Raw genomic sequence first — 144,179 nt, 5'->3', positions numbered from 1 at the left:
CATGACCCCATTTCTAAAAATACAAATTATTTTAAAAATAAATGCATATAGATGGCTAACAGTTTTGTATGTTCATTTGTAGTCACACAAACATAGCTTCTCAATAGTATCCAGTATAAATATCAGCCGTATACTGTAATTCCACAGCCTACTTATTAAATGGGGACTATCACACAAAAGATGAAGGAGAACTTCATATTGTTTCCCAATATTCATGCTTTTCTATGGCTTAAAAATTCTCCAAGGACTTCACATGACCCAGATTCTCAAAGTGCTCCTAGCTTTTTTTTATACAAGAATGACATATACTTATCATTAGAATGCGCTAATTAAAGGAAAAGTGACATCTCTCTGCAATGTTCCCTGGTGTTTCCAATATGGTGCTCTGCTGATTTATTTGGGTATTTTTGAACTGAACATTAGCCTCACAATAAATAACTAGATGATATCTAAAGCTGGGCCAGGTACCTCGATTTCTCCATGAATGTATGATTGGTCTAAAGGTAACAACTGAACAGAAAAGTAAAATGTGTGTGAAATAAATAGAAATCATGTTATGTTGTAGAATGAAATGCCTTTTCATAAAAATTATTCCTATAGCTTTTTTTGGTTTGGTTTTTATAGTACAATAAAGAGTGTGTAAACATAGCTGTAACCCCTTAACGACCAATAAGGTTTATTTTATCATTATATCATTATGGGGGTATGAATGGGTTTAGGGATTCAAGCACATTCCATACCCCCACATTCTACCAGCTGAGTGTTAACATCAACAGCCTCAGCGATTGCTCATACAAGTTTCCTAGAGGCACAAAAATATAAAAAATAAAAATTTTTAAAAGTACCCCCCGCCCAACCCCCTAAATAAATAAATAAATTATTAGCAAGTTAGATTCCTCCTAACCTGCTGATTGTTCCTCTTTAAAGCAAATCTAGCACTCCTCCTGGTGCCGTAAACCATGTATAAAGTTGGCCCAGGACAATGAACCCTCACACAGCCTCATAGACCAAAATAATTAACCGTTATTAGCGTCAAAATACAGCAATTTAAAAAACCTATTTATTTTTTTTTTTTTAGTTTTTATTTATGTAACTTAAATAAATGTTTACTAGAGATGAGCGGAACTAGGGAGTTGGGAAAACATGGATACAGCCTCGATTCCTTCTTCAGTCACTGGTTTTCAAATGATGAATGATCTGACTCGAGCATGCTCCATCTGGGCTCATTCCTAATGTTTACATGTTGGGAAAGGAAGACAAGAACTTTTATCAATGGCTGACTTTTTTTTTACTGAGAACTATTTACTCCACAATATTGTTTATGTCATTGAGGATGACATTTTGCCTTTTTGCTACTTGTAAAACTTGTCAAAGTTCTACAATAAGATTCAAATTGTTTTTCCATCTGCTTTCTTGAATTTCAATTATGTCTCCTCCTCCTTTGTTTCATAAAAAAAATAAATAAATAAATAAATAAAAACAATATTCTGCTGGGAAACCAGAAAGGATATATTAATGCTGATCCAAAAACTGAGGCAATTTTGGACATCCTCAGCTATGTTCTATTTCATGCTATTTAGTTTTACAATTTAAATGGTGCTTATTTCTGAACTCGGACTGCGAGAGGTCTTCCGCAGAAACAATCCGTTCATGTAAATTATGGCTACTGCAATAACATTGACAAAATGATTACTACATAATGGTGGCAATAAGACACAAGACAAAAAAAAAAAAAGATTATAAAGGAGCCTCAATTTAAAACTATACCAGTAAATTGCTCCACATAGAAAGTTTCTCTATATTTTTATTAACCAAGAGGCCAAAAATTAAAATAAAAATAAAAAAAAGGCAAACAGAAAAGTATTTCTCTTGTGTGAGAAGAAACCTTCTTTGCATATACTACAGGATAATTAATACAGCTCAAATCTGAAATTATTACAATAGTCAAAAATTGGGCATGATCCGGCAGAAATAGATTTTTCACACAGACATAAAAGCACATTAAAATAAAGGAACAAATAAGGGAATGTGTGAATAATTTTTTTTAAATAACATTTTTTTTTCTTTATAAACAGCGGCCAGACAAATCAAAGGACTGAAATGGCAAGTAAATTGCTTCAGTTTCCTGATATAAAAACTAGGATTTTTTTTATTCTTTTCTCTAACAAAGATCCTTTATTGTTTTACTATTCTCTATTACACTATGTGTAATTTTTTGATGTTTCTCGTGTATTGCTAATTCCACTACATGCATAAAAGTGTAGATTTATAGGAAAAGTGCTATATCGAGCTGTTATTAACTTTTGTTAAAGCGGAACTACAGTATCAACAGGTTAGACGAATCTAACCTGCTGATAGCCCCCTATTTATGACAGAGGAGGACAGTATGTCTCGGTGCCATTCCCATGCTTTTAGCAGTGTAATCTTCGGTCCAGAGCACTGTTAGGAGCACTGCCTCACCTACATCGCACAAGCTGGTCCCCTCTTAATGATAACCGATGGGGCAAATGGGTGGGGCAGTGCTCCTAATGGTGCAATAGGGGGCTATTAGTGGGTTAGATTCCTCTAACCTGCTGATGTCTGTTTTTTTTTTTTTTTTTTAATAATATGCTGTGCCAGTATTATGGAGATGAGGCTTGCAGTTCTTAGATGTCTTTGAAAAAATTGTAAAGAGCTTGGAGATGTAAGCCGAGCCATGATCATTGGTGGGCTGAGAGCAAAAGCAGAGTGAGGAGTAGTGGGGACAGGTGTGGAATGCTTTTGTTGCTACCTCTATTAGCTGCAGTTCAATGCCACCCACTCAATATGTGTTGGGGATCAAAGATTTGCTTCATCAGTCTGTACATAGTATAGTCTGGGGCCCCAGCCTAACGGCAGTCTAGCGGCGCTCTTACATTTGCCAATGGGGCACAGTATTGACATTTAGGCTTGGCACTCGTTTAATGAGCCTTAAATCATTCAGGGGCTGGATTATTCTTCATTGCTGGCTACATTTCCCCTATTTACTTAGGGTAATGTAAGCCAATGATGACGATTAGGAGGAAGTAGCCCAAGAGACAACTTTAACAGTCTAGGTTATTAGGGTATAGCTATTTAAAGGATTAGAAGAACTATGCATACATTCTTTTTTTTAGAACCTAACTTTTGCACATGTGGATTTGAAGGACTATCACACTTTAAGGGCTACACATTGCAGTATCTCCTGCCAACCTCTGCTTGGTGCTGTATGGAGTTTGTTTTCATGTTGCGCCATCTGTATAATCAACACAGTTTATAGCTCGCAGCTTTGCCATATTTCCAAAAAGTCTGCACAATACCAGGAATGAATATTAAATATATAACTCTAGTCTTGTGACAGCTCGTCTGAACACCAGGAGGCAAATTGCATTTTGTAGCTGGAACCGTCAACCACTACATAAGTAGATATGCCAAAACTGTAATTTACCTGTGAAATACTCAAAGAAATATGTATCCTGTACTTTAGTGCTGAAATTTGTCAACCTCCCATGCTGAAACCAATTACTGCCAAAAGACCTCTTATAATGACTGGAAAAAAAAACTGCTCTAGTAATTTACCCCAACTAGACTTAAAGTAAACATTTTACGTTCAGTGTATTTTCCTAATAAAAACAGTTGTGTTGTTGCTCAGTATTCACCGATTTGTTACCCTTCTGTTTTAAACAGAATGTTTGTTCCTAAAGTGGAGGATTAGCCTTCGTCAGCAGTGTGTGAGACTGCATTTGTTTCAAGGAAACAAATAAAATAAATAAAATAATAATAAATAATCACTTTGTTATGTTTGCTTGTGTGTTTATAATACACAATAAGCTGGCTTTCTGCAGCTCTCTTGCCAGCTTTGCTGTGTAGACTGGGGGAGAACAGGCCATTATAATTAAAGTGTTTCATGACAGTTCTACTAGTCAGTTCGCCTAGATAAGGCGGAAAGGTAAAATTATACTAGTCTCTAGGTAAAAGGCTATATATTACATAAATTCCTTAAAGGGGTTATCCAGTGCTACAAAAATATGGCCACTTTCTTCCAGAGACAGCCCCACTCTTTTGCTGCTCAGTTCAATTGAAGTGAATGGAGTGTATTCGCAAACTGCACATGAACTGGAGACAAGAGGAGTGTTGTCTCTAAAAGAAGAAAGTGGCCATGTTTTTGTAGTACTGGATAACCCCTTTAACACTATAAGGGTAAATTTACACTTTAGATTTACTGCACACATTTCTGCAAGAGCCCATTTTATTGGAATGGGCTTGCAGAAATTAAAGGGGAGCTCCAGAGGAGAAAAAAAATGCTTTCAACTGGTGCCAGAAAGCTATACAGATTTGTAAATTACTTCTTAAAAAAAAGTCTACCTGTATATCCTGCAGGAAGTGGTGTATTCTTTCCGACCTAGAACAGCTAATAAATACGGGAACACTTCAGGTTTTTTTTTTTTAGTCCAGCCAGAGCCAGTGCTGGGAAGGGGAAGGATAAAAGAAATAACATGCTCTTACCTCCCCAGCTCCAGCACTGGTGGCCGCATACTGCCGCTCCTGTCCCCGGGTCCCCGGCCACTTCCCGGTCTGAGTGGGGACCTGGGTCATGACATGTTAGCTCCGCTCCGCCAGTCAAAGGCCGAAGACCCCTGCTGTCCAGTGGCAGATTAAATGTACCCTGGGCCCCAGGCTGTCCACCCAACCTTTCCCCCCCGGTCAATCCGCCCAAACTGCCCACATTATAATCCGCTACTGACCCCCCCACGCTGTCCCCAATAAACACTGCCTGCCTCCCCTTACTGCTGGCCCCAATAAACATAATGTTTGGTCCCTTGCTGCTACCCCAGTAAGCATTGTCCACCTCACCTCCACTGCCCCCCCATTAAACATATTGCCACCTGGTTTCCTGCTGTTGCCCCCCCCCCAGGTCACAGCTGCACAGAGATGGTCAGGAGAGGAGGGGGCTGATCTTATAGGGGAGGTCACAGGGTCACAGCAGCACAGAGGATGTCAGGAGAGGAGGGTGCTGATCTTATAGGGGAGGTCACAGAAGAACAGAGGATGTCAGGAGAGGAGAGTGCTTATCCTATAGGAGAGGTCCCAGCAGCACAGAGGATGTCAGGAGAGGAGGGTGCTAATCCTATATGAGATGGGCCCAGCAGCACAGAGGATATCAGGAGAGGAGGGTGCTGATCTATATGGAAGGTCACAGCAGCACAGAGGATGTCAGGAGAGGAGGGTGCTGATCTATAGGAGAGGTCTGAGCAGCACAGAGGATGTCAGGAGAGGAGGGTGCTGATCTATAGTGGAGGTCATAGCAGCACAGAGGGTGTCAGCTGGCCCCCTCTTCCCCCTTTATAGATGGTCCCCCTCTTCCCTCTTCCCCCCTTATAGATGGTCCCCCTCTTCCCTCTTCCCCCCTTATAGATGGTCCCCCTCTTCCCTATTCCTCCTTATAGATGGTCCCCCTCTTCCCCATTCCCCCCTTATAGATGGTCCTCCTCTTCCCCCCTTATAGATGGTCCCCCTCTGCCCCCCTTATAGATGGTCCCCCTCTGCCTCCCTAATAGATGGTCCCCCTCTGCCCCCCCCCCTTATAGATGGTCCCCCCCCCCTGTGCAGATGAAACAAAAAACACAACTCAACTGCCATCCATTCCCCCGTCGAGCCTCTCGCCTCCTGGTCTGTCCCCGTCTGATGCACGGCTGGCGGGGGGTGTCCTATCCCCAGCAGCGTCCTATCCCCAGCAGCGACCAAACAATTCTTGCGTTCACAAGAGAGTGCAGAGGCTGATTATAATGTGGGCGGCGTGGCATAGGACCCCCCCCAGAGGCCCGGGCCCCGGGCGGCCGCCCAAACCGCCCATATTATAATCCGCCACTGCTGATGTCAGATGGCTGCTGACTGGCTGAGTGGATCACACAGGTTACGACGCAGGTCCCTGCTCAGACCAGGAAGCGGCTGGGGACACGGGGACCAGAGCATTGGTATGCAGCCATCAGTGCTGAAGCGGGGGTGGTAAGATAACTTTATTATATTTAAAATGTGTCTGGCCAGAATTTTCCTTTAATACAAGTAATTTACAAATCTGTATAACTTTCTGTCACTAGTTGATTTGAAAACTCCTTTTTCTCAATAAAATGTTATTGAAGTTTTTTTTAAAGTACACATCCATAACAGGGTACATCCGTACAGTAGAAATGAGTACAGAAGAAATAGTAACAGCAGTAAACTGTTGTACAGAACTGCCCATACCAAAAGAAATGGTGACCATGCCACTCAAGAAGAACAATCATGAAAAAGCATCTGCATATAGAAAAGGTTAGTACATATGAGTAGGGGTGGAGTTGAATACAAGCAGATACAGAAACAGTCCATTAAGACCAGAGACAAGTGAAGTCCATGAATCAAGGTCCAGAGGACAGATCAACAATGTCTCTGAGTGAAGAGCTAAATGAAAACGCCAACCGCAATAATGCTAAATTCAAGTGGCATGAAGGACATAAAAGCAATTCAGAAAATACAAAGGCGAACAGTAGCAAAAAAACAACATAACATAACCTAGCTGGCGTTACTAAGGAACAGACAGCACTCGCCAGCCAGCCAGCCAGAAACAAAGAAGAAGGATCACAAAGCTTTTAGGTTACTTAGAGAGGCGCTGAAGTTTTGTAAACAGTACTGTTCTGTAAGTCTGAACTTAGCCATCAATGCCTGCCTGTCACCATCAGGGACCACCTTATTAAAGAAGCATCTCATTTCTTAAAAAAAAGTACTCTGTGGTTCTCGTGAGATCTTAAAGGGGAACCCCACATAAAGAAAAAATAGTTTCAATCAAAAGTACATTAAAAGTTATATAGATATTTCTATATAATTTATTACCATATCTGGACGGTTCTGCCACACTGGTAGCTGATAGAAATCCAGGAAGTGAAGAAAAATGGCCTCTGTGCCAATTCACATTGTCTCCTGCTCCTTCTGCTCTCCCACTTTAGGAGACAAATCTTCCATGCCTCTGTCTCACATTGTGTGTGTTTGCTGAGCACAGGCTGATGATGCAGACAGGGGGCAGGGCGTGATATCGCAGGAGACTTGGCTGGATCCCCCAATCCCAATTCACCATCTCTGACTGGCCAGAAGCAGGTGCACATTCATGTCGCTGATTGAGCAGAAGTCTGCAGTGAAATTAGGGCTGTGTTCACACATGTTGGAGTTTCATTAGTACACTTTAGTGTATTTACAAAAATAATGCAGTAACGCAAATAAGTGATGCTAAAAAGCAGAGAGGATCAGAGCCGGCACTGCCAATCCGACCTGCCTAAAACACAAGGCATAAACAGTATATCCCATGTAAGAAAGTATTAGATAAACTCCTTATTGTGGGGCTCAACCTTAAAGAACAAAGATGCTTGATCATAATATGTGTGTGGAAATAAAAAAAATAATAAAAAAAATTAATTCATAGTTCTTTACTTTATTCCAATATTAGCGTTACAGGTAGAGAATACAGTGTGCTGTGTGGTGTTACAGGTCGAGAATACAGTGTGCTGTGTGATGTTACAGGTAGAGAATACATTGTGCTGTGTGGTGTTACAGGTAGAGAATACATTGTGCTGTGTGGTGTTACAGGTAGAGAATACATTGTGCTGTGTGGTGTTACAGGTAAAGAATACAGTGTGCTTTGTGGTGTTACAGGTAGAGAATACAGCGTGGTTTGTGGTGTTACAGGTAGAGAATACAGCGTGCTGTGTGGTGTTACAGGTTGAGAATACAGTGTGCTGTGTGGTGTTAAAGGTAGAGAATACAGTGTGCTGTGTGGTGTTACAGGTAGAGAATACGGCATGCTGTGTGTTGTTACAGGTAGAGAATACAGCGTGCTGTGTGGTGTTACAGGTAGAGAATACAGCGTGCTGTGTGGTGTTACAGGTAGAGAATACAGTGTGCTGTGTGGTGTTACAGGTAGTAACCGTGTGCTGTATGGTGTTACAGGTAGAGAATACAGCGTACTGTGTGGTGTTACAGGTAGAGAATACAGCGTGCTGTGTGGTGTTACAGGTAGATAATACAGTGTGCTGTGTGGTGTTACAGGTAGTAACAGTGTGCTGTGTGGTGTTACAGGTAGAGAATACAGTGTGCTGGGTGGTGTTACAGGTAGAGAATACAGCGTGCTGTGTGGTGTTACAGGTAGAGAATACAGCGCTGTGTGGTGTTACAGGTAGAGAATACAGTGTGCTGTGTGATGTTACAGGTAGAGAATAGAGATGAATGAACCTCGAGCATGCCCGTGTCCATCCGAACCCGAACGTTCGGCATTTGATTAGCGGTGGCTGCTGATAAAGTCCTAAGGCTATGTAGAAAACATGGGTATAGTCATTGGCTGTATCCATGTTTTCCAGACAACCTTAGTGCTTTTTCCAAGTTCAGCAGCCCCCGCTAATCAAATGCCGAACGTTCGGGTTCGCTCATCTCTAGTACAGAATACAGCGTGCTGTGTGGTGTTACAGGTAGAGAATACAGCGTGCTGTGTGGTGTTACAGGTAGAGAATACAGGGTGCTGTGTGGTGTTACAGGTAGAGAATACAGCGTGCTGTGTGGTGTTACAGGGAGAGAATACAGTGTGCTGTGTGGTGTTACAGGTAGAGAATATAGCATGCTGTGTGATGTTACAAGTAGAGAATACAGCAATCTGTGTGGTGTTACAGGTAGAAAATACAGTGTGCTGTGTGGTGTTACAGGTAGAGAATACAGCATTCTGTGTGGTGTTACAGGTAGAGAATACAGCATTCTGTGTGGTGTTACGGGTAGAGAATACAGTGTACTGTGTGGTGTTACAGGTAGAGAATACAGTGCTGTGTGGTGTTACAGGTAGAGAATACAGCATTCTGTGTGGTGTTACAGGTAGAGAATACAGCATTCTGTGTGGTGTTACAGGTAGAGAATACAGTGTGCTGTGTGGTGTTACAGGTAGAGAATACAGTGTGCTGTGTGGCGTTACAGGTAGAGAATACAGCATACTGTGTGGTGTCACTGGTAGAGAATACAGTGTGCTGTGTGGTGTTACAGGTAGAGAATACAGTGTGTTGTGTGGTGTTACAGGTAGAGAATACAGCGTGCTGTGTGATGTTACAGGTAGAGAATACAGCGTGCTGTGTGGTGTTACAGGTAGAGAATTCAGCGTGCTGTGTGGTGTTACAGGTAGAGAATACAGCGTACTGTGTGGTGTTATAGGTAGAGAATACAGCGTACTGTGTGGTGTTATAGGTAGAGAATACAGTGCTGTGTGGTGGTACAGGTAGAGAATACAGCGTACTGTGTGGTGTTATAGGTAGAGAATACAGTGTGCTGTGTGGTGTTACAGGTAGAGAATACAGTGTGCTGTGTGATGTTACAGGTAGAGAATACAGCGTGCTGTGTGGTGTTACAGGTAGAGAATTCAGCGTGCTGTGTGGTGTTACAGGTAGAGAATACAGCGTGCTGTGTGGTGTTACAGGTAGAGAATACAGTGTACTGTGTGGTGTTATAGGTAGAGAATACAGTGCTGTGTACTGCAAATAATTCAGTAACACAATGAAACTGCAATGTTTGAACACAGCCTAGATGTTCTGCAACAGATTTGGGCGGGGAATGGGCAGGGTGGAGGACTGTGATGGAAAGCATTGCATTCTGGAACCTGTACTACATTCTGTGAACTGCTCAACCAGTACAAGTACAGAAACACAAAACAGAACAAAAAAAATCCCCCAAACAAATGGATTTTTGGTAGTTTCAAAACTGGGATAGACAGGTAAGCAATACTATTTGCTTCTGAAGAAGTTTTTTACCTCTACCTGGAGTTCCTCTTTAAAATTTCCCTTTTTCATCTAGATTACCTTTTTAAAAAGTAATCCCATTGAATTGCATAGAAAAATGCTGCAAGAGGAAAAAGTGGTAAATACCCTCATGTAAGGAATTCCCTAACCTTACCTCAGTAGATTCACATACATAACCACCTTCAGCACACCTCAAAATAAATATAACCACATAACAGACCCCCTAAAAAATACATACCACACACAATAGTCACACAAGAGGAAGCCATTGAGTAATTTATAGACAACTGAGGTATAGGAAGGCAATAGGATGGAAAAGATTTTGGACGGGTTGTGAGCACAATTAATGGAGGAAGAAAGCTGATATCTTGATATAATAGAGGGAATGTTCCACTGGGTTGAGGTCTTTTTAGATTTTGCACTTTCATAATCCACCTCCTGAAGAAGAGTGAAATGGAGTCACAATGAGAATGGGTAAATCATGCAGCCTCCAGTGTTTATAGCTAGTCTGGAAGCATCTTTCTGATACTGATAAAACTGGAGCCACATGGAGCTGCTGAAATATTTATTGGAAAGTTATTACATGCTAGGAATTTTTTTCTATGCCACAAGCCACCAGCATCCTTTATACAGTAGCTACAGGTTTGTGACAAATACACAGAATAGCCAGGTAACAACAGCACCAGAGCCCAGGAGCTTAAACAAGATACATTGCATACATGAAGGTTAAGATACTCACCCCTCCCTATTCCTATGCTTTCCTCTGCTATGCCGCACAGCTGCAGACACTGGTGCTGCTTTGCATTAGGACACTGTAGAGTTGCCAGAGAATGGAATAAAGCATGGAGCACATAAGTAACTATATGGGGCTCCCAGTAGATTTCCCAGCTCTTTGGGGAGTCCAGTAGATCATCCCTTTCATTGGGAACCTCCCTGACTCTTCTCCCTTTCTCTCATAGAAAAGTTGTCAGTTATGTATATGGATATTCTATAACTTTAGATATGCTATAAATAGTTAAAATAGGAATGCCTCTTTAAATCATCAATGAGTTAGTTGATGCCCTCCCCTGTATCTGGCCATGGTCAATACTTTAGATTCAAACCTAATCATCAGCACAATTTAAAAGCTCTTTATCCTGTAGTCCTCTATTTTTTATTTTTATTTTTTTTTGCATGGGAGAGCCCTAAGAGTATCCTGTGCAGATTGAATTTTCATCACAATGCCTTCTCCATTTACAGTCACTAAACTGGTGAATGGAAAATCAGTCTCATGCAATCATTTTACCACAAACTATAATTCAATAAACACGCTCAACACTCCGATGATTCCTGTCCGGCTGCCGCTTCTCCTGTCTGAAACAATGACATTATATTTTCTACCTTGAAACTTAGAAAAGCAATTCCACCTGTCATATTTTTTGCATTCAGAAACAAGCGGCATCTAAAGACGTCATTAGAGAATTGAAATTAAATGTTTTTTAATGGTGCTGAAATTCTGGACCAATAATCAGTTTGGGGAAGGAGGTGAATTTGTATCATCCACAGCAGCCCCCTTTCCAATGGGCCCCGTCACGTCACCTGGGATGACCTACCTGTACAAACCCACCTGCTTCTGATATTGATGAGCTATGGAAACAATACACCCAGCCATCCCATGTTGTGCACTTTCGGGGTTGTCACATGTGTGGTAATTGAAAAATCACAACATGACTTATCATTCAATCTATATTCCCTATGACTATATGTTCACTTAGAGCCCCATCTTATAGCCACAGCTTGCAGCTGCTATACATAGAAACTACTGCTTTGATGTATATATCAAGACAATGTATAGTATGATCACCCATTCCTTGGAATAGATGCAATGTATTCCCATATTTCCACGCATACACATCCCAATATCCACATATTTCCAGGCATCCAGTTTTCTCCCCATTGATCCGAAGGGGTTGCTGAAAAGTTTTGGCTGTCCAGGCATGTTGGGAATTTTAGTTTTGCAACAGCTGGAGGGCCAAAGTTCCCCCATCCCTGCCCTACATGGTTAGCAAACAGCATGTGGTTGGCTTGTACTTTATATTTTTCTTCATGTGTAGTCCCAACATATCGTCGACAACTTGTGGCGTAAAGTTAAACAGAGATTAAAAGGGTTTCTGGCGCTGAGTGGGGCGCTGAGTGGGAGTAGTGAGGAAGAGGAGCAATCAGACACTAAGTGGGAGTAGTGAGGAAGAGGAGCAATCAGATGCTGAGTGGGAGTAGTGAGGAAGAGGAGCAATCAGATGCTGAGTGGGAGTAGTGTGTAAGAGGAGGAATCAGAAGCTGAGTGGGAGTAGTGAGGAAGAGGAGCAATCAGATGCTGAGTGGGAGTAATGTGTAAGAGGAGGAATCAGACGCTGAGTGGGAGTAGTGAGGAAGAGGAGCAATCAGTTGCTGAGTGGGAGTAGTGAGGAAGAGGAGCAATCAGATGCGGAGTAAGAGTAGTGAGGAAGAGGAGCAATCAGATGCTGAATAGGAAAAGTGAGGAAGAGGAGCAATTAGACACTGAGTGGGAGTAGTGAGGAAGAGGAGGAATCAGATGCTGAATAGGAGAAGTGAGGAAGAGGAGCAATCAGACGCTGAGTGGGAGTAGTGAGGAAGAGGAGCAATTGGACACTAAGTTGGAGTAGTGAGGAAGAGGAGCAATCAGACTCTGAGTAGGAGTAGTGAGGAAGAGGAGCAATCAGATGATGAATAGGAGTAGTAAGAAAGAGGAGCAATCAGATGCTGGGAGTAGTGCGGAAGAGAACTGCATCAGAGACCAGATAACTATATCTCTTTCTTATGTTTTTGCAAACTGGGCCATATAGTAAGATACTGTCCCTGGCTGGACAACCCCTTTAAGTACAAGGCAGCAAATAATATCATTGATCGTGCTTTCCGTAAATAAAGAAAAGCCCATGTTTTGTAACATGGAGTCACAATCTAATAAAACCCATCTTATCCAGAAGAAACATCTGTTAGCAATGACTGTGCATGCATTTGCATGTTGTTCCTATGGAATAAACCAATATCCTATCTGAAATGTATAAAACATCTAATGTGACTAAATTCAATACCGGTAGATGTGGGTTTAGAGATTCAAAAGTGTTTTCATTGAGAATATAGAGAGGAAATTAGCATGTTAATGGATATTGCAAACTTACTACAAGGCTCTGATTTTGCTTAGCTTCTTTTCTGTAAAATTGGTTGGATTATGAATGTGATACTACTTACAAAATTGATATATATATATATATATATATATATATATATATATATATATATATATATATACACACACACTCAGCGGCCACTTTATTAGGCACACCTGTCCAACTGCACGTTACCACTTAATTTCTAATCAGCCAATCACATGGCGGCAACTCAGTGCATTTAGGCATGTAGACATGGTCAAGACAATCCGAGCATCAGTATGGGGAAGAAAGGTGATTTGAGTGCCTTTGAACGTGGCATGGTTGTTGGTGCCAGAAGGGCTGGTCTGAGTATTTCAGAAACTGCTGATCTACTGGGATTTTCACGCACAACCATCTCTAGGGTTTACAGAGAATGGTCCGAAAAAGAAAAAACATCCAGTGAGCGGCAGTTCTGTGGGCGGAAATGCCTTGTTGATGCCAGAGGTCAGAGGAGAATGGGCAGACTGGTTCGAGCTGATAGAAAGGCAACAGTGACTCAAATAGCCAACCTTTACAACCAAGGTAGGCAGAAGAGCATCTCTGAACGCACAGTACGTCGAACTTTGAGGCAGATGGGCTACAGCAGCAGAAGACCACACCGGGTGCCACTCCTTTCAGCTAAGAACAGGAAACGGAGGCTACAATTTGCACAAGCTCATCGAAATTGGACAGTAGAAGATTGGAAAAAACGTTGCCTGGTCTGATGAGTCTCGATTTCTGCTGCGACATTCGGATGGTAGGGTCAGAATTTGGCGTCAACAACATGAAAGCATGGATCCATCCTGCCTTGTATCAATGGTTCAGGCTGGTGGTGGTGGTGTCATGGTGTGGGGAATATTTTCTTGCCACTCTTTGGGCCCCTTTGTACCAATTGAGCATCGTTGCAACGCCACAGCCTACCTGAGTATTGTTGCTGACCATGTCCATCCCTTTATGACCACAATGTACCCAACATCTGATGGCTACTTTCAGCAGGATAATGCGCCATGTCATAAAGCTAGAATCATCTCAGACTGGTTTCTTGAACATGACAATGAGTTCACTGTACTCCTATGGCCTCCACAGTCACCAGATCTCAATCCAATAGAGCATCTTTGGGATGTGGTGGAACGGGAGATTCACATCATGGATGTGCAGCCGACAAATCTGCGGCAACTGTGTGATGCCATCATGTCAATATGGACCAAAATCTCTGAGGAATGCTTCCAGCACCTTGTTGAATCTATGCCATGAAGAATTGAGGTAGTTCTGAAGGCAAAAGGGGGTCCAACCTGTTACTAGCATGGTGTACCTAATAAAGTGGCCGGTGAGTGTATATATATATATACATATATATCCTTCCATTAAGTAGTCAAGGTCTTAAAAGTTCTGGTTGTTTTCATATGCTGTGATATAATGCCATATACTGTGGCATTAAATTCGCTTTGTCTTGATTCGCAAATTTGCCAGATTCGTTTCGCAAATTCACTAAATATGGCAGCCACAATGGCGGATGCACGTGTTAGCTTACAGAATTGTCTTTTGGCGGAGAAAGAGATTATCCATAATCCCTTGCACCTGTCCAATCAGCTGCAGACCCCACTATAATGTCAGCAACCCCCCCCCCCCCTCACCCTCTATATAAGGCGATTGGCTTCCTGGAGGCGGCCAGTCTGCTGTGTATAGTGGAGAGCAGGTTGCAGCAGGCAGTTAGAGCAGGAGGAGAAATGCCGAGAGATAGGGACAGAGAGGAGGGGAGGGTGGATAGTGGGTGGCTTTCTGTGGGTGCAGTGAAGCCATTGTCCAGTATATCGACTAACTGGGGGACTGTTGTTCATTATACCAATGTCCACTGCTGTCCTGGGAGAATATTAATATTACGCCGCTGATCCAGCAATGTCCACTACTTCCATGATGGAAATTAAATGATTGACAGGCTGGTTGACATTTTTTAAAAATTGACATTTTCCAATTCTGACACTGTCACAGCAATAGCTGTTGAAAAAAATGGCTACTCTGTGATAGTATTTATTAAAGGGAATTTGCGTGAATATTCACGAACTCCCCTTAATGAATTTTTGAGTGATTCGCTCATCTCTACCTGTGATGTTTTCAGGGTGAATCAGATTAGGTAACATAAACATTTAGTCAAATTTATTAATCCTCTTCCTAAATCCAGACATCTGCAATTTGAAGACAAAAGGGTGTAAAATTTAGACTGGTGCAAACTACCCACAGCAACCAATCACCGCTCAGCTTTAGGCAATGCTGAAAGGAAAGAGGAGCTGTGATTGGTTGCTGTGAGCAGTTTGCACCAGTCTAAATTTACACCCTTTGATAAATCTCCCCCAAAGAGTCGCCTACAAATAAGGAACATAAATTAGATATTAGATGCCACAGTGACAAAAAGATTTCATGTTTCCCAAGATATGTGTGTATATATATATAAATATATATATATATATATATATATATATATATATATATATATATATATATATATGTGTGTGTGTGTACAGTGGTACCTCATAGAGCATAATTCGTTCTGGGAACAGGCTTGTAATCCAAACGCTTGTACATCAAAGCAAACTTTTCAATAGGAAATAATTAAAATACAGACAATTTGTTCCACAGCCAATACAGTTTATCCCTTATGGACATGCACCATAAACATCAGGATTACAAGAGTTAAATTTAGGATTTTAGCAGGCAGTTTAAATCAGCCAGAGGTAGGGCAGAGGAAATGAATATAGCCTTGAGATCATGGGGGGTTTCTAAGGTCAACCCCCCCCACACACACACACACACAATTTGACACTTATCCCCTTTGGATTTGGCATAAGTGGCGATGTGTCAGCCCTCACTTGCTTCTTGTTCCCTGCTCACTGCCGGCGCTATTACATGCACCGACAGTAAACAGGTAAGTAAGTGTGTGTGTGGGGGGGGGGGGGGGGGGTTTGACGTGGAGCTGTGTGGGGCATCCCGGACTATGTTAAGCGATGGCAGCAGATAGTTACTATCTGCATCGTTCCTCTTTCAACATGTTTAAAGACGACGATCAGCCAACAGCGTGCATGTTTGGGTATGTTCTCCCAATGTCAAAAACAGAGAAAAGGCGGACGACTTTGATATTTACAATAACGTCCGTTTTTGCCATGATATAACTGGCTGCAATAGCAATGCATTGAAGTGCGTACAATGCGCACAATGGATTAAATAACGGACGTTTTTGCCACAGACGTCAAAATAATGAACATGATCATTATTTTCGGATGTCTTTTGCAAACAGCGGATGTTTTTTATTAGTTGTTCACACACGGTTTTTCTTTTTCCACCATTCTTTCTCCGTTTTTACTATTAAATTCAATGGACTTTTCAATTAAGCCACACCCAAAGTCCAATTAGTAACTCCAAACTAGAATAATGTGCCAACAGCCGTCATTGTACTTAGGCTAGGCTAGGTGGCTAAATGAAGTCCGTTATTTTAGACTCAAAATTACGGACTTCATTTTAAACGGAGCTCAAAAGACGTTGTGTGAACATAGCCTTTGGCTGATTGTTGTCTTCTAATTCACGTAGCGATTATCGGCCTTAACATAACCCTTTACGTCTATTGCTCAGGGGGCGGAAGAAAGAGCTCGGTGGGCTCACACCCACCATGGTTAACATAACAGACCGGTGGTCTCACTCCACACCACCGTGCTCAACAGAGAAATGAAATTGTTATTACATTCTGCAGCAAATGTACTGACAAGAGAGGAACAGTTGAGATGTTGTCAACTGCATCTTGTATCAGTCTCTTTACATCTTGTGAATCAATGCCTCTCTAAAGTTAGAAGAGGAGCACACCTCAGATGCCCCTGGCCATTGCTCAGAGCTGAAGTAGCTGATGATGTAGATCAATACAATGCACTTAGCTATCATTGTGATAGTACATGACTGAAGATGCAACGTCTCACCTACCGTACAAACACAAATTGACTGTAAGAGCAGATATACATACAGCTAGTAGATTGGATTGTGAATCTACCATCTACAAATGGCATGCTGTGACATTGCTGCATAAAATGATTACACACTTTCCACTTTGAAAGGTAAATGCATATTGTAAATGGTTATGAATTTCGAGAACATCTACCATGCAGAACAGGAATGCAATAACTCTGCTTTATGTCCAAGTACTTTGCATTTTAAACAAAAGAAAGCTGCTTCTCATTTATATAAACTTACTTTACAATGATGGGCGATATCACAGAGAACAAATGCTACGCATTCCCCAGTTTCCAGTTTGCCAACTAGCATAGCCACAAATTATTCTCGGTGAACAGCTTCTGAACCAGTCGCCTGACACAATGAATTCCAGTGCAGGATTTCTGCCATAATGTAGAGTTCTAAATTTCCATCTAGTAATATCTCTTGGCATATAAGAACATTCTGGAACAATTATATTTAAAATGTATTTTCCAAAATTGAGACTCATTTGGCTCAGTAAATGTGCCTGGAGGTTACCTGGTAATTTTCTTCTGGCTAGTTGCTTGTAGTTTATATTCATTCTGGTTTTTACTGTGTAGAATTTTAACCTCCCTGGTGAGCTGGTGGTGGGTTATTCTGAACAAGCAGAAATAAAATGGCTACATACTAACAGAGCTCTACATGTAGGAAGGGTAAACAGGGGACTCAATAACGTGTGCCCAACTGTTATTTTGTCATCATTGATAACATATGTCGATTACTGTGGAAAATGGGATCTGGCCAAAATGGTATTTCTGTTCAAGCTATATATTTTAAAAAATGTTTCACACAACGTATAAATTCGTTAAACAACGGACATAGTTGCAGTTTTGCAGTACCGGCCGGATGAACTTTATTTCTTTTTAATTGGATGAACTTCGCAACCTTTCTGTGACATGGCCGTGTCATAGAACGGCCACTGTCATACAGCGTGTGAACCCGGCCTTATTGTGCATATTTTACTGCTGTTTCTGGTTGGTTAAGGAAAAATAACACTAGGTGTGGTGCAGTCCTTTGAGGCTTAGACCGATCACTTGCTAGATGGTACTGTGTGACGCCACTACTGTGGTGGTTGGTAAGAGTATAGCTTAGCCAGATGTTGTACTGTTGTGACGCCAGTGCCAGATGGGCACACAAGTATGGAGGCATACATGCTTTTATTTTGGAGTAGCGATCAATACCCTTTCCCCTGTGGCCGGTGACCTGCCAGACTATGAGAGGGTCCCTTGGGTGCTTATTACGATGGCCCAGAGTAGAGCTGTGACCACCCGGACTATTGGTACCACCCCCCACAGAAAGGGGAGATGACCCAAGGAAGGTGCAATTACTGTGTTGGTGTTTAAGTAATAATCACTGAGCCCTGTTACCATAAATGAACTCTTCTTTACTTCAGAAATACTTGGTACAGTAGTATACAGTAGACTTGTGACTTGACAATATACTTTGGATTTGACTGACAAGACTTGTGCTGAGAGCTTGAGAAGTAGTATAGCCATGCTGGCTTAGTTGCATGCTCAAAAGTAGAGTAAGTTCAGAGAAGTAGAGAGGAGGATGTCAAGAGAGTCCCAAACCAAATAGTATTGTGCTCTGCCAGAACTTGAGAAGTAGAATAAGTAAAATACTTGAGAGTAGAGAGAATACTTGTGCCCGTGTTTTGACCTCTTGTCTTTGCACCACTTATTGTCCCCAAGTGTCAGGTGACCCATCCTATGAGGGTGACACAAGCCCGAGATCTTGTTACCTGTTTGAGCAGAGTGACCAAGGTTTCCTGGTTACACCCGAGCTGTGAGATAGAGTACGTAGACTTCTAGCAACTTTGCTCTATCCGGATTAGTTTCTCTTGCTTCAGGATACTGTCCTGCACATTAAGATATGTTTAAGGCGTGGGCTCGGATGATCTCTGACTTTGTCCTCTCTGTGAGCGTTTAGCACTGCATAGTGAGTAGAAGTGCTGCTTTCAAGAAAAGAGTGCCTGTGCTTCCTATGTGTAGCGGTACACTATCACACTCCAGACTAGATGTCATTTTAACTCTTCCTCTAACAAGGGACCTGTCCTAAGCCAGGGCCCAACTTGACTGCTGTAGGGACCTTTCTGGCTCTGGAAGTGAAGTAAACTCATTCTTACCTAATGACTGTTGACCCCAGGCTTTTCCCCAATGACATCATCAAGAGGGAAACTGGTCTAAGCCCAGTAAGGCCAGCCTCCCCTTGTCAGATAAAGGTGTAACCTATCTAACAGTTCTACAGAGCCAGTTAGACATCACAGGAGACAAAGTGAAATGGGAAAGCCCAAACCAGAAAGTGAAGAAAAATGAAGACACCAACTGGAGCTACAGTTCAGTTTATTTATTTATTTTTTTAAATCAGTTCCAGAGTTGTCCTTTAAGGCTATTTTGGGCTCTGTCCTGTGCTGAGAAGAAAGCCTTGGGAAAAAAATGTTAGAACAACAATCATTTGCAGCAAGTTCAAGAGGTGCCGGACTGAGAAGCTGAGTAAAAAAGAAACAGAGAAAGAACAAAAGAGAGAGCATTAGCAATAGAGAGAGATGGTGAGAGAGTCAGATGCATATATACTTAGTATTCTGGGTTTTTGTTGTTGTTTTTTTCAGTACCAGTGTGTCAGTTTATTCAATCATAATTTGGTGGTTATGGTAATGGACATACTGTTTTGTTCTTATTATTTGGTAAGAGTATATTAGTAAGTCACTATGTGGGGGTAATATGTGGTCATGATGTATTATTTCTTTATTTATTTTTGGCTTCCCGTTGACATTACAGGGCAGGGATCCGCAGGGGATTTTGCTGTGAATTTTCAGCGAGAAATCCACTGTGGATTTGTCCTGTGTGTTTGCAACCTTAACTGGTAAAATTGCATACAAAATTTACAACCCAAAAATCACTGATACATATACTGTTCATTATATCTCCTTATATAATTGTGGAAATCGTACTCTCTTATACAAACCTACATCTACTAATATTGATAACTTTCCCTCTCTAACCGATTAACAAACCAAATCCTTTAATTCTCCAATCAACCATCTGAAAAACATTCTGCTGTCTGTTTCCTCAAATTATACAATGAACCCGGCCCAGATGGGTTCACAAATGAAAGCTTAAAAACATTCAAATCCAAGCTATCACTACTTCTATGTGCTGCTTCTATAAAGCAGCCACAAAAGGATCATTACTAAATAAAATGCTCCAAGCGACAATAGGAACCCTTCCAAAACCAGGCAACCACCCAACAACAAGAGGATAAATCAGATCACCTCCACAAGAAATATGAATAGTGCTGGGGAACCTGAAATTCAGACGATGCATGGAGATCAGAATGCTAAGCCAGTCCTCAGACAGCAGTGTAGAGGAAGCAGTTATGGGAGCTCTTCAGCATCTATAAAAGTATTATTATATTAGTACGGACCAAGAGAAAGAGGAGTGGCTGCACCTCACACCCATGGATTACATTAGTGCCTCTTGGCTATATTTAAAAACCAACACCAGAATGTTGGTATATAATTTAATCAAACCATATTGCATCATGTACCATGTGCAGGTCTTTTGGCACACATGAGCCCCTACTCTAAAAACAGCACTGTGCCGTCAGCGACCACCAACCCTGCAAAGCAAGCGCCAACAGGGGGCCACAGAATGGCCCTGCAACCCCACTGTTGCAGGACCAAACCCCATCCCCCCCCCCCCCACACACACACACACCTAGCATGCGGAGGAGGTGGCTGCCAAGCAACACAAGTGTGAACAAAGTGTTACTACTCACCAATACACCAGTAGGTAGAATGGGAGAAAGAAGAGGTACTTACCATATGTGCACAGGTGTTTCCTGCTGATTGGGGTCACATAGGTCTTACAAGGGAGGAGTGCGAGCCACACAGAAAGGGGAGAACATTTAAAATACAGACCTAGAGAAAGAGGAGTTGCTGCACCTCACACCCATGGTTTACATTAAGGCCTCTCGTCTATATTTAAAAAACATTGCCAGAATGTTGGTATACAATTTGATCAAACCATATTGCCTCATGTACCACGTGTAGGTCTTCTGGCACACATGAGGTCTGTATTATTATATTAGTATATTTAGAGCACTACAGTTCTCATGCCCAAAGCTATGGAGATCATGGAATTCAGATACCAATCCACAGTTTTTCCTACCTTCTCAAAAATTAGCGACTAAAAATGTGAAACCTTTAAAGTTAAATACTATATAATGTTTCTTTTTTTTACGAGAGTCATTCTTAGAAAACCACTTCAAACTTATCACTTATGAACATAATGGAAGGTAAGTGTCTGATTGATAGAGCTACTACTGCTGTGAAAAGGTCGATATTGGACTATATGAGAGCTGAGTACAATGCTTGGTTATCTCCAGCACTCCCATAGAATATGGATACAGCAAGTAAAGCAGCAATGGCCTCCATTCCACATGGTTTAGGAGCTACAATTAACTATATTCTCACTACAACCGAATTCCAAATTGATAAAAGTGGAAATCTTTTGAACCATCCCTGATCACTTATATAAACCGTCAAGTAAATATTCACTACATCTCCAAGCATATGCCGTTTCTTCAATAAAACAAACATAAAAGTTTTACTAAAATGTGTTACAAATGGTGAACACCTGCCTAGCCCAGCTCCTTCCTGATATACCTCATCCTACACAATCTCATTATACCCTTCTGTTCTGTATGATTCAGAGCTGTGAAAATGTTCTCATTGTTTTTACAGCTTTTTTTTTTATATACATCTAGATTACAGCTTTACACGTATACATATTTCTTTTCATTTTTGTACAGATAATTAAATGTATAGAACAATAAATTATGTGAATACATAATACTTCAATATCTCTAGACATCTTGCAAATTAATTAAAGATGAGCCAACTGAACTTCACGTATCGAGATTCGTTATAAACTTTGCAAGAACTGTGATTCATTATCAAGCCATATTTTTTGCTAAATTTGTGACCAGCTCGTAAAGATGGCGGCTGCACAATTTTGTAAACATAAAAAGACAATAAATAATCTATGCTTACCTATCCATGCTCCCCCCAATGTCCTTCTATGGCTCTCTGGTGTCCTCCACCCTAGCTTGTTTTGTATATACTGTATTTACTTATCACAGCATGTTCGTACTATTGTTGCTGTTTTTCGTTTCCAACAGCAACATTGGGAATAAACATGCTGTTTCAGTGCAATTTATTCAAGGTTCACTTCGGACGAGCCCAAACTTTGCTTCATACCTGCAAAACCAAATTTCTGTAAAGTTCTTTCATTTCTATTATTCATATATATCACTATCTACTCATGGATGAGAGTCTCCTTCCACCTCTGGAAAGTCCCTCTTTCCTTCCTCTGTAAAAAGAGACCTCTCAACTATACTGCCATACTATTTCTATTGGACCATTAGGCTGAGAACTGACTGAAGAAAGTGAGCATGTGTTTCCATTAGCACAGTTTAGTAGGTGGGCGTGCATATTGCGGTACACTTTGAACACCAGGTGGCATTGTTCTTTGTAAGTAAGGGTCATAACTCCTCAAAATTTTAATGGTGGGAAAAAAACATCACCTTCCTAGTAGAGTACATAAAATATGTGATTTATTACAACTTACTACATCTTAAATGCAGTTCATATTCGTTTTCCATTGGAGATTCATTCATTACATCAATACAGTAATTATTTCACGACTGATGATTTTTTTTTTTTTAGTTATGTAAGTAAAATAGAAGTATAGCCAAAAATTGATATTTTGACATTTCATATTTTGCTCTGAGATCTTCCAGGGTTGGCATTCACTGTCTTTTACATTCAAATTAACAGCCCACCATCTGTCAAGTGTTCAGATAATCACTGGGTTTATTGCACAATATGGTTATTAGTATGTGACCCGACAAAAAAGAAAAAGAACACAGTCTAATGTGAAACATAAAATGAATGATCTCACTCGCAAATGACAGTTTGACAAGCCATTATTCTGCATTGCTGGCTCTAAAACTAAGAGGGATCTTATGTTCACATAATTGTATTAGTCATGCAAGTAACTGTCTGTGAACCATTCCTTTAAGTTCCATCATTTCCTTGGTCATCGGCTTCAGTGAATTCATTCTCTTTGGACAAATGTTTGCATAGGAAGCTCAAGATGTGGAAACTTGTCAGTATCTCCAGTAAACTGCTTTTGCATTAAGGAGAAGGCCATGTTGCCTCCTGCTTCGAGACATAGGACCCCACTTAATCCTTGAACTTTGCATGTCAGAATTATATTGTTAATGTATTTATAAAACATCCAGTCTAGACAGACTTTTATACCGGCCTCTGCTGGGAGTCTGCGGCTTCAAGAGAGACCATTTTCATGGAGAACTTTCCTTTATAGCATCAGCTTGTTCTCTCCTCCTCCAGTTACTTTAAACTTTGTGACCTTTTCTCTGAAATACAAATCCCTTTGGTATATAGTACAGGAATGAAAACCGGAAAGTTTTCTGTCTAGAATCTTTTTCAGTCTTTTTTTTCTTTATCCTGTTCTGATGGATAAAATAAAACATAAAAGACACATTAGCTTTTTGTTCTTTACAGATGAACATTCTACAATGAGTTTCTCTGTGATTTAATTTCTTGTCACCTTCAAGATCCCTGTATCATGTAAGTGAATGGGCACATTCTCGTTCACATTCCGAGAATTCTTGAGATTGAATGTGTCATATGTTATTGTGAGTATTATGGCCACAAAACCCAGACACTAGATCGATTTAAGATCATATTGTGGTTCTCTAAGATTCTCAGTAGAACTGAGGAAACTTCAAATATTGCAGATATATCAATGAAAAAAAAGTTTTTTTTTTTTTATGTTGTTCACTTCTCAAAGTAAGAACTTTGATTTAATTAAATTAATTAAAGGTGAAGTTCAGCGATTTATAAAATCCAGAAACCGGTAGGGGCAGAGGCGGAAATTGATTACAAGTGAGAACTTACCCTGTGCCCGCGGTGAGAAGCAGGACCAGCTTCAGGACCCCTGCTGGAAAGCATTTTACTCCGAGTTATTGACATCGCGACTTGGGGGAAAAGGCCTATCCCGGCTGATGGATTGGAGTGGTGTCCCACCCCAGTCACTGACTGGCTGAGCAGCCAGGTCGTGACATGTCAGCGCCGGAGATCCCAGAACCCGTCAGGGGGTGCTGAGGCCAGTCCTGCCGCTCAGTGCTGGCATGGGAAGAAGTAAGTTCATACTTATTCCCCCTGCCAGCTACCAGATTTTATAAGTTGCTGGACTTTTCATTTAAATGTTTTATTTCCCCTATGGGGGCACTGAAGGGTAAGATTCACCCAAAGATTACAGCTGGTCACTGGAATCCCATGACCAGTTTACTGTGTAAAGGAGTACTCCATAGGGGGAAAAAATAACTCAACTGGTGTCAGGAGGTTGTACAGATTTGTAAAGTAATTCTATTTACAAAAAAAGTCTTCCAGTGTTTATCAGCTGCTGTATGTATTCTCTGCAGAAAGTAGTATATTATTTCTAGTCTGACACTGTGCTCTCTGCTACCACCTCTGTCAGTGACAGGAACTGTCCGCAGCAGTAGCAAATCCCCATAGAAACCTTTTACTGCTCTGGACAGTTGCTGACATGGACAGAGGTGGCAGCAGAGAACACTGTGCCAGACTGGAAAGAATACACCCCTTCCTGCAGGACATACAGCAGCTGCTAAGTACTGGAAGACTTGAGTTTTGTTTGTTTTTCCGATATACATGGCACAAGGTATCTTGGCACTGCTGTTTGTTACAGATTTTGCATCGGGGGCCCTGTCACACCTGGATACTCTGATAGGTCATTCCAAACTTTTCATCCTTCAGTTCATCTGCCAAATTTTTACATAAGTCACTTTAAGTACAGCCACGTTGAGCTTCCCTATTTCTGACAAGCATTAAACAATGTCTTCTTCCATTTAATACATTCCTAGCCAAAGAAACGGTTTACAGAAGACACCTATTCAGCATAAAGGGAAATTTATGTGAGATTGTAAAAGGATCGACTGCTTCCAGGCCGAAAGATAAGCCCCGGAGCGTATCGCTTCACTTATCTAGATACTTTTCATAAATCTTTTCTCCCAATACAACCTGAAAACGTTCCTTCCCTCTCTCCTTGTATGTAGATGTTTAAAACCAGGCAGATTTAATTAAGTCTCAAGACAAAATGTTCTGTCACTATGACAAAACAAAACCAAATTTTTCAGACATGCAATTATATACCTGCAGAGCTCCGGAGAGATAATAAGAGCCACGGAATGAACAGAAACAAACCAGCCCTGCAAATTACATTTGTCTGTATTTCATTCTACACCAAATGATCATTAGATTAACAGCCTCATGATTCTTATTTGGAGGAGCAAAGCGATGCGTTTCCCGGCCCAGTAATAGAGGAACGTGTTAATCTTCCAGGACTGCCCAAAGAAAGATCTTGTGTTTGTAAAACTCTCACTGATTACTAAAGGTGAAAACACTTGAATACCTTGTACCATTTTATCAATAAAAAAGATAAAATTGCAGGGGGGTTCGGGAACATATTTAAGAAGCTCTACTTACCCGTGTCTTCGCAGAACTGCCTTACCACTCACAGATTTCATGACCCGAGCTTAGGAATGCTAGCTCAGCCAGTTAGGGACTGGGACGGGACACCTCTGCAGTCACTGACTGGCTGAGTGGCCGTTCCCACCAAATGGTGACAACACCGGAACAAGGGAGAAACTGGAGCCTGCCAGTCAGTGAGGCCGGTGGCTGGAATTCCCCTTTAAGCAAAAGACATGTGGTTTATAATGGCCATTGAATGGGCAGGCTATTCAAGAGCCAGGCAACAGCTGGCAAAATGTGCCTGCCTCCAAAAGGTTAGCTAAAAAGTGAGTGTAGTGCATAAAAAGCAGTGTGACGGCAAAATAACTCTAGAGGTGGACCATCAATTTAAAGGGGTACTCCAGCATTTTTTTTTCTTTCAAATCAACTGGCGCTAGAGAGTGCCATAGATTTGTAATTTACTTCTATTTGAAAATGTCCAGGCTTTCAGTACTTATCAGCTGCTGTATGTCTTACAGAAAGTGGTGTATTCTATCCAGTCAGGAGAACAGGGGAGGTTTTCTATAGGGATTTGTTTCTGAAACAAGAAGCCAGCAGGACATCAGGGAACCCAGACAGGTATGTATAAGTTGGTAAAAACATTTTTGACACAGTCATTAGGCGCACTTTGCTATTACACCTAACTTTGCACGCCCAGCAGGCATTGATTTATAAGTTGGAATAGATTACTACGATCAGCTGATTTGTTTCATCGGCTGATCGTTGTCTTTATTACACGTAGAGATGATCTGCCGAATCATAATTGTCAGATTATTAATCCATGCAGTAGGGCCTTAAAGCGACTCTGTACTCACAATCTGCCCCCCACCCCAAACCGCTTGTACCATCAGCTGCTTTTAATCCAAGATCTGTCCTGGGGTTCGTTCGGCAGGTGATGCAGTTATTGTCCTAAAAAATAACTTTTAAACTTGCAGCCCTGTGTCAAATTGGCGTGGCCTAGAGTAACCATGCCCTGGGATTGCGACTCCCATCCGCCCCTCCTCCCCTCTTTACCATTTTTCCTATTCATCACCTGTGTGAGCACTGCACAGGTGCCCTAGCAATCCAGCTCATGTGCAGTGTTTACACAGGTGATGAATAGGACAAAATGTTCCAGGGGCATTCCTAATAATGAGGAGGGCGGGGAGGAGGGATGAATGGGTGTCGCAATCTTAGGGCATAAGTACTATAGGCGGCGCCAATTTGACACAGGGCTGCAAGTTGTTTTTTAGCACAATAACTGCATGACCAGCCGAATGGACCCCAGGACCGATCTTGGATTAAAAGCAGCCGACCAAAGGTACAAGCGGGTTTTTTGGGGGGGTGGGGGGTGGGGTTCAGATTGTGGGTACAGTCGCTTTAAGAAAAGGTTCTTTTTCCTCTGCATCTTTTGTTCTAAGGAAACATAATGGCAGATTCCAGTCTTCCAACCTGCTGTTAGTTTCCCTTTTATTTACATTTCTCTTCTGTTTATTCACTTTGTATTATGTTCATTGATAAAAAAAATAAACCATTAACACTTCTATTTTCGAAGCATTCTTACTTTGCAGTATTTCTTCCACACCTCACTAACACTTTCACAGGCCGGTGCATACTTACTCCCATTAGTAACACTGTATATACAACATAATGTAACACAATATAAATTATTTTAACCTATTGTAACATAAATGAAGAAAAATCTTGCAGAATATTGGAACATTATTACGAACTCTGGATAATTCTTATCTTTCCATGCCGATTTTATAATGGCGAATGACATGATGTGGAATGCAGCATTGATGTCGTAATTATTTCCTGTTACATACTGCTGTGCTTTCTCCGACATGACACCAAAGAATTATGTGTCACAACCTAATTGAAAAAAACAAACAAAAAAAACATGTTTACAATGTGATATTGTCTGAACTAAGATAGTTAAAGTGACTAGAAGAGTAAACATGGAACAAAAAGGAAGATAATGCTGTTAATGTGAACTGAGCCAAACAAGGGTAGAAGTGAGAAATACATTAGTGTACATATTACATGAAGGATTAATAGTAAATGTTCAATAGTCATGTAACAGCCAATGACATAACATACTAATTCCTATGGGAAAAAAAAACAAGAAGGAAAGATATGTGTCATAAAGGCTGAACGCCACAATGAATAGCAATCAAAACCCATTTTATTGCATCAAATAGCAGTGTGATCAGACAGTATAATACAAAACATAGAAACAGAGACAGATACAAACAATAAAAACACTTAAAAAAACTGCAAAAAGATCTTGGCAGGCTCTGAAACAGAGTCTGCCCCTCTCACTGGGCAAGCGACTTGTGGTCATTGTCACGGCCGCGGCGGCGTCCCGTGCTCCGGGCCGCCGCCGCGACCTCCCTCCATCTCATGCAGCTGCCGGGGTCCCGGTGCAGGGACCCGGCGCTGCTACATGTTCGGCCCCGGGGGGCGCCTTACCTGGTCCCGCTCCTGCCTCCGTCTGTGCCGGCCGGCGCGCGCGTCCCCGCCTCCTAGGGCGCGCGCGCGCCGGCTGTCTCAGATTTAAAGGGCCAGTCCGCACCTAATTGGCCTGTTGCACCAATCACTCCCTATTTATTCCAGCCCTGCCCCACTACAGGTGTTGGAGCCTCTACATGCTTCCCATAGCGTTTGGCCCAGCTCCCTGTTGTTCCTGATTCCCGTCCGTTACCTGGTTCCTAGTCCCTGTTCCTGATTCCTATCCGCCACCTTGTCCCTAGTCCTTGTTCCTGGTTCCTGTTCCCCTGCATCACCATTGCTCCTGTGTATAGCCTGTCACCTGCGGTTACGTCCACTGGCCTCTGCAGCACCATCTCCTGCCTACTGCTCCTGCCACGCCTCGCCTGCCGTCACCAGCAACCAAGCCAGGGGTAGCGACCTGGGGGTCGCCTGCCGCAGCAAGTCCATCCCGCCTTGCGGCGGGCTCTGGTGAAAACCAGCGGCCCCTTAGACTCCGCTCCCTGGGGAGGTTAGTGCCATCGCTGGTGACGGTCCAGTGGATCCACTAGTCCAGGCGTTACAGTAGGCTCCAACCATGGATCCCGGCGAGGTGCCTGATATCCGCGAGGTAGCCCGAGTGGTCGCCCTACAGGCTCAACAGATTCAGCAACAGTCACAGCTGATTCAACAACTGACTGCAGCCGTTCAGCAGCATACCACAGCTCAGCAGTCATTACCTCCGACAGCCTCTTCTAAACTACGACTGGCTCTCCCCAGTAAATATGGAGGTGACCCCAAGTTGTGCAGAGGATTCCTGACCCAATGCACTATGTATATCGAACTTTTAAGCAGTCAGTTTGCCACCGAGCGCTCTAAAGTGGCTTTCATTATCAGCCTATTGGAGGGAAGAGCTCTGGCCTGGGCCACACCACTATGGGACCGTAATGATCCGGTTGCTGCCAATTTTCGAATCTTCCTGGACGAGTTCCGCTCTGTCTTTGAGGAACCTGCCCGTGCGTCTTCGGCTGAGACTGCTCTTCTCAATCTATCCCAAGGTACTTCCTCCGTTGGTGATTACGCCATCCAGTTCCGCACCCTGGCTGCAAAACTAGACTGGAATGAGGCCGCTCTGATTGCCACCTTTAAAAAGGGCCTGTCCAGCCAAGTGAAGGATGTGCTCGCTGCCCGGGATCTGCCTACCTCCTTGAACGAACTTATTCTACTGGCTACCAGAGTCTACACCAGGTTTTCTGAGAGAGAGGAGGAGGTCCGGCAAGGACGGCGTCTGAGTCTGCCCCGTCGCCATCCTCGGCTGGCACCGGTGTTCCAGAATCCCGTTGCTCCTATGTCCCAGTCGCTTCCAGAGGTTCCTATGCAGGTGGAACGTGTTCGCCTGACGACTGATGAGAGGAACCGTCGACTGGACCAGAATCTCTGCCTCTATTGCGGTGGCGCGGATCACTATCGGCAGAGATGTCCCCAACGCTCTCAGCGTCCGGGAAACGCTCGCACCTAGGTCCGGTGGGAGAGGCCTCCCTAGGTGTGAATGCCACCTCTCCAAGGTTGACTATGCCCGTCTCCATCCAGACACCCTCTGGGCAAGTTTTCCAGACTACTGCCCTCATCGACTCTGGCTCTGCTGGCAGTTTCATCTCTGCTTCGTTGGTCCAAAGATGGCAGCTACCCGTGATCCAACTAGCCCAACCCCGGTCTATCTCTTCGGTTACGGGGGAGGTTCTTACCGAAGCGGTGTACAGCCAGACGGCACCCCTAGTCCTCCAGGTGGGAGCCTTACATCAGGAGAGGATCTCCTTCTATGTCTTGCGCCATTCCTCTTCCAACCTCCTGCTGGGTCTTCCTTGGCTGCAATTCCATACCCCTAGGCTGGACTGGAGAACTGGGGAGGTTCTCAGCTGGGGCCAGGACTGTCATAACCGGTGTCTGAGATTTCCTCAATCCAAGTGCTCTACAAGGTCACCTGCTAATGTCAAGCCTCTATCCGGGCTACCAGAGGACTACCAAGACTTTGTCGATGTTTTCTCGGCCAAGGAGGCGGACTCACTACCACCTCATCGAGCCTATGATTGCCCTATAGACCTTCTTCCAGGGGCTTCTCCTCCACGTGGTCGAGTATACCCTCTCTCTGTGCCCGAGACTGAAGCCATGTCCTCCTACATCCAGGAGAACTTACAAAAGGGCTTCATCCGTAAATCCACGTCTCCAGCTGGCGCTGGATTTTTCTTTGTTCAGAAGAAGGACGGTTCCCACCGCCCATGTATAGACTATCGGGGCTTGAATAAGGTGACCGTTAAGAACCGCTATCCTCTTCCGCTTATTCCTGAACTATTCGACCGTCTTCGTGGAGCTAAGATCTTCTCCAAGCTGGATCTCAGGGGAGCGTATAACTTGGTCCGTATTCGTAAAGGAGACGAATGGAAGACCGCTTTCAACACCAGAGATGGGCACTACGAATATCTGGTCATGCCATTCGGCCTATGCAATGCCCCAGCGGTCTTCCAGGAATTCGTGAACGATATCTTCCGAGACCTCCTCTATGTCTGCGTCATTGTCTATTTGGACGATATTTTGGTCTTCTCCCCGGACCAGCAGACTCATGTGGCACAAGTGCGTCAGGTCCTACGAAGACTACGGGCCAACCATCTATACGCCAAGCTAGAGAAGTGTGTTTTTCATCAGCGCAGTCTTCCATTTCTTGGCTATATCGTTTCCGACCAGGGTCTACAAATGGATCCAGCCAAGCTCGCAGCTGTCCTTCAATGGCCACGCCCTGTGGGACTTAGAGCCATCCAACGTTTCCTTGGCTTCGCCAACTATTATCGGCAATTCATCCCTCACTTCTCTACCCTGGTCGCACCCATAGTGGCTCTCACTAAAAAGAAGGCGGACCCCAGACGTTGGCCTCCAGAGGCCGAACAAGCCTTCAATATCCTCAAGTCTGCCTTTGCCTCTGCTCCTGCTCTGGTCCGCCCGGATGTCTCCAGGCCGTTTTCTCTCGAGGTCGATGCTTCTGCTGTGGGCGCAGGAGCCGTTCTCTCGCAAAGGGACACATCAGGCAAGACCAGAACCTGTGGGTTCTTCTCTAAGACTTTCTCCCCTGCCGAGAGGAACTATACCATTGGGGACCGTGAACTCCTGGCCATTAAGTTGGCACTGGAGGAGTGGCGTCATCTATTAGAGGGGGCTAAACACCCTGTTAACATCTACACGGACCACAAGAACCTCCTCTACCTCCAATCGGCTCAACGCCTCAATCCCAGGCAGGCTCGGTGGTCCCTCTTCTTCTCTCGGTTCAACTATACCATCCACTTCCGTCCAGCCGAGAAGAATCTAAAGGCCGATGCATTATCCCGAGCATCCGATGTCATGGGGCAAGAGGAATCTCCTCGTCACATAATACCTCCCGACCGCCTAGTACCAGTTGCCACTTCTGCTCTGCAGAGACTGCCTCCCGGGAAGACTTATGTGCGCCCCGCACTCCGTAAACGCATCTTGAAGTGGGGGCATTCCTCTTTGGTAGCCGGGCATCCAGGAGCCCAAAAGACCGGGCAATTGATCTCCCGTCACTACTGGTGGCCCAATCTCCTCCAGGATGTCAAGGATTTTGTGGCTTCCTGTGCAGTCTGTGCCAGGAATAAATCTCCCCATCTAAGACCTGCTGGCCTACTATTGCCCTTGCCCGTCCCGGATCATCCCTGGCACCACATTGGGATGGATTTCATCACAGACCTACCTCCATCTGCGGGCAATACAGTTATTTGGGTGGTGACGGACCGCTTTTCTAAAATGGCTCACTTCGTGGCCCTTCCTGGTCTGCCCTCGGCTCCTCGTCTGGCTCAGTTGTTCTTCCGACACATCTTTCGCCTCCATGGACTTCCTCTTCACATTGTGTCCGACCGAGGCTCTCAATTTGTCTCTAAATTTTGGCGTGCCCTATGCTCGCAACTCCAAGTGAAGCTGGACTTCTCATCGGCCTATCATCCTCAAACTAACGGGCAAGTGGAGAGAGTCAATCAGATTCTGGGTAACTACCTACGCCATTTTGTTTCCAGCCGCCAAGACAACTGGTCCGATCTACTCCCATGGGCAGAATTCTCATATAACCATTTAGACTCGACTTCCACAGGCAAGTCCCCTTTCTATGTGGTCTACGGGCATCATCCTCGTCCTCCTCTGCCTCTCTCTCCATCCTCTGAAGTCCCAGCCGTGGAGGAGTTGTTATCTGACCTGCAATCGATCTGGGAACAAACTCGACAGTCCTTACTCAAAGCCTCTGAACGCATGAAGGGCCAGGCTGATAAGAAGAGGAGACCTGCCACGAATTTTCTCCCAGGTGACAAAGTCTGGCTCTCGGCCAAATATGTCCGACTCAAGATCCCCAGCTACAAGCTGGGCCCTCGATTCCTCGGTCCTTTCTCGGTGCTAAGACGCATCAACCCTGTCACCTACAAACTCCGCCTACCCCCCACTATGCGGATTCCGAACTCCTTCCATGTTTCCCTCTTAAAACCAGTGGTCCTGAACCGGTTCTCCGATAGGTCTTCGTTCTCTGCTCCTCAAGCCGTCTCTGACGACGTCTACGCTGTTAAGGACATTCTGGCCATGAAGACTGTCAGAGGGAGAAGGTTCTTCCTGGTGGACTGGAAAGGATTTGGTCCTGAGGAGAGGTCCTATGAACCCGAGGCTAACATCCTGGACCAAGATCTCATCAAGAGGTTCTTGCAGGTTAGAAAGAGGGGGAGGCCAAAGGGGGGGGGTACTGTCACGGCCGCAGCGGCATCCCGTGCTCCGGGCCGCCGCCGCGACCTCCCTCCATCTCATGCAGCTGCCGGGGTCCCGGTGCAGGGACCCGGCGCTGCTACATGTTCGGCCCCGGGGGGCGCCTTACCTGGTCCCGCTCCTGCCTCCGTCTGTGCCGGCCGGCGCGCGCGTCCCCGCCTCCTAGGGCGCGCGCGCGCCGGCTGTCTCAGATTTAAAGGGCCAGTCCGCACCTAATTGGTCTGTTGCACCAATCACTCCCTATTTATTCCAGCCCTGCCCCACTACAGGTGTTGGAGCCTCTACATGCTTCCCATAGCGTTTGGCCCAGCTCCCTGTTGTTCCTGATTCCCGTCCGTTACCTGGTTCCTAGTCCCTGTTCCTGATTCCTATCCGCCACCTTGTCCCTAGTCCTTGTTCCTTGTTCCTGTTCCCCTGCATCACCATTGCTCCTGTGTATAGCCTGTCACCTGCGGTTACGTCCACTGGCCTCTGCAGCACCATCTCCTGCCTACTGCTCCTGCCACGCCTCGCCTGCCGTCACCAGCAACCAAGCCAGGGGTAGCGACCTGGGGGTCGCCTGCCGCAGCAAGTCCATCCCGCCTTGCGGCGGGCTCTGGTGAAAACCAGCGGCCCCTTAGACTCCGCTCCCTGGGGAGGTTAGTGCCATCGCTGGTGACGGTCCAGTGGATCCACTAGTCCAGGCGTTACAGTCATGTGGCAGCAACCACCTATCACCGATCTATGATGTCATATTTACATGCCAGGAAGTGGTTTATTGTGAATCGTCACCATGTGCTACAACACAGGTATATCTAATTAACTAATAATGATTAGGGCCATAAATATTCTCATGTAATAGTGCATTTACACAGAACGATTATCGTTCTAATTTTCGCAATAACAATCGCATTTGAACGATAATCTGTTCGTGTAAACACAGCGAACGTTAAAGTGACGAGTGAGAAATTGTTTATTGTGATCTTTCAACATGTTCTCAAATCGTCATTGGCCGTTAGCTAAAAATTCGCAGATCACTTTGTGTAAACAATTTTTCACCGATTTACCCTGTGTGTGAGATGGGCTTAAGTAATCTTAAAAGGATCGCAATAACGATGTTTTAAACGATTTTTCACTTTGTCTAAAGCTGATCGTTATAAAAATCTAATTGTTACTTTACAATCGATAATCAAACGATTGGGCGAATTATCGCTCTGTGTAAACAGACTACTGCAGCATATAATTCAGTCCTAACTAAGCTCCTATGGGGAGCAATATGCATGGGGTTTCTTTCTACTTCAGAGATACGACTTCCACACTTCCTCCCAAAGGTTTCATTGCCACACTTGCAAATACCTAGGTATCATGACTTACACTAGGACTTGTAGGGAGATGGAGATTTAACTCTTGCCCAGTGAGAGGGGCAGACTCTGTTTCAGAGCCTGCCAAGATCTTTAAATTTTTTGCATTTTTTTAAAAAGTGTTTTGGTTGTTTGTTTCTGGCTCTTTTTTGTGTCATATTGTTTCAGCACCCTGCTATTTGATGCCATAAAACTAGGTTTTTATTGCTATTCATTGTGATGTGCAGCCTTAAAGGACAAGTGCCATGAAAAATTTTTCCCAGTAATTGAAGCACATTACAAAGTTATATAACTCTGTAATATGCTTCAATCACCTATCTGCCTCCCTTTCCTGTCTTTTCCCCCCTCCACCCCCCACCAGGAAGTGTCCTGACTCACACAGACCTGATTACTGTCGTCACCGTCACCAGGCAGCTCCTTCTTGTGAGGATGAGTCATCAGCAGGAGGGCTGCTCTAGGTCCTGTTACACCAGCCTCCCCCTCCCCCTCCTTGTCAGGTGACTCTGCTTGCTCAGCTTATCTTCTCTAGTGACATGACTCCTTCACTGAGTGCACGGCAGCAGGAGAGAGGGTATGAGGGGAGGGGGGAGCTGCCTATGTGCCGGAGTCAGTCTGAGGGAAGATAAGCAAGTGACATGTGACAAGTGATGGCTTGCAGTTGTTCAGCCAATGGGAGCTGAGCAAGCTGTCACCTGACAAGGCAGGGGAGGGGGGAGGCTGGTGTAACAGGAGAAGGAGCTGAGAGAAGAGCTTGGTGACAGTGACGACAGTAATCAGGTCTGTGTGAGGTAGGACACTTCCTGATGGGGGGTGGAGGGGGGAAAAGACAGTGAAGGGAGGCAGATAGGTGATTGAAGCATATTACACAGTTATATAACTTTGTAATGTGCTTCAATTGCTGGGAAAAAGTTTTTCATGGCACTTGTCCTTTAATGACACCTAGCTTTCCTTCTTTGTTTTGTATTTTTTACGTGTTGTACTGCACACATGAGCATTTGTTTGAGTGGTACCCACATAGGTTGTACACACTAGGGCCATGTTCACACAACGTAAATTTTGTATTAATCACGGCCGTTGTTGCCGATTTGCAGCAATGGCCATGATTAATATAAAACTTATGTGCACTGCATTCTGAGGGAATCCCAGCCGCAGTGTACACACAAAGGATCCCTAGTGGCCGGATGGAAAACTGACATGACACTATTCAATGACATTCATTGAATAGTGGCCGCACAAGCCTGAAAAGTCACACAATAAAGAGTGTGGCTCTGGCCGCACTCTCCATTGTTGGCTATGGTGAATTGGGATTGGAGCGCACGTGGATGCGCCCACATCCCAATTCAGCACAAATGAGGAACTGCAGTACCGGCTGGGATGATCTACAGGGCTGAGTCACAGAATGGCCTGTATTATACATCTTGTGAGCCCAGCCTAAAACATACCTTTTGCTGTATTGGCCTCAAAAATTCTAATTTCTCCTGGTTTTCTCCCTACTCTCTTACCACTCTAGTGTATTATTCACTTACTCCTCCTCCTCCTCTTTCCCTTACCGTTGGGTTCATCAGGGGTCAGTCCTGGTTCCTCTCCTCTCTCTTCTCTTTATACAGCCCCTATGGGATAATCTATCACAGCCCATGAGACCCAAAGCTTGCAATTCATTGTATAATGTTAATACTTTTTTTTTCTTTTATCATCCTGATGTCTTGCCATGTAGTCTATTACTTCTCCCCCCCCCCCCTTAATTCTCTCTCTCTATATAAAACATGCACAATTGAATATAAACAAACACCTGTTTTACATATTACTTCACTTCGCTGTTTGCAAGAGCCATTTACACCAGCGCTAAATTAATTGTGTTCCAGCTCTTATTTTCTGAGAAAATTTCCAAATGCAGCTCTTAATCATGAATACATTTATCCTTATATTACAGCTCGGGGAGAAATACTTTATACATGTTTTAAATTATAGAGTGCTAGAGCTGAGTGGACACTGTGGGAATTAGCAAACCAAATTTGCTCTGTTTCCATAATTTGCTTGCAATGCCCTTGATGGAAAATGTATCAGTAGATATTTGATATGAAGGGAGTTTTATCATATATTGTTTAACAGGATTGGAGAGAGGGGGTCATTTGTTTCCTTGACAATTGGCCACTGAGGATTAGGAAGTTATTGTTATTACAGAATTTGAATTGTAACAAGCTCAAGGCTTGTGAAGAATCATCAGTTTAGCAGATGCTGGGAGTGACACCTTATTACATTTTCCGGAAAAGATTATTTAGGTTGGTTCACTTTAAAGGGGAACTATCAGCAGGTTAGATGAAACCTGCTGATAGATCCCTATTGCACATAGGGCACTGAGGATGAAGGTAAGTCTCTTACCTTCATCCTCGGCGCTGTTACTGTGCAGTTTTAATGTCATGCTTTGACCCGTGGAAGCTGTTTGGAGCACTGCCCCACCCCCAGAGTGCCAATCCGCCCCTGGCTGGTGCTGGATCGGTGCTCTGGGGGCAGAACAGTGCTCCAAATAGCCTTATGGGACACAGCACTACAAAAGAACTGCACGGGAACAGCGCCTTTTGTCTTCATACCTTCATTCTCAACACCAACCTGCTGATAGTTCCCCTTTAACACTCATAGGATAGGATCTTGTCATTTGGTTTTCACTAAACTATTAAGGCCCTATTACACAAAATAACAATCTGGAAACTCAAGCCAAATTGGGCAAATGTCACTCTATGTTCAGATCAGCCGAGGAGTGAGCAATCGTTCACACATCGACTTATCGTTGTCTTTCAACAAGTTTAAAAATAAACAGCCGCTCCGTGTAATAGCTGATGCGTGATTAAAATGTTGCGCCAGTATCAGTATACAGAAAATAATAATGTTATCCTTACCTCTCTGCGCTTCATAGTGTCATTTCGCCCTGTCTTTGCATCCCCTGCTAACCACAGATGCCGCTGAACCCTTCTCTGCAGTGACAGCCTGCTTAGCCAATCACTGACCGCAGTGCTGTCCAATCTTGGTCAGTGATTGGCTGAGTGGGCTGTAACTGCCTAGACAGGTTCAGTGGCAGCAGCAGTCAGCGGGAGATGCAAAGACACAACAGGAAGACACCAGGGGAGCATAGAAAGGTAAGCATAAAAAATATTTATTATTTTACCTCTTTAAAGCTTGGGCTGCATTGACATCGTTAACAATTATTGTGCCGTAAAATAGGCTCATTAGACAGACCCATTAAGGATGGATAGATGCTTGGAACAAACTTCCAGATTATGTGGTAGGTAAATCTACAATAACAGAATTTAAACATACATGAGAGATCCATTTTTTTCAGATAAGATATTTTGCTATCAATGTTATCATATATTTGCCTGTACTAATGATTTATGGAAAGTTTGTTGAAATGATGGTGACCATTTAAAGTGTAACATCACAAAAAAAAAAAAAAACTTTTAGTCATAATTTTTGTATTAGTTGGGGTCTGCAAGTTTAAACCATGACCAACCAAAAGAATAAAGTGGGGGAGTCGTACTGCCATGCACCTTCCTCACGCTCTGTGTCTATGTAAATGTCGCTCACTCCACTGTGTGTACTGACAGGGTTTTCTGCGGCTGTATTCAGTGAACATGAACATGACATGTCAGTTTTTTACGGTGCCACTAGGGATCCTGGCCAAAGTGTATACTATGTGTATACGCTCCGAACGAGATTTCATAGATGGCAAGGCAACGTATATTTTTATATTAAATTTAATTACGGCCATTGATGCTGCAAAAATATATGTTGTGGGAACATGGCCTTAAAATAGGTAAATAGGTATTCTCTTCTAAGAAGTAATAACACATTGACCTCCACTAATTCTAAGATCTAAGAATTAATTTGAACAGAATGGGACCCATTTAATTAAACGGTATCCCACAGAACAGGAAATGACATCATCACTTATGGGTTAAAAAAAAAAAAGGTGTACAAATACTGATAAAAACAAATTGAAAAAAAAAAAAAGACATAGAAAAGAGAAAACCTTAAGGCTTTAGAACATTGAATGATTTTTTTTAAGTGCATTTGGAGTTCCATTTAAAAGAAGGTAATATTAGTAAGAGCAATCCTAACCATCCCACAGCGACATTATAAAAATCTATACTTCCTTGGAAACATAATTATGTAACAGCATGGGCCTCTCCATTTGCAACAATAGAACCAAAACAAGCCAATTGCAGGAGGGACCGAAGGATGAGGGCGCACAAAGGGAAGTATATTATGTCTGCGGCAGAATACAGCTACTTTTCAGTATAATACAAGGGTAAAGGTAATGAGAGACACATACACACACACAAAAAAAGAAAAAAAATCCTCACTGCAGAATCATTCTTTTGACAAGTGGAGGATTTGACAACTTTTTTTTTTTTTTTTTATTCCTCTCCTTCGCTTATACTTTTTCATAATAAGTGCAGATGGTGTATTTCCTGCTCTGTGATACAGTGAAAGCTTGTAAGATCAGAAGGCAATGATTCATTCCACCCTCCATGTTAGTACATTGGAGGATCATCCTTAGAGACAGTGAAATTTTAAATTGCTCTTGGCCATAAATCACATAACTGCAATTTTTTCACCAGGAAGAAGAAATCACAAAATGCAAATAATTTTATTAATGCAAGAATTGTAAGATATTGACTTTCCCTTGGGTGGGATGGCGAATCCTGTAATAAAAACATCACGGCTAACATCCATTATTTTTACTTGATATGTATTATTAATGTTTTATCATGTTTCCCTTTGTTCCTTTGTTAGTCTAATGAAACCCTGGCCTGAAATATAGAACAGATATATATGAATTTTCATAAACCTTGGATTATGGGTGGTATTTTCATAATTTAGGAGATACAACTTTTTTAATAAAATATGGATTTTATTTTAATCTAACTATTGAAGGACGGGCAGTTACATGGGAAATGCAATGGGACGTAATGATGGCAAATTTAAAATTCAACTCACTTTATATGAAATAAGTTATAACATTCATAATATTGTAATTGTGCACGGAAAACCCTGGTGGAACATCTGTCACATTGACAATAGGTTGACTTATTAAAGGAAATTTCTCCTTTTGGTTCCATCCCCCCCAACTAGCTCTCAAGAGCTGCACATTGCGGGTAAAGTTGATTCATTGTGTTTTACCTATTGAAAACAGGGTGGTGTATGGGTGCTTTCATTGGTGTTCTTTAAAACCATGTCATCCTCCACCCCCCAGGCTCTGACTTTCTTTATAAAAGTGCACTTACATAATAGTTGAGGAGGAGCACAGTATATTGGGGCTCTAACACAACTGGTCTCACAGAAAGCATCATAAGAGCATGAAGACTCAGTAACCCCGCACCAATGTATGACACCATCAAAAAAATCTGTGCTAGCTGGGAACAGACATCAATTGTGAGAAATTTGGCATGTGCTGAGATCTTAACTCCACTCTAGTCCTCTGTGTGTAAGTGGTAAATACCGCAAAAAGTGATAACATTTTTGTCAAGTTTGCCTAGTGTGCGCAATGATAAATCCTCTACTAAAGTCGATCGACTGGTGAGATAAAAAAAAAAAAAAAAAAATCCCCAAAAGCACCGAGTATTGTCCAAATGTAGTTTGTTTTTAAAGGGGTAGTGTGGCGGTAAACAATTATTCACAGAATAACAGACATTACAAAGTTATACAACTTTGTAATGTATGTTATGTCTGTGAATGGCCCCCTTCCCCGTGTCCCACCACCCCCACCCGTGTACCCGGAAGTGTGGTGCGCTATACATACCTGTCACGTGCCGACTCATCTCCGATCTTCAGTCTGAGATGTCGTCTTCAGATCAGATGCTCAGCCGCGATTGGCTGAGGACAGTTATGCTCAGCCAATCACGGCTGAGCAGCCGATGACGCGGCAGAGGACGGCCGGCACTCAGGACGCTCGGAGGGATTCGGTCGAAGACGACATCGCTGACTGAAGATCGGAGACGAGTCAGCACGTGACAGGTATGTATAGCGCACCACACTTCCGGGTACACGGGTGGGGGTGGTGGGACACGGGGAAGGGGGCCATTCACTTTGTAATGTGTGTTATTCTGTGAATAATTGTTTACCGCCGCACTACCCCTTTAAGGGTGTTACCTTGTTTACAGATCTTATCACCTACATTTTCTTTTGCTGATTAGTGTCAGGTACTAAAACTTCTTTTATTGTAATTTCTATTTGCTATTTTTTTAAATTTCCCTTGAGCTGTTTTTAACAGCATTTAGTGACATGCTTTACAGAAAGCATCATGGACATAGATGACAATAGACAGAGATGAACGTGAAACATTACTGACCGTACTCTGTGACCTTCGAAGAGGTCATTCCACAGGGAGCTGCTATTTTCTCCACTGCTAGTGTCACATGTCGCTGTAATGCTGTACAGATCACTTTACAGTAGCCTTCTCCTATCACAGACACAACAGGAAGTTTTAGCCCCAATGTTGATTAGAATTCATGAACTTCATAAACTCTGTAAATCCTTTAGAGGTTATCAAGTTACCAAGAAAATACGTGGATGGCTAGTAGGTTTTTTTTTTTTTTTTTTTTTACATTTTAGGAAGATTTTTTTCCCCAGTGTCAAAATGGAGATCTCCTTGAACTGATGTAACTATGTAACAACAAAAATTAAGAGATGGGTTAAGAAAAAGCTCACATTAATCAAGGTCTCCCTCCTCCAAAGTTTTTCTACCAGCCATTACAATCAGCCACATGCAGACAGATGTCTCCAATTTTGCATTTCATGTAACACTGTACTGATATTAAATATATGGTGACATTGATACAATGATATTTTGAACCACTGATAAATTCTGTATCTTCTTTTTGTCTATTGTGTTTCTCATTTTCAATTTGAATTATTATGCATGAAAAAAAGGTACAATATGTTAACATGTATAACCCAATTTATGACCCTCAAATTTGAAACTTTAGATCCCTGTATCTCCTCTACATTACTGGAGAAACCAGTAGTAGTATTTTCCCATGAAAATTTCACCTGAAATCTTGTAGGCACTTGCACTTGCGATGCACTGTGGGAAATAAATTAAACTTTTCCCAATGCCTTTCTTAGGTTTTGCACCAATTATTCAGCACTTTGTGCAGAGCGCTCTATTCACTGGGGGGTGATTGCGTCCACAGTCTCAGGATCGGTGGGGTCCAGGCAGTCGGCTTAACATCCTCCTTAGCATCTGTACCTTCCAACATGCACTTGCCCCTATAAGGCAAGTCGGTATCCCTGAAGGTACACTTTGATACATAAATTTGAGATACATTTATCTTACAGTTTAATTTTCTATACCATTTGAATGAAGGTTATATAAACACATCATTGGGGGGTTTTTTGTGTGTTTTTTATATTTAGTTTTAAGGGGTTCCCGTGCTTTTTGTTGTTAAGTCCTCTGCCCGGTAAGGCAGTTAGGTGTAATGGGGGGCAGAGGTTATCGTCTAACCTGCTGATAGTTCCCCTTTAACATGCATAATAATATGTTTATTTTGTTCAATTTTTTGGCCTCAGCAGTCACCTGCTCCAGCATCCTTGCCAAGTACAGTGTCGGGCTATAGCAGTCCTGTGGATATATGGCGTATCATCGCTCCTGGCAAGTAAAGGAGGATCAGCTGGTGACCACCGAAACAGCAACACTAGAGAAGTAAGAAATCTAGCAAATGAATACTAATTTAAGATGCAAGGGGTAAGACAAGACACATATCATTAGAATTGAGAATGGAATCACAATAAAGTGCATGTAATTCCTAATGTAAGGTACATGGGTTTACTTACTATTATGCAACAACTAGAGACAAGAGAATTACTCAGAATTTTGTTTTGTGAATCGCAAACAAATTAATTTTTATTAGAGCAGACAAACTATAGAAGCTACAATAAGAACATAAGAAATTGCGGCACTCACCACTGTAGTATGAAAAATAGTGCTTTTATTCACATCCATGTCAATATTGTGTTAGAGCTGCGGGGACAGATGCTAGGATGACAGCAAACAAACAGGTTGCAGATGTTTCACCCTTATCGGGCGGTTGTAGCTTTTTTTCAACAGCTGTTGCTGGGACAGTGTAAAAATTGGAAAATGTAAATTTAAAAAAAATATCAATTAGACTGTCAATCATTCAATTTCTGCCATAGCCAGTAGTAGACGTTAGTGGATCAGCAGCGTAATATCAATTTTCTCCGAGGACAGCAGTGGACATTGGTAAATGAGCACCCAGTGAGGTATTAAGATGGACACTGTGTTCACTGTGACTTCCCATAATGTACACCCTCCTCTCTGTCCCTATCTCTATGTATTTCTCTTCCTGCTCTAACTGCCAGCTTCAACCTGCTCTCCACTATACACAGCCGACTGGCCGACTCCAGGAAGCCAATCACCTTATATAGAGGGGGAGGGCCAAAAACTAATGTATGCAGCCACCATGTTTAGTGAATTTGCGAAGCGCATCTGGCAAATTCGCAAATCCATACAAAGCGTATTTAATGCCCGATTCATTGCAAATCTGAATTAGTTAGATTCACTTCACTCACACAGCATCCACATCCAGGCAAACAGAACTAAACTGTTTCCAAGACTAGTGCTGTAAAGGATTTTGTCTACTTCCCTGATGGTCTAGAGCAGTCAATGGATTAAAGGGGTTATCCAGCGTAAGAAGAGAAAAAAAAAACACTGTCTTCCAAAGACAGCACAACTTTTGTCTCCAGTTTTGGTGGAGTTTTACAACTCATTGAGGAGGGTAATGTCTGAAGCCCTATGAGTGTCGCACTCTGTAGGGTTTAAAGCCCATATTACATAGGGCGAAGCAGAGGAGCAAACAAGCGATGTCAGGGCTCGCTTTCTTCTTGAGTGGGTAAAATCCAGGGGGGGGGTGCACCAGGAGCGGAGGGGGAGTTGTCTGCCCAGGTGGTCGCTGGATCGTCCAGTCAGCCCATAGAAGAGAGCAGCGGTGCGACGGCGGAAGATCGTTGCTATCTTAGTCAACATGTTGAAAGACAATGACAGACAACGATCAGCCGACATCGTTCATGCCGGCTGATTGTTGTCTTTTATTACAGGAGACGATTATTGGCCATAGCGGCCGATATTGACCGAATGCGGCTGAAAATCATTTCGTGTAATAGGGCCTTAACTTCCTGGTTTTCTAGTAAGGGGTTAATATAAGGGTCCTATTAGACAGGCCTATGACAGCCGGATCAATAATGTAAACAAGCGCTAGATCGGCGCTCATTTACTAAGCCTATTACATGGCTCAATAATCATTAAGGCCCTCGCCCTAAATTGTATATGTTACCTCTCCACGTTCTTCAGCCCTCTGCTTGCTTCCAGGAGCTCTAAAGCTACAGCGGCAGCTCCATGAAGCAAGCAGAGGGCAGTGTGGAGAAGAAACATATAGGGGGACATGTATTATGCGGTGAAATGTGTTTTTTCGTCGGAAAGTGCCGATTTGCAAATGATTTTAAGCGCAAGTAGAGATGAGCGAACCGGGTTCGGGTTCGAGTCGATCCGAACCAGAACGATCAGCATTTGATTAGCTGGGGCTGCTGAACTTGGATAAAGCTCTAAGGTTGTCTGGAAAACATGCATACAGCCAGTGACTATATCCATGATTTCCACATAGCCTTAGGGCTTTATCCAAGTTCAGCAGCCACTGCTAATCAAATGCCGAAAGTTCGGGTTCGGATCGACTCGAGCATGCTCGAGGTTCGCTCATCTCTAGTCCTAAGCCTTTCTGGTGAACTAGGAAAGCCATTTTTTAAGCAGTAGGCAAGCCATTAGGAAGCAGTAGGAAAGCAATTTTTTAAGCAGTAGGCAGCTAATGCCACATATCTATGGTCTTGTGGTTATTCACCTATCTAGGATCCATTGTACTGGGAGCAACTGGAGTCTGAACACAGATACTTCAGCTTCCTGTTTTCCTCCTATAAACCTCAGCATAGGGCACAGATTAGACTGTACAGCTGTAACCCTATGGCTGTCCTGTTCTCTTTAATTGTCAGGCATTCGGGGGCATTTTATAGGATCATAAAGAGGAGAGCACAGGTAGATGGGGCTTCTGAGCTCTCCCCTTTGAGGCCATGGAGCTTAGAGGCATATAGTGAATAATGCTGACAGGGGAACATTCAGCCACCTTAAAATCTACAAAACCTACCTAATGGGTTTTTCGTTTGACTACTAGTAAAAAAAAAAAAAAACTTTTATGGAAAAATACCTGATAAAAACACCTTTTATTCAGCACAGTCTGCTGTTTTCCTACAGGTAATTTAACAGATATAGTTTTTTTCTCTGGGTCATAGCTATGGTGGACAATAATTTTGTTGCTGGCATGTATCCATCACACTACTTGGCTAGCTTTGCTGTAATATAGAAGCCGCCATCTTCCTATAACACTGTCTTTTTTACAGGGGTTGTTTTAGACAACCAGTAAAATATTTTGCTAGACTATTTAGATAAAGGACCCTCATGTATTAACCAGCACAGAAAGGCTACAATGACTGTTTCTTTCATTGGAGGACCTACATTTGTGCACGGCATAAACATCCCATGAATTTCAATGAGAACTAAGAAAAATATTTAATTCTCCTGTGGTGGTGCTGCAGGGAAATTGAATACTGGCTGCCTAGTCCCCCAGATAGTCCAGCTGATTGCTGTAGGATTCCCCACAATCTATGTTTTGTTAAGGTACCCATCTAACAAAAAGGTAGACTCTGCCCTGTGTCAGTCTTCATGTATCTGAGCACCCACATGGCATTACAGTTTCACAAGGCATCACATAAATAATTAGCTGGATATCACATGATCTTAACAGCCTGTACTAGTATCTTATGTAATGACTCATAGGACAATCTGTTAAAAGTTGGCAGATGTCTTGGAGCAGGAGAAGGAGCAGATCCTTGCTAGTACATAGGATGTTTTTACTTTTTTTTCAACAGACATTACAGACTCACTTAACTCTTGAACGAAATACATGTTCACACTATGTATTACACCAGCCGGGTGTTACTGAAGATCATCACAGTACCGGCCGGATGGTGTTCACTTCTGCTGAATTCGGATGCGGGCCCACTCGTGTGTATCTGCATCCGAATTCACTGATGCACACAATGGAGCATTCGGCCGGAGCCGCACTCTCTATTGTGTGAACTGACAGGTTCTCTGCGGTCGCTATTCAATGAATATATTTCGAGGGGCAGCAAAACAGAAACGTCTGTATACATGTGACTAGATTTACATATCCAGTCATGTTCTAAGTCTTTTATTCAGAGTCAAATATTGACTTAAAGGGAAAGTGTGGTCTAGGCACATGACAGTACCAGTGTCATATTGGGAAGCTATACAATGTAATCGGAATTATGTAACTATACAATGTAATAGGACCAATTTACAAACCCATGCCCGATGTATCAGTAAAAGTGGCAAATCTATGGACCAATCTAGTCTTTTTTTTTTTCAAGGGCAAGCTCAAGGTAATTTTATTGATATCTAGGAGAATGCGGAGTTGTAATGATTATTGTAGACGTTCTCATTTATTACATTTATTAGACTTCTGAAGCTTGCTGCACTTGACATGCCATGGATGAACAGCATGAGCATAGCAGTGGAAGCCTTGGTTTTTATAATACATTATGCAATATACTTTGTAATATTGTGGAAATATTGAAACTAAAAACCCAGCCATGCATCATTCACATGAAATGAGATTATGCTCAGTGAATTATTTGATGGAGGTGGAATCAGTGTTTAGTCATGATGCAAAATAATATAAGTCAGGTCTTGATGCTCAATAAGGTTGGAACGAATCGGAAAATGAACTGGTAAATAGAAGTTGGACATATTTGTATGATATATGCAGGATTGAGCATTTGGATGTTTAGACTATGTATGAAATGAACTCATTTAACTTGATTTGGTTGGAAAATAACATCATAGAGTAGATGGCTGCAAATGTGTTCATGTGAGAAAGGGATGTTTGTGTGTGTGTATGTGTGTGCGTGCGTGTCTGTTTGCTTATGTTAAACAGTGTAAGGCTGGGTTCACACTACGTATATTTCGTCAGTATTGTGGTCCTCATATTGCAACCAAAACCAGGAGTGGATTAAAAACACAGAAAGGATCTGTCCACACAATTTTGAAATTGAGTGGATGGCCGCCATATAACAGTAAATAACTGCCATTATTTCAATATAACAGCCGTTGTTTTAAAATAACAGCAAATATTTGCCATTAAATGGCGGCCATCCACTCAATTTCAACATTGTGTGAACAGAGCCTTTCTGTGTTTTTAATCCACTCCTGGCAGTTCCTGTCACAGACAGAGAAAGCAGCATAGAGCACTGTGGCAGACTGGAAGGATTACACTACTTCTTCTAGGACATCAGCAGCTGATAAGTGCTGGAAGACTTTTAAATATTTACAAATGTATATGGCTATGTTCACACAACGTCAAAAAAAAGAGAAAAGGCGGATGCTTTCTCTATTTAAAAAGACGTCCGTTATTGCCGCAATTTCATTGACTTCAATGCAATGCATTGAAGTCAATGGAATGACGTAAATCCAATGCACACAATAAATAAAAGGATGGACGTTGTCTGCATGGACATCAAAGTAATGATCATTACAATTATTTTCGGATGTCTTTTGCAAACAGTGGATGTCATTTTTAGTTGTTCACACAAAGTTTTTCTTTTTTCACCGTCCCTTCACCGTTTTTACTATTAAATTCAATGGGTACCCCTTTAATGACAGCTATATTGTTCTGCTGGTGGGAGCGGGAGCAAGATATATGTCAAATATAATATTACTCACATTATATGACTTCTGTAAAAGATATTTGGACAGTATGGGAACCAGGGGTGTCAGATTGGAAAATACATCATTATTGTATATTGCTTACATTTTCTGCACAAATAAAAGCGAATGTACCATCAGTTTTTTATTTTTTTTATATGAATGGACCGGGCCGGCATGGGGATGCGGTGCCGCAGTCCTTTTTTTGAAATGGTGCATCAGGTTCACGCCGCCAATCTATTCCCGAACACCTTCATAAAACACTGGGACGGGCCTGCCAGCCCCTGGTGTGACAAAAACCCCTACCCCCTGTGACGCGGCTCCATTAGAATCAATGGTGCCGCATCACAGAGGAGAGAGGAGATCGTCACACTGGGGACGGGCAGGCGCCCAGAAATAGACTGGCACCGTGCGTGCAGGTTAAAAAAAGGACCACTGACCCGGAATCCCCACGCCGGCCCTGATTCATTCATATAAAAACTTGAAGCGATGAACAGTACATTCGCTTTAAATAAAACTAACCCTGGAATACCCCTTTGCTTTATCTAACAATGCATATTTAGTTAGGTGTTTCTTTAGATATTAAAGTTGTCCCAGGTAACAACGCTTTTCCGTATGTGGTATAGCAATTCAGTCTTAGAGTCGCCCCAGGCGCCACAAAACTTTTACTACCAAAAAGAAGCAAGGTGTTAAATGGAAGAACCCTGGCTAGATTTACTACTGAAGATGGGCTCATCCACACAATGAATTACAATTGGCGCCCAGGCTGGAGCCAGGTAACTATTGTCATAGTGCTGTGTCATTACAGAAGAAACGAGCTGGTATGACGATCGCATTAGTCATTTAGAAAGCCGCCTGGGTGAGGATAGTATTTTGTATAAAATGAATCCCTTTATGCCTTTTAAAACTGCGATAGATGATATACTAGAGAGTGTCAGGGCTTCTAAGTACAAGGAAAGTTCCCCTCTAGATGGAAAGTACATTCGTATTGAACTTGACAATAATTTTTCTGCTTCTTCAGCTGAGAAACTTAGCTAGCAATTTACCCAAGATTAAAACATAGCAAGTCCATAAAATATCCACCAGTCTCTTCTGCCCTAAAACTTTATTGAATGATACAGGGTCTGTACTATGTTACTCATAACCAATAAGTGAGTTCTGTTATTCCCTAGTTCCAGTGGAGAAAACCGCTCTGTTCCTGTAAATGTTCCTGAAAAAGGCAACAAGAGGCATGAAGCACCAGGTTTTTCTCTGGAAGAGGCACAGAGCTTTGAATGATAATGTCTTCAGCAGATCTGTCAAAATGTTCAGATTCGAATACGTTATTCGAACCTGAATGTTCAATGTTTAATTTCCTGTGGCAGCAGAAGGTGGATGCTGCCCTAGGCAGTCTTGGATAGGCTGTACTAATGTTTTCCATGCATCTAACTGCTGCCAAGGGGAAATCAAGTACAGAGCATTCAGGTTCAAATAACATTTCCAAACCCAAACATTTTGACACATCTAGTCAACGCTATAGATAAAAGCAACCAATGCAGAACATTCATGTCAACCACTTTCGGCCGAGGGCCAGCCAGGGTTGAAACACACAATTTTAGCACTGGTCAGAGGGGTACATGGATCATTAAGGCTGGGTTCACACACAGTATATTTCAGGCAGTATTTGGTCCTCATGTCAGGTCCTCATAGCAACCAAAACCAGGAGTGGATTAAAAACACAGAAAGGATCTGTTCATACAATGTTGAAATTGAGTGAATGGCCGCCATATAACGGTAATTAACTGCCATTATTTCAATATAACGGCTGTTGTTTTAAGATAACAGCAAATATTTGCCATTAAATGGCGGCCATCCACTCAATTTCAACATTATATAAACAGATCCTTTCTGTGCTTTCAATCCACTCCTGATTTTGGTTGCTATGAGGACCTGACATGAGGACCAAATACTGCCTGAAATATACTTTATGTGAACCCAGCCTAAAGGAGAAATCTGCCACCAGACATTTTTTTTTCAAAAGAGTCTGGGAGGAGATGGCTGAACATAACTACATGTACCTACCACCCCAGCTCCAGCGCTGGGGTCCGCTGTTGGTCCCTCCAGTTCCCGGTCATCCAGCCACTTCCTGGTCTGAGTGGGGACCTGAGTCTTGACGTGTCAGCCAGTCAGACGCTGTAGTGGGACTTACCTTAATGGAAGACAAAAACTGCTAGGATGTCAAGTTGTAAAGCTTTAAAAGTTTCAGATGTTAGGCTAGGGTAATACAATGATTCGGTCATATGTTTCATGTATAAGTTGGAAAACTGTCAAAATAGGATGCCCCCCTTAACAGTGTGATTCAAAGGGCACATGTCAATAGGCCACAGGCACACAGTTGTCTTTAAGAGGCTTTGTTAATAATTCAATTTCAAAGAGCAGGAAGGAGATTTTGAACTGGCACTAACTAGTTTTTAGTGAAAACCTTTGTTATCAGGGGGTGATATGTAGTTGTATGTTTGAAGGAGTGAAACAAAAGGTAATTTCTCAGCATAAGGCAACGTTCACACTATGATTTGCCAATGCATCTCTTGTATACATTTGCATTTGATAATGTTCGCATACGTTGTTGTTTTATTGCATTAACACAATAAAGGTCGGCTAGATGGCGATTAAAGGGTTAATTACTGCAATGAGGGGAAGCAGATATGATCAATTGTTGCAAATTAATGATGCATTCACATTTTTTTTTCATTGTATTACTGCATGTGTGAATTTAACCTCAAATTCGCATGCTGATGTATAACATGCATGTGCAGGCACAGGCCCTATAGGCTTCAGTGGCTTGAACAGAGTCAGCTATGAATTTATATGTGCTATGACTTAGGTTTGCTATGCTTTTGGGTCTTAGCCCAAACAGAAATACATTCAGAAAATGACCCGAACGTAGTAACTTGCTGGCTACATTCAGGCATATAAAGTCTATAGGGCCTGTGCCTGTACCTGCTTGTACAGATAAGCAACCCATTTTGATGCAAATGTATACAAGAGATATACTGGCAAATCATGGTGTGAGAAATTACCTTTTGTTTCACTTCTTCAAATACAACTACCCGTCATTTCCTTATAACAAAGACTTTCACTAAGAACTATTTAGTGCCAGTTCTAAATCTTTTTCCTACTCCTTGAAATTGAATTGTTAATAAAGCCTCTTAAAGACAACTGCGCGCCTGTGGCACTATTAATGTGTGCCCTTTGAATGACACTGTTAAGGGGGGCATTGTGCAAATTGTAGCAGCAAATGATCAGCATATGGTTGAAAGAAAGAAGATAATATGGTGGTACAACTACTTGATTTGTTTATGCCTATGTTTTTTATACGGATCCTTTTACCTTTTAGACAAACAGAGCGTATGGTATGGCGGCTTCTGGCCACCAGGGGGAGCTCACCACAGCACACTCGTACAGCACAGCAGGGACAGCATATGGTATGGCAGCAGGCGACGGGATAGTGTACAGCCTGTGTACAGCCCTACATCTGGCGGTGGGGGACAACAGAGATGGTGACAGGCAATGGGCCTCAAGATGCCTTGCCTGCATATTTACAAGTGACGGCTGCGGAAGTAAACATCGGGCTTGGAGGCAGGTAACAATCTTCATATCCTGCATGCAGCTGCTCTCCAAGTTAGGGGACAACATTGGCTGGCTAAAAAGAATCATCAGAAAAGAAAAATCAGCTGCATGCCTTGGTGTTCTGTGCCTCCAAACAAAACTTTTGCTAGGTCTTACTTTTGGGGGAGGCCTACTAGGTCTTATTTTTAGAGGATGTCTTATTTGGGGGGAAACAGGGTATATATCTGTGCTGTCAGTTTCCAGATCACACACCTGCTGCAGAGATTTAGCTTAGATTCCAATGTTGTACATGTTCAATAGATGCTTGTAAATGGGATCTTGACATATTGGGGAAGAAAAAGTAAAAAAAAAATGAGCATTACTTACTCGATCCCCACCCACCCCTCTACACACACACACACACACACACACACATACACACACACACACACACACACACCTCCAGTACCATCACTTTGGTAATGCCAGCTAGTCTCTACATTGAAGGCTGCACTGGTTACTAAGCATTGAAGCCTATGTGAGGTCTCAGATCGTACACCGTTGAGATCAGTGTTGACTGCAGCAAAAATAGGAGTATGAGGTCACATTATCACTGCAGATTAATAGACAAGTACAAACTTTTTGGCTTTGCTCATTTTTTTTCACACCTCAGAGAATACTTATACCTGCAAGCTACAAATCAGAAACATTACAATGAAATAACAATGAAAATCAAAGCATGGATGTCTGCGTACATCTCCTCTTCCCACAATGATCATGTGGGAAGATGTTATTTCTTGTCAGTAGATCAGTTGCTGAACACTACAGTCAAAGCTTTCCCGGCCTGAAGTGACAACTGTCATGGATAACAGACTCCGCTGATCAACAAATGGAGATGTGACAGATTCTGAGTTTAAAGGTCCTCTAAGAATTTATGCGTGGTCCGGTCTATCATACTCATGCCTCATAAAAATCAGTCCTTGAAATTCTAATTATCACAAAGGCTTTACACACCACAGTTCACCACAATGCACAAAACATAAGAAAAAAGATCTAAGTTAAATTGTAAAACAAAAGATATAATATGGATAGGAATTTGTTGGTTAACTATAACTACCAGCATGTTCTAGTGTTTACACTGGATGTAATCTATACCTCTATTCCTAACACACAATTTCAGCTTTATTCAGAGTCTCTGGTGTCATTTGATCAGGCTTTGAGCAACTAGGTCCCTTTCGCTAACTTGTTGAGGCTTCAACAATGATAGAGGTAATACACAGCAAGTGGCTTTCTAACATTAGTTCTCTCAGACTTACTAGCCTTTATGGCTTCTCAAAACCTCTGAGAGAAACCTTCTGAGGGCTTCTATCTTCAGAACATGACCCATTTCACATTTAAACATATAAAGGGACTTCAAGGGCGCCATTTCTCCTCAAGCACCTAATCACTCCTTTTGCCTCAGTCTCTCTCACATAACACTGGCGTGCTTCTACATGGTTAACTAGGCCCTGGCCTCTGCCCAGTCGCACAGGCGGTCAGGGCTGTAAAAACAGCTGCTGCTGCCCTAGGCACTAAACCTGAAGATGCCCCTCTTAAGAAGCGTGGTTTTGGCCACATGCATTTCTTTACATGTAGAAACATTGTCTGACTCACATTTTTATGGTTTTTAATGTAATATTTTTATGTTTTTTTGTAATAGCTCCAGGCGTCACAGCCATACCAGACCTGAACAATACAGCCACACCAGAACTGATCATACCTCTCCCCCACCCCCCTCAAGTCACCAGATTTACCTGCAAGTCTGAACGGGAGGTGAGAGACTAAAAAAAGAAAAAAATATATTTTTCCCCCTGCTCCCTGGTGCTGCCCCCCAACAAGGTGCTGCCCTAGGCACCGGTCCATGGGGGTCTAGTGATAAATTCGGCCCTGCAGGAGGTATTATGGTCACTCTGACAGTCAGGGCCGTTTCCAGGCTTTTTGCCACCTGAGGCAAACCTAAGCTGGCTTCTGTACCTCTACGTGTTCCCATCCCGAGAGTGAACCTGACCCAACCCATGTTTGTTCCAGCTACCGATTCCTGCACCAAGTTACCTGCATTGTGTGACCTGTACCTGTGTCTTTTTCCCCAGCATCTGTCAGCTGCATACATCTCCTGCCTTTTGTGTGTCTTGTGTACTGTCTATTTAGCAACTCAGGTGGTTATCACCCTTGCCATCTGGTCTGCCCGGACCAGCTGCCACATGTTCCGTTTTTTTAAGACCTAAAATGTCCTCCGGGAAAGCCTATTTCCACCATCAGGAGTATCTTGTGAAGAACAGATGATATGCTTAGACAACATCCTCAGGGGTAGATGGTCACATGGCACAATGGTCTTACGTCTGCTGATCCTTACAGGTAGAAAAAGAACATATTTATATAAACACACCTTGACCCAACATACAGACATTCTCGTTCAGTACTTCCACTGCAGCAAAGTCTACCTTCCAGACAGAAGCAAGGCATCATGTAATGGCCTTTCCATCTTCACCTACAGGATGACAGCCTAAGAACACTTTTCTTATGATCATAAATTAAAAAAGGAAATATCGTCACCTTTAAGACAGTAGCTCACCAGTTGGTAATGTAAACATCAAGGAGCCTAGACTGTGTGTACAATGGCATACATGTCACAACATTATCATGATGAAAAGTGTAATAACACATTTCTCAACTGCGCATAACAACATAGCAACTTTCTTAGAGTGTGAATGTGTGCTTGAGGATCACGACTTTTTCTAATACTTGTCTCCAAAGGCATACTTGGCTATTGCTTTCCCTCTTTGCCAATCAGTTCCTCTCTCTGCTAAAATTAACTCTACCGGTCTCTCAGTAGACCTTCGGATCACCCAAAGTCTCAAGTCTTTTAAGCTCTGCCTCCATCCCACAGGTATTGCTAATGGATGCTATACCCAGGCCGGCTCTACCACAGTAGGACACCATGGCAATATACAGTAAGTGGTGGTATAGTTATGGCGTCACCTGCCACAGAGACAGGGGCTGGGAGTGCCCATAATCTTGTCACTAATTCACTGGTTGCCCATGCACGGTAGACACTACCCAATGGTAGGAACTAGGGATGAGCGAACCAAACCGTTACGAACCAGATTCGTTACGATCTTTGCAAAAAGTTCGGTTCGCTACCGAACCGAACTTTCAAAAAGTTTGTTACGAAGTTCGCAACGGCGTCGCAAAATTGTACTTTAATTAGAGAATAGAACAGGATACAAGGGATTATTACTCCTATAATCCTTTGTATCCTGTTTTTATGTGAATATCAAGGTGTGTGACGTCACTCCAGGAACAGGAAGTGCTTGAGCCTGGCTGCAGTTCCTCATTGTGTTTCCAGACGGCAGAGAGAAAGGAGGTGTACGTTAGGCAGAGAGGGAAAACACATACTGTAGATTACATATCCAAACAACTGGATAAGTACAGGTAGAGATAGAGAAGGAGTATATATTGTTTATGAGAGAAGCAGGAGAGAGGAAGATAAAAAAAAAAAAAAAAATCACAAGATCCAGGGAAAGCTTGATATGCCCATACATAGTGAAAGAGGCTGAGAAATCAAGAGTTAGGTAGAGAGAGGGAGAGATGGGCATCTGACTCAAAAATTGTGATATCTAGGGAGAGATAGGGAGATAAAAAAAAAGAAATAGGGAGAGAAAAGTGAGAAAAGTCACTCAGGACACGTAGTATTGAACCAGCTACTGTTCCTTGACAGAGAGGAGACGATAGACGTTGCTGCTCTGCTGGGTGCCGTTAACCGCGTATAGCCGCAAGCAAAAAAGTTTCAAAAAAACTTGTTTATTTGTTTGTTTGTGATAAGCTGTTCTAGGTGACGCTGTCAGCGCCCCACAAAAGCTGTCAGTTTTTGCTCTGCTGATTGCCGTCAAACCCGTTTAGCAACCCGCAACCAAAAAAGTTAAAAAAAACTTAAAAAAAAAAATAAAAAAAAGTTTGTTTGTTTGTGATCAGCTTTTCTAGGTGACGCTAAGTTAGCGCCCCACAAAAGCTGTCCGTTTGTGCTCTGCTGGTTGCCATCAACCCCGTCTAGCTGCTCGCAACCAAAAAAGTTTTAAAAAACTTAAAAAAAAATGTAAAAAGTTTGTTTGTTTGTTTGTGATAAGCTGTTCTAGGTGACGCTAAGTCAACCCCCTTACAAAAGCTGTCCGTTTTTGCTCTGCTGGTTGCCATCAAACCCGTTTAGCCACCCGCAACCAAAAAGGTTAAAAAAAACTTTAAAATTTTTTTTTAAAAAGTTTGTTTGTGATAAGCTGTTCTTGGTGACGCTAAGTCAGCTCCCCACAAAAGCTGTCAGTTTGTGCTCTTCTGGTTGCCGTCATCCCCGTCTAGCTGCCCGCAACCAAAAAAGTTTTAAAAAACTTTAAAAAAAATAAAAAAAAGTTTGTTTGTATGTTTGTTTGTGATAAGCTGTTCTAGGTGACGCTAAGTCAACCCCCTTACAAAAGCTGTCCGTTTTTGCTCTGCTGGTTGCCGTCAAACCCGTTTAGCCACCCGCAACCAAAAAGGTTAAAAAAAAAACTTTTTAAAAAATTTAAAAAAGTTTGTTTGTGATAAGCTGTTCTAGGTGACGCTAAGTCAGCGCCCCACAAAAGCTGTCCGTTTTTGCTCTGCTGGTTGCCGTCAAACGCGTTTAGCCACCCGCAACCAAAAAAAGTTAAAAAATAAAAAATATATATTTTTTGTGATAACCTGTACATTTCTGCTTTGCTGGGTGCCTCCAACCCACAAAGCAATAGTCACTGAAACTTTGTGCCTTCTGGCCAATAGATTATTTCTTTTTCAAAATTTACACCAACCAAACAACTATGTCCAAGCGTCCTACTTCCAGCACTTCCCAGGCAAGGACTGCAACGGCAGGCGGTGAGGGTAGGAGAAGTGGCAGCACCAGGCCCGGTGACAGCCGGGGCAACAGGCGTGGCAGCAGGGTGCATCTACCCCAGACGCCCACGGGTCATGTAAGAACCACACAGCCAGCGGTTCTAGATTGGCTTACCCAATCCTCCAGTTCCACTGCCCATAACTCCCAAACAAAGTCGGCTGGATCATCCGACACCACCCTTACATGGGATGGTCAGCGACAGTCCTCTGCCCCGTCCCCTCTTATTAATATGCCACTCACCTTCGGGACACCTTCTGCCAGGGAACTCTTGGCAAACCTTGATTTGCCCTTGGAGTCTCTACCACTTTTTAGTGATGATGAGGAGTAGATAGTAGTCCCCCAAAGGCAGCAGGTGGAACGTGCAGAGACTGTAGAGGAGGTGTTGGCTGTAAGCAGACATTAGAGTCAGGGAGGGGCATCCAGTGCCACACCTGAGATCCTGTCCCAGCCCCTGGAGGAAAGTAGCAGTGGTGGTGATGATGATGTCGCTGATCGGATGTGGCGCCCTCAAGCAGCGTTATCTTCGGCGTCATCAGGGGAGGAAAGTGAGGTGCTAAAGAAGCAGCAACATCCCACTGGTGCAAGGAAGCAAGGCACAAGAGGGAGGGGTAGAAGACAACCTACCAGGCAGACTTCATCAATACCTTTAAGCCTTGGTCCTGAGAGGGGACCCCCAGGCAGCTGTGGCAGTGAACAACCAGCAAGACCCCCCGTGGCAGGCAGAAAACCACGGTCCTCTGTCGTCTGGCAGTTCTTTCGCCTGGGGACAGATAAGCACATCGCTCTGTGCCTGCTGTGCAATGAGAGGGTAAGTCAAGGCAGGGGTGACAATCTTGGGACAACATTCATGAGGAAGCACATGGAAAGGCAACACCAACAGGCCTGGAAAAATCATGACCCAAATACCACCTCCTGTCAGGATGCCCCATACACTGCAGATCCCATCATGCAGCATCCTCTTGCTGGAACTCAGGGCTCGTCAGCCTCAGTTGCCAGCAGCAGCACAGTCTCATTGTCATGTACACCCCTAATGAGGCAGCAATCCCTGACCGAGTCCATGGCCAAATGTCAGATGTACTGCAGCAGCCATCCCATGGCACAGAAACTGACCGGACACCTGGTTAAGCTGCTGGTGCTTCAGTCCCTGCCATTTAATCTTGTGGACTCCCTGCTTTTCAGGGATTTTGTGGCGTATGCGCACCCCAGATGGCGAGTCCCCAGCCACCACTACTTCTCTAGCAAAGCTGTCCCATCACTGCACAGTAATGTGAAGAGAAAGGTTGGCGACTCATTGGGACTGTCTCGGTGTCCAAGACCGTGCACCTGAGTGCTGATGTCTGGTCCTCTAATTATGGGCAAGGGCAGTACATGTCCGTTACTGCCCATTGGGTCAACATCCTCCCAGGAGACCATCAGGAAGTTGGCCCATTCTTGCCACTGTCACCTCGACAGTGCTTTAGGGGGCCAGCAGCGAGTAGCACAAGTTCTGCCTCCACCACCACTGCAGTCCAACCTGACCCAGTGTCTTACCACCGATGTCAGGCCCGCCGCTCTCAGGCTGTCCTCCATTTGGTGAGCCTGGGTCAACGAAGCCACAGTGGGCAGGAGCTCCTCCGGACCATCAGGGAGGAGATAGCTGAATGGCTGACCCCACGTTGACTAATGGTGGGAAGTGTTGTAGCGGACAACGGGAGGAACATTGTCTCTGCAGTTCAGCGAGGAGGGCTGACTCGTACACCTTGTATAGCACATGTGATCAACCTCATAGTGCAGAGGTTTCTCCAATCATTTCATGCACTACATGACCTTACGCTGCAAGGAACACCCTGCTCAGAATCCAGAGACAGCGCGGTAGGCCCCAACATCGGCTAATCTGCGACGTGCCAACCCGCTGGAATTCTGCCCTCCATATGCTTGACCGCCTGTATGAGCAAAGGTCAGCCGTAACAGACTACCTCATGGGGCAATCAGGCAGCTTCACGCCACACTGTGACTTCCAAGTAACACACTGGCAGTTAATGCGGGAAGTCTGCCAATTGTTGATCCCTTTTGAGGATGCGACTCTCTTTGTGAGCAGGCAGGACTATAGGATCAACAACATCATCTCACTCCTCCATGTTCTGGAAAGTGTGTTGACCAACATCATCAGTGAGGATTCCCAGGCCACAACTCCAAGGCTGAACATCGCCTTGAGCCCAGAGCTGGATGAAGTGCAGATGGAGGTTGAGGAGGAGGAAGATGTCTACGCCCATCCATTCCGCACACCGCCACCTGGCTTCACTGCCTCTCCATCACAGGAGGAGATGGAGGATGAGGTGGTAGAGGAAGAGGAGGAAGACCCCAGCAGACCCTGGAACTATACCGAGGACAGTGGAGATGAGAGGTGCTCATTGTCCTTGGTGCAGATGGCAAGGTGTCTGCGGGAGTGTCTGCGGAATGATAGCCAGATTGTGGACATCCACCAGAGGGACCAATACTGGATAGCCACCCTGTTGGACCCTTGCTTCCACCGCAAAATGGCAGAATTCTTCCCGCCATCACAGAGGGAGGCTAAACTGGTGTACTACAGGGACATGCTCACCAGTCAGTTGGTCACAAGTTACCTGCGAGACCAGCCAGGTTCCCAGACAACATCCTCTGGGGGGGAACAAGCGTGCTCCACTCCCACCACCACTAGTGGAGGTGTCAGAAGTCGCTACAGCCTGCAAGCCCTCATGAGCGATTTCATGTAGCCAGCTGGTGAAGAAAGGACACAGCACCGGACGCATGGTGTGGACCAGCATGAGCTCAGCCACCAGGTCACTAGCTGCTGTCCTGCCTAGCTAGTAGTGTGGCGTCAGAGAGGGTAATCAATGCAGCGGGTAACATTGTAACACCGCAAAGAACGAGGCTCTCTTGCCACAGTGTTGAGATGCTGACTTTTGTGAAGATGAATCGTGCCTGAATTAATAATACTGGCCTGGAATCAATCAACTGCTGCCTCCTCCTCCTCATCCCCCTCAAGTAGCCCCTCCTCAATAATACTGGCCTAGAATCGATAAACTGCTGCCTCCTCCTCCTCAAATAGCCTCTCCTCTATAATACTGGCCTGAAATCGATCAACTGCTGCCTCCTCCTCCTCAAGTAGCCTCTCCTCGATAATACTGGCCTAGAATCGATCAACTGCTGCCTCTTCCTGCTCTTCAAGTAGTCTGTTTTTAATTATACTGGCCTGGAATCGATCAACTGCTGCCTTCTCCTGCTGCTGCTCAAATAGTCTGTTTTTAATTATACTGGCCTGGAATCAATCAACTGCTGCCGCCTCCTCCTCCTCCTCAAGTAGCCTCTCCTCAATAATACTGGCCTGGAATCAATCAACTGCTGCCTCCTCCTAAAGTAGCTTCTCCTCAATAATAGTGTCCTGGAATCGATCAACTGCTGCCTCCTCCTCCTCAAGTAGCCTCTCCTCAATAATACTGGACTGGAATCAATCAACTGCTGCTTCCTCCTGTTGATCAACTTGTCTCTTCTCAACAATACTGGCCTGAGAGGCGAGCAATCTACTGCTGCCTCCTCCTGTTCCTCGACTTGTCTCTTCTCAACAATACTGGCCTGAGAGGCGAGCAATCAACTGCTGCCTTCTCCTGCTGCTCAACTTGTCTCTTCTCAACAATACTGGCCTGAGAGGCGAGCAATCTACTGCTGCCTCCTCCTGTTCCTCGACTTGTCTCTCCTCAACAATACTGGCCTGAGAGGCGAGCAATCAACTGCTGCCTCCTCCTGCTGCTCAACTTGTCTCTTCTCAACAATACTAGCCTGGGTGCAATCAAGTGCTGCCGCATCCTCCTTGTAAACTTTTTTTTTCAATATTTTTTCGTCACTATTTTGGCACTTTTATTCACTATATTTTATTAATATTATTCCTATTATTATTATTATTTTTTCTCATTATTTTTGCACTTTTTTCCCCCCACTTTTTTCATTGTAATACCAACTGCAACTAAACTAAACTATACCCTATCACACTCCCACTATTGTAGCTGCAATTATTCAGCCGTTAGAGCAAGGTTCGTTTTCGGACCAATCCGAACTTCACGAAAGTTCGCCGGATCAAACCAAACCGAACTTTTCAAAAGTTCGCTCATCCCTAGTAGGAACATACCACAAGCCCTGCTTTCTGGAGCTTCTCTATCCCAGTCAGCTAGCTATTTTAATATGGTCATTGGCAAAATCATTGAAATCCTTTTTCTTGCACATTCTTCCTGTTTCCAACACATCAACTTCGGGAACTGACTGACATGGTGCATGATGTATCCCACCCCCTGACAAGTGCCAATGTCACACAAAAACCAATGCTATTCACCACCTGGCAATCCTTTTAATATTATGTTTCATAAGAGAGAGATGATGTATATAAATTAAAGGGGATCCAATGAAATAGAAAAAAAAAAGGATAGGGAAACAGCACCACTGTTGTCCTTAGGTTTTATCTGGAATTGTAGCTAATCTGTACTACTAGACACAGTGCACAGGCAGAGAAGGTGCTGTTTTTCAGACTGCTATTCTAATCTTTCAACTTTTTATATAACCAAATGTAATTTAATATCAGAATGCAGCAGAATACATTTCTATAATCTTTAACAGCTTTCTTTGTTCTTTAGCTTTGGAGCCTGTAACAGGCGTCACAAGGCATTGTCAATGAGATTTAGCTAATCTGAGATTATATCCAGTGACTTGGGCACTTTTCTTTACAATAGCTGTAACATATATATATATATATATATATATATATATATATATATATATATATATAATATATATATCCTCCCCTGGATGAAAATGCATATAATTGCAACCAATGTGGTAAAGAAAATTTGCTGCCTTGCATTCATAGAGATTTCTCTGCCTTAGGGGAAAAAAAGAAAAGAAAACAGAATAAATTATAAGAAATCAAATTTGTGGCGAGTGCTGTGTTTGCAAAGGGGCAGTGGTAGATTTTCAGTGCAATGATACTGGGACTGCGGATCTCTGTGTGAATGATTCTGGACAAAAATATAACACATTGGAGCCAGCAGAAATGCTTACAAGCAGAACAGAATTCCATTATCTCAATGTAATTAGATAATAATTTCCAGGCAATCTCTGCGCAAAAAGCTTTATTTTAAAAGCTGCCAATATAACATGATCTGGATGTACCAAAAAGCTAAGACAACAATATAGGAAGATTGTGATCGATTCATAACGTGCACTCTAATGTTGCTGTATAATTCAATACACCGGAAAAAAGAAATACAGAGTAGAAAGTAATATCTATCTATCTCCTATCTATCTATCTATCTATCTATCTATCTATCTACCTATTGAAGAGAATGGAAGCAGCACAAGGCGTAGTAGGTGCCAGCAGGCGAGACTTGACCAAACCTCGAACTTAATATATATCAGGAAATCCCACGGCACTCTGTAGATTCGGGTGGATCAAAGTGAATTTATTGTAATAGTAAATCACAGCATACCATGTGCGCAACGTTTCGACAGCTTCTCGCCGTCATTCTCAAGCGTGAGAATGACGGCGAGAAGCTGTCGAAATGTCGCGCACATGGTATGCTGTGATTTACTATTACAATAAATTCACTTTGATCCACCCGAATCTACAAAGTGCCGTGGGATTTCCTGATATATCTATCTATCTATCTATCTATCTATCTATCTATCTATCTATCTATCTATCTATCTATCTATCTATCTATCTATGTATCTATCTATCTATTGTCTATTTATCTATTGTCTATCTATCTTCTGTCATCAAACTATCTATCTATCTATTAGTGATGAGCGAATAGTGAGATATTCGAATATTCGATATTCGTACGAATATCCCGCGAGTATTCGAATATTCGATCCCATTAAAGTCTATGGGAAGCATTAGATTAGTGAAAAACATCTATTTGACCATTTGGAGGGTAAAACGAATATCTCACTATTCGATCGAATATCTATTCGATCTAACAGTATACGCTCCTCACTACTTATCTATCTATCTATCTATCTATCTATCTATCACACGAAAATCCAAAGCACTCCAGCATAAGGTGAAAAAAGGTGGTAGTTTATTACAAAAATGTGCAAAAACACAGGATGCAACGTTTCAGTTCTCTCACAGAACCATTTTCAAGCATGCTTGAGACAGGCGGCGGAGGCCGCTGAAACGTCGCATCAGACTCACCTTGCTGTGCTGCACTGTTTATTGCTGTTTTGGATATGGAATATAATCACAATGTTTGAATTCTAAGTTGTGCTGTGGGGAATTCCTTGCTATATTCAACGGGGTCCTGGTCAAAGCCGTCCCTGCTGACACTTGGATCCACTACGGGTATAGTGCTACCTATATACTGTGATATCTATCTATCTATCTATCTATCTATCTTTTACCATGCTATGTTGTTTCAGTCTATCCCCATAGCATAAAAAGGATGAGCTGAGACAAGTCAGTGTTCTAGTCTTCACAGGCCTAGCCTCTAGCCAGGGCCCATGTCTGTCAGTTGCTACAAGTTTGTTCCTGTTATCCTTGCAGCTAACAGCTACCAACTTGTCTCTTAAAGGGAATGTTTAATCAGAAAATGATGTTTAATAATTAAACATATTTTAAAAGAAATTTTGGTGTGATTTTTTTCTAATTTTCTATTTTTCTGTTATAAAATAATCCTGAAATCTTGCAGTTTTCAGTTTTCATTCCTACCACTGGAGCTAAAACTAAGCCCAGACTTCCTGTTCTGTCTGAAGTGATAAGAGAAGGCTACTGTAAAGCGATCTGTATAGCAGTGCAGCGTTATGTGATACTAGTAAATACAGGGAACAACAGCAGCCTCCTGTGGAATGACTTCTTCACAGATCACAGAGCACGCTGAATGATGTTTTACATTCATCTCAAGGGACAGAGTCTGTCTATTGTTGTCTATGTCCATTAGGCTTGTTGTAAAGCATGTCTCTAAATGCTGTTAAGAACAACCAAAGCAATATGGCAGCCCGTCTAACAACGTACAAAAAAATTTAATTAATAAAAATGAAAGTGAAAAAAAAAAAAACTGATTATAATAGATGAACTCCTTTTAGCATCTGACTCTAATTAGTAAAAGAAAATTTTGGTGATACATTTCCTTTAAGTCAGTTCCAGTCCATGCTGCAGGAAACTGTCTTTCATTATCTTCTTCCTCTAGACCAGGGTTGGAGAAATTGCTTCTTGCTTCCGGGCCCACTAAATTAGCTTTCCTCTTCTAGTCCTCTGGTCGGAGACTATGCTGATTAGCTTCTACATCGATTATCGGGCTCCTACATCCATGCAGCTGGGTATCATGTGACAGATCACCAGAGTTTTCCTGTGATTACGATTGTTCTCTTTTTCTCATATCACAGCAAGCCAAACTGTGAAGGTCCTTGAAGGTCCGAGTCATATACTCATTAGACCGTGTTCACATTTTCTCCCACTACATTGTCTCAGAATCAAAGTCGTCAGTTAACCTTCTAATAGAAGCTTTAAAAGGTAAAGTGATCAGACCTGCCTACTCTCAAATGATAAAGATGTGTTCACCTTGTGCTACAAAGGATTGTATTTGTTTTGGACTCTGCATTCGGATTAGCAACATTTTGGGTAAGAGAAGCCAGCAGGCTTACCTTGGCTTACCCTTATATAGCTATTACTTTGACCAATACCACCTACCTAAACAAGACTGTGTACACCCACCCCATCATTGTATATTTTCAAATATAAGTGGCTTGTTTTAATAGGCATACTCTCGGCACCAATGTAAAATTGTTCAGGAATGGTTTGAGGAAGATAACAAGTAGTTCAAGGTGTTTACTTCAAATCTAAATTCTCCAAATTCTGCTCATAATAAATCTGTTTTGAGTAACACAGTAGTAGTATAAGGGTTAACTACAATCAGATCTAAATTGTTGGGTTCCTCATAGATCCTACAATAGCCTAATATGGTTTTACCTTCCTGTCTGATCTTCAAGCAACATGTAATATTAGAAAGGAACTGCATATTCTGCACATATAGATTTTTTTCTCAACTTGTCAGTTTTTGAAGTAATAATAGAGGTCAGAAGCCCAGAATGTATTACAGCTTCAAAAATAATCTGCAGCACTGATGAAGTGTTTTCCATTGTTGTTGTTGTTCTATAAATGTAGGAAATTTTAAGTTTTCAGTTCATTGTTCCAAGTGTTGATACAAATTACCAGCTTGATGCTGTGCAAGTAGCAGAAATAATAATCACCTTGTGTATCAGAGTAATGTTGGCTTTGGAATCAATCTAATTAAGTAACACAATACAATATTTTCTCAACATTTCTGACAAGCCAATAACCAACTTGTCACATGCAATATATTAAAGAATTAAATTGTGCTGGATACTTTTTCCATTTTTTCAGCTTTTAGAATCTCCTAGTCATTTTGAGGGGGAGACTATAACTTATATCTCATATCCATGTTACACTGTAACTCTTCTAGTAAGGAAGCCTTCACTTTGTCAGACTCATAGCTCCCGTGTCCATTACTACTAACTAACCTTTCCAGTAGCTTTCCAGTATACTCTTTAGCTCTGCTATGTTGCTGATCACACCCAGCTGCAGTAATAAACTCATATTTTAGGACATGTTCCTTTTTCTCCAGTACTTGAGCATTGAGGTTCCTAGCAAAGTATATAATTTGTGCTCCTAAGTTTCTAACCCCCACCCCCACCCCCCCTTCTTGACTATTATAGATGAGCGAACTTTTCAAAAGTTCGTTCCGACTGGACTTATGTATTTTTTTGGAAAGTTCGGTTCTACCGAATTTTGGATTTCTTCGGATTTCATAGTTTAAAGCATCTATATGATACGGGGGTAGTGTATTTGGTTGAATTTAGGGCTCTACATGTCAGTAACATTGTTATCTTTTCGATATCTTAAAGTCAATTTTTTTTCTAGCTTTCAATATTCACCATTACAGGGTCTATGCAGGAAATTCACCATTACAGGGTCTATGCTGGAAAAAGGTCATAAATGCAGTGAAGGAGCAGCAGTAGTCATTGGAGGCCAGTGGAGGTCCAGCAATAGTCATTTAAGGCCAGTACCAGAGCAGCAGTAGCCAACATGGAGGACAGGCATCAGCAACAGTAGTCAACATGTAGGCCAGGCAGGAGCAGCAGTAGCCAACATGGAGGCCAGGCAGGAGCAGCAGTAGCCAACATGGAGGAAAGGCATCATCAACAGTAGTCAACATGTAGGCCAGGCGGGAGCAGCAGTAGCCAACATGGAGTCCAGGCAGGAGCAGCAGTAGCCAACATGGAGGCCAGGCAGGAGCAACAGTAGCCAACACAGAGGCCAGTACAGGAGCAGCAGTAGTCAACATGAAGGCAAGGGCAGACACACCAGTAGTCAACGTGGATGCCAGTTAAGGCCCAGCAGTAGCCAACATGGAGGCAAGGGCAGGCACAGCAGTAGTCAACATGGATGCCAGTTAAGGCCCAGCAGTAGCCAACATGGAGCCAAGGGCAGGAGCAACAGTAGTCAACATGGAGACCAGGCAGGGGCAACAGTAGTCAACATGGAGGCCAGGCAGGAGCAGCAGTAGCCAACATGGAGGCAAGGGCAGGCACACCAGTAGTCAACCTGGATGCCAGTTAAGGCCCAGCAGTAGCCAACATGGAGGCAAGGGCAGGCAGACCAGTAGTAAACCTGGATGCCAGTTAGACTTTTATGCTATACACCTGCACCAGGTATTTTTGTCTGTCAGGATAAGACGGATGTGATATACACACTACCAGAAGGGTCCAAGTATAGAAATTGTCTATATGCCATGGGTGAGTCAATATGATCTGATAGATTGGTGTTTACAGATAGTGGCCAGAATCATGTTTTATTCCTATTTTGGGAGGCCTTCTATTATGTATTAGAGATAGTAAGACACAATTGACTCCAGACATTAGGCATTTTTAACCTAGTATTTCATGAGTAGAAGCGGTGTGTTTGTAGGACGCCATTTTGTAATCTTTTGTAATTTTTTTGAATTATGTGATACATGTTGTTTTTTAAAAAAATTTATGTGAAAATTAAATTATGAATTTCAGCTGAAGCCTTGTTTTTGCTTTTTTTGTATACTACAATTTTTACCATAATAGGCTTTTTTTTATTGGATATTTTGTATTGGGTTAAGAAAGATATGGGTATAAAGGAATAGACATATAATTGACAATTAATTGCTAATACCCATTTGAACGTGTGTTTCTAAATTGTCTATATGTATAGCACTTTTTTAAAGACTTTTATGCTATACACCTGCACCAGGTATTTTTGTCTACCAGGACTTGACATAGGACTTGAATATCTCTAGAGCACGTTTTTGTTCTGTGCACCCTTTGCTGTCCTATGCCTAATCTATCTATCTTTCGCCCTTTCTATATTTCTCTCTCAATCCCTAGATGTTTCTCCTCTCTGCTTTCCTAATCTTTCCTTTCCTTTCCTTTCCTTTCCTACAATATCTTCTCAGTAGTCTGTAGTACACAACAGCAGCACCACTAGCACCAGCACCAGCAGCGTTTTGATAATCATGAGCTGTGTGCACTGCAGCCAGTAACAACCTCCTTCCTCTCTCTGTGCAGACTGCGTGGTGCGGTCATGTGACCGCTACTCTTAAAGCAATAACAACGTCACACAGGGGTGGGTTAGTGCAAGATCCCTGCTGATTGGATGTGTTCCGGGCATCATGGGAAAGCAATTTTCTCACCCAGAAAGCTTCCTGCTTTCTAGAATGGCGGCTGCCATTTAAGAAAGCAAGAAAAAAATCTGAGCGGATTTTCAAAAATCCGAACCGGATCCCATACCGGGCGAATCGGTTCGCTCATCTCTATTGACTATCTGCTATGTTGTTGCCTGTCTCATCTTGAGTCTGTTATTTGACATAAAACTCTGCCTTTCACTCTTGGGAGTGCCAGCCCACTCAGTCAATCAGTGACTGACTGAGACGGAAAAGCTTGGTGGCCAGTGTTTGGCTAAGTGGGCTGTCACTCAGCCTTCTTAGATAAACACAGGCAGCGGCGCTGTTCCATCTCATTCATTGATTGGCTGAGCAAGCTGGAAGTGGCTATACCATGGATCATCAAAGACCCAGAGTAGGACACCGGGGAAGTGCAGACAGGTGAGTATACCCTTTTGTTTTTTGTTTTTATGTGTATTAAATTGAGCGGCGAGTTAAAAGGGAGCCAGCTGATGAACAGATTTCCAAAATAACAAACTGAAGCGATCTCTAGGTATAACATTTCCAATAACTGTGAAGGCCATAATGCTCCCAAAGTAATGCCAGCTTAAATATTACCATAGGCTATACTACCACTGCGTAATTCGGTAATATCTGTGAAAGACGGCCTTCTCGTAAATTAAACGGCCGCTAATAACTATCATGATCGTTATTAGCAGCTGTTTATGTTACCATGTTACTATGTTATGTTCTCTGTACCATTTTATAACACCCTCAAATCAATTCCACCCACAGTTCTTTAACACACTGCATCAAAAACTCAGCTCACTTTTCTTAACAGTGACACACTCAATCTCATTCTACAATTTTCCTCAATCAGTGATAGCCACAATGTCCCCAAAACAGTGCCAGGCTAAATACCCCTAGAACAGTTAGGCTGCATTCCCACGTTCCGTAATCCTGACGGATCACGGACGTGGAATGCATGTACCGGGGTGCCCCCGCGCCCGGACAGCATCTGTAATTAGATGCTGGGAGCGGGGGAGACTGTATTCATAAGCGCCGCACTGTAGTAACAGCACCGCGCGGCTGATTCATTACAGCGCGGCGCTTATGAATACAGTCTCCCCCGCTACCCAGCATCTAATAACAGATGCTGTCCGGGCGCAGGGGGACTCCGGTACATGCATTCCATGTCCGTGATCCGTCAAGATCACGGAACGTGGGAATGCAGCCTTAGAGGGAAGGAAGAATCAGCCTAATCATTATTGTAATGGTATTTAGCTCTAAGCAGCTGGTTTTGTGTGTTTGTATGAGTATCTTTGTATAAAAACATTTAAAAAACAAAATTAAAAAAGGTTACTCTAAAAAATGGTGTCTAAACAGCCAAGTGGGGATTTTAAATATTAATATTCACAAATTACAATTTTGGCTAAAAAATCTCTCAATGCCTGAACAACATTAAAATATCATTTTAATTTATAAATTTATGAAACTTTGCATTGTTAGGACAACTTGCTGGTGGGTATATATACTGCGTAATAAAAGAACCTGGTGTCATAATGCACTATTACATTTGTATTTTACATCGGCTATGTACATTACGTAACTAAATGGCCAACCAGATGAACTGCAATGGTAATAAATTGTTCTTATCTGAACATTTTTTTAGGATTGTTGTAGTCTGTCCAAACCACTACGCTCCAAATGAGCAGAAAGTGCACTATTGACTGCTGTGCTTAAAAATTTACAAGATAGCCTCCCCGACATGTTTTGTGGTGACCAGCATTATCAGGGGAAACAAGGCTACAGCAAGGTTAACATGCAACATCCTTTATTTATACCCTTTGTCATAATGTGATTTTTATCACAAATACCAAACGGCGAATTTCTTGCCTATTTTGATGACACAACAATTAAATACCTCGAAGTCCTGATGGATTACTAGACTCTTTACTAAATATTTTCCTCTAAACCAATGCAAGACACAGCAGAGGAAAAGCAAAACACCTTTGTTTGACTACATAGCACATGCTTCCATATATTGGATTTAAATTAATTGTATGTTTATGCAAATTAGCTCTACTCCAGAAGGAAGAAATCCACCAATGTTGTTATTATTATTCATTAACCCCTTCAAGACTAAGCCTATTTGGGCCTTAATGACTAGGCTCATTTTTCAAAATCTGACCTGTCTCACTTTATGTGCTTATAGCTCAGTGATGCTTTAATGTATGTATATCTTCTTTATTCTGGCTTCATTTCATAAACATATTTCACTTTTTTAGGGTGTTATGGGGCTTAGAAATTTATCAGCAAAATACCACATTTTCGTGAAAGTTTCCAAAATTGATTTTTTTAGGTACCAGTTCTTTTTTTAAGTTGATTTAGGAGGCTTGTATACTGGAAACCCCCATAAGTGACCCAATTTTGGAAACTAAACACCTTAAAGAATTAATCTAGGGGTATAATAAGTATTTTAACCCTACAGGGGATGGAGGAAAGTATCCACCATTAGGCTGGGTTCACACTATGTATATTTGAGGCTGTATTTGTGAGGCTGTATAGCAACCAAAACAAGGAGTGGATTGAAAACACAGAAAAGCTATGTTCACATAATGTTGTAATTGAGTGGATGGCCATCATTTAATGGCAAATATTTGCTGTTATTTTAAAACAACGGCTGTTATATTGAAATAATGGCAGTTATTTACCGTTATATGACGGCCATCCACTCAATTTCAACATTGTGTGAACAGATCCTTTCTGTGTTTTCAATCCACTCCTGGTTTTGGTTGCTATGAGGACCTGACTTGAGGACCAAATACTGCCTGAAGTATACAGTGTGTGAACCCAGCCTTAGGCTGGGTTCACACACTGTATATTTCAGGCAGTATTTGGTCCTCAAGTCAGGTCCTCATAGCAACCAAAACCAGGAGTGGATTGAAAACACAGAAAGGATCTGTTCACATAATGTTGAAATTGAGTGGATGGCCGTCATATAACGGTAAATAACTGCCATTATTTCAATATAACAGCCGTTGTTTTAAAATAACAGCAAAAATTTGCCATTAAATGACGGCCATCCACTCAATTACAACATTATGTGAACATAGCCTTTCTGTGTTTTCAATCCACTCCTGGTTTTGGTTGCTATACAGCCTCACAAATACAGCCTCAAATATACATAGTGTGAACCCAGCCTATTAGGCCGTAAAAAAATGGAAAATTAAAATTTTCCAATAATATATACATTTAGATTAAATTTTCTCATTTTCAAAAGGAACATGAGAGAAAAAGTACAACATAAACCACAGTTTGGGCACACATTGGGGGTCAGAAGGGAAGGAGCGCCAATTAGCTTTTTCAATGCAGATTTTGCTGAAGAAGTTTCTGAGTGCCAGGTGCGTTTTCAGTGTCCCTGTAGTGCCAGCGGAGTAAAATCTCACCATAAGTCACCCCATTTTGGAAAGTACACCCCTCAGAGAATTCATCTTGGGGTTCAGTGAGCATTTTGACCCCACAGGTATTAGAGGAAAGTATTCAAAAGTAGACAGTAAAAATTAAAAACTCGAATTTTTTCAATAATATGTTCCTTTATTTTGATATTTCTCAATTTCACGAGGAACAGGAGAGAAAAATCACCCCAAAATCTGTAACGCAAGTTCTCCTGAGTAGAACGGTACCCCATATGTGGGCATAATCCACTGTATGGGCACACAGTAGGGCTCAGAAGGAAGGGAGCGCCAATTAGCATTTTCAGTGCATGATTTATCTAAAGAAGTTTCTGAGCGCCAGGTGCGTTTACAGCGCCCCTGTAGTGTCAGCAGAATAGAACCTTCCCAAAAGTCACCCCATTTTGGAAAGTGCACCCCTCAAAGAATTCATCTTGTGGTGTGGTGAGCATTTTGACCCCACAGGTATTAGAGTAAAGTATTCAAAATTGGCCAGTAAAAATGAAAAAAATGAAAAATGAAAATGAATTTTTCCAATAATATGTTGGTTTAGTTTGAAATTTCTAAATTTCACAAGGAACAGGAGATAAAATGTACCCCAAAATCTGTAACGCAGGTTCTCCTGAGTACAACGGTACCCCTATATGTGGACATTAACCACTGTATGGGCACACAGCGGGGCTCAGAAGGGAAGGAGTGCCAATTTGCTGGAGCAAAACCGCAGCTAGTAATAGCTGTTAGAATAGCGCAGTTACTAAAATACAATAAAAAAATGAGATTACAGGTAATGTGGGGGGGTTACGGACAGTCTGGGGTGGTTACGGGCAACCTGGGGTGGTTACGGACAACCTGGGGTGGTTACGAATAATCTGGGATGGATACGGTCAACATGGGGTGGTCATGGGCAACCTGCTGTGGTTACGGCAACCTGGGGTGGTTACAGGCAACGTGGGGTGGTGACAGGCAACGTGGGGTGGATACGGACAACCTGCTGTGGTTACAGACAATCTAGGGTGGTTACAGGCAACCTGCTGTGGTTAAGGGAAACATGTGGTGGTTACGGGCAATGTGAGGTGGTTACGGACAATCTGGGGTGGTTACGGACAATCTGGGATGGTTACGGACAATCTGGGGTGGTTACGGATAAACTGAATTGGTTACGGGCAATCTGGATGGGGTCATTGGCAATTTGTGTTGGTTAGAGGCAACATGCGGTGGTCAGAGGCAACGTGCGGTGGTCCGAGGCGACGTGCGGTTGTCAGAGGCAGAGTGCGGTTGTCAGAGGCAGCGTGCGGTTGTTAGAGGCAACGTGTGGTGGTTACGGGCAACGTGCGGGTGGTTACGGGCAGCGTGTGGGGGTTACGTTCAATGTGCGGTGGTTATGGGCAACGTGCGGTGGTTACGTGTAATCTGGCATGATTACGGACAACCTGGGGCGGTTACGGGCAACCTGGGGTGGTTACAGGTAATCTGGGGGGGTTAGAAGTAATCTGGGAGTAAACTGCAATTATTACTATAATGAAAAGTGTTTTATTTTTTGTGTGTTTTTCACTTTTTGTACTTTTACACAGTCATTTTCACTATATTACTATGATTACTGTGATATTTTCTATCACAGTAATCATAGTTCAGTGACAGAGACCAAATAAAATTTTCTGAGTTGGCTGCTTCTGGAGCGCATGCGCACTTAAGAAGCAGTCAAGACGCCGAGGAGGAAGGACCTGGGGGGGTTAGGGGCGACTTGGGGGGGACAGGACACATCACTTTTTATCCCCTGTCACCAATCATTTATGGTGACAGGGGATAAAAAGTGCCGGCAGCACATGGTACAAGCGATCAGCGGTATATAGTATGTACCGCTGATCGCTTGTACCGGGACCCCACAGGGGGGTCCCCAATCACTGCCCCATGCTCTCCGCTACCTCCAGTGGTGGAGAGCATGGGGCTTTGATTATTTATTTATTTTCCATCGCTGTGAACAGACATAGTCTGTTCACAGCAATGGTGGTGGCCTTCTTGGATCCGATGGCCACCGGGGGAGGGAGCGGGTTAGTTACCAGCCTACTAGGGGGGCTGATCTGAGGTCTGATTGACTTATTTCATCTCCACCCGCCATGGATTCACGGTGGGGGGAGATGAAAGGCAGTGCAGCGCTGTCCCATTATTGACCGCCGTATCAGCGGCCACTAAGGGGTTAACTGCCAAGATCCGGGCAGCCGGGCCCCGCCGGGGATGGCAGGAGCGCAGCGCCTGCGCCCCTGTCATCCCGAGGACGTACCGGCACGTCCATCTGCAGGAACGGCCTGCAGATTTGGACATGCCGGTACATCCTTATGCGGGAAGGGGTTAAATACCATTTGCAGTCACAATAAGGATTTAATTTACCATCTTTTTATGAACGCATACAGAAACTTATACTGATCCCCATTGTAAAATTAGTTTTCCTGCATTATTAGTATTATGTTTTACTAGGCATTAATTACTGTTACAGTAAAAAAACATGTATACACCATTAAATTATGGATCAATGACAGTGATGCCACAGTAGAGAGGCTTTCATTTAGACCCTGCAGGCTAAACTCTTCAGTTTAAGAAAATATCTAACCTCTTCTGGATTTGGAAATTTTCTGTAGCTCCTCTCAAACTTTGTCAAGTTGAAAGGGGGACAATCGGAGGATATCTCTTTTAGGTCTCTCCAGAGATGAATGATTGGCTTCAAGTCTGTCTGGCACACTTAAGGACATTCACAGAGTTGGTTCTAAGCCAATGTTGTATTGTCTAAACTGTGTGCTTAGTGTCATTGTGTTATTTGAAGGTGAGGTCCAGAAATGTTCTCCCATCTGTACATAGAATATTTATTTGGCGTTCAGTCAAATTGAACTCTCTTCAGTCAGAGTCACTACTCTTATCAAAGCACTCCTGGATACTTTGCTAAGCGGCCAGCACTATAAAGAGCCCTGGTTGTTCTTAACTTTGTTCATTTAAGAACTATTGAGGCAACTATTCTCTTGGGTTCTCTTGGGTGCTTTTTTCCTGTCCCTGAGCTCTAAAGATCATGGTTTTGTCTTTGCTCTGATGCATTGTCAGCTATGAGACCTTATAAAGACCGGGCTGTGTCTGTCAAAATCATGTCCAACCAGCTGAATTTACTGGAGATGACTACAATCAAGGTACAGAAATATCTTAAGGATGGGAAGACAAATAGACAATGCAGTCCCTGCTATTGACACCCAGCCCAGCTGTGCCTACCTGCTTGCCACACTCTGCCCTAGGTGGCAGCGGACAACTTGGTGGCATTTTCTCACCTGAGGTAAAGTGAAACACACAAAACAAGACAAGACAAATACACACAATATAGGGTAGTCAGCAGTCCAAGTCAGCAACGTTTGGTATACTCAAGTAGAAAATCAGAGCCAGAGGTTAGTAAAACAGGATAAATAAATCAGAGGAATGCTAGTTCAAGATACACTAGGGTTACTAGGCTCTATCACAGGCACTGGACCTGATACAAGTGCAGGTACTTGTGGAACTAGGAGTCCCAGCCCGGCCCAGTTACCAACAGCTGACTGGTAGTGTCAGCTGTCAATCAAAATCACTGAGATCACAAACACCTAATGCTAATGGGCCGAGGAAGTAACACTTTGGCCATTGATACATCAAGGAATAGAAAACAAGGAGCAGTCTGGCTATTACAGACGCCGCCGGCATGCCCCTAGCAACCTGCCTGAGTGGTTGTTACATACAGAAGTCCTAACATAATGTCTTTTTTTTTTTTCATTCTGATCAAGGGGTATTGAGTTCAAATTGTTGGGGGAGAAATTGTCGTTTGTTCATTGGCATTCACTTTTCAATAATAGAGGATCCAAAAATCAGGTGCCTGTCCCTCCCCAAAAATTAATCTACAAATGTAGCCTCAAATACAATGTGACTAGCATATAACAAAGGTTGATCTATAAATACATATGGTAAATAAATATACAAATAAATTGGCATATGTTGGTGCGCAAGTTGCCTTCATGGCCGTGTCTCTTATTTAATATTAAAATTTATCATAAAAAGAAAAACATTGTGTTCAGATGAATTGTAAAAGTGAAATAATAAACTCATTATGCAATGAAAAAGTCTCCCTTTTGTTTTCAAGTATTTTTCACAGCTGTGATACCCAAATTGTGCCGTATGCTGCAATAAACAGCCTCGAGGCTTGCCAAAATCTTGGTGTCAGAAACTGAAAACTCTAATCATCTGTAATTCTGTGACAGTGTCCTTTGAGTCTTTGAGAAAAGTAGAGGAAGTGTTAACATATCGTCACCATATTGACTAGCCTCCTGAGATACAGTAATTGTCCCTTACTGATCCTATTCTACATCCTGGAATTGACATGACCTTCATATGTACCTTGGGTTAGGTATAAAATGTAGACATAGTTGAGCAGGAACACTGAATTGTTTGTCAGAAAAAAAAGTTTGTTCCGCCTCAGATACAAACTTTTTTTTTTTTTTTTTCGTTTATTAACATCACTTGGATTACTAGCTATGATTTCATAGGTGTTACTATCGTCCAATCATCTCTTTATTATGTTAATACAATCCTTTATTTTTACTCTGATTCTGGTTCTGCTTGTTGTTCTTTTGTCATACTGGAAAACATCTTCTGCTATTTGGGTCTTACGGGAGTTCAAGTTTATTAAATTTTAATTTAAAGGGGTAGTGCGGGATAAAACCTTTTTTTCACTAAATAACACACATTACAAAGTTATACAATATTGTAATGTGTGTTATTTATGTAATTGGCCCCCTTCCCTATGTTTCCACCCCCCGACCGTTGACCCAGAAGTGTGATACTGTATACTCACGGAATCCCTGTCGACCCTGGCCGCCATCTTGGGACGATAATGGCACTCTTCAGGAGGCCGGCCTGACTGCTCCAGCCCTCCCTTATGCCGCCCCCCTCCAGCGCGTCATCAGCTGCTCAGCCGCGATTGGCTGAGCATAACAGAAGATGTCTGGGGCTTCTGTTATGCCTAGGGCAGCACCTTGCAGAGGGGCAGCACCATGGAACAGGGAGAGGGAAACAACCCCTTTTTTTTTTGTTTTTATTTTTTTTAGTCTCCCACCTGACTTGCCAATAAATCTGGTGTCTTTTCAAGGGGGGGGGGGGGGGGAATCGTGGTATTGTTTAGGTATCGTATGGCTATCTATGTATGTACAGTATGTGTGAATTTAAAACGAGCTGTCAATCACTGAGTAGAGCCACCCAACTGACAAGTTGAATGAGCAGAGGATTATATGATTAAATGTTACATTATCCTGCAACTTTTCCCACAAAGTTTTATATCGATCTGCTCAGCCCCTCCTGTTCTATAACATGGTTCCTGCAGCTTGTATTGCATTTTCTACGTGACATTTTCCCTTTAATGGTGTATCCTGTGGTACACGTGGGGGCTGCGTTCACACTACGTATATTTCAGTCAGTATATGTATATTTCAGTCAGTATATTTCAGTCAGTATTGCAACCAAAACCAGGAGTGGATTAAAAACACAGAAAGGATCTGTTCACACAATGTTGAAATTGAGTGGATGGCCGCCATTTAATGGCAAATATTTGCTGTTATTTTAGAACAACGGATGTTATATTGAAATAATGGCCGTTATTTACTGTTATATGGCGGCCATCCACTCAATTTCACCATTGTGTGAACAGATCCTTTCTGTGTTTTTAATCCACTCCTGGTTTTGGTTGCAATACTGAATGAAATATACTGATTGAAATATACGTAGTGTGAACACAGCCTACAAATGTATAAGATGGTAATATCCCTTTAATAGTGCATCTGTAGTCCTAATTTCCATCGTGACATGAAGAAGATCCTGCCGTAGCGTCGTGTGACAGATGCAGCACGGTGCATAATCAGATCATTTATTATTTACTCCTATGTCAATGGAAAAATTCATTGGCATGTGGTAGAATAATAGTGGTAATCATCATCACTACATGTACCGGTGTGATACAAAAAAATGTAATAAAATACAATGAATGTAAAAATGTGTGCCCCCTTGATCTCGCTACATGTAAATACCCAATCAGGTTACATTAATGCGATTTCTTGTTATCCTGTAACTTGTTATTTTTCTCATTTGAATAACAGGAGCCGCACACACACCTAGATCTGATTATTACGCACTGTGCCATAAAATGAAAGGCTTAACATGCTCTATCTCAGCACCGGAGAGCTACTCCAGTAATCAGGTTTTTTTTTCCCCCCTATTATATAAATTTTCCCAAAATGTGGCCTAGAATACAGATCCAGTATCCAGTGTGTGATCTTCCCCTATCTGTCATGTATTGTTGCCTGATGATAGAGATTAGGCCGAGTGTCTTGGATATTTTCACAAATACAGAAGCACAGACTCCAGGCAATATTCATCTTGGTCATCTTCCAAAAAAGCCGATTGTGAGAAACTTTCTTCTTTTTTTTTTAAATTCTAAAAACTGGACTATTTTCAATAAATCTGTACTTTGTACAATTGTACGAGCGTATCTGCGACTCAGATTGTGCGCTGTTGTATTCTTACCAGAAGGTTGGAGCAGATCCCAGGGAATTATGTGGTCCAGAGAGATGTATGTAGGCCCCTTCCTGACAGTGATAGCATTGCACTTCACAGATGGTATTGGTTTCTGTTTAATTTTTAACATTTGTATTGAATTGCTACAGATGTAGCAAAGTTACATTTTTTTTCTTTGTGTTTAACTCTTTAATACGGCATGGATTGTACATTGGAATAGCTTTATGGCTTTGTTTTTGTAGTTACAATGATAATTTGATGGCTCCCTGTAATTGGTCTTGCAACTTTTTTCCCTATAAGGAACAACAGGAGTCACAACTGCAGTTATGCAGCGTATAACAGCCGGTAGAATGGCCGGTGTCGGTGAAGATCATCCAGGCTGGGATTGCAGTACCGGCCGGATGATCTTTATTTGTGCTGAATTGGGATGCAGGCGCATCTGTGTGCACCTGCATCCCAATTCACCCTAGCAGACAATGGACAATGTGGCCGGAGCCTCGCGCTCCATTGTGTAACCTGCCAGGCTTGAGCAGCTGCTACTCAATGAATAGCGTCCGCACAAAACTGACATGTCACTAGGTATCCCAGCCGGAGTGTATACTATACTACCTTAGACTTTTAGGATGGGTTCACAAATATTATTTTTAGCCAAAATCGGGAATGGAACAAGCACAGATAAAAACTAAAATGGAAAGATTTGCACCTTTTTCTGCTTGAGCTTTGGAGCTGATCTTTGTTTTAGCTAAAAATACTGACCAAATTTGTTGTTGCCTTTTAACAATGCTAAGAAGGGAGCTTAGAAGCTTACTGTATACTGTTTTATTATCGAATTCATTGTCTAAGCTCCCTCTAGTGGTGGCAGCAGGCATCTATTCTTTTTATTTATTTTTTATTTATTCTTCTTATTATTTAACTGTATTAAACTGGACAACAGGTATGCAACCACGGTGCTCCTTAAATGGTTTGACTTTAGATCAAGGTTGGGAGTGGAGACTTTGTAGGTTTTCCTGCTTTATTCTATTCCAGGATATAGAAGCTGGACTTAGCTGCTAGAGGGCACCAGGTCACTTCCCAAGGATAGTCCTAGTGTGGTTAGAGACTGGCCTAGCAGATCAGCATCAAAGGGTAAGGATAGGATAGCTCAAAGTCCAAGCAAGGGTTGTAGGGAGATGGCAAGACAGTGTAGTCAGGGGAAGGCAGGAGATTTGAGGCATGTAGCATCGGTTCAGACTTAATGCTCTGGGTCATACATTAGAGGGTCAATGCAGTACAGAAAAGGTCAGGCGGAGATGGAGTCTAGAAGTCAGACATGAGTCAAATACACAGGATAACAAAAGTGGTGTGCAGGAACCTTCAGTATAGAGAATACCACAATATTTTTCAGGCATGTACATATTTCTTAAACAGGCAGTAGGATAAACAGGATAGGAGAGGGGAAGGTTTAGGGTGTGCTCATGGACCAGAGGTGGTAAGAAACAGTAGGTCAGTGGGAGAATACCATCAGCGGTTCACTCTATTTCTGGCAAGATATTTGGATATCTTTATTTCCACATATCTTTACACAGATATAGTTGGTGACTGAAGCTTAGCTCTGACTCCTTAGGGCATCCTTTTTAATTATGTTTTAAAGAATTACTGTCATTTGCAATAACGTTTGATATGTCCTCAGACTCTGGAGACCCACTGCCATCCCAAGATACAGCAGGGAGGAGTGTGCAGCAGTGCCCTCCACTCCTCAGCTAGCAGGGACATCTGACTTGTTCACTATAGAGACTCAAAAAAAGCATGCAAGTTCAATCTGATTGACAGCCATTAAGTAACAGTATCTCAGGGCGCATGCACATGATCCGTATATCACGGATGCTACGAAGTGTGAAGCTGCAGGTCAGCATCAAGAACTCCCAATGTCATGTATCATTATGACGCAAGGAGCTCCGAACCTATTAAAATCTTCCTGCTACTGTAAAGACAAAGGCTGCGTGGCTGTGTCTTTATAGCAGTAGGAAGATTTAAATAGATGTGGAACTTCCAGTGTCATAATGATACATGACACCGGGAATTCCTGATGCCGGCCTGTACCTTTACGCTCCATAGCATCTGTGATCTAGGAAGTGTGTGCATACACCCTAAGAATCGCATCAGGTCTGAGGAGTGAGACCCGGTGCTAACAGTAACTTTTGACATGTCTAAGGACTTGCCAAAAAATACTGGAAATAACATAAACGCTAACGAAGGTTTCTGATTGGTTTATAACTTAACAGGAAGCACAACAATAACTGCATTCTTATCCTGAGACAAAATAGCTCTAGCCCCTGTGTTACCTTTTTCATTTTCTGATCCCTCTGATCTTGCTCTTTTATTTTTTGTTGCTATACCAAAGTATGTGTTGTTTGTTTCGTTTTCACTCTCTATTGCTTTATTTTACCTCATACTGTATTAAAAAACAGTTACACTATTTGTAGGGTAGAACGCAAAAAAGAAAGAAGCAATGCTTCTTTTTTGTCAGGTCTCATTCTCATAGTGGTAACTCTGCAATAAAAATTCTATGTTATCTCAATTCTTCAGGTCAGTACAGTCACCGCAATACCTTATTTATATAGTCTTTTCATATTTCACTATTTTTAAATAATAAGCTTACAAAAAAATTGCTTTACATTGCCGTATTCTGACCCTAATACCAATTTTATTTTCTTGTCTACAGACCTGTGTGGAAGCTCATTTTTGCAGGATAAGCTGTAGTTTTTTATTTTAACTATCTAAAGCTATCTAGCTATGTTCACACAACATCAAAAATAGAGAAGAGGCAGCCGCTTTTGCAATTCAAAAGAATGTAAGTTATTGCTGCGATCTAACTGACCGCAATGGTAATGCATTGAAATCGATGGAAAGACAGACGTCCGATGCGCACAATGTATTGAACAATTGACGTTTTATCACGGACGTCAAAATAATGATCATTATTTTCGGACATTTTTTTTGCAAACAGTGGACGTTTTTTATTAGTTGTTCACACACAGTTTTTCTTTTTTCACTGTTCTAAATTTTTACTATTAAATTTAATGGATTTTTTAATTAAGACCCAACTTAAGGCCGATAAGTAAACCCAAACTAGAGAAATGTACCAACAGTCGTCATTGCACTAAGGGAAGGCTAGACAGTTAAATGACGTCCGTTTTTTTTTAGACTCAAAATGAGGGACGTCATTTTAAACGGAGCTGAAAAAATGTAGTGTGAACATAGCTATACACTATCTTAAATTTAGTGACAGCAGTAAGGAGTGACAAAGGCCCTCTTTTCTGCCACCATTTACCAAGGTTTATGTCAGTATACTGTACAGCTGTCAAATCCCCGATCCGCATTCCATGCTCTGGTCAAGGGCTAATACAAAGCAGCGAGCTCCCCCCCCCCCAAAAAAAAAAAAAAAAGTTAAGAGGCTGCCATGCACATAACAATATTGACAGGCAGCTTCCACCCATATATTGTATATTCTAATAAAAATATACAGTACACAGGATGGGGGGGGGGAGGCATCCTACTGTGTATCAATAGTGCTTTGTTTCCAAGAGCTGGGCCCTGTAGTTCCCAACATGGACATTGGTGGCAGCAGAGACGCCCATGTTGCCCCCTTACTGCTGCCTTTCAGCATAGAAAGGTGTATAAATAAAAAGAAATACATATGTGCATTTATTAAAATGAAGTTATATAACAAAGTGATAAAGCAATGTATTAGAAAGAAATGTGAAAAAAATGATTAAATTCTATATTGCACTATAAGAGCACTAGTAGTATACCCTGCTGGGGTCTGTATATCACAACCAGCACCCACTGTGAACCTTAGCCCATGCCATATTTCTTTCCTGACATCATGATATACTTGTACACCATATGTCAGGAATAGTCTAATAATGAGTGATTGTGTAATTTACAGATAAGTCTTGATATCCTTATGAGTTGTACCTTATAACAAATTCAGCCCTGCTACATCCATACATACGCTGTTGACAAACATCACCATTTTTCTCTGGAGACTGTCTTTCATTGTGAATATAAAAGCCCATTACGAAGAGATGCTCAGGGGTCTCTTCCCTTATTTCTAGCTGTCATTTTATCTATTTATTACCTAATATAAAATCTGTCATTTCTGAACTGATATAAAACAGAGAGCCTGAAATTTTAAATACTGAAGACATTGATTAATAAGATCCCAAAATGAGACAGGATTTCTGAGATGAAAAATGAAGAGAACATCTTAACTGGAGGTAGGATGAATATGATGAATGACCTTGTTTTGGTTACCCGAAAAATCGTGATGCTGCCTGTGAGAGTGTGGAGGGTCTGGTGCATGTAAGGTTTCTCAAATATTCATTGATCCATAATTATGTTCCTAATATATCTGTAAATAAATCCCAGTTGAGGCAGCCATTGTTGCAGATTTGGTTGAACAAGCTTGTAAGCAACCAATGAAAAAACTGCAACTTTATTTTGTATTGAACCCGCTGACAGGATGACAGATTATTGTCTATTTGTAAGAACAAAATGGCTGCACATCTCATTTTTGCACAAAGCTAAACTTAAAATATGCCAGAGGTTTTTTTTAAAAAAAAGGATAGTTACTTATCATTTATATTCTATAATTTTTTATTTATTTAACGCTTAGAGGACCGGGCCAATTCAAATTTTTGCATTTTCGTTTTCTCCTCCTTGTGCTTAAAAGGCCATAGCACTTGCATTTTTTCACCTAGAAACCTACATGGGCCCTTATTTTTTTAGCCACTAATTGTACTTTGCAAAGACAGGCTAAATTTTTTCATAAAGTACACTGCGAAACCAGAAAAAAATTCAATGTGTGGTGAAATTGAAAAAAAAAAAAACGCATTTTTTATATTTGGGAATTTTTCATTTTTACGCCATTCGCCCTGGGGTAAAACTGACTTGTTATATATGTTTCTAAAGTTGTTACGATTACAACGATATGTAACATGCATAACTTTTATATTATGTGATGGCCTGTAAAAAATTCAAACCATTGTTAACAAATATATATTCCTTAAAATCGCTCTATTCCCAGGCTTATAACGCTTTTATCCTTTGGTCTATGGGGTTGTGTCAGGTGTCATTTTTTGCGCCATGATGGGATCTTTCTATCGGTACCTTGATTGCGCATATACGACATTTTGATCGCTTTTTATTACAATTTTTCTGGATTTGATGCGACCAAAAATGCGCAATTTTGCACTTTGGGATTTTTTAATGCTTACGCCATTTATCGTGTGAGATCAGGAATGGGATTAATTAATAGTTCTGGCGATTACGCATGCGGCAATAACAAACATGTTTATTTATTTATTTATTATTATTTACTAGAAAATGTACCCGGCACTGCCCGGGTATAAAGTGTCAGTGTGTTAATGAGATTTGTTGTAAGGTGCCCAGGAGGTAAAGCTAAAGGTATTGTTTCATCTGAGTTAATCAGTGGAATTAGTGTATACCTGTAGTGCATAGTTGGAGGGGTTCTGTATACCCACAATGTATAGTTTTTAGGGGTCTCGCATATCTGTAGTGCATAGTTGGGGGGGCTGTATACCTATAGTGTATAGTTGGGGGGGGGGTTCCTGTATACCTGTAGTGTGTATTTGGGGGGGGCTGTATACCTGTAGTGTATAGTTGAGAGAGGTCCTGTATACCTGCAGTGTACAGTTGGTGAAGGTCCTGTATACCTGTACTGTATAGTTCGGGGGTCCTGTATACCTGTAGTATATAGTTGGTGCTGTATACCTGTAATGTATAGTTGGTGGAGGTCTTGTATACCTGTAGTTTATAGTTTGAGGGTCCTGGATACCTGTAGTGTATAATTGGTGGAGGTCTTGTATACCTGTAGTATATAGTTCGGGGGTCCTGTTTACCTGTAGTAAATAGTTAGAGGGTCCTGTATAACTATAGTATAGAGTTGGTGGAGGTCCTGTATACCTGTAGTGTATAGTTTGGGGTCCTATATACCTGTAGTATATAGCTGGTGGAGTTCCTGTATACCTGTAGTATATTTGGGGTCCTGTATACTTGTAGTATAGAGTTGGTGAAGGTGCTGTATACCTGTATTATAGAGTTGGTGTAGGTCCTGTATACCTGTAGTGTATAGTTTTGAGGTCCTGTATACCTGTAGTGTATAGTTTGGGGTCCTATATACCTGTAGTATATAGTTGGTGGAGTTCCTGTATACCTGTAGTGTATAGTTTTGGGGTCCTGTATACCTGTAGTGTATAGTTTGGGGTCCTGTATACCTGTAGTATATAGTTGGTGGAGGTCCTGTATACCTGAAGTATATAGTTGGTGGAGGTCCTGTATACCTGTAGTATATAGTTTTGGGGTCCTCTATACCTGTAGTGTAAAGTTTTGGGTCCTGTATACCTGTAGTATATAGTTTTGAGGAGGTCCCGTGCACCTGTAGTGTATAGTTTTGGGGTCCTGTATACCTGTAGTGTCCTGTATACCTGCAGGGTTGTATTTACCCGTAGGGCAGTGTTATTCAGTCACAGTGTGTCGGTATTGGTCATGTCTGGTATGGCGGTGTTATCCAGTCACAGTATGGTGGTATTGGTCAGGTCTGGTGTGGCAGTGTTATCCAGTCACGGTATGGTGGTATTGGTCAGGTCTGGTATAGCGGTGTTATCCAGTCACAGTATGGCAGTATTGGTCAGGTCTGATATGATAGTGTTATCCAGTCACAGTATGGCGGTATTGGTCAGGTCTGGTGTGGCGGTGTTACCCAGTCAGTTTGCCGGTATTGGTCAGGTCTGGTATGGCAGTATTATCCAGTCACAGTATGGCGGTATTGGTCAGGTCTGGTATGACAGTGTTATCCAGCACAGTATGGCGGTATTGGTCAGGTCTGGTATGGCAGTGTTATCCAGTCACAGTATGGCGGTATTGGTCAGGTCTGGTATGACAGTGTTATCCAGCACAGTATAGCGGTATTGGTCAGGTCTGGTGTGGCGGTGTTATCCATTCACAGTATGGCGGCATTGGTCAGGTCTTATATGACAGTGTTATCCAGTCACAGTATGGCGGTATTGGTCAGGTCTGGTATGACAGTGTTATCCAGCACAGTATGGCGGTATTGGTCAGGTCTGGTGTGGCAGTGTTACCCAGTCACAGTTTGGTATACCTATTGTGCCCTGTGTATACATGTACTGTATAGATGGAGTAGGGGGCCCTGTATATACATGTACTGTATAGATGGAGTAGGGGGTCCTGGATACATGTACTGTATAGATGGAGTAGGGGGTCCTGTATATACATGTACTGTATAGATGGAGTAGGGGGCCCTGTATATACATGTACTGTATAGATGGAGTAGGGGGTCCTGGATACATGTACTGTATAGATGGAGTAGGGGGTCCTGTATATACATGTACTGTATAGATGGAGTAGGGGGCCCTGTATATACATGTACTGTATAGATGGAGTAGGGGGCCCTGTATATACATGTACTGTATAGATGGAGTAGGGGGCCCTGTATATACATGTACTGTATAGATGGAGTAGGGGTCCTGTATATACATGTACTGTATAGATGGATTAGGGGGTTCTGTATATACATGTACTGTATAGATGGAGTAGGGGGTCCTGTATATACATGTACTGTATAGATGGAGTAGGGGGTCCTGTATATACATGTACTGTATAGATGGAGTAGGGGGTCCTGTATATACATGTACTGTATGGATGGAGTAGGGGGTCCTGTATATACATGTACTGTATAGATGGAGTAGGGGGCCCTGTATATATATGTACAGTATAGATGGAGTAGGGGGCCCTGTATATACATGTACTGTATGGATGGAGTAGGGGGCCCTGTATATACATGTACTGTATAGATGGAGTAGGGGGCCCTGTATATACATGTAATGTATAGTTGGAGTAGGGGGTCCTGTATATACATGTACTGTATAGTTGGAGTAGGGGGTCCTGTATATACATGTACTGTATAGATGGAGTAGGGGGTCTACCAGTTATTACTGTGGATGTTGTGAGGCAGCTTCCCTAGCAACCATTGCTCCCTGTGAAAATGAAAGCAGTAATCCTATTGGTTGCTAAGGCTCCAACTGCCGTGTCTGCTGCAGCTAATTATATCACCTGTGTTTGCAGTGAGGAGATTTTCCAATTCATCTCTATGGGGCGCCTCTCTTTCCCCTCCCCCTCCCCTCCTGTACATCTGGCGGGGACGGGACCTTCACAATAACCTTCCCGGGCACCCAATGTATCTGTGTGCCAAATTTGGGGTCAAACGGTTCAGGCGTTTGGAAGTCTATAGAGGACAGACAGACAGACAGACAGACAGAAGGACAGACAGACAGACTTTGATTTTTATGATATAGAAGATAACATGGGAAAAGGGGGGTGATTCAAACTTTTATTAGGGGAGGGGGCTTTTTATGAATAACAACGTAGGCGGCCCTGGACGTACAGGTACGTCCAGGGTCGCCTAAGGGTTAATTTAGTTTGTTGGGTTGTGACACCTGTCAGTGTCACCAGTAGCACCATGGCATTGTAGTTGTGCTCTATGACAGCCACTTTTGCAGGGAGCAATAATCTGCCCAATCTGGCCAATTTAGCAAACTATAGCTCCATGAAATAAAGACAAATATCAGCCAGAGAAACAATCATCATCTGATCATTGTTGTGAAATAGTGATGGTTCATGAATGTGTAAAAAAAATGTGTAAAAAAAAAACTTCTGAGCCAGTCTTTGAAGTAGCAGACCGCTTAGCCAAACAATGACCATGTTGCTGACCCGTTTCAGCCAGTGATTGTGCAACAAACTTGATTGTAAGGGTAGATGACTGAGAGGTCTTTGCATGGGCTGTCTTCTGAGTTCTCTTTCTGTCCCTCACTCCTGGGGTCTACCATAGCAGTTGAGAAGAGGCTTCATCTAGGTGGTGGATGATGGTTCTTGTAGTTCCCCCAGGGCTAACTCCCTTACTATTGTCTGGTTGGCGCCTGATGCCAATATTAACAGGTCCTTGAAAACACTGATGGATTCTTCCTGGGTAGAGGTATGGATGCTAAGATGGGGACTCCTTCAATCCATTTGGTTAACCAACCTCAAGTCTAGAGCCTTGTAATAGTCTCAGTAAGTGAGTGCTAATCTAGCAGATCGGCACTCGCTTATCTGGAATATCAGGCCAATGTGTAATACGGCCAATAGAGTCATTAAACCTAAAGTCACTGTAGGTGCTATTGAGGGCTGTCAGTCAGTTGCAGGGAGGCACTGCTGTAGTGTGGATTTGTTTGATACCCTGCAGTTTTGGAGCAGTGTCAGAATCAGGGGGAAAAGCAGGGAGATATTGTCCCAGCCATCATTGAGGAAGATGTTTACTAGCCTTTGTAGTCCTTGAATTTTTGGCCTATGGAGATGCTCTATCTAGACTTGCAATGCAGTAGCAGATGCCTAGAGCTGCTTGTATCTATGAGCTGGGCTATGCAGGGCCGTTTCTAGCACCGTGCAGGCCGGGCCACTGCACGGGGCGCTGACAGCTAGGGGGCGCCCTCCCTCACCACACAGCATCAGTGACGTTCTGCACAGAGCAGGAGGCTTGGACTTCAAAGCCCCCCACACACACAGTTCCTGGCTCCAGGGGGCTCCTTTGTGTGATAGAGGAGGCAGCAGGGACTCCCCAACATTTCCCCCTGCTGCTCTGCTGATCATTCAGAACACAGGCAGCAGCTCCAGTGTGAGAACGTCTCCTCCCCCGACCCGGCCTGCACACAGCTGAGGAGAAGGTCTGTGTAAGTGCTGCTGCTGTCTGGAGGGGGGGTCAGCAGTGTAGTGTTGGGGTGTATGTAATTGTGGGGTGGGGGCAGCTTTCTCTATCTTCCTTCTAACTTTCATTCTTTCCCCATAGCTCACAATAGTCTGCAGCTTCAGTCGGGAGGAGGGGGTGGGGGAGGGTTATAAGCATAGGACCTCTGCCTGATGATTTAACCCTAAAGTTACTGCACTATATTTGTGTGTAAAGAGTGCAAAGGTATGTGTGTTGTACTATGTTATGTATAGTGTGCTGTTTGTGATATCCTATGTTATGTATAGTGTGCTGTTTGTGTTCTATGTATGTGTGATGTCCATACTGTGTAGTATACAAGTATAGTGTGTGTGTATATGTATATCTGCGTGTATATATATATATATATATATATATATATATATATGTATATGTATATATATATATATATATATATATATATATATATATATATATATACTGTAAATATAAATGTATGTAAGTACATATCTATCTGTCTGTATATACACCGAGTTTGGTAGTGTGATTTGCAATGGGGTTACATACCCACAACTTGCAGCATGAAATCTGCTGCCAATCCGGTAAGTGTGAAGCTACCCTTACAGTAAGTTCCAGAACCAGACCCGCATGGTGCAGCTGTTGATAACGCAGACTGGAAAAAGATACAGCTACACCATCCAATTCTGGTTCAGGTTCAAACTTACCATAGGTTTATAAGGGTACGTCCATACATACCATATCTGCAGTAGATTTCATGCCGGGAGTATCACAGTGAAATCTGCTGTGGTACTGATTTCTATACCAGTTTATGGCGCTCCATTCTTAAAGCGGGTTTTCATTCCTCTGGAAGAATGTATAGTGCCATAGACTTGTAAAAGAGAAAGCAAACCATTAACTTAGATTTTCCCCGTAAGGGTACTATTAACACGAAACGATAATGGGCCCAATTCGGCCGATTATCGATCCATGTAAAAAATACAACGATCAGCCGATGACAACAATCATCGGCTGATCATTGATATAGGTTCTGACCTATATTTGTCGGGCGCCGACCGCGCAACGTGTAATAGTGGTGCACGGACAGCGACTGACAATATACATTACCTATCCAGGCTCCAGGGCTGCTGCTGCGGTCCACTTCTCCCCGGGTCCTGCGCACTCTAGCTTCAAAGCGGCCTGTCAGCTGATCTAGCAGATTGGCGCTCGTTTACAGGTATTATCAGGCCCCCATCAGCCCGTGTAATACCACCCTAATGCTACTAGCGGCACCCAGAAGATGCCAAAATGCTTCCTTACCCTGTGTTCTATATCTTCTGTAGAAGTCTAGCTGCTGAAACAGTCTATTATTTTGGCGCATGATACAAGCAGTGAGTCGGGAACTAGTAATCTGGGCTGTGACTAGTCATGGCTCTCTGCCTGTCAGCGAGCTCTGCAGGATGACTGACAGGAAAAGAGGTCAGTTAGAAGCCTCTATTCATGTCAGTCATCTCAGAACGCATCCTTTTTTTAACGTACACAAACATTCAGTCTACTGCGTTTTTGTGTATGTTAAAAAAACAGAAGTCAATGGAAAAATGCATCAGAACGAATACACATGAGCATTAATTTTTCCGCACATTTTTTCGGAAAATTTGGAAAACATCGCAAAGTGTAAGGCATTCTGAGAGTTGTAGTTGTTATTCAATGAAGCTATGGTGTCTCTTCTCACTGGTTCCTTCTGTAGGTGTCCCCCAGCAGCATCCCTCCAGGACACATGTTCCATATAGGGGCACTCTGCAGTCGGGGGGGGGGGGGGGGGCGCTTTTTTCAGAGTCGCCCTGTTGCCAAAATGGCCTAGAAACTGCCCTGGGGCTATGTTTAAGAAGACAGAGAAATTCCCTGTGGGAAGTCTGATCTCCAGCTCCACCGATACAAGTTAAGAGCATATCCATAGAGGTGGTTGCTAAGTTGTGAACTGATATCTGTGGAGATAGTTACAGCCTCGAACCTGAATGTCATCTTAGTGACAGACTGTCTAGAACCTTCCATGTTAGAGGCAAACTCTCTTAAAGGACAATCTGTAATGGAACCTATCGCCAACATTTTTAAAGAGACAGTAGAAGGAGAAGTTTTCTGTAATAAAACTGTTAAAGAGACCGTTGCATGTGACTGGCACAGTATAAAAAAAGAAGTGGAAGTTTATCCTTTATATTCTCCATCATTTTTGAATTCACAATTGGCTTTGGCTCAAAAAACTGAAGAAAAAGCTGTGGGAAGAGTGTGTCACGAGTGAGAAAAGGGAGCCACTATGAAGAAATAGTCCATATTCAGCTTGCTCATAGTTATATAAATGCATACACATTATGGTCCAAATTTATCAGATAGCGACTAGAGATGAGCGAACCGGGTTCGGGTTCGAGTCGATCCAAACCCGAACGTTCAGTATTTGATAGCGGGGGCTGCAGAACTTGGATAAAGCTCTAAGGTTGTCTGGAAAACATGGATACAGCCAATGACTATATCCATGTTTTCCACATAGCCTTAGGGCTTTATCCAAGTTCAGCAGCCGCCGGTAATCAAATGCCGAAAGTTCGGGTTCGGATCGACTCGAGCATGCTCCAGGTTCGCTCATCTCTAATAGCGACCAATCACAGCACAGCTTTCACTTTTCTTGCATCACACATGTACACATGGACACGTGAATGTGGCTATTCTAACCTATGTATCAGTAGCCTCTCTGCAACTGTGGACAGCACTACAGAACGTGGAAAAGCAGTCTTAGGTTATGTTCCCACAATGTGAAAATGAGGGCAAATAACGTCCGTTGTTGCAAAATAATGGCCTTTACTAATTATCATGATCAGCGATCATTACTTGCCCTTATTTTTACATTGTGGGAAAATAGTCTTAATCTGGTCCAATGATTTTTTACCTAGAAGCCACCTTAAATTTTTTAAGGTGGAATTTTCTTACATCAACAATGAAATAACAACGTCTTCAGCGTATAAGGAAATTATAAGTAAGGTGACTATGCTAATAGAAGAACAGAATAATATAACTTTATACGTCACTAAACTGGTGTCACACATTACATTCCTCCAAGCACAATCTGACATGAAGACACCATCAGGTCACATGACATAAGATGGTTATCATTTAATCATTAAAGCCACCACAATGACAAGTCAAAAGGATAAGATTTGACAAAGTGATTTATTGTTGTTCTGAAATCCTGACGACAACATGAATCATTAATCAAAGGCAATGGGATCCCTGGACCTTCGCCTTTATCTGCGGGTTGGAATAAAGGCAATGCTGCTCTCTCAATAAGCAAATGTTCTAGAGTTTGAGTACTTTATATAACAAATAAAATGAATCCCCTTTTCCAATCATTCATGTTTATGAGATTGTAAGTGAAGCAGGAGAGGCAGGCAGTAAATATTAGTAATATGGTACTCTCAGCCATTTTACGGAAATGAAAGCTTTGCTTCAGTGGAAAACTGTTTTTGAATCAGGAACATATTTTCATATAATATTCTACAGCGTCCCAAATGCATCTTAAAATTGCACTGTACGGTCATGATTTCCACGCATTCCGGCACAAATGCCTTTTACCTGCCATACTGGAGAAAATCCTAAACTTGGCGGCTGTGGACTTAATATATGGAGCAGCATGTCCCTCAGTGAATAAGGGAAAAGGTTATGAGTCATTTTATTCTTAGTGCATAACATTATGGGATTGTTAAGTGACGGTTGTACATGCTCGTTTTTCCAGATCCATTTTTAGAAATGCCGCTTTAGTATCGGACATTTAGCAAAGACCATTTCTACTAAAAATCAAAAAGTCACCAGTGGAAGAAGTTTGCTCTTGATTTCCTATTTTCATTTGAATTAAAAAATAAAAATTATCTTCAAAGTATAAAATGAGTGAATAATGTTCCGAAAGCCTGGTATTGTTGCAGCCAAGGAAAAAACTATGCAGCTTATAATCATTTTTGTAAAAACCGCCTCTCCAGCTGTACCTCACCAGCAACTAGGGGGTGCCTCACTGAATAGACCTGCCTCAGAGACCTGCCTCAGAGAAGCACTGGTCTAGAGGACATAAAAGAAAGGGGGCATGATAGAAACCTTTAATTTAACCCTTAGAGGACCGGGCCAATTAAAATTTTTGCATTTTCGTTTTTGCCTCCTTGTGCTTAAAAGCATTTTTTTCACCTAGAAACCCACATGAGCCCTTATTTTTTGCGCCACTAATTGTACTTTGCAATGACAGGCTGAATTTTTTTCATAAAGTACACTGCGAAACCAGAAAAAAATTCAATGTGTGGTGAAATTGAAAAAAAAACCCACATTTATTATATTTGGGAGTTTTTCGTTTTTACGCTGCTCGCCCTGGGGTAAAACTGACTTGTTATATATATGTTCCTCAAGTTGTTATGTTTACAACGATATGTAACATGTATAATTTTTATTGTATCTGATGGCCTGTAAAAAATTCAAACCATTGTTAACAAATATATGTTCCTTAAAATCGCTCCATTCCCTGGCTTATTACGCTTTTATCCTTTGGTCTATGGGGCTGTGTGAGGTGTCATTTTTTGCGCCATGATGTGTTCTTTCTATTGGTACCTTCATTAGGCATATGAAACTTTCTGATCGCATTTTATTGCAATTTTTCTGGATTTGATGCGACCAAAAATGCGCAATTTTGCACTTTGGGATTTTTTGGCGCTTACGCCATTTACCGTGTGAGATCAGGAATGTGATTAATTAATATTTTGGGTGATTACGCATGCGGCGATACCAAACATGTTTATTTATTTATTTATTTATTTTTATTTACAACATGGGAAAAGCGGGGTGATTCTGACTTTTATTAGGGGAGGGGGCTTTTTATTGATAATAACACTTTTTTTTTTCTTTTATACTTACAGTAGGGGACTTCTAGTATAAGCACTCTGATATCTCATTAAGATCTATGCTGCATAGATATGCAGCATAGATCGATGAGATAGACACTAGAGATGAGTGAACCGGTTCACCCGGTATGGCATCCGGTTCGGATTTTACCAAAAATCCGAGTCCGATCGGATTCGGATTTTTGGAAATCCGCTCCGATTTTTTTTTCTTGCTTTCTAAAATGGCAGCTGTCATTCTAGAAAGCAGGAAGTGTTCCGGGCGGGTAAAGCGCTTTCCCCTGATGCCCGGAACACATCCAATCAGCAGGAATCTTGTACTAGCCAACCCCCTGTGTGACGTCGGTATTGCTTTAAAAGGAGTGGTCACATGACCGCACCACGCAGTGTGTAGAGGGAGAGAGAGAGAGAGAGAGAGAGAGAGAGAGAGAGAGAGAGAGAGAGAAGAAGAAGAGAGGAAGCAAGCTGCTGTTGTTGTGGTGTACTACAGACTACTGAGAAGATATTGTGGGAAAGGAAAGGATAGATTAGGAAAGTGTAGAGAAGAAACATCTAGTGATTGAGAGAGAAATATAGAGAGGGCAAAAGATAGATAGATTAGGCATAGGACAGAAAAGGGTGCACGGAACCAAAACGTGTAGTACAGATATACAAGTCCTATACTTCTTAAAGTGTGTATATCATATCCTGAGAGACTAAAATACCTGGTTCAGGTGTATAGCATTGTATCTTTAAAAAGTGCTATATACCCAATTGTTGACTACTGTTGCTCCTGCCTGGCCTCCATGTTGGCTGCTGCTGATCCTACCTTCCCTCCATGTTGACTACTGTTGCTCCTGCCTGGTTTCAATGTTGGCTACTGCTGCTCCTGCCTAGCCTCCATGCTGGCTACTGCTGATCTTGCCTGGTCTCCATGTTGGCTACTGCTGATCCTGCCTGCCCTCCTTGTTGACTACTGTTGCTTCTGCCTGGCCTCCATGTTGGCTGCTGCTGATTCTGCCTGGCCTCCATGTTGGCTACTGCTGCTCCTGCCTGGCCTCCATGTTGACTACTGTTGCTCCTGCCTGGCCTCCATGTTGGCTACTTCTGCTCCGGTACTGGCCTCAAATAACTATTTCTGGACCTCCACTGGCCCCCCATGACTACTGCTGCTCCTTCACTGCATTTGTGACATTTTTCCTGCATAGACCCTGTAATGGTGAATTTCCTGCATAGACCCTGTAATGGTAAGTTTCCTGCATAGACCCTGTAATGGTGAATATTGAAGTAAAAAAAAAAAAACACATCCCAGAGGAGCGATCCACCCCACTAGACACCAGGGATGGCTGCATTCAAGTAATCGGATGCAGCTGTCAACTTTGCTAATTGCCGCGGTCTCGGGCTACGAGTGTCACATGGGACCGCGGCGGTTCAGAGCGCGGGCGCCGCCCGGCCCCGCTCACAACACATGGAGGCGGCCCTGGACATACGGGTACATCCAGGGTCGCCTAAGGGTTAATATATTATAGAATTAATAAGGTTCAGAAGGGAATTGTTTTTATTAAGAATTGAGGGGAACAATCTGAGGTTAGTTGGGAGAAGATCAGGAGCAACATGAGAAAATATTACTTTACTGAAAGAGTAGTAGATGCTTGGAACAAACTTATAGCAGATGTGGTTGGTAAATTCATAATATTTTAATGTAAACATGCCTGGAATACACATATATCAATCCAAAGATAATAAGAAAGGAAATAATATAAGAGCAGACTAGATGGACCAAGTGGTCTTTTTCTTCTCAGAGTCTTGTTTCTATGTTAGTAAGTAGTCTAGAGCATCATAGAGGAGGGGGAAACATAGATATTGAATGCTGTGACAATGAAGGCTATTTATGAGCTGCTGATAATACTGTAGGTGCCAGGGGATGATAATCATTGACTTTATGTATCAGGACAAACAACAATTCAGTTAATGCAACACAGGACGGGACCCAGCTTTGGATCATACAAACATGAAGATTATAGGGAGAAAAGGGCTACCTGGTTTATTTAGTTTCCTCTTATTTAAATTCAGCAACTATAGATTTACCAACCACACCTGCTGGAAAGTTGTCCTAAGTCTCTACTACTCAGTAAAGTAATATTTTCTCATGTTGCTCCTGATCTTCCTCCAAATAACCTCAGACTGTGGCCCCTTATTCTTGTGTCCAGTTCTTATTTCTTTGGACTAACCTCCGTCACATAACAAGTTTGCCTTGTACCCCAGGAGCCTTATATCTCCCCTTTGGACTAGGGTTAGGTCTAAGAGGCCTCACTAAGCAGTAAATGGTACCAAGCAATGTGAGCCACATACTTATCCACCCTCCATTGTTGAACGCTATCTACATACTGTATATTTTATAGTCATTCTATTCTATTCCATACATACCCATTTCTATAAATAAAACTTAGAAATTTTCTGATTCCGCAAGACAGTGGTCATCAATCATTAAGATATATGCCTTGACGATCTCCTGCTATGATTATCATTCTGTTTCTGAGCCATAGTAAATATGGTTTTATGCCCCGTGCATCAAAGTCAACAGCATCAGCAGAAAAAATAGTATCTCTAGATAATATTATCGTCTTTCTAAACTAAGATACTGCCTACTATTGCATAACTGCCTAACACAATAAATTCAATACAACTAGATTACATTGCCACTCTTCCCTCTATTTTAAATGTTTTATTTCCCCTGCTGGCTTTATGTAACTATTGACCAAAGCTGTGTGAGTACATCTATTTTCCAGGCTAGCATTAATCTTGGTAAACAGAGCTACACTAGAATATCTTAACTGCTGCGTTCAAAGCACAAGTCAGCAATCATGCATAGTATCTGGCCTCCCTCAGCACATCATCTTCTCGCCTTACACTTTCCCCTCAGCATTTTTTTGCGTATGATGGCACAAGGCGAGTGGGGAAGTTGTTCTGTCAGCTATATGTTTAATCCAAGTGTTTAAATCCCTAAAAAGAAAGAGAAATCAATGGTGCAGAGCAAAGTTTATCAATATATCATAATAAATAAAGTGATATACACAGGTCCCCTTAAACGGGAATTACACATTTCCTGCTGTGAGAAGTCATCAAAATGACAAATGGCGTGCGTGATACCAATGACCTTGTGAGTTGCTTTTGTAGTAAAAAGAATTTGGCTGCGGAGGGCGTACAATCTACAAAGAAAGTCCAATAACAAAAGCCAAAATGGTCTCCATACTATTGATTCTTGTTCCATGCTTGGATAGGAAGAGAGAAAGCACACAAGAGCCCTTGTGGTTTTGGAGATAAAGTTCCAATATACTTTTACACGGGCAATAACAAAGGGTCTTAAGTCAAGCTGAATTTGGACCCTACATCTTATGAGACTAAAAGAAATAGTATGGGCTACCTCAATATTTGGCTTCTGTATGCCAGTTACAAGTACAGATGTGCACTCACTTCACTCAGTAGTAGGTAAATCTATTTTTTTTTTTTTGGTCTTAAGCTTGTTCTTTAAGGGCAATGGGATATGCCATGTGCTACATGCAGCTTTAAGGTGGACCCTAAAGCCCCTACACAGGGCCATGAGAGGGAGCAAGTGACCGCCGACCTGTCAGGTCAGCGCTCGCTTGCTCCTCACCCCCTGCTCGCTGCCAATTCTATTACAGCTCCCCGGATGATCTTTAGATTTTCCAGGGAGCCCATACGAGATAGCAGCAATCTGCTACCGCTGCTCCTGTTAGTTGTAGTGACGGCAGCAGGACAACACGATTCTTGTCTCCAGTTCAGGTGCAGTTTGCAATTTAGCTCCATTCACTTTAATGGAACTGAGTTGCAAAACCCCACCCATACTGGAAACAAGAGTGGTGCTGTCTCTGAAGAAAGAGCCCATGTTTTTCTAATGCTGGATAACCCTTGATAAAATATCTATAGGGATTAGATGTCGGCATGTCTGCTTTTTTAATACAAAGCCTCACATTTTATACGGTAAATAGACAAAGAGTTAAATTCTACAATTACAGCACCATTTGGGGGAGCTTGGGAGTTTAGTGCAAAAATGTATAATTCACTAATGTATAAATCATTGAACTTTATGGGAATTTAAAGTGGCACTGTCATTTGTATTAACTTTTGACATGTCAGACATCACACCTGATCTCTGTAATGAGACCCACTCCAATCATGAGTTATAGCTGGGGGAAGAATGTGGGTGCAAGCTTTACTCCTCCACTGGTCATGTGATCTAACTGATAGCAGGAGTCGGGTTCCATTATAAGGGCCATATTACAAGGCCCTATATTCTATGGAAGTGAGCGCCGATCTGCTAGATCACTTACAAAGCCTATTACACAGCTCGACGATTGTGCAGCAAGCCTGCCTGTGCAGGCTTATAGAAAATAAGAAAGCAATACTTTACCTCTTCATGCTCCCTGGCTTTCTTCCCACTTCTCCCCACATTCTTCGCAGGCCCCACAAGCACTTTTTGAGATGTCTCTAATGTGACAAGCTTCTCAGCCAATCACTGGCTGAGACAGGACAGAGCCACAGCCAGTGATTGGCTGAGCGGCCTGTCATTGAAGAGGCAGCTTCAGAAGCTTTAGCAATTTATGCGTTGAGCTAGCAGAAGCTTAAAGGACACCAGGGAACGTGGAGAGGTAAAGTATTGCTTTATCTTCTCTGCACCTTCAACGGCCAACAACCTCTCACCTTTTATCACACGGAGCGATGTGTGGTCGGCAGCCAATGATTTTCAGACCTGAACAATCAGCCGATGTTTGGGTGCTTGGCCGATCATTGTTCTTATCTGTTTTTCCATTGACATCTATTATAAAAGAAAGGATCAAAAGGCATCCTTTTTTTTTAACATACACAAAAACATGGTCCACCACATTTTTTGTACACAAAAAAAATGCGTTTTCATAAATTTTTTTAATAGTCATTAGAAAAAGTAATCAAAACGGATGCAAACAAATGCATCTGTTCTTCCATCAAATTTTTCATCCATTTTTGGTCAAAACGGATGAAAAAATGTAGTGTGAACCCAGCCTAACTGGGCAGATCATGGCTGCGTGTAATAGGGACCTAAGTCTACAGAGCCCAACTTCTGCTATCAGTCCAGTCGAGTGGCCAGACAAAGAGGAAAGCTGAGACTGTGTGCTTCCCCTAGGGACTGAGGTCCCATGCAATTTTAACTACTGACATTTCAAAAGTAATACAAATAACAATAACGCTTTAAAGCCTTTTGTAAAAAAAAAAAAAAGAGCTTTAAAATCTATAAAAATATAAAGGGCATTTAAAGTGCATTTGGTCAGATTAGGCCCCAGGGCCTTGGACTGCTGCCTATAGCCCCCTATAGCTATGAACCAGATTAGACAGACTAAATCACCATCTGCTCTTACATTTGGAGTCCGCAGGCATAAGCCATTTCTAGACTTGACAATCCACCAGTTGTAAACACGTGGCACTGTCCACAAATGAAATTGCAGGATTTTTTTTTCTCCATTAAATTTCAGGTCAGAAAGTGATATTCTCTGAACTGTTTGCACAGTGTTTTTTGAAAGGAAAAAAAAAAACTCTTGAACTTGGAGAGACAGATGGAAAAGCAAACACACATTTATAAATAGCATATAGAATATGGTAAGGCTTAGCTGAAGTGAATACAAACTGTTTTATTTTTATTCTTAATTAAAAGTTTTGAATGCTGCGATTTTCCAGCAATAGAAAATTACAACCAAAATATTAATTTACAGTAATTGAAAGGTTGATAAATGAATATTTCACAAAAGTGGATTACACTGAGTAGGAGGCCCTACAGGAAAGAGAAATTAAAATAACACTTGGGCCATAGCTTAAAATAGATTCCCATTTTTCAATTTACACTTGTCAACAAGTCTCAACTGGGTGCTTGAGGGGCAAAAAAGATGCATTGCCCCATAAGAAGATAATTGTCAGTATTGAACTTATCAGGATTCCCTTCTAGAGATGAGTGAAGCGAATCTGGCGTGTCAAGATTCGCTGCGAATCGTGCTGTCAATTTGCTTTGTTCTGCAAAGCTGGGCAGATAGGAGCCAAATGATCTCTTTTATAGCACCCTTGGGACATTGGTGGAGTGCAGGCCAACAGGAGGTAGCTTCCCCCCCCACACACACACACACCATTCAACAGAAAAAAAGGAAAATATTGGCAGCACATCTATGACTCTGTTCACACTGCAGGTTGCATGCTGCTTGTCGCTTAAGTACATACAAAAAAAAAAGAAGGGGCAACAGCAACCCACAGGTGCAAGGGCTTACCGTATATACTCCTCCAAGTGTACACACGATAAACACCTGCTCTGTAGATATTAAAAAGTGAGGATCTAAGAAAACTATTTGATTATTTGCTAACTATTTGATTTGCAAAAAACTAAAATTGGAAATTTGCAAGAAAAAAAAAAAAAACTAAATAGCGGCTGCACATGCTGTTTGAAGCATCACTGGGCTGGAGAAAGGAATTAGCCATAATTCCTAGCACCTGTCGAATCAGCTGCAGGCCCCTCTGTGATGTCAGTACCTCCCCCTCTATATAAGGCGGTTTGTTAATGGAGGTGCCCAGTTGGCTGTGTTTGGAGGAGAGAGAAAGATGGCAGCAGGCAGTTAGAGCAGAACAGGGAGAGACTAACAGAGTGATATAGAGACAGAGAGGAGAAGATAGGACAGGATAGGAGGGTTGATTGTGGGTGATGTCAGCACCTCACCCTTACCCTCTATATAAGGCTGTTCAGTAACGGAGGTGGTCAGTCGGCTGTGTGTAGAGGAGAGAGCAGGATCTCAGCAGGCAGGTAAAGAGCAGAGAAGGAAAAGACTAACAGAGTGGAGAGGAATGGCGGAAATTGGATGATTGACTGGCTGGTTGGCATTTTTTTTTTAATTGTGGTTTTCTCTTTTTGACAATTTTACAACAACATATATTATATATTATATCCGCAATTCTCAAAAATCTGTCTATGGGGCATCCATAATCCAAACATTTTGCACAAAAATTTTGCAGTTAAATTATTGTTATTTTCCTAAAAAACAACTTTTAAACTTGCAGCTCTGTGTCAAATTGGCGTAGCCTAGTGTGCCTGCGCATTAAGCTTGCACCACCTCTCCATCCCTCCTCCCCGCCCTCTTCAGCATTAGGAATGCTCCAGGTAGGTTTTCTGCTATTCATCACCTGTCTGAACACTGCACATGTGCTGGATCATTAAGGCACCTGTGCAGTGTTCAGACAAGTGAGGAATAGGAGAAATTAGGAGAAAACGGACCCCAGGACAGATCTTGGATTAAAAGCAGCTATCTGAAGGTACAAGTGGTTTGGGGAAGCAGATTGTGGGTACAGAGTCACTTTAAAGAAACAGGATATTGAGACTTTATATAACCTCCAGATTGTGGACAGCCATAATACTGGTCCAATAGCAGTCAATGTTCCACTCATTGCTTTAAGGGATGAATATTTCTAATATGCAGTGCCATACCATGCTTTACCACACACAATACTTGTTTGAATTAAACCCAAGAGCTCATTCACCCATTAGAACCCTGTGCACTGATAACCTGCATGGTCAGGTAAGGTTTTTTTGTTGTATGAACTAAGGGTCCTACTGTATGATAGTAAAAATAGAAGGCTCTTCTACTTCTTTGGTAGTACTTATGCCTTCCTAAAAAAAAAAAAAAAGATCCATAATACATTCTTGAACCCTTAGGCTGGGCCTCACAGCAGCACAGATTATTTCAGCAGATATTTCTTTAAAGAGAAAAAAATTTTTGCCATAATATATTCGCATCTTTTTAATGTTTATTATTGAGTTCTGTAAAACAGATTTATAGACAGGATAGAGAAATCAACATTATAAAAGGTTTTATGGCATGTTTGAATTTCATACAAATAATTACAACCAGCACACTAAACTAAACCGCAAGATTTCTGCTGGAACTCTATCTGCCACAGAGGAGACAGTCAGAGGAAAATAAAATTAACTCAGCCTGAGCCCCCGCTGTGTCTGTAAATCGCTGAATCATTATACCAAGTGGTTAAGATTCTGTAGCTAATGGTTTAATAATTGTGAGCTAACATCCCATTTATACCTGTCAGGATTCATAGAATGGAGGTATGTCCCTACCCAGCACTACCACACTACCCATGAAGGCAGCTTTATATAACTATGCCCTGCTTAAAGAGATACGCACCGACATTTATCCAGAACATTTTTTAAACAGAATAGAGTAGATAGAGTTATATATATCTATTTGGATATTCCTGGTACATTATTTTTTATAATTAACAATGTTGCAGGGTTGTTGATCTTAGAACAAAGAAGTAAAAAAAAAAATCAGCATTCAAAGGCCATACATATCTTGTCTGAGCTATTTTACAGCATTCAGAGATATGGTTTACAGCATTCAGAGATATGGTTTACAGCAATTCCTATGGACCATAGGACACAATAGAAAGGACCTGTCCCTTTCAGATGAATGAAAAAAGCTTCTGGGTGTGTCCAGTGACCTGTATAGAGGTCATTCTACAGGGAAGGAGTTATGTGTGTTCCTCTTTTATCTATATACTGGTGTCACCTCTTACTATACTTCTGTCTGTGTTGATAAGGAAAATAGTGTTGAGCGAGCACTCATATGCTTCAGTGTTCGATACTCAAGTTGAGCATTGTCAATTGAGGGAATACCGCTGGAGTTTTAATGTGTATTGCAGTAAACCGAGGCCCTACGAGATGCTTGGTCGTAGTACTCCATCTACCACTATGCTCGAAAGTAGAGATGAGCGAACCGGGTTCGGGTTCGAGTCCATCCGAACCCGAACGTTCGGCATTTGATTAGCTGGGGCTGCTGAACTTGGATAAAGCTCTAAGGTTGTCTAGAAAACATGGATACAGCCAATGACTATATCCATGTTTTCCACATAGCCTTAGGGCTTTATCCAACTTCAGCAGCCACCGCTAATCAAATGCCGAAAGTTCGGGTTCGGATGGACTCAAGCATGCTCGAGGTTCACTCATCTCTACTCGATAGAGCAAGCTCGCTCAACACTAATGGAGAACATCTCTGGGAAATTATTGGTAAAGAACAGAAAGATTCACCTTAGTTTAGCCGAGGGTCAGAATGAAAGCTATAAGATTTGAGGATTATTTTAGGGCGACATCCAACTTCTCCAGTCCTAAGAGTCAAATGCTGGGTGTTAAAGTTTGAACAAAACTGAAGGTTTGGCAAGTTAGCTCATCTCTAAAAATTAGAATATAAAACATTGCCAAAGATTTCAAGGAGTACTTGACCTCTTTACGATTGGTGCCAAAGAGTGCCAGAGATTTGTAATTTACTTCTATTAAAAAATCTTAAGTCTTCCAGTACTTATCAGCTGCTGTATGTCCTGCCGGAAGTGGTTTATTCTCTCCACTCTGACACAGTGCTTTTTGCTGCCACCTCTGTCCATGTCAGGAACTGTCCACAGCAGTTGCAAATCCCCATAGAAAACCATTCCTGCTCTCCAAGCTGGAAAGAATACCCCTTCCTTCAGGACATACAGCAGCTGATAAGTACTGGAAGTCTGGCTTTTTTAATAGAAGTAAATTACAGTTCTCTTGCATTTTCTGGCACCTGTTGATTTGAAAGAAAAAAAAATGGTGAACTACCTCTTTAAAATAAAAATTTTATTTTACGATGACACATTCCCTTTAAACTGGGTTAGAGATGCTTATAGGAGCAAAAAAGAAATTGGAAAATCATTCCCTTAATCTGCAGTAAAGTACAGTTGCCACTATAGGGTGGGTTCACACTACGGAATCTGGGTGGATAAGTTCTGTTGGATTCCATCGCTCAAACCGGCTCACGGCGGCGCTCACCTCCGTCCATCCCATAGACACTATCCGCCCATAGAATTGAGTCTATTGGACGAAGGGATATGCGTGCCACCGTAAGCGGGTACGAGCGACGGGATCCCCCAAAACTTATCCCTGCAGATTCCGTAGTGTGTACCCACCCTCATAGAGGAATTCCTCTTGTATCAGCAACATAGGGAGTCTGTGAATTAATAGGGTTGTTATCCTCAAAACATTCTAAGAATCTGGAAAAATCCATGTGGGCAAGGAGCAAGACTGACGACCAGTGGCGGATGCTTGTAATCTACGGGTCCTCAAGCAGCACTTCTGTACTGGAAATTACTTTATGTGCAGTTATCTGGTAACTTAGGTCTCTGTGTACTGTATAAATGCAAGTTAAAGCTTTAGGCTATGTTCACACATTGTAAGAGACCGGCCATTCCGTGACTCGGCCGGGTCACAGAACGGCCGGTCTCTAAAAAGATCATCCTGGCCAGTACTGCAGTACCAGCCAGATGATCTTTATGGCCGCATAGTTCTGATGTGGGCGCATCCGCGCGCGCCCACATCAAAACTCTCCACTGCACACTATGGAGCGAGTGGCCGTAGCCGCTCGCTCAACAGTGTGCACTGACATGTTTTTTTATGGCCGCTATTTAATGAATAGTGGCCGCAGAAAACTGACATGTCAGTTGTTTGCAGCGCCGCAAGGGATCCCAGCCGGAGCATATACTATGGGCCACATTTATCATCCGGCGGACGGATGATTTTTGGCGGAAAGTGCCGATTTGCGTATTATTTTATACGCAAATGGCTGATTTGCGAATAAAATAATCGCAAATCGGCACTTTCCGCCGAGTACGCCAGGGGGCGGAAAGGGGGCGGAAAGTAGGCAGGAAGTGGGCGGAACGGAGGGCGCGGACTCAGAGTCTGCGCGATTTATCATCCGTTCCGCCCAAATGTACGCCGAAAACCTACTCCAGTCCTCAGCTGGCGTAGGTTTTCGGCGGTGCGCACCGGCGCGCACAGGATTTATGTACAGGCAGTCCGCCTCTACATAAATCCTCGTACCGCCGGAGCTGCGGGGGCATTTTTAAGTCCGGCGTAAAAAACGCCGGACTTAATAAATGCCTCCCTATGTGTATACGCTCTATCCGGGATCCCATAGAAGGAAAGGTAATGTATATTTTCGTAATTTTACAAAAATATACATTGTATGAACATAGCCTTATAATGCAAGTAAAAGCCACATGTCAAAAAGATCCCAAAGCACTGCTTTCTCAGAAATTCTAAATGTAGTGAGGCAAAATGTAAAATTGTTGTTTCGTCATATGAATCAAACGAATTATTTTTGGAAACCACAGATACCGTGTCATGCAGACTCAAGAGGAGAGAGACCCTAAAGGTTGTTATCAGCGCACAGTTCAAAAGCCTGCATCTCTGATGGTATATGGGGCTAAATGAGGGCCAATAGCATTAACAGCCTACACACCTGGAAAGGCACTATCAATGTTGAACACAGAATATAGAGGTTTTAGAACATATGCTCCCATCCAGATGATATATATATTTTTTTTATAGGCCTTGCGTATTTCAGCAAAAGAATGCTAAACCATGTACCACATCCATCACAACAGCATGGCTTCACAGAAAAAGAGTCTGGGTGCGGAAGTGGCCTGCCTGCTGTCGAGAACTTTTACCGATAGAAAACATTTGGCACCTTGTGAAATCAAAAATTAGGAAAAAAGACCCAGGAACATTCAGCATACATCCAACACAGATGGGACAAACTTGCCAAAACTCGAGGTGTGGGTCTCCTCACTTCTAGACCTATACAGAGAGGATGGTTCACAATGGTAGCTGGCCCTACCCCATCTTTATTCAGATGTGTTGATGCCATCAAGTTGTAAACAGATGAATTCCATAGCTGCTACCAAAATCCAAATCTCATTGGATAACCTACGTCAATTGTACTAATGGTCTTGATGATTTAGACAAGTCAATTTAGATTTCAAGGTTGCAAAATTACAGCAAATCCTTCCTTTTTACAAATCATCCTTTTAATCGTATGTGTTTCCAGCTCAGACAGATCAACATCAAGGGTCATGGTAAATATAAGAAAAATACAGGCAAGTGTGTAAGAGGAAATCGTTCCACATTACTGCTCACTAGATGAAATTTATGCAAAATGTATGGTGTATTTGTTGTGTAAGTAAGCATAGTAATAGCGTGACCTTGAATTGTTTCAGTTTGATCATACTGTATTGTACAGGGTGGCCACCACCATCTTGTGTGATTTAATAAAGCAGATTATTGGCAACAAGAAGCAGGTCAGAATATTTTTAATAATTACTGGGGTATGGAGGTGAGGAGAGGTAAAGAAAAAAAACAATAAATAAATACAGCTTCAAAATTGTGCCGGGAAGCCGTTGAAACCTTAGGATTTACTTGCTGTGTTGGACCTTTTTAATAATAAATTTCACATGTTTACCCAATGAGTTTTATGGTCTCTGATTGGGACCACTATTACAATTTTCAGTTTTTAGGCTACGTTTACACAACATAAAATTTCTATTAAGGATGGCCTTTGCTGCCAAATTGCAACAACAACTCTGATTAATAGAAAATTTACATTGTGCTGCAGTCTATGGAACCACGGCCGGAGTATATATAAATGGTATACCGGATCCCTAGCAACCACAACGGGATCCCTAGCAGCCACAACGAAAACTAACATGTCAGTTTTGTGCGGGCGATATTTATTGCTGCACTTTCCATTGTGTGCATTGTGTGCAATGGTGAATTGGGATGCAGGCACACACGGATGCTCCCGCATCCCAATTCAATAGAAATTAAGTTTATCCCGGCCGGAACTGCTGAACTGGCCAGGATAAACTTTACTAATACCGGCCGTTCTGTGACATACAGGGGTGCCTTGGATAAGGAGCATAATTCGTTCCGGGACTGTGCTTGTAATCCGAATCCACTGTTAAACCTAAGCAAATTTTCCCGTATGAAATCATAGAAATGCAGACAATTGGTTCCACACCCCAAAAATAATGATTTATTATCCTGAATAACATGTAAAACAAATTAAACAAACATTCAGAAACAGCTCAATATGTCATATTATACGTTACTGTACAGTAATGGAGAGGATGGGAAACACAAGGGGTGACAGAAACTGTAGGGAGTATGAAGGAATGAGCAGGGCAGATGTGGGCACAGTATAGCAGCACTCTCTGTCCGGGGAGAGAGGGGTTACAGCTATGAAGAGATTACCGCTACAGTCCTGTCTTCTGATGCAAGCCCCAGCCTGAAGTGGATCTGCTATGATTTGGAAGGTGAGGGAGACTTCCTGGGTCAGAGTACAGGGCTGTAGACCCCGCTATGCAGACCCTGCCCCTCCTCCACTCGTGCTCCCACCCAGTACAGGGAGCTCTTAAACCAAAGCGATGCTCTTAAAACAAGTGACAATTTTGAAAAACTGTGAGCACTTAAACCAAAATGCTCTTAAATCAAGTTACTCTTAAACCAAGGTACCACTATATATGCATTTCTCAGCACCATTTAGAAGTTTACATGCTGCTTAGTTTCTGGCCAAAAATGCATTTTATCATTGGACAGTGTCATGTGGGTGGGGCTTTACTGCCATTGGGCCCCAGTTTTCCTGTCTATGTCAGCACTGTAGTGCCCCCTCAGTGAAGTCAGCGGAATGTGCCACTCCTACTGCACTGGAGGCTGGGATTCATTTTCTGATGTGCAGGCATAGTAGGAGCAGAAAAGGATATGGCAACGTCACTGGCGACCGCACCTGCACCAAAGAAGATGAATCCCGGCCTCCAATATAGTAGAAACGGCTCTTACTGATGATGTCTTGGAGGGGGCGGGGACCAAGGTAAGACGGGGGCCCAGATGCAGTAAAGTCCCGCTCAGATGACACTGTCCAACAATGATAAAAAGCATTTTTGGTCCAGGTAAACTTTAAGTGTCCTTCCACAGTGTCTGGATCCACATTGTTAATGGTTTTACAAGAATGCAATAATTTTTTTTTTTTTTTTTTTTGTTAATACAGAATAGAAATAGCCTTAGAGAAAAGGTCATGTGCTATGTTAGCGATGGAGAAGGTTGAGTAATATACAAAGTAATAATATAGTAAAAGGGGAGGGGAGTGTGAGTTCGACTGCTGGAGTGCACTTCTAACGAGGTTAACCTAAAGTTGTTCCTATACCCCAAGGAAAATTAGAATACAAAAAGAAGAAAGAAGGTGTAGGTCCTCTAGTTAGAAATGTAAATTGGTGGTATGAATATATAGTGGGATTATCAAGTGTACAAGTCGGTAAACTTTGGTTTTATTTGTAACAGAAAACAATGTAAACCAGATGTTAAGTATATATCTAAAACATAGATAGCCTAGAGATCTCTAGTTTAAAACATCAAAAAATAGGATAAAGAAAAATATAAAAATAGTTAAGAAATTGTAGATATCGAGGTATTATAAAATATGGACCAATGAGTTCATATATTAGTCTTTTGTAAAATGAAATGATATATTCATAAAATAGTCTCTTGTAAAAGATTAATCACATTCATTCATCTGTATGATTGCTGATATCCTGTATTGGAAAGCAGCGGTCATATATTGTTGCAAGACAGCGATATCCAGTGGTTATCCAATTTGGCAATAATTGTAGCTAGATCATGTATTCATAGGCATTTGTAAACAAGATTATAGTGCTTGTATGTATAGGATATTTAGCAGCAGACGATTTGTAGCAAATAAATAAATACAATATCGGCAATCCCTTGTTCCGTGCTTGTAATGTGCTGCAGTTTGCCGGTATTAGTAGCAATGCATTCAATGCTTAGGCGGCATGTAAAGTATATGTTAATAACTTGGCAGCTTATATTTGGTGTCACAGACACCTCGCACCAGTCCTGGGTTGCGGTCCGGTTCTCACACTTGTCCTGGGTTGCGATACAAACGCAGGAGGTACCAGGGATACTACTAATTGAGTGCGATTCAGCGCTACCAGCGCTTACCGCCTAGAAAGAACAACACCGCTGGGACGTCACTCCACCTAACCAGTTACCTCCTGCGTTTGTATCGCAACCCAGGACAAGTGTGAGGACCGGACCGCAACCCAGGACTGGTGAGAGGTGTCTGTGACACCAAATATAAGCTGCCAAGTTATTAACATATACTTTACATGCCGCCTAAGCATTGAATGCATTGCTACTAATACCGGCAAACTGCAGCACATTACAAGCACGGAACAAGAGATTGCCAGACCTTTGCTGCCAGACTGTTGTGACCTGGATTGCTGACCATTCTTATTGTGTTTGTTCGTTTTGTCTTGTCTATTGTTTCACGTATCCAGGCCAGGGATCGCCGCCAAGTTGTCCGCTGCCATTTTAGGGCAGATTGCGGCAATTAGGTAGGGACAGTGGGCGGGGCTGAGCTCAGGGCTCACTGTCTCTGTGTGTTTGGTGTGACTGGTCCTGACACTACTTGAGGAAGATGAGGCAGCAGTTGATTGATTTCAGGCCAGTATTATGGAGGAGAGGCTAATTAAGGAGGAGGAGGCAGCAGTTGATTGATTCCAGGCCAGTATTATCGAGGAGAGGCTATATGAGGAGGAGGCAGCAGTTGATCGATTCCAGGCCAGTATTATTATACGCAGCAGATACGCAGCAAATACGCAGCAGATCTGCAGCAGATTTGGTGGTGCAGATTTGATGCTGTGTTCAGTTATTTAGATCTAATCTGCTGCGTATTTGTTGCGTATTTGCTGTGTATCGCAGCAGTAAATAGGCTGTATATATGGTGTGTGTGTTTGTACCCTTAGGCTATGTGTCTGTGTGAAACATAATGCAATGTATTTCCAATTGTAGCCAATGTGCAGCTAATTATGTTTGATTCACTATGTTTGTGTAATATCTCTTCCAGGAATTTTCTTTGTTTGATCACATGTTGCTGAGAAACGAGGGTGTGACTTATGGTTTGTGTTAGCGAGCTGCCCGTGCAGCTAACTCACTCCCCCCTCCCCCATCCCCCCTCCGGATTGTGGTGTCGAATTCACTATTACGTTATGTTTGAAATATTTGAGGCTTACACTATGACCACATGATGGGAGTAGTTGTGTACTGTGTACATGATATGTGTCGGCAGCAGACATCATGGAGGGAGAGGGAGGAGGGAGGGAGTTAGCAGCACAGGAAGCTCCATAACCTACCCACATAAGTGACGTCATATTTAGTCAGCAACATTTACTGCTGCGATACGCAGCAAATACGCAACAAATACGCAGCAGATTAGATCTAAATAACTGAACACAGCATCAAATCTGCACCACCAAATCTGCTGCAGATCTGCTGCGTATCTGCTGCGTATATGGTGTGTGTTTGTACCCTAACAAGGAAAAAGCCCCGGATTGTGTACCCAGATTGGGACAAGCATAGTAGATTACAGAAGTTGATCATTGGTAAGTTATTTACCTACTATGTCAAACAAGAAACTCTACTGTTATGGTCACCTGACGCTCATATATTACTAATGTCTGTACGTTTTTTGCTTTCAGCCAAACATGTGAAGACCAGGTGGTCCAGTGTGAGGGACAGATTCATCAGGGAGCGACGGCAGCTAATGCGGCGTGGGGCCTCACAAGAAGAACTCGGCTCTTTGCGTTTTACCCCAATGCTGACAGCAGACGGCGCCAGTAAGTGTGTGTCTTAATTGCATCTGTCCATGCTAGGATCAGATAATGTCAGTATTAGTTCAGTCTGTTATGTGTGCAGACATATAGACATGTGTTACGTACACAGAAATTATATACATTGAGCTTCCTGCAGGGGGACCTATATATTTCTGGAACTGGATAATAATAAAATTACTAACAATAATGCTCCCCCTGCTGTACACTCAATATTCTTTATAAATGCAGCGTGCCCTAACTGGATACTGAAAATTGTTTAATAAATTTTGTAAGACCTAACTGGAGTTCGATTTAGCTACAAAGCACGGACAGGATAAATGGCGACAAATGTGCCCCAATGATTACATATGACCTAACAATGTCCCACTCATTTCTCAAGTGAGATTTTTAGGGAGCCAAGGGCTAATTAGCGCAAGATGTGAGAATAAATTACTATTTCTTTGTAGACATATTATTTTCCCTGAGCATCATTTTTGGGGAGCAGTGTGAGAATGTTGATCAATAGTCTAGATTATGCGCAAAGGTAAGGCTAACACCAGGGGCGTAACTAGACATGGCTGGGCCCCATAGCAAACTTTTGATTGCCCCCCCCCCCCCCCCCGACTGACCACTAAACGGTCAAGTGAAGTCATAACTACATAACTGCTAGCTCTGGTCAGGAGAGCTTGCAGTTAAAGGGACATTTGCAAAACCCAGGAGACCAGCAGGGCCACCCAGTGCTGCAAATGATGACGGCTCAGGGGGCCCAGTGTATTGCAGGAGCAGGCCATGGGGCCCCCTGATGCAGCGGGCCCCATAGCAGCCGCTATGGCTGCTATAGTGGTAGTTACGCCCTTGGCTAACACATTGGACATACTGGATAAAAAAAGGACACAAAAAGCCAAAGTAAAATCCTGCATTGGATGCATATTGGTTCTTGAGAATTGTTACAATGTTGCTAACATGTTTGTAATAACAGATTTTGTCCACTGTTCATTTGTCAGCAGAGATGAAGAAGCTCAACAAACAGCAGAGGCCTCATCGGATGAAGAGAATAAAGAACCTCATCTGACGGAGGCACGCACCATGGCTCCACCACTAAGAGGCCAAGAGGGCCCTGTTGAGCCTGGGCAGGGAGACGAACATCTGGCTTGACGTTAAAGAATAAATTGTGGGGGTCCTGCCTGCACTCCCTCTTATACTAAGGTTGTTGTTGGCATAAATGATTGTGATTAGTGGTCACACAGCCTCTGCCCCCCCCCCCCCCTCAACCACTATCCTGTGCTTTATACTATTTTGAGCATGTAATAAAGATATTTTGTGATATATCAGTGTTTGACTATTTTCTGGATATCACAAGTTTTTTACTTCCTATCTCTGCCTATCTCTCTCTCCCTCTCTCTACCTCCCTGTAAATATCTATTTGTTGGCCTATCTATCTATGTGCTTTCCCTCCCTAACTAGCACGGAGCTCCTCTCTCTCTGCAGTCTAGACACACAATGAGAAAGAACATGGACGCTCAGGCACTTCCTGTTCCTGTAGTGACGTCAAATACCTTGATATTCACATAATAAAAGGATAAAACGGATTATAGGAGTAATAATTCCTTATATCCTCTTCCATTCTGTGAAAACAATACAGTTTTGCGACGCCGTTGCGGTTTTAACGAACTTCGTCACAAACCCTTTGAAAGTTCGGTTCGGTCATCCCTAGCCATGACTAATGCCACAATCCCATACTGCTAATAGTATATTTTTCCAATACTAGGCTGTCACAAAAATTACTAAATTGTAAAAAGAAATGATAATCACCTGCTCTGTTCCCCCACCAAATCCATCCCTATGCTTCTTCATCCTGCCTAAACAATACTTCCTATTCTTTAGAGACACAGTCACTGGCCAAGGTGGGTTGCCACTGTCAAGAAGAAGTAAAATGAAATGTATACAAGAAGTACTGCTCAGCTGAAATGAGACACCTTTAGGACAGACCAATCTAAGGATCAGAGCAGGTGTGTGTGTGTGGGACTGAACTTCAGTGATCTACAAATTGATGACCAGGTCAGGGTGTATTATTTTTTTTATAAAATATTGGCATCTCATATCTCATACATTTTAACTTTATTGTTTAAAGGGGTACCCCAAAGTATGTTTTAAGTCATCTTGTGTCAGAAAGAAACTACAGAATTGTAAATGACTATTTAAAGTTCTACTACTACTTTGGATAGTTCCTGACACAGACAGAGTTGGAAGCTGAGAGCACTGTATAAGACTGGAAAGAATACATCTCTTTCTGCAGGACATACAGCAGATGATAAGTACTGGAAGACTTGCATTTATTAAATAGAAGTAATTAAAATCTGTATAACTTTCTTTTACCAGTTGAGTTAACACCCCCCCCCCCCCCAGTACCTCTTTAAATGAAGAATAGGACAACATTTTTTTGGGGGGAGAGCATATTAAAAAAGTTAATACACCTGTCAAAAGAAAGGAGTCCCTGCTCTTGTATGTACTGAGAAGCCAGGCATATAGAACATTGGGCATAAGGTTCTCACACAGCACCAACACCTTTGCTGCGCCAGGCCTTCTGTGCCTAGCCCAACAAATATTTACTAAGAAACAAGGCATGCAATGTATACCTCGCCACCCAGCACATACAGGAGCAGGGATGTCCTAAATAGCAACCTTTTTATTTCACCCGATATGACTGACACAAGAAAATCAAATTCAGGCAAATTCTGATAGTTCCGATGTGAAAATTAAAACTAATTTTATTCATTGTGGATCAATTTGCTAATCTTCAGATGTAATTATTATTGCATTTAATATTTCTGGTAGGAATGGGTGTCTGTTTTGTTAAATATTGCTTTTAAATATGGGGTTAAAATGTTAATGAATCATTTATCATATCCATTCTATATCCCACATGGGTTGGGAAATGTCTCTAATTTTAACAACTCTATCGCTTTTATGATCTCTACCTCTGAAATCAGCAAAGTAATGAAATGCAATTGATCCACTGAGATGCCAGAAAGATCTAAAATATTCAGATAGGCCTGAAATTCACTTTGTAGTGGTTGAACTACAGATGCTTCATCTTTTGAGTTGTAAAGAGCGCTGTAGTATTTCCTAAGACTGGCTGGGATTTCTTTCTAGGATTGATGGTCTTTGGATTTTAGGAGTCCAGGAGGAAGGGTATTTTTTGTTATTCTCTGTTTATGCCGTGCTAGAAATTTTCCAGGTTTGTTGTTGTTGGTAAAGAAATTAAAGTGACACTGTGAAATTATGTTATGGTTGGCTAAGAGCGGTTGGAATTTATTCCTGGTTTCCTACAATGTGCAAGCTGTATGAGATTAAAGGGATCATATTTCACAGATTGGATAGAGCAGATATTAGAGCTAGAATTGTAGAAAAAGGGTTATCCCAAGATTGCACAGCACTATTTGGCTATCTCTGATAGTCCCATATAAAATGAATGGATTGGTGAAGGAGTATGCATACTGCTGCTCCATTAACTCTGGGGATAAGAGACTTCCATTTTCTGCTTTTGGACTCTGCAGTCAGACCCCAGAGATCAGATAAGTTGTTATCCTGGCAGTGTCAGACTGGGTTATCTGGAGCCCACCAAAGGAAATTATCCTGGGGGCCCACCAATAAAGACCAGTGAGAAATGACATGTCAGTCAGTGTTACTGCAGGTTCGGAGCTGAAGGCCCACCAGAGGATTCACCGGTCCCTCGATGGGCCAATCCGACAATGAATCTTGGCCTCTAACTGTACAGATGTAGCCTGTGTTAACTTGATCAACACTCTAATTGACTTAACAAAGCTCCCTGACACAATTGTTGTGTCAGGGATCATGTTAACCTTGGCTACATCTGTACATCGACTGTATGAATCCACAGCTATGATCTGGAGTAATGTACCAGCTTTACAGTACATTCTGTGGTGCGCTATACCAATGGCACAGTATGCCATACTGCCGGAGTTCTAATATGTCTTGCAGTAACATATTGCATTTTTTAATTCTATTTATTATATATTTCATTATATATTTATTATGTATTCCTTGAAGGAATGTGAAAATGAAATAAACAGAAAATAAAAAGAAAATTTGCAATAGCAACACATTAGAAATCTGGCAGTATGTCCTCAATTCATGGCATACTGCTAGAGTTCTAATGTGTCTTGCAGTAATGTATTATAATTAAAAAAAAAAAATCATTCTAATTTTTGTATATTTTATTTACGCCTCTCTTCAAGGGATGAAATATAAAAAAATTAGTATAAAAAAATGCAATAGGTGAAACAGGCACCCTTCCGTCTGCCAAGCAGAGCAGGAGGCACCTGGCTAAATGCTCTAGTCTCCCATTGATTTCAATAGGGTTTGTTTGTTTGTTGAGTGGAGCACTAGAGCATTTTAGTGCCTGCTCCAAACTAGTGAATACAGTTGGCAGAGGCTACAAATGTATATTGCTCATGGATATACATATAAAGATGAGGACAGGTTATCGTCTTGGGCTCTGAAGAAGCACTACACACAGATTAGATAAAGCTTTCCAAGAGTAATTCTTCTCGTTGCTATTAATCACAAATGATGTGCTTGGAATTTTTTCTTTTTTTTTCACATCACATGAATGCACTGTATGATAACCCGGGAGTCTCGAACTCAGGGAAAGTGAAATCTCAGCAGCCATGTAATCTCAGTTTAGGTTGTTTAAGCAGTTAGATTTGTTTTCTGGGCATTTATTAGGATCCCTTGGTTGCTTTTAAACTTACTGTATAATAGGCCATTTAAGCGAGATGTTAAGCACGCAGCTTTCCATGCATGTCTGAAGACCTCTCACTACTTGTGAAAGAACACTTAATGTTTCCTTGCAGCGCTTACCAGCTGTTTATGGTTCTTCGTGACTTTTGTAGCGTCTGTATCTGCAGACAGAATAAGGTTTTTCCCAAACATTGGATCAGATGGACCAAGCTCCTGTACTGATAGATATTAAAGAATAGTGCTTTATAGGGGCTGTCTTCACCAATAACACTATTCCTGAATCTATAGCCTGCTTGATGATTGGGAACTACAGGTCCCATGATACCCTGACAGGCTTTCTAGGCATGATAGGAGTTAGTTTCACAACAGCTGGAGAGTCTCCATTGTGGTCCAGATTCTTAAAATATGACCATTATTTTTATTAAACATGATAGAACTTATATTATAGGGCCATGTTCAGACCTTGTGTGAACAGATCCTTTCTGTGTTTTTAATCCACTCCTGGTTTTTGTTGCAATACTGACTGAAATATACTGACTGAAATATACGTAGTGTGAACGCAGACTCAATGATTACTAGTTACTATTGTCCCAGTAGTGGGGTCTCCCACCTCCTAGGTCTTGATTTTATTCTTTTTTTTTTCTTTTTGTGATGGATTAAATAAAGTCTTGTTAATAATTTTAGACCTTGAGTGATTAATATGTGTTATTTGGGACACACAGTACTACATAGCATTGTACTCCAGTGCATGTTGGGTTACTGCAGCATTACGTTTAGCATTTAGTTAAGTACTAGGTGTCATCCTTAAAGTTTAATAAAACACTATTCTCCTAGGAATATAGGTGTTTTAAACCCTGATGTTAGGTTATCAGTACATTTTTCTTGGAAAACCCATTTACTTTCACAAACATAAGAAGGGTAAAGACATAACTGATCCTGAAATGTTCTCCTGTGCCCTCTATGAACCTGAATGGACAGTTGAGCACTAAACCACATAACTTTCTAAACTAATCCCCACCCCACCCCAAAATAGCCTAGGTAATGCAGTCTTATAACAAACAACCCTTTATAGGTCAAGTTTAGGAGACAGTCTTGCCAAATGAATGACAGGTGTACAATTTCCAAGGAGCTCAATCCAAGCTTGCATCTTAGATAACGGATGCCATTTTATTTTATTAGTGTTCATTAGTCAGGGCAACTGGGACAATACAGTCCTGCATGCTCTATATGAGTTCTCCCACAGATAAATGAATCATTTCCAAAAGGAATTATTGAATAATTTGTAATATAGTCAATTTGTGACTATATTTGGCCCGATTTGGCTGATTATCGTTTGGTAAAATAGAGAGAACGATCAGCCGATGATCGTGTCATCGGCTGATTGTTCATTTAGGGCCAGACCTAAAATCATCGTTCCCCCACCGCGCATCGCTATGGTTGAATAGCGGTGCGCGGCGGGCGACCGACGATTTGACAGGCTGCAGCATCATACATTATCTGTCAGGTCTTCTCGGTGCTGTCTTCATCCCCGGGTCCTGTGCGCTCTATCTTCAGAATGGCCGGTCAGCTGACGGAGCGCTCTGCCAATCACAGTCCGGGACCGCCGCGGCCTGTGAGTGGCTGAGTTTGGCCGGTCAGCTGACCGGACATTCTGAAGATAGAGCGCCCGGGACCCGGGGATGAAGACAGAGCCGAGAAGACCTGACAGGTAACGTATGATGCTGCAAGGGCTGCAAGGACATCGGTAACGATGTCCTTGCAGCCCTCGCTCAACGATCATCGAGCCGTGGAATAGACCCAGTAAACGAGCGGCGATCTAGCAGATCGCCGCTCGTTTACATCGTTAATCGGGCCCTCCTCGGCCCGTGGAATAGGACCCTTATTGAGTACAAAGTCTTGAACCTAAATAGTCACTATCATGTTAGTGTTGTTGTTGTTTTTTCTTCGCAGAAATTAATAGTACAGGCAATTTTATGAAACTTTGTTTAATTGGGTTTATTAGGTAAATATACCATTATCTGCATTCAAAAAGACTGCATTGTCCCAGTTGCCCCAGGTCCCCCCTCCCTTCCTTTCTCTCATTCACTGTCTATTATCTGTCTATGTAGCTGTAAATTAACTCTTTGTTGTCCTGTTTTGGTGCCTCATCTGCCTCCACCCCTCCCCTCTCAATAGAAAACCATGAAGACAGGGGGGAGAGAGCTTCAAACTCCTTTTTTATGATAAAAATGCTTTTTTCGGCTAATAAGCCCAATTACAAAGTTTCTTAAAATTGCCTATACTTTTGATTTCTGAAAAAAATAAATAAATAAATAAACGACTGTGACACTTTAAGAACATAAGAAAAATTCCTTGCAGATTATAGTTCTTGTATCGGCTATGCTTTGGAAAATATACAGCCACTCCCCCACCTTTAATGGGTCTCTAGCAATTTTTAATTGAGAAATCAGCATCTCTTCCTTCTCTAGAACCTATTCCATATATCAGAATACACCATCCTTACACAGTAGTCTCACACACCTCCTCTGAAAGTCAGTCAGTCTTCTAGTCTTTTTCCTCATTCTCCTCTGTATTTACAGTACCTTGACCCAGACCTTAGGTGAGACTCACTGCTGATCTGCAGATGACTGACTGTACCTTGATTCCACCTAGAGGCATAATGATGTAGTACTTCTAGCCCTACAGTGTCCATCACCAGATCAGATGCAGGTATTGGCCCTTTATTAACTGCATCTGTTCTTCCTGCAGGAAGCTGGTCCAAAGCCACAATTTCTAGTGTCTTTATTGAGCACAGGACTAGTGACACAACTTAAACCAAGCTATGTGCTGGAGTCTAAAAGGAGATGCGAGAAATTAGAAGCATATGGAAGTGCAGTGAAGTCCCTCAAAATTATATTACAGCCTTATACAGCTCAGATGTTGTACTTAGTAACACAACTGCTATGTGCATAAAGTCTCCCAGTTACACGAATAGTAGAAATTCACTTTCAGGGTATTGAACCGCCATGTCTTTCCCATGCATGGTGCTAGTCTATTACCGAGCACCGGCCAGGCATAAATCACTGGAGATGGGCAAGCCAGCCCCCAGGGTGATGCAGCTCTATTGATTCTAATGGAGCCACGTCACAGAGGGTAGGGGGTCTCATCACACTGGGGGGCGGCCCACCCGCCTCCAGTGCTTCATGCCTAGCCGATGGTCGACAATAGACCAGCGCCATGTGCGGGAGCCGAGCGGCGGATCAAGAAAAGGACCACAGCCCTGGCATCCCCGCTCCTGCGCTGGTCTATTCATGTAAAAAAAAAAGCAATGTACCGATGGTCCATTCGTTTTAAGGGCTATTCTGTAGAGAGATATTTAGGACATATGCATATGCCATAGAGGTGGATGTGTGGCTGTAAAAAACACTAGCATCAACAGTCACAAAGCGGAGGCGAGCAGTGAGCACACCGGTTATACATGTGCACAACTCTTTTCATAGTAATATAGGGGAGCTATGTAAATAGCTGAGATTGCTTGAGATACAGATACTGTACTCCTTTTATATGTCAGGCTACCATCTGAAATAACATGCACTTTTAGTTACATTATAAGTCTCATGATTTCTTGTAATAATGTATTTTCATGTGGTTTATTCTCTTTCAACTCTTCCATTAATAATTGCCTTTTTCATTCAACTAAGTTCTTTCCACAATATTTCCAACATAATAGAGCTTTAGTATGGTCATTTATGCTTGGAGTAGAGCAATACGCATGATTTGGTGAAAGGTCAAGGATCCTCTTGTTTTGTTTCCTTACCGTCTGAAGTCTTCTCTAAATTCAATCTTTGTTGCATTTGAAGATTTTTTTTCTCTTTTCTTTCAAGGTAAGCAGTTGGTTTATAATAGACATCAATAAAATGTTTTCATTGACCTGTCTATAAATAATATATGACATTATGTTCTCTTGTGAGACCTGCCGATTAAACAGAGCTGAGCTGTGTTACTTAGACACGACTTACATCTTCCTGAGGGTGAGATCAGTCAGGTCACTTTTACTGGAGTTTCTTCTCCTGTGTTACTGAACATATGACTGACATGGTGTCTCTTAGCTACAGTGGGAATTATACAGCACTGTGCCCTAGCTGCTGCAGAACATCATCATAACGCATACTCAGATTTTGCAGACCATTATACACACTAAGATTCTACAGAATATAATGCACACTCGGATTCTACGCAACCTAATACACACCTCAGATTCTGCAGAACATAATGCACACTCAGATTCTGCAGAACATAATACACACCTCAGATTCTGCAGAACATAATGCACACTCAGATTCTGCGGAACATAATACACACCTCAGATTCTGCAGAACATAATACACACTCAGATTCTGCAAAACATAATACACACCTCAGATTCTGCAGAACATAACACACACTCAGATTCTTAAGCTCAATATACATACCACAGATTCTGCAGAGCATATTACACACTCAGGTTCTACAGAACAATATACATACCTTAGATTCTCCCCACTGGGAGGCACCCCTTGGCAATGGGCTTCCTTCACTGGAGAGAGGAATATCTGGCTATTCCCGTGTTTTGAGACTTACAACTGAGGCTCCACGGACCCCTTCTTTGCATATTTACATTTTGTAGGGAAAAATCAGTGGAGACTCGTAAATGAGTACTCCATTGGATTTTTTTCGCTGTTCTCCCTGAGTTCAGTGATTGTTGTGTTTTTTTGTTCTATTTTTCATTGCTCCCAGTAGCAAGAATCCTACTCCACACTGACAAGGGGCAAATACCCCGAAACTGCAGTCTGTGGATGGATGCCTGCCTTGGTAAACCTTGTCTTATGTCGTTATACTCGCCACAGAGTTAGACTTTGACTTACAGGGGCCACCCTGGTGTTTCCCTATTTAGGTCCCAAAGCACACACCTCAGATTCAGCAGAACATAATACACACCTCAGATTCTGCAGAACAATATAATACACATCTCAGGATCTGTGGAACAATATAATACATACATAATACGCCTCAGATTTTGCAGAACACAGTATACATTCAGATTTTGCAGAACTTTGTACACCTCAGATTTCGCAGAACATAATACACACCTCTGATGTTGAAGACTTCTTTTTAGAAAAATATATGGGTGTTTCACATCAAGTCAGTAAACGGTGAGCAAGATCTCCCTTATCCTCTTCAAAGGAGGTTGTAGAGCAGAGGAAGTGTATGTGCTAAGATATACTAAAGGATATTAGAAGTCACCAAAGAGTTCAGTAGTGACTGGTATAAATGCTTGTGGCCTGTGGACTCTGCTTTTATCTGGTCACAGAACTCCTTGGAGACTTTTCTTTACTATTCTTATATCATACCGGAGGGAGAACATTCTCCGATATGATGGTAAAGTCTTTTATATATTACTTATCATCCATTACAAAGCTCTGATAACATATACTTCTTTTCTTCATGTTCAGCACATATACTGAAAACATCTGATGTCTGCAATTCAATGTCAATCACTTTCTCACATTGTATCATTAAAAAATAACAAAACGTGTTATAGGAGAGGCTGTACTCTTCTATACAGCAGAAAATACTGACATATATGAGCTTGTTGGATACCAATTGCATTGATTCTGAGGCTGCAAATGTGGAGTACAACACGTTTTCTCATATGTGTGTGGTGCCATAGCTAGACCGTTATGCAAAGGACAGCAAGGACCATCCCTGCGCTCTAGGTATTCTAATTTAGGATGGAGGTTTGTGTTAGTTCCGTAATGCACTAATCAAATATATTACTATGGGAGTTTACTTGTTAATTGCTCTGAAATGCATATCTGGCAATTAGCCATGACCTTCTGCTTTAAATAGGTCAATAACTCAGCCTCATGGAATGATGGACTCAGCAGAAGAACCTTGGAGCTCTCCAGCTATAGCCATTCATACTGTACAGTCATTTGTTCTCACATTTGATCTTTCTGTGGATTAGATCACTAAAAGCCACTTGACTGCTAGGTCATATTTAATCATACACCAGTTTTTTTTTACTCTTGCTTTCAGTACATTAGTAAGTTGGTGGGTTGAGAAGATATAATGGTATATTATTAATGACAGAACAACACAACTATTACAAACAATATCACTACAATAAGAAGGGTGAGGGGAATGATAGGCGATGGTGTAGCACTGCTTCCTCTTCTCAGTTTTCCCTTCCACAATAGGTGACATGAAGGTCATATTATCCAGAAATTATGCAGATCCAGAACAGGGTTCCCTAATTACATCGAAGCACTAGGGTCTGGTTTAAATCCACCAGCGACAACATCTGCAAGAAATGTATATACATTGGGGGAGATTTATCAAACATGGTGTAAAGTGAAATTGGCTCAGTTTCCCCTAGCAACCCCTCGTCGACTGGGCGTATAAGACGACCCCTGACTTTTAAAAAGATTGTCAGGGGTTCGCCTTATACGCTGGAAAAAATGTTAACCCCTGCCTAACCGCAGCCCTGCAGCTGAATAAAAAAAAAACAGTTAACTCACCTGGGGCCCGTTCCCAGCATCTGCGCGTCTCCTGGCCCGTTTCCGGCGCAGGAAGCAGTGAGTGGGGAACGAGTCGCCCCGTGTAATAGGGGCTAAAAGAAGTGGTAGGTAGAAAGCCGACCTGGATCTAGCTGGCTAGGGAGAAGCTTCTTTCAGGCTATTAGCCCCTTAGCCAAAATCCTTTGTCAACAGAATAAAACCAGACATTGTAATGTTTCAAAAATAAAAAAAACCTATTTGTTGTAACATGCCACGCGTTTCGCCCCCTCAATAATATGGAGCCTTTCTCAAGCATACAGTCATCTGATACACCAGTAGCTTTTAAATGTAAAGGTCCTCCCGCCCAGGGTCCAACCCTCATCTGAGTCCACCCACTTATTAACATAGTACACACATAAATAAATGGTTGTGTTATTAGACAGCTCTAAAAACAAAACAATCTTAGATATAATTTAAAACATATTTATATATATATATATATATATATATATATATATATATATATACACACTATTTATAACCAGTACATAAAAATCAGTGCAGTCATACACACCTGATACCATCTGACCACACCGGCACTTCATGTGTTACAAAAGCCTCTCGGCTTATTCTCATGGGGAGAAAACACGTATACAGTGATCTATTCCCTTACAAGTTGCTGATTGTAATGTTCCTATATCTTCCTAGACACCACACTCCGTTCACTCACCCAATCAAAGAAAGTGATGATGTCTCTGTTGGGAGGGGTCTATGTGAGGAGCGATGTGCTACCCTTTTTACCTAAGAAGAAGAAATAATGGAACAGTTGAAATCCTATTAATTTACCCTACACTTCAGAGGTGAAGAACATACAGGGCACCCTACCATATCCATAAAGTACTTCTATTTTTTCTTCTTTTAAAACACGCCCACATATGTTCCATCCCACATGAATGACAATCATTTCATCTCACAGGAATACCCTTATAATGTTAGAAAAGATTTAAGGAAATGTTTGTTCTCTGCACAATGCCAGTAAAGAATGACTTCAATATACAACTGATTGCAGACGTGTAATCATTGTGAAAGCATTCCAGAGCGGTTTAAATAATATTTCTATGATGGGAAATGAATGTGGTGGGTTGTATCAGCCTTATAATATGTGAAGATGAAAGTCTTTGTTTGATCTTGCTAAAATAAGTTTTTTCTGCCTGTTTGGGATTTCTACTGTGTGACACAAATTATATCTATTATGTCCCTGCACACGTAATTCTAGGCAAAATGCATTAGTTAAGTGCATATACATTAGAACTGCTGTTCCTAATGTATATAAAAAAAGCTTTACATCTAAACTTTTTAAACTTGAAAAGTATATTCTTGACGTCATGTAGTTAAATAGAACTTTAATCGTACAATTTAAGTCAAAGACCATATCATCTATGAAAGAATACATTTTACCTGTAAATGTCCATATTGAATGTATTTATAAGCTGAACCAATGTTCTATTCTGATTCATTTATCTTTATCTAACATACAGTATCTTCGTAGCCATGTTTGTGCTATTTGATACACATCTAATACACAACTACAAGTCTGCGTAAGTACCCAGTAATATTCTTATATTCTGGCTACCCCAAATCACCACTAGTGGGAGCTTAACACATATTCTACAATTACATACAGACGCTACAATTATTCTACAAATACATTAAGTGCAGTAATAAAGCAATAGTTGAGTTTTCAAGCTTCACCTGGTGATTACCGGAGAAACATTTACCTCTTTAATGGTCAAAATTCATCAAACTTTCTATAAATCAACAGTACAAAGTTTGCAATATATCTTATCAAATAAAATATTTTTTTCTCCTCTTACTAAAGGGATACTGTATCTACCAACCTACATCTCCAAACCGCTGGTACTGTCTGATGAGAGTAAGTCCTTCCTGGTCGTATATTTTAAAATCCAACCGGTGCCTCGGTTAGGGTGAAAAATGATCTGTGTGGCCTAAAGTGTCTGTGCTCTAGGCCTGCATCACCTCTCCTTTTCCTTCTCTTCTCCCTCCTCATCATTATTTTCGCTCCTGGTAGGGGCAGAGACACTGTAGGCCACACCACATTGACTTGGCTGCTGCATTTTTTATCCTAAACAAGACACCAGGTGCACTTTAAAAGACATGAAGGGGAAGGACTTACCCTCATCAAATGGATGGTACCATCTAAGCTAATCTTTGTTAAATAGGTTTTATCGTAACAAAAGAAAATGCCAGCTCCCCTAATTTCTGAATGATAGTATCGGACAATTAGGCAGTTAAGTCTTTATTTATTTAGTTAGTTTCAAAGTCAGACATTCTAGCACTGGACTGCCCCTTTAAACTGTTATGGCCCTGATCAGAGAATTCTGTTACTATATTCTAAAACATTCCCATAATAAAATACTTAAGCAAAAAGATCTACACAATATCTAGGACACAGAATCAGATATCTGGCTGATGAGCACATGCATCAGTATATACTTATAGTTTATACTTACAATATAATGTTAAAAGAGTTTTAAATTTTTTCCATGCTACAGGTAGAGTCTGCTGTGACATGCCTATATGGTGAAGATAATTTCTAGATTGCCAAGTTAAAGTGTCACTGTCGTTATAACTTTCAAAATCTAAATCAACAGTAGATGTAATATAAAGCAAGTCTGCAATTTACATTCATTATTTTTTTTTTAGCTATCATAAAAAAATGACACTGTTTTATTACTCTTTTTTTCTCAAAAAAACAGGAAACAGTCAGTAAACAGGAAGTTCTGTGTTTCCCAGGCCATCTGAGTGCTCAAAGGGAGAAGGCAATAATGTGACTGATGGACGCATTGAGCCATGACTCTCTGTACTGGCTGGAATTGCTGTGTTTAGTAATTTATTTTTTTTCTTCAACCAGCACAAGTCAGAAAATCTGCCGACTGGACCTGGATTTCTGGTAAGTTCAGCTTTGTTTTACAGCATGATAACAACAACAAAATATAATAAATGTATATTGCAAACTTGCTTTATATCACATCTACTGTTGATTTAGATTTTGAAAGTTATAACGGAACGGAACGCCTGCATCAGAACTTTCTACTGCACGATATGGAGAGAGTGGCCGGAGCCGCTCGCTCCACGGTGTGCACTGACAGGGTTTTCTGCGGCCTCTATTCACTGAATAGCTGCCACAGTTGTTTGCGGCGCCGCAAGAGATCCCAGCCATAGCGTATACTATGTGTAAACGCTCAGGCCAGGATCCCATAGATCAGTAGGAAACGTATCAACAACGGCCGTACTGATAAGAAAAAATACATTGTGTAAACATAGCCTTAGAGTGAAAGGAAATGTCGGAGATCTGTATAAATAATAGGAGGCTCTAGTACGTACTGTAGCCTGGATACAACATCCGATATGGTTTTTAGAAATGAGTGAACCGAACCTGCTGAACCTAGATTCATTTTGAATTTAGCAAAAAATTTGGTTTATTACCCAACCAAATTTTCTGCAGTGTGAAGGGGTTCGGCAAGATGGCGATGCACAGGCCCTTGAACTGTCCCATCCCAGTCAGCCTATGATTTGCTGAGCGGGTTGTCACTCCTGAGACAAGAGTGCCAGCGTGCTTGGCCAATTCAAATCTTATTAGGATAGGACAGCACTGCAGCCTGTGATTGGCTTAAACTCTTGTTTCAGGAGTAAGAGCCCACTCAGCCAGTCATATGCCTCAGTGTTCTCCTGTCCTAATCAGCCTGTGATTGTCTAAGCAAGCGTTCACCATAGAAGACGCCATGATGGGACCAGAGAATAAGGACCCAAGTGAGCGCGGACATGTAAGTATAAGGCGCTGCCTTTAGAAACTGCATTATGTGGCACATTTTTCCATAGATGTTGCAGCTCGGCCTGTAGATCTTGCACTCTCATAGGTTGCTGAGATTGGTGTCCCAGCTGGTCTCATATAGTAAATGATTGAATGGCTTTTCAGGGTAATGTTACAGGGTATCTGTCTTGTATGAATATACCCTTACATTTAAAAGTTAATGAGTTAATATGTCTAATCTGAGTTAAAGGGCTCTAACCATCTCCAGGTCACAACAGTCTCTTCATTTCATGTGACCGATGCAAAAACAAAGAGACTCAGTTTCAATGTTGTCCTCAAATGTCCCGGTAAATATTCTGGATACATGCCTTTAAATTGATGTGATAAATGTAGAGAAAAGTAACATCCTAGCATTCAGTTAAATGTGAGCTAATAATCAAAATGCACAATCAAAGCAAAGCAAATTTGCATCTAAGTAGGAACTTGATGAGAATGCTGGAAACAGAAACACACATTACACAGCTCTCGAATAGCAAGCTTCCTTTGAAGTCAACTTTTAGCATAAATTCTCTTTTGAATTTCTGAGAGTCCTCAGTGTTTGTGATGAGAAGACTTTGAGAAGAGAGGAGATAAGAGAAGATATAAAGGCAGATATGCTGTAGTCCTTCATTCCACTTACACTCATATCTCATGCAGTGTTTTGCATAAACCAATAAACTGACAATGGCGACAGATTCATAACTCGGAAATGTCCCTTCGGTGTAAAAAAAAAAAAAAAAAAAAAAAAAAAAAAAAAGACTAAACAGTGAGGTTTTCTTTTCCAATTGCAAGCACAAGTTAAAATGACTCTGTAAGTCTGCTATTATACCTATTAGGACAAGTGCATGAAGTGTTCTGCATTTGGTACAACTGGTCAAGTATTGTACAGGTCAGAGTGATCTTTAGTTAATGAATGAAATGAACACTCCATACCTGAGGGGGTGGTGCATGACAAAGAAAATTGCTCTTTGGTGTGCTGTGAATCCTTATGTCATGCCCCCACATGCACAAGACCCAACACAGTATTTGGCACAGAGTGTTCCATCGAGGCCTCACATTCAAACCTGAAAAATGGATGCATAATACAGTGACGATGATAAGTCTTTGGAATTAAAGTTTTATCATTTGAAAGATTAATCTTTGCAACACTTTGTGAGCACATTTTGGCCTAATCTAATGTTGAGTCTTGTGCCTGACTGAAGATAACATGATGGAGTCTACAGCAGTTATTATTGCAAAGGAAAGCAGGTCTGTAATAAAATTCCAGTTTTCGGAAAGGGACATTCACAGTGACGCAAACATTAGGCAACAAGTGCCCTTCATACTCCACAGTGAACAATTCAAATTTAAAACACCAGGCACTTCAATGCCAATGATGAAGACCATTCCAGGAGACGTCCAGTAGTGACCATTCCAGAAACCATAGGCACCAACCATGACATGATTCTCGAAGAATGGCAAAATTTTATTTTGAAGATAGTTGAGGCCCTAAACATTTCCAGTGACAGAGTTGAGTCCATAATCATCTGGATACGAGGAAGGTATTTGCCAAGTAAGTACTAAAATGAGGATGGTGCGTTGTCACAGGAGAGAGGGAGAGAACTGGAGACAATACCACATTGTGTAGTTCCTTTATTTTCAGCTTCCTGTCATTGATAAATAACAAAAAAAAAAAAAAAACTTGAAATTAGTACTATTAGTGATAAGACTGGATTAGTAAGTTAAATATCTTGAGTTGGTAGTTTTATCTATTTACAATTTTCTAAAACTGGTGTACCCTTTTTAACCTTTAACCCCTTAAGGTCAAAGCCAATTTCCATTTTTGCACTTTTGCTTTTTCCACTTTATGTTTAAAAGGCCATAGCTCTTGCATTTTTTCACCTAGAGACCCACATGAGCCCTTATTTTTTGCGAAACCAATTGTACTTTGCAATGAAAGACATTATTTTTCCATAACATATGCTATGAAACCGTAAAAAAATCATTTGCGCTGTCAAATTGAAAAAAAAAAGGAATTTATTTTGATTTCTGGGAGTTTTGCATTTACGCCGTTCACCCTATGGTAAAACTGACTTGTAATGTATGTTCCTCAAGTCATTACTATTACAACGACATGTAACATGTATAACTTTTATATTATCTGATGGCTTGAAAAAACTCGAATCATTGTTAACAAACATATGTTCCTTAAAATCGCTCTATTCCTATGCTTATAGCGCTTTTATCCTTTGGTCTATGGGACTATGTGAGGTGTCATTTTTTGTGCCATGACATGTACTTTCTATCGGTACCTTGATTGCACATATACGACTTTTTGATCACTTATTATTACATTTTTTCTGGATTTGATGCGACCAAAAATGAGCAATTTTGCACTTTGGAATTTTTTGCGCTTACGCGGGTTATCGTGCGAGATCAGGAATGTGATTAATTAATAGTTTGGGCAATTACACGCGCGGCAATACTAAATATGTTTATTTATTTATTTATATTTATAAAATGGGAAAAGGGGGTTGATTTGGACTTTTAATAAGGGAGGGGATTTTTTATTTTTACTTTAACTAGAAGTCCCCCTGGGGGACCTGTATATACACAGCATTGATCTCTCATAGAGATCAATGCTGTATATATACACAGCAAAGATCGATCAGATCGGTGATAGATTGCTATGGCCTGCTGCAGGCCATAGCAATCTATTGCCGGGATCAGCGTCATTCCGACACTGAGGCCTGGCACGGGCAGAAGAACGGATCTCCCCCCCGCGATCGCATCGCGGGGGGGAGATCTGTCCCACTAGACACCAGGGATGCACGGATCAAAGCCTCTAAGTGCAGCTGTCAGGTTTGACAGCTGCACTTAGAGGCTTAATTAGCCGACACGGCAACGGGACCCGTGCTGGCTAATAGAGGCACTGCCCGGCTGCACATGTCAGCCGGGATCAGCGCCGTTCAGAGCGGGGCCCCGGCGGGACCCAGCTCTGAACACCCCCCGCGGCACCATGATGTAACAGATACGTCATGGGTCGCTAAGGGGTTAAAGACCGGGCTAATATTCGCTTTTGTGTTTTCCTTTTTTTTCTCCTCATGTTTAAAAGGCCACAACAGACCCACAGAGCCCTTATTTTTTGTGCCACTAGTGGAGCTTTGCCATGGCAGGCTTTTTCCATAAAATAGGATGTGACACTAGCAAAAAAAATTTTTTCATATAAATTCAATATTATCATATAGATCAGTGTAGTGTACATAAAGGCCCATAGAAGGCAACAATCAACCGACATGAACAATGTCGGCTCACCATTTCTGTCCTTGGTCTTTCAACATGTTGAAAGACAAACGACTAATATAGCAATGATCTGCTGCCGTCGCTCAGCGGAACAGGAGCAGCGTCAGCAGACCGCTGCTATCTGCTATGGGCTGCCCCGTCAATCAAGTTATCACCCGGGCAGTCCCCACACACACACACACAGCTCCCTGCGGCCCCCCTGTACTCATGCACTCGCTGCCGATGCATGTAATAGCGCCGGCAGCTAGCAAGGAATGAGGAACAAACGAGCACTGACATCGCTCGTTTGCTCCTCTCAGTCTCTCCGTGTAATAGGGGCTTAGCACAGCACTGATTCACAAGACCACCAATGATGAGGGGAAATAGTTGCATCTAAATAACTAATTAGCCAGGAGATTAGAATGCGCCCGTTAACTACTAATAGCAGCTGATATTGTGGCAGTTCAGAGCGGGGTCGCCATGCAACCCCTCCCTGACCCCCCTACCCAACAGAAGGTGTACAGTTATGTTCTGGCTCTTGAAGGGGTTAAAGGCAATAGGAAAACTAGGCGAGTGTCCTATTTTTTAAGCTGCAGAGTGTATATATGCTCTTCTGTATAGAACAATATGATGTAAATAGGACATAAATATTTACAATTGTAAATATCATATTTTTTTCCTTATGTGCAGTGAATTTTCTTCTCTAGATTGCCGTTGTTCTCATCTAAATCCGGAAATCCGGGCAAGTCTGAGCAATCATCAATTCTTATTAAATAATAAGAGGAATATTTAAATTTGCTGAGCAACAGACACCTAGCTGAGCGTCTGGCATATCTATATCCCATTAAATTTCCTATATTACCACTATGGGAATGATTGATTATTCTGTCGAGGAAGAAAGTGGCATGATAAAATAAGCAATAAAATTAACAAAATAAGAGATCAGTGCATATCCATAACCAATAACGTATAACATTAACCCTTTTTCCACATAGCTTGAGTATTTTGAATGTCATAAAACTTAATAAAATCGCTAACGCTTAATTTGGCAGTTACATACTAATAGTGTTTACAGTCATATCACTGGTAGGTGTATTCATGTTAAATGATTTACTGAGAAAATTAAATCACAGGTCACACACGAAGGAGGTAGACAAAACCTTTAAAATTTTCACTAAAACTTCTAAACAGCAAAACCAAGTTTCACCTTTCCTAATGGGTCCCAGTACTTAGATACCCCCAGGACTTATAGTGCAGTATAATTGTGGGATCAATCATAAGTTCTGCAGAAAAACATTTTCCTGGGTCATAACAATGGGTCCCAGTACTGAAATACCCCCAGGACTTATGGTAGGGTGGAATTGTGGGAACAATCATAAGTTTTGCGGATCTTACAAGCCTGAAGAAGATGCAAAAGAAAATGTTAACTTATCTGACTATTCAAATGTTATACCCTTATCCTTAGAATAGGGCATAAAAATTATCAATCTCAGGGTGACCATTCTGGAGTCAAGATAGGGGAAGGATGACTAGTCTGAGGTGGAGGGATAATTAAAGGAGTGAACTGAGCTTAGTGAACCCTGCAGAAGGGGGCCCCAAGTGTTTGTTAGGTAACCAAGTGTTGTATTGGGTCATTTTTGTCAACTTTATAAATAGTGAATTGAGAGGCGGTGCACAAGTGCTGATCAATTCATAACCACCACTGGAGATCCCATTATGGAGATCAGGCAGATCTAACTCTTATCGAATAACGATTATTTTAACTTATTTTTATTATAACTATATTAATCTCTTTAATTCCATTCACTTTCAATACATTAATTTAGCGTTAAGTTAATTTGCACAGTAACAGAAATACAATTTTTTTTAGATTTTTTGTCCTGACTTCTTTTTAGCCTTTTGATTATTCTTGTCTTGTATTCTTTAAATCAGTGATTTTCAACCTTTTTTGAGCCGCGGCACACTTTTTATACTTAAAAAATCCCGGGGCACACCACCAACCAAAATGGCACAAAATGACATTAAAACCGTACATATTATACATATAGTTAATAATATAGATTCTAAATGTATTTATACTCACTCAGTGTGAAATCAGGGCCTGTTTTCTTCTCCCCCCTGTGCTTCTCTCCACCATACTTCTCCCCCCTACTTCTCTCCTGTGCTTCTCTCCACCATACTTCTCCCCCCTGCTTCTCTCCTGTGCTTCTCTCCACCATACTTCTACCCTCTGCTTCTCTCCTGTGCTTCTCTCCACCATACTTCTCCCCCCTGCTTCTCTCCACCATACTTCTCTCCCCCCTGCTTCTCTCCACCAAACTTCTCTCCCCCCTGCTTCTCTCCACCATACTTCTTTCCCCCATCCCCATGTTTCTCTCCCCCCTGCTTCTCTCCCCTGTTTCTCCCCCATCCCCATGTTTCTCTCCCCCATCCCCAGGTTTCTCTCCCCCATGCTTCTCTCCCTGTCTCTCCCCCCCTGTTTCTCCCCCATGCTTCTCTCCCCCATCCCCATGTTTCTCTCCCCCATCCCCAGGTTTCTTTCCCCCATTGTTTTCTCCTGTTTCTCTCCCCCATCCCCAGGTTTCTCTCCCCCCCCCCTTCCTCCTCCGAGATGGTCGCCGCTGCTGTTCGCCTCACCTACTGGCCGCCCGTACTCCTCCAATCAGCTGAGACCGGGAGCGTGGTGCGCTGCGGCGGGACGTAGCGCACACGTTGATTGGATAGGAGGAGCATGTCCGGGCGCTACAGGCGGCCAGTAGGTGAGGCGGACAGCAGCAGCGGGGCGATCTGCAGGGGCACCATAGTTTGGGGAACTTTCCCCGCGGCACACCCGACCATGTGTCGCGACACACCAGTGTGCCGCGGCACACTGGTTGAAAATCACTGCTTTAAATATCACACTGATCTTATACACAGTTTATCTCTTATTGTCCTGTTCATAATTGCTGTATTAAAAGAGAAGTCAGGTGTGCAAATAGGAATTGTGTTCCCTAATTTCCTCTGACCTCACTGAAGCTGATTTATCTACGTCTTTTGAAATAGGGCATAAAAATTATCAATCTCAGTATCCTTGCCGATCAGCTTAAAGGGCAGCTTCACTTAAATGGGGAAAAAGTATAGTATTAACTACTCCCACCAAGATTGCAACAATGTTGTGTAGTACAAAGCAGTATGAACAATGAAAGGGCTGTAATACTCTCCCAATACCCCTTCAAACGGCTGGTTGCCAGCGAGAGCAAATGTCAGGCCTCAAGTGATCTGATATGAATCAATTTTAAATAATCAGATAATCCCTTTAAATCTTTTATAGCTTTTTTTTTAAACTGGGAAAAATCGCTTTGATATTTGTTTGACGCACATTTATTAGTGTGATGTTTGTACGGATGACCCATATAGACCATTTGTTTATGTCACATCTTTGTTTTCTTATTCTGTTCTTTTTATTCTTTTTTTTTTGTATTGTTTATGGTATATTCTTTCCAGATACAATGGACAATTAAATGACAATATTAATCAGTTTTAAGATCACCATTTTAAGCTAAAAAAAATAAATGTTGTATCTTGATTCCAAAACTCTATTGGAAATTAGTAATTGGATTTGAAGCCCCTAACATATCAACCCAATGTATGAAAAGATTAAGGTTAAAGAAAAAAACAGCAACTCACACTGGTAAAGCATGTCCTTACATATAAAAGTGAGAAAGTGCTGATGGAAGCTGTAAATCAATTCCGACATAGATGATAGGAGCTTCTTCAAGATCCTGTGCAGTACACACTGGCCCAGATTAATCAATCTGCCTTAAACCAAAACTATCTGGTTTTGTTCATTGCAGTCCAGCTTGCAAAAATAAAAAGCTGTACAGGATATTGTAGCAACTCCACTGTAGAGAAGTGATACTAGGCAGCCAATCAGTGCATGCATTTTAGTAAAGCAGACATGTTACCAGTGAAACGCCAACTCTGATTGGTTTGTTGATAAATCCTGCCATTAGCAGTGTCTCAGAGCTAATGTAACACTGCTATGTGTATGTATGTAGGTCAGCACTGATTTTGTATATAATACTGGGTTAAACTAAGGATGAAGGTTGTCTACTGCATTTTGGTCACTAGATGTCACTGTATGTTTTTCTGTTATTGAAAGCACATGCTGAAGGGTAATGTAAAGGGTTTTTGGTGTATGTGGCTTAGCACATGTTCTCCTGTCTGCCAACTGCTGAGAGTTGGCTTGTCAGGCTAACTTATCCCTGTAAAGATCACCCAGCAAAAAGATACTTTTCTTTTCCCCAAGGTTGTTCTCCACCAATAGCAGACTGGCCAAAAGTCTACAAGTTGGGGTGGAAAGAGTCATGTGCAGAGACCAGTGCAGTGTTGATTAGCTATTGTGTAGAGAAGAGTAGTGTGTGCTGATCGTGCTAAATTTACTTTATTGCTGTCAGCTAGCCATGTTGGGATATTACACCTTGGGTATGACTTATTCACAAGGCCTACACACTCTGAGGGGGGATTACTCAGGTTCTCCGAGCCTTGCATTCCACAGTCAGCTTCAGGCTCCGTACACAAAGAGCAAAAGTGGCACTGGATGTGCCACTCAATGTCCTCACCCTGCATTAGATGGAACTTCATAGTCTTGAGTATAGGTTGTTCTTTCCATTATCGACACCAATTGCAAAGTGGTTAGAAGCACTACAGCAGGGTACTGCACTAATTTGATAAGTCCTCTTTAGGTAGTCAGCCTAGTCGTAAGACATAACATAGTCTAGTCACCCTCTAAAGAGACTTTGAAAAAAATTAAGATTCTTCTCAAGCTCAATCTACCTGCTAAAAGCAGTGATCCTAAGTGTCTTAACAAGGACACCCTCAAGGCAACTACTCAAGCTAAAAACAAGCAAACAAGAAATTTGTATTATCTATACTGCACCTCTAGGAGACTACAAAGGAAAGTTACTTGTTCTGAAGTTATTCCTGAATCCTTGTGTTTGTGTCCTGAACCCTAACACCATAAGAAGGGATAATTGGAATACCTTTTTAGGTTTTTGTTGGTACCTGGGGAGAGCTACTACCACTTGGAGCCTTGTCAAAAGTGCCGCAGCTGTACCGTGACACCTAGCTTGGCAGATAACATCTTGCACCTCTGGGTTCCCACACATGCACATGTGCCCATGTCTGAAATGCTTGTGACATTGTATGTATAGTTTTAACTTAAAATTGTCTAGAAAGAACATTCTACTGTATGAGGAAAATATGATTAACCTTAGGGGTGACTGTACTGGAATATTTTATCCAGCGACGAATTATAATATGTTCAGGTGGCTGTCTGGGGTCCTGGGCTCCTGAAGAACCCATGGTTGCCCAAAATGGAAATATTCTTTCTGTAGTGAATGGTCTGCCTGTTGCTGGTTTGCACAAACCTCAGCAGAACTGACGAAGGCCATTCAGTAATATTAATGCAGACTCCGCATTTATTATGATATCACCACAGGTCCTATAAAGTCTGCAAGGCACAGGAATATTACAAAACCTGCAAGAAAGGGAAGGTGACAGGGACAGAGAGGACAGTCTGGGGTGGAAGGATAACCAGTCTGAGACGAGAGGGGCAGGGTGACCATTCTGGAGTCAAGATAGGGGAAGGATGACTAGTCTGAGGTGGAGGGATAATTAAAGGAGTGAACTGAGCTTAGTGAACCCTGCAGAAGGGGGCCCCAAGTGTTTGTTAGGTAACCAAGTGTTGTATTGGGTCATTTTTGTCAACTTTATAAATAGTGAATTGAGAGGCGGTGCACAAGTGCTGATCCATTCATAACCACCACTGGAGATCCCATTATGCAGATCAGGCAGATCTAACTCTTATCGAATAACGATTATTTTAACTTATTTTTATTATAACTATATTAATCTCTTTAATTCCATTCACTTTCAATACATTAATTTAGCGTTAAGTTAATTTGCACAGTAACAGAAATACAATTTTTTTTAGATTTTTTGTCCTGACTTCTTTTTAGCCTTTTGATTATTCTTGTCTTGTATTCTTTAAATATCACACTGATCTTATACACAGTTTATCTCTTATTCTCCTGTTCATAATTGCTGTATTAAAAGAGAAGTCAGATGTGCAAATAGGAATTGTGTTCCCTAAGTTCCTCTGATCTCACTGAAGCTGATTTATCTACGTCTTTTGGATAAAACGACTGTGAAATGTTATAACCAACAATCATTTATAGTAAAATTGTATATGTTAAACAATAGTAGAGTTCTGGGGCTCTCTTAAAGTCAGATACACAAAGAATAAGTGAGAGACCAGGATATCGCTCCCTCCGCATTAAGAGTCAATTAAATTTATCTTTACAGTCCACTTCACAAGTTTTGCTTTACAAGTGGCATAATGATATTACTCTTGATACAAAATTGACATGAATGTGATAATTATCAAAGGGATCCACCGGTGCAAGATCATCGCCGAATCGGTTGAGTGCATCTAATTTAAAAATTAAAACACTCATAAATGAATTCCTAATAACAATATTATGGATTTCATGGTCTTAAGTAGAACACAATGTTATTCAGAGAATTCAATTGATGTTAATACAGCATTTATAAATCTCTCTTACGATAGGCCTCCTAAATGGCAACATGCTAGTCCACCTAAACCGAGCCACAGCAGGTGACTGAATGCTGAATGTGTAGGAATCCATTGGTTCATTAAAATAAAGTAATATATTGTAATGTATTGGCCAAATTTAATTTAATTGTTTCGTTTAGGGATGAGCCAACTTTTGAAAAGTTCGGTTCGATCCGGCGAAATTTTGTGGAGTTCGGATTGGTCCGAACCTAACCGAAAACGAACCTTGCTCTAACGGCTGAATAATTGCAGCTACAATAGTGGAAGTGTGATAGGGTATAATTTCGTTTAGTTGCAGTTGATATTACAATGAAAAAAGCAGGATAAAAAAAAGTGCAAAAATAATGAGAAAAAATAATAATAATAATAATAAGAAGAATAGGAATAACAATAATAAAATATAGTGAATAAAAGTGCCAAAATAGTGACAAAAAATATTGAAAAAAAAAAGTTTACAAGGAGGATGCGGCAGCACTTGATTGCACCCAGGCCAGTATTGTTGAGAAGAGACAAGTTGAGCAGCAGGAGGAGGCAGCAGTTGATTGTTCGCCTCTCAGGCCAGTATTGTTGAGAAGAGACAAGTCGAGAAACAGGAGGAGGCAGCAGTAGATTGCTCGCCTCTCAGGCCAGTATTGTTGAGAAGAGACGAGTTGATCAGCAGGAGGAGGTAGCAGTAGATTGCTCACCTCTCAGGCCAGTATTGTTGAGAAGAGACAAGTTGAGCAGCAGGAGGAGGCAGCAGTTGATTGCTCACCTCTCAGGCCAGTATTGTTGAGAAAAGACAAGTTGAGAAGCAGGAGGAGGCAGCTGTTGATTGCTCGCCTCTCAGGCCAGTATTGTTGAGAAGAGACAAGTTGAGCAGCAGGTGGAGGCAGAAGTTGATTGCTCGCCTCTCAGGCCAGTATTGTTGAGAAGAGGCAAGTCGAGAAACAGGAGGAGGCAGCAGTAGATTGCTCGCCTCGCAGGCCAGTATTGTTGAGAAGAGACAAGTTGAGCAGCAGGAGGAGGCAGCTGTTGATTGCTCGCCTCTCAGGCCAGTATTGTTGAGAAGAGGCAAGTCGAGAAACAGGAGGAGGCAGCAGTAGATTGCTCTCCTCGCAAGCCAGTATAGTTGAGAAGAGACAAGTTGAGCAGCAGGAGAAGGCAGCAGTTGATTGCTCGCCTCTCAGGCCAGTATTGTTGAGAAGAGACAAGTCGAGAAACAGGAGGAGGCAGCAGTAGATTGCTCTCCTCTCAGGCCAGTATTGTTGAGAAGAGACAAGTTGAGCAACAGGAGAAGGCAGCAGTTGATTGATTCCAGTCCAGTATTATTGAGGAGAGGCTACTTGAGGAGGAGGCAGCAGTTTATTGATTCCAGGCCAGTATTATCGAAGAGAGGCTACTTGAGGAGGAGGAGGAGGCCGCAGTTGATTGATTCCAGGCCAGTATAATTAAAAACAGACTACTTGAGGAGGAGAAGGAGGCAGCAGTTGATCGATTCCAGGCTAGTATTATTGAGGAGAGGCTACTTGAGGAGGAGGAGGAGGCAGCAGTTGATTAATTCCAGGCCAGTATAATTAAAAACAGACTACTTGAGGAGGAGGAGGCAGGAGTTGATCGATTCCAGGACAGTATTATTGAGGAGAGGCTACTTGATGAGGAGGAGGCCGCAGTTAATTGATTCCAGGCCAATATTATCGAGAATAGGCTACTTGAGGAGGAGGAGGCAGCAGTTGATCGATTCCAGGCCAGTATTATTAAAAACAGACTACTTAAGGAGCAGGAGGAGTCAGGAGTTGATCGATTTCAGGCCAGTATTATTGAGGAGAGGCTACTTGAGGAGGAGGAGGCCACAGTTTATCGATTCCAGGCCAGTATTATTGAGGAGAGGCTACTTGAAAAGGAGGAGGAGGAGGAGGCAGCAGTTGATTGATTCCAGGCCAGTATAATTAAAAACAGACTACTTGAGCAGCAGGAGGAGGCAGCAGTTGATTAATTCCAGGCCGGTATAATTAAAAACAGACTACTTGAAGAGCAGGAGGAGGAAGCAGTTGATCGATTCCAGGCCAGTATTATCGAGGAGAGGCTACTTGAGGAGGCAGCAGTTGATCGATTCCAGGCCAGTATTATCGAGGAGAGGCTACTTGAGGAGGAGGAGACAGCAGTAAAACGATTCCAGGCCAGTATTATTAAAAACAGACTACTTCAGGAGCAGGAGGAGGCAGGAGTTGATCGATTCCAGGCCAGTATTATTGAGGAGAGGCTACTTGAGGAGAAGGAGGAGGTAGCAGTTGATCGATTTCAGGCCAGTATTATTGAGGAGAGGCTATTTGAGGAGGAGGAGGAGGCAGCAGTTGATTGATTCCAGGCCAGTATAATTAAAAACAGACTACTTGAGGAGGAGGAGGAGGTAGTTGTACGATTCCAGGCCACTATTATTGAGGAGAGGCAGAGCACAAACGGACAGCTTTTGTGGGGCGCTGACTTAGCGTCACCTAGAACAGCTGATCACAAACAAACTTTTTTTTTTTTTTTACTTTTTGCTTGCGGCTATACGCGGTTAACGGCACCCAGCAGAGCAGCAATGTCTAGCGTCCTCTCTGACGTGGAACAGTAGCTGGTTCAATGCTACATGTCCTGAGTGACTCTTCTCACTTTTCTCTCCCTATTTCTTTTTTTTATCTCCCTATCTCTCCCTAGATATCACTATTTTTGAGTTAGATGCCTATCTCTCCCTCTCTCTACCTAACTCTTGATTTCTCAGCCTCTTTCACTATCTATGGGCTTATCAAGCTTTCCCTGGATCTTGCGATTTTTTTTTTATCTTCCTCTCTCCTGCTTCTCTCGCAAACAATATATACTCCTTCTCTATCCCTACCTGTACTTATCCAGTTGTCTTGATATGTAATCTATGCGTTTTCCCTCTCTGCCTAACGTACACCTCCTTTTTTTCTGCTGTCTAGAAACACAATGAGGAACTGCAGCCATGCTCAAGCACTTCCTGTTCCTGGAGTGACGTCACACACCTTGATATTCACATAAAAACAGGATACAAAGGATTATAGGAGTAAAAATCCCTTGTATCCTGTTCTATTTTCTGATTAAAGTGCAGTTTTGCAACGCCGTTGCAATTTTAACAAGATTCGTAACAAATTTTCTCGGTTCGGTACCAAACCGAACTTTTTGCAAAGTTCGTGACGAATCTGGTTCGTAACTGTTCGGTTCGCTCATCCCTAGTTTCAATTTATGAAAGGGCTACACCAGGAAAAATTACAAATTAAAGGGCTATACCGGGAAAAATTATACATTAACTGTATTTACAAAGTTATACAGAATATATGTAAATTGGGATTTTGATAGCTTTCTGTGTTATTATACTTTTTCTAGTGCAGAGTGTCCCAACACAGTAGCTCTGCTGTCCCTTCTGGCCATGTCAAGACTCATTGCCCCCCCCCAAAAAAAAATCACTTAATCAAGCTTAGGGTCATGTTTGCTGTGTCTAACAGTTATCTGCTGCACACTTCAGCTATTGTATTCAGTGTGATCCAATAGATCCTTACTTTCCTGTGTCCTGTGCCACTTACAGTATTATATCACACCATTTCCCATTGTGTGACAACTTCCAGGCTTGGAGGGTGTCCCAGAACTCGTAAGCAGGGACCAGAGTGGCATAAAACTATTGGAAGCATAGAAACCAGAAAGGTAAATGCCTGTTGTTGTTTTCTTATTTACCCCCTACCTGGGCATTTATGTAAAACATGTCCTGCCTGGACAATCCGATAAATAAATAACTTCACCTTGAGTAATAGATTGGAGTGCCAAGTAGAGATGCGTGAATCACTCGGAAATTCGTTTCGCGAACCACATACAAACAAAATTAGCTGTTGCTGTTGATGTGACAAAGTCAAAATTGGAAAATGTAAATTTAAAAAAAATGATAATGAGCCTGTCAATCATTCAATTTCCGCCATGGACAGTAGGCAACGTTGGTAGATCAGCAATGCAATATCAATTTTTTCCCTGGACAGCAGTGGACATTGCTAAATGAGCACCCAGTGAGGTATTAAGATGGACACTGTGTTCACTGTCACTTCCTATAATGCACACACAGCACCCAGTGACTTACTATAATGAACAATAGCCACCCAGTTACTTGGTATACTGGACAATGGTTTCACTGCTCCCACAGAGAAGCACCCACAATCAACCCTTCTATTCTCTCCTCTCTGTCCGTATCTTTCTATATTTCTCTCCCTGCTCTAACTGCCTGCTGCAACCTACTCTCCACTATACACAGCCAACTGGCCGCCTCCGTCAAGCCAATCAACTTATATAGAGGGTGAGGGAGGGTTCCTGACATCACAATGGGGTTTGCAGATGATTGGATGGGCGCTAGGGATTATGGATAATCCCTTGCCGCCACCAAAAGAGAGTTCTGTAAGCTAACATGTGTGGGCACGCCATGTTTAGTGAATTTGTGAAGCAAATCTGGTGAATTCGCAAATTGCTATGAAGCTAAGTTAATGGCCGATTCGATGTGAATCGGAATTCGCCAGACTGGATTCGCTCATCCTTAGGGCCAAATTTTGGCTTTTTATTATCTGAAGGAGTGGGATCCTATTTGGGCACCCAGATAATGTCCCTGGGTGCCATATTCTACCCATGTGTCCGCATAAAATTTGGTTAAAGCCTTAGAAAGTTGTTCAATATAGGAAAAGGATTCAAGTTAGTTAAAGAATAATTAGTAAGCAAATCAGGTTCTTTTCCAGACGTAGGAACGTTTCATTTCCAGGTCACGGGCCCAAGTTCACTGAATTAATGCTACGCATGATTTTATTTTCGACTAATCCATACTTTTAAATAAGAGATGTACATTGTTTTGCCTTTAGGGAATGTTTTATAATCATTTTGTAATGAAAATCACATTTCTATCAGCAAAAGAAAGAATTAATAAATCAAGTTCTATAAAGTATTTTGTAATTATATTGCATTTTTTTATGTTTAGGCCAAATCCCTTTAGCATGTTAAGTAATTACTTCAGGAACTTCACATATTAAGTCTGGGACTTTAAAGCCTAAATGAAGAAGCAGCATTGATGGCTTGAGATTCTTCATCTTAATTATGTATGCTGATCATTTGCATATAATATGTAAGTTTTAAGTGTTTCCTATTCCTGGATTGCTGGAGGATGTTAATGCCATGACTACAGGTAACTAATTAATTGTTGTGTCCCAGACACTTAAGTGAACACTCCACTAAATACATCCGGTACGTCCGTATAATAACATTTTCGGCTTTAATGCTTATCTCATGAAATGAAATTTGTGAAAAAATCAAGTGATTTCCAATTGGTTGGAATTTTTTGGAATTTGCCGAAAGACTAATTATTATTATTCATTTTCATCTAGTTTTGGTTTTCTGGCACCAGTGATCACGCCAAAGGGATAAGGCATAGGGGACTTAATTACTTCCCAACCTCGAGGATCTGCTCTAACAAGTTATGGAGGCCATTTCAGTGCTGCAAATGATCAGCACTATGCTGGGAAGGAATGCTAATAACCAATGTCATATATATATATATATATATATATATATATATATATATATATATAGGGACGGATCAGAAGTAGACTTATAGTTTCCCTTTATTGTGGGGTTATGGAAGCTTTGACACTTAATGGAGTCTGTTAGGTCTCTTTCAGGTTGTGCCATATTTTTAACAGAAAGTAAATAGGATGCCAGGCTGCGTACAATTTCTTTTCTGTCTGAAATACTTCTGATGGAGAGTAAGTAACAGAGCAGTGAACATATTATTATTCAGTACTTAAGAAGGACCTGTCACTACATGAATGGCTGGAAACCGGGAGGCCTTCTGGTTCCCAGCGATGCTTGTCCCACAGTTGTGCCCCATCTGATGAACACGGGGCTATGAAAGTGAGACAAGCATCACTCTAAATCATGAGGAAGCAGCAGTAAGGAGAGCCTTGTGGTTTTCAGCCATTCATGTAGTGACTTGTTAAATCTGTAAAATACTTACCTTGCCCAGCCCAGCCCTGGACCTGCAGTTCATCCCAGTACCTCATTGCCCATCTAATGATGTTCTGAACACAATGCAGCCAATAAGGAGGAACTTGTCATCAGAGTAACACAGGCATCAGCGAAGAACAATATGTCTGTCAGGACTGTGCCTTGGTGCTCCTCGGTTGGGGCTGTGCGACCGAGGGGCGCTGAGTTTGATGTTTTTGTGCAGTTTCCAGAACTCTTTCTGAACACAGGTGTATATTAGGTTTGTTCAACCCCACCCTTCTTCCTTGCTTTGCTTGGCAGCTTCAGGGATAACCTGCTGCTGTGCAGATGAGCTGTATGGAGGATCAGGGGCTGGTCCAATCAGCTACTGGACTGAATCCCTTATCCTCCATAAATAGTATCAGCTCCAACAATACTCACTGGTTATTGTAGTTATATCACTCTTGCTCAGCTTTGTATTGAATCTCTCTCGGTGTTTGACCTTTGGCTAACTTTGTTTTGACTATCCTTGTTTTCTGCCTGCCCTGAACCTCATGCCTGTATCTAGACCTTTTTCTTGCCTGTCACTTTGTACTTCGCTGCCCGACCCTGACTTTGATTGCATTGTTTGTTTGTCTGTCTTGTTACGGGTTATCCACCTATTTCAGTGCAGGGACCAGCACCGTGGTTGCCCGCAGTCGCTTAGGGCTGTCTCGTGGCAAGTAGGCAGGGACAGTGGGTGGGTTCAGCTTAGGGCTCACTATTCTTGTCCTGTCTGCCCATCTTGCCAGTGTCCCAGTGCTAACAATGTCCAGGATATTGTAATGAGTAATGTACAGTATATAGGTTGCTACACTACTGAACCTGTTTAGTTATCCTCAGTGTCCAAGTATCCTCTAGGTCTTCACCCTTTATCCTGCTCCAGAACGGATTTCTGCTTCCAAGGAAAACTAGGTCATTCCACAAGTATGGTCTAAACATGGGCAGTGGCTAAATGGCTAGAGCCATTTCTAGAGATAAGCAAGCATGATTGGTCAATTGAGCTTCATGGTGCCTTGAATGAACTTAATGCTTGACCGAGAACCTCATGCTGTTTGGTGGCTTGGGTTACAAAAACTTGTTGAAATGCTAATGCATTTCCACAACCTAAGACCCATGGGGCTGCGAGGGCTTAAATTACCACTCTGGTCTTCTAGCTTGTATTTTCACTATCCCCACTCAGCGAATCAGCGGCTGCTGCAGTGTCCTGTGGCCCCTGGAGTTACCATGGAGACTTCGGGGGACCGGACGGCGCCGCGGGACCTCCAATCACGTAAGTGGACCTGCGGCGCCGTCCGGTACACACCGGAACCCGTTAGATGCCGCTGTCATGCTTTGACAGCGACATTTAACGGGTTAAACTGCCCGGAGCGGAGGATTCAGTTACAGGAGGGGGTCAGCTGTCATACTGACAGCTGATCCCCCGCACTACCGCCGCCGGGCGGCAATTCATTCCGATGGGTACGCCGTTAAAAGCCCATTAGTGGCCCCCGTGAAAAGGCAGCACGGCGGTCACTAAGGGGTTAATGAACATTAGTTACTTTAATGACGTTTTGGTGACATAAAAGCACTTTGTTGACTTCTCAAACTCTTATTACTCTTCCACCAATGAGTTAATTCATACAGAACATCTCTTGTATTCTTTTCAAATTAACAACACTGCCTTTTTCCATAAAGTCAGATACCTGCCAATTTCTTCATTTGCTTTTACATCCTTTGCTCTCATTAACAGCAATATAATTAACAAACAATTGTAATTCCCAGTCCATTACAATGTTTTCTCCTTGTCTTCCTTAGTTACTACTGATAATTGTGTTCTTTCTGGTCCAAATGTGTTGCAGATAATAGGGGGCTGTTCATCAGCGTTTGCTTCAAGGTAAAGGAAGCGTGGTAATTGTAACTAAAAGCTTAATGAAACCTATCAATACAGAGAAGTCACTATTCAGGTAAGGGATAAATCTGCAATGAAATAAATAACTTTTTATAATCATTATTACTGAAAACTTGAGCCTTGATTCAGCTCACACGCAGCTCCAAAAAAATAAATAAAATAAAAAATCTAATTTTGAAGCTTATTTTTGAAACCTCCTGAGTAGAGGATATTAATTAATCCCCTAACAAATTTACTTCCAGTTTTATCTTTCAAATTCTATTTATTATAAAGCATTCTGCCAAAAAATAAACAGATTGTCCAGTGCTGCAAAAACAGTTGTTAAAGGTTTAGGCTGGAATAAAAAATAACCAATATTCACCTGCCCCATCCATTGGTGCCCAGTTACTGTTAATCAGTGTTTCCTGGTGACATCTAGAATTACAGGAAATGCCCACCCGACCAATGACTTGCAAGGATGGGTCACTGCTGTGGCACAGCTTGACTGGAGTGCTCGTTACTTAAGTGGAGCATTTTTTAATGCTGAAGTGCTCGACTTGAGCACTCAATGGGAGACTCGAGCATTTTAATGGACGCCTCCTGCTCGGCAGAGTGGAGGGTACCTGGTTCACCTTTAAGCAACCTATTGCATTTTATCATTGTTATTTTTGAAAATTTATTGAAGGTGTATAACTACCTTTACCTGGGCATCCCAAGGTATTCGATCAAGCATCAAAGTCGATTGATCACCCTGCTGCTCGATCCAGCACAATGGTTGGCTGAGCATGCTCACTCTACACTAGCATTTACCCAAGCTCAATACCTGTGCGGTGTCCCCATTCCTAGTATTCCAGTCAAGAGTTGTCAGGTAACTGAGGAATTTCCAACTAAGTGTCTGAAACTATATTTTGGTATCAAATGTTTCCTGTATGTACTGGTATTTTACTTCTCATACTGTTAAACAGCACAAACTCAGGTCAGCTACAGTATAGAGGGTTAACATTTTGGTATGAAAGAATTAAGCCTTGGCCACAGGTTTCTCTCAACCAAAAAATGAGTCCCTAGCTAAGCAGGTTAAAAAGATTGGACATAAACCAGTCTGGCTTTGGCCAGAGCACATGGCTGCCACCTTACCTCCTGGTTGTCCAGTCTGCCAACTATCTAGCTAAGGATTTCTGTATTAAGTATATAGTATTAGTATGGCATAGCCAGGAAGAGATCAGCAAAGAAGGGGCGAGGTCCAAAACTTGTTTTGCCTCCTTCATATTGCCTCTGAGCTCAACCTAGGAATAAAAAATTATTTTAAAAGGTCAAACTACAAGCAGGGAAGACTGCCTATATATAGAGGGGGATTTATGAAGACCGGCGACTCGGTTAAATTAGGCCCCGTCCCCTTTTCCTTGGCTGGATTCACTAAAAGGCACTTAGTGAATTTGGCCAGCTGGGTGCCCTAACCTGCACTCAGCAGGTGTAGGTTTGGATCATGATTTACACCTGCAAGCATATTTATTTGGTATTGCCGCTTGCGTAATTACCCAAACTATTAAATTATCTCATTCCTGATCTTGCATGGTAAATGACTTGGTTCAAAAAATTTCAAAGTGCAAAATTGTGCACTCTTGGTCAAATCAAATCCAGAAAAATTGTAATAAAAACTACAAAGTTGAATATACACAAGCAAGAAACTGATTGAAAGTAAACATTATGGCACAAAAAAATGACACCTTACACAGCCCCATAGACCAAAAAATAAAAAGTGTCATAAGGATGGTAATAAAGCCATTTTAAACACTTTTTTTTTTAAAGGTTTTAATTTTTTTAAAAGCCGTCAAATAAAATAAAAGTTATACAAGTTGCAAATAGTTGTAATCATACTGACATGAGGAACATAGAAAACTTATCAGTTTTACCATAAGACAAACGGCGTAAACGCGAAACTCCCTGAAAGGATTTTCAATTTCAAAGTGCAAGTAATTTTGCCCGGTTTTGCTGCATATTTTATGGGAAAATTTAGTTTTTTTTATGCTTGAAGTATTGAAAATTGAAAGTCAATTGAAAAAAGAATCAAAATAGATGCACACAAATGCATCTGTTTTTTCCATTAAACGGACAGCAAAAATGCAGTGTGAAGCCCGCCTTACACTTAGAAAATCCATTCTATGTAAAATACTAGCAGATGGGAAAAGAAAAATATAAAAAAAAAAAAAAAAAAAGCACCACCACTTTCTCTAGACCTATTTTTTATATAATTGAACCCCAATATAAATTCTCATAAAATATACTTCTAATTTCTAATAGCTTAAATTACTTAGGGTCACCTAGGGCCAAGCTAAGCATAAATGTTAAAAATAGAAAATCAGTTGCAACAGTTACAGCATTTAGAAGTGTATAAAAGTCAAACTGTACTATGGGAAAAGAGAGATGATCATCTCAGAATTTACTTCCTGCCCAGACCTGCCAGAATTTCCAATAATAATGTGCAGCCTTTGGTTGACCTTTTGCTTTAATTTATACGCCATAGGATTTTTCTTATGACCCTTTCACTTGTAAATGTGTGTATTTCGCGGCTGACACTTAAGGCTAATAGGATGTGGCTACGCTCGTGGCTCCCTTTAACTGTATTAAAGTCCATTTTTTTGCTTCAGAATTTTCTTATTAAGTATAATGGAGCATTCTCACTGACATTTCTGCTGATATTTGTAGCTATGAATACATAGGGAAAAAAAGTGATGCATTATCAGTGTAATGTCAGGAATTGATCTCTGGAAGAAAAATTCCCATAGTGCTCTCCGCCCACAAATTATGTTTTAACGTTGGAAAATAAATTACACGGAAGGATCTATGGGTTATAGGATCCAGCTATCGCTTGACAGATTAATCCATTCCTTTATCTGTTTGATACAATGGTCTTTAAATACAATAGTCCTGAAATTGATGAGGGCTGATTTGCCAGCTGCACCGAAAGGAGGCTACCACAAATTACAGTGATATTTTATACATCATCAATTACTCCAGCATGCATTCATTTTTCAAAATCAAAAGCAAAATGTTCAGGGATGAATTAAACTACAATTAAGGAAATTATAGGAGCAAAATTTCATATATAACCATCATCAGGTTCTCAAATAAGAGATAAATATGGTTTACAAAGTATTTCTTGCAAAAAAAAGTATATATTTTAGAATTTTAAATTCAGTTGCACCTGTATGTGTGGCAGATGCTGCACTAAAATGGGCCCCCTACAACAGTTTAAGGCCAGGTTCACACAGTAAGACACCGGCGGTTCAGGTTCATACTGGCCTATACTGCAGTACCTGCCAGATGAACTTAACTTCTGTTGAATTGGGATGCGGGAGGATGTGCTCGACCACCCCCCGCAATGTGATCATGGAGGAAGGGTCCCTACTACCTGTCCGGCCGGGGGTCTGCGCCGTAATGGCACACATCCGGGCTCAGTAAACTATTGCTCTCGGTTACAGCAGCCAAAAGCAATAGAACACCGATCTCATTGACCTTTGCAGTATATCTATACTGCATAGATCTCAATGAGAGATCAGTGTAGTAATACTAGAAGTCCCCAAAAATTAAAAAATGTTTATTCATAAAAAAATCCTCTCCCCTAAAAAAGTTAGAATCACCCCCCCTTTTGCCATTTTATAAATAATAATAATAATAATAAATAAATAAAAATATTTGGCATCGCTTCATGCATATTCGCCTGAACTATT

Source organism: Dendropsophus ebraccatus, chromosome 4 (assembly GCF_027789765.1).
Source record: "Dendropsophus ebraccatus isolate aDenEbr1 chromosome 4, aDenEbr1.pat, whole genome shotgun sequence".
Lineage (NCBI taxonomy): Eukaryota > Metazoa > Chordata > Amphibia > Anura > Hylidae > Dendropsophus > Dendropsophus ebraccatus.
The sequence above is the reverse complement of the archived record's forward strand: the minus strand, read 5'-3'. Positions refer to the sequence as shown.